The sequence below is a fragment of the Indicator indicator genome, chromosome 9 (assembly GCF_027791375.1).
Source record: "Indicator indicator isolate 239-I01 chromosome 9, UM_Iind_1.1, whole genome shotgun sequence".
NCBI lineage: Eukaryota > Metazoa > Chordata > Aves > Piciformes > Indicatoridae > Indicator > Indicator indicator.
In genome coordinates, this window is record NC_072018.1 from 33,913,811 (window position 1) to 34,057,989 (window position 144,179).

A 144,179-nucleotide genomic window follows, 5' to 3' on the forward strand; every position below is an offset into this window, starting at 1 on the left:
TGTTCTGATCTGCAAAGCAACACCAGTGCTCAGCTGAGCTTTATAACCAAGGAGGAATGAAAAAAGAAACAAACTGCATGAAGGAGGCACAGCAAAAACTGCTCAAGAGCAAAACAGACCTACCTGTTTTGTTTAGTTTTCCTAATGACTTTTTCATACAGGGAACAGGGTGGGGGGGAAATACAGACTTACATGTGTGGAAAGGGGAGAGAAACAACAGACAAACCCACAAATCAAAAAAGTAAGCCAAGTAGTTGGCTAGTTTCCTGCAAGGCTGCCAAGGATACCGAGTTGTTCTGGGCTCAGGCATGACTTGCCACCTACAGTTAGGCAGAATCCTGGAACAGGTTGCCCAGGGATGTGGTTGAGGCCCTGCCCCTGGAGACCATCAAGATCAGACTTGATATGGTCCTAGGTGGCCTGATGTAGTTGGAGGTGTCCCTTTGGAATGCAGGGGGAGTTGGACAAGATGACCTCTTGTGAATTTCTGAATCTGTGAATCTCTCCTTGTTCTACTTCTTCATTTTCTAGATGGTATTCCCTCTTCATCAAAACTCTAGTGTCACAGAGAGTACTTCCCATTTCAGGATTCACTAGTGCCAAGGTAGACAGCCCTCCTGACCCTGTAAGCCATATAACCCAGAACTTCATGCAGTCAAAAGCCACAAGAGAGGCACTATGAACCTCAAAAACCTGAGTAGAAGGGAAGTGCCAAGAGAAGGCCGAGGCAGCTGGGAGCTCTGGCTCCCCAGGGCTGTGAGGCAGAGCTGGTACAGATGTGCAGCTGGATCCAAGGCCAGGACAACCTCTGCCCACAAAAATCCTGCCCACCTCTGGAGGTTCCCCAGAAGTCTTCTCAACACAACCTTGCTGCTGCTGTTCAGGCTGTCTGGTTGTGAGCATTGCTTGCTCTACTGCTAGCCCATGCCTGCCTAGTATGTGTGACAGAGCCATTCTTGCCTCCTCTCCTGCTGAAGACGATAATTTCCCCTTTGAGAGCAGCCTGCTGGCCGAGCTACACTGCTCAGCACACATAAGATGAACACCTGATGTCACTGCAGGTGAAGACATCCCTGCATCTGGCTGGGACAGCAATCCTGGTCCTTTCAAGGAGCCTGGGGAGAGCAACCTGCTAAGATGAGAATAAAATAGAGATGAATATTTAATATTTTACAATACTCACAGACTGGCTTTACCAAGAAGTGTCTGTTCCTAAACCAACAGACTATGGGCACCTTTCTTTACAGAATGAGCTTTTCTCCAAGTGTAGAGCCATTCCTGGTGCTCACAGCCAACTTAGGATTCCCTAAAGCTTAGTTAACTCAGAATTAGTTTGATCTGGAGAAGAAGAGGCTGAGGGGAGACTTCATTGCTCTCTGCAGCTACGAGATAGAAGGTTGGAGTGAGGTGGGGGTTGGTCTCTTCTCCCTAGTACCAGGTGATAGAATGAGAGGAAATGGCCTGGAATTATGCCAGGGGAGGTTTAGGTTGGATATCAGGAAGATTCCTTTAGTGAAAGGATGGTCAGGCATTGGAACAGGCTGCCCAGGATGGTGGAAGAGTCACCATCCCTGCAGGTGTGCAAGAAATGTGTGGACATGGCACTTCAGGATGTGGTTTAATGGCTATGGTGGTGCTAGGTCAGTGGTTGGTCTCGATGATCTTAGAGGTCTTTTCCAACCAAAACAATTCTATGATTCTATGATCATTCATTTGCTGGGGCCTGACACTGGTGAGACAAGATGCTGACATCTTGCAAGGTGAAAGTGGTCAAGTCCAGCACTGTCTCAATGGCCACACAGAGAGAGGCACAGTTTGAATGGAGCAGGCAAAGGGATGTGACCCAAGGGTGGGTTTGCAGAAGGCTGAAAGTTAAACCCTTTGAATTCTGCCTGATGGTTGCCTTTGTCATTTCCATGAGCACAGGCACCAATGCCAGCCAAAGAAATAGCCTCAAAGCTGGCACTTGTATTTTACTCATCAGTTCTCCCTTCTATGGTAGCTCAGCAGCACTTTGCTTCACATCCTAATTACCAGATTTTGATCGAGTGCATGAAGCCTTGCCCTGGCACCCACGTGAGCCTGGCATTTTCACCCATGTTATGTTTCATTGCTATCTGCTTGCTCACAGTGAAAAGCTCAACAATCCTATTGGAGAATGTTTCTTGAAAGAGATGATGTCCTGTAGGTTAACCTTAACCTGCTTTGCAAGAGCTATCAGTTCCCTTCCCAGCCCTGCCTGCATGATTCTGAACAAGTATTGTTTTTGTTTTCCTGGCCCTCCCATGAACTGTAGGGTATTTATTAAAGTATACAGCACCTTGGTATTTATTAAACTAAAGACTAGACAAACAGGATAAAAATCAGGCTGGACAAAGGTTATGAAAAAGCCCCAGGTGACTTCTGCTTCTTCACAAGTGAAGATGTGTCTTCTACCTCCATACTTGTTGCAGAGCCACTCTTTTAGCTTCTTTGGGTGATTTTTCTTACCCCTCACCCCCTTCTTTAATGTTGATAGCAAAGGATTAGAATCAAGTTGGATATGATTTGTTAGTCACTACATCCATGGGAAAAAGTTCCTCTTCTATTATTTCATGGTGCTGTGAAGTTCTCAGCCTCGTCCCATGAAGGGAGATCTGGCCAACAGCTTTTCAACACCTCCCCACGTGGAGATGGGGTTCCATTGTGAGGTCCTGATGAGAGATCTGACAATAACCAATGTTCATGTGCCTTCCTGAGAGCCAGGAAGTGAATAAGTGGAGGTGCTGCATAAGTGCACTTCCAGCTCAGTACCATTTATTTTTTACTTTTCCTCTCTTTAATTTGAAGGACTTTTTGAAAACAGCATTCAAATAAAATGTCTATCTGTACAGAGATACAGGAGCATCTGACATTCCAGCTCTCCAAGCATGTGTGCACCACAACCCCAAGCTGCTCAAAAAGTGCCTGCAGAGTGCAGGCCAAGGGTAGCCTCAGGGCTTCACATGCATCCTGCCTTCTGTGAGTGCCATGTAAGGAAGATGCAAGGGCCAGGGCATCTGACCCCAACTCCTCACCAGCAGCCTCATTAGATCAGGGAGCAAGAAGGGAAGGAGCAGTAACAACCCTCCAGCTGCCAATGAAAGCTCATTCCAGCTGCCTATGTGCCAGAAGCTATTGCTTCCTCTGCAGCCTGAGCCAAAGTGACATGAAAGTAGTGATGAGCTCCCAGGCTTGGGAGACAATGACTGCCAGATACTAGCTGTGAGTAATCCTTAAGAACTTGGGAAGAGCCAGAGCTATATTCTGATCCCACCACTGAAAGTGTGGCAATGTGTGGCAAGGAGGGAAGGGGTGGGAGAACAGGGGTGGCAGTAGCTGTATTTGGGTAATTGTTTCCTCATTCCACCTGAATTCTGAATCACTGCTGTTGTCTCAAACCCACCACTGAAGCACAGCAGCTTCAGTTGATTCAGGTCTGGGCATCAGTCTCCAAGCATGCAGAACTAGCAGCTCCTGATTAAACTAACCTCTGCCTCTGCTATGGTGCTTGTGGTACTAGCAAATGAGAACATGCTCTCACCACCTCCCAAACCCCACAGGCTGCCATTTCCAGGCCTTCTCCCACAACTCTCTTGACTTGCAGGGAAGTAACGACTGTGAGTCATCCTTTCATCTTTACAAGACCACTAAAGAATAAAAAAAGGAGAAAAGGCCACAGTGTCTGTAGCCTGCCATGAGATTGGTTGCTAAATAAAGACAACTGTGCTCCAAATCTCCAGTTACAGTAAGTGACATGCACCATGCCAAGTTGGGGGAGAACTGTGATCAACTAATTATTTGTCACTTCAGCATGGGATTTTAACAGCACACTCTTTAACTAGACCCAAGAAAAACATTAATGACTGACGTATTTTCTGCTTCTTAACACTGTTACCATCCACCAATTGCTTTCCAAGGCTTCCACCACTTCACTGAGCCTGCACCTAAGTGCATTCAGGTGCCCACAGGCAACGGCCCTCGGAAGCAGCAGCAGGAATTTGCTTTATTATCTCTTGGCAGCCAAACCAGACCACTACAACCCTGGAGGAGCTTCAGGCCCTCCCTTTGCTGGGATAGCAACAAGACTGCCAGTATTCAAGGAGAAGGGAAAAACTGCCTGTAGCCATGTGAAAAGCTCTTGTCTTTGTTAGTGGAATTATTAACATTTCTCAATGTGCTTTCGACTTACAGTCAAGTAGTTTGCCTTCAGTTTGAAGCTGCTTGTGAAAATAATGATTTCACATACAAGGCCAGGAAACTGAAGGATGACCAGATCCCAGCATAACTCCTACAGAGGTGAGCAAACACATCTGGTTCAGAAGCTGGTATGCAGCCTTGAAAGGATCTTCAGAGTCTGATTTGGAACTTAAAGTTCTTGCTCTTCTCCAGTGAGGAGTAAATCTGTGTCTTTAGAACAAGGAAACCTATTTTGGGTTAGACCCATAATATTGGTCTAAAACAACACTAAATGTTGTTACCCTTTGTTAGAAAGCCCAAGCATTACCAAGTTATAGATTCATAGAATGGTTTAGGTTGGAAGGGACCTTAAAGATCATCCAGTTCCAACCCCCCCTGCCATGAGCAGAAACATCTTCCACTAGCCCAGGTTGCTCATGGCCTCATCCAACCTGGCCTTGAACACCTCCAGGGAAGGAGCATCCACAACCTCCCTGGGCAACCTGTTCCACCACTGCACCACCCTCACTGTAAAGCATTTCTTTCAAATATCCAGCCTAAAGCTTCCCTCAAGCTTCAATCCATTCCCTTTCATCCTAGCACCACAAGCCCTTGTAAAAAGTCCCTCTCCAGCTTTCTTGTACCCCTTCAGGCACTAGAAGGCTGCTCTAAGGTCTCCCTGGAGCCTTCTCTTCTCCAGGCTGAACAGCCCCAACTCTCACAGCCTGTCCCCATAGGGGAGGCTCTCCAGCCTGGAAGCAAGATGTGGCCTCTTAGCTTTAATATTTTAATCTGCTAAGTGTATTGCTCTTCTAATCACAGCCATGGTAGAGTCCTCAAAACCATTGATAATCCCTGCTGTGCTGCACAGATGAAAGCTGTCGAGTGGATTTACAGGAGAAATAAAGTTTATACAGAAACTCATTATTTTCCAGTTGAGACAAAACTATCCATTAATATCTGATATGGATAGATATTAAGAGACATATCAGAGAGCATACTGTGGAGAACTGGAAGCTGAAATTGAAAAGGAGCAAATCCCAACCAGCCTAGTGATCAAATAGTTATTGATACTCAATCCAGCAAGCTGTGTCACTAAGCTTGGACAGAATTCCAGCTGGTGTTTGTAAGGCTGTATGCCCTAGATGGCATTGCTCTGCAACGTTACACACTTCACTTCCAAACCCCAAGCTCTCACTGCAGTCAGCACAAAAGAATTTCAGGCAGGACAAGTGTTGATTTAAGTCACACACACTCACAAAGAAAATGGCAGAGTTCTCTTTTTTTTTTTTTAATGTTACTTGTTTGAGATATTTCCTCTGCAGCTGATACATTAACTATGCCCCCCCCCCTTTTTTTGATTCATTCTTTAAAGGCTCACTTGTAATTATCTGGTGTGAGCAGTTGCAGTAAGCATAGAAAGCAGTAAGCAACTGCTCTGATGTGAAGTGGTTTCATTGCACCTGCTCTCATCCAGGCTCTGGTATTTCATTGTTTATTCTGTGCTACTCTTCTCTAGTGATTCACTTGGCACTGTGAAGTGGCCTCACAGAGTGTGGTTTGTTCCCAAGAGTCAGAGGCTGAAGCTGAGCCTCCTCCTCTCTGAACACTAGCTGCTGCCCACTTAGAGCAGCTGGAGGGGAAGTGGGCAGATGCTCCACTACACTATGAGGGTTGATCACCATTGCAGCAGGGAGGAAAGACACACACAAAGTAACATACCTGCACTTTTGCCTCAGCCTTCCTAGGCTGCAGAACCCCACTGCTGCTCTTAAGAGGTGGCTCTGTCCACAGTTCTTCACAACTGAATGGGCACTGTGATTCCTTTGGGATGTGAGCTGTGGTGGTAGCATGTCCTGCTCTGCAAGGAGATGCTCCTTCTGTTGCCTGTGTCGTGGGAGGCTGCAACAGCAAGGCTAAACACCAGGCTAAACACCAGGCTAAACACCAGTTTAGGTGGAGGCTGATCTCCAAGCTCTTTCTCATGGACTAGATCAACAGAAAGGAAGACAAGTGCTTGAATTCACAGAATCAGCCAGGTTGGAAAAGACCTCAGAGATCATCAAGTCCATTCCTCAGGCATGAGATGAAAAGTCCAGGTTCCACAGATGCTGTGGGTCCACAGTGGGGATGTAGGCAACAAGACTGTGGCAGCAGGTTTAGGGAACTTGCTGTAGTGTCAGATTTTACTTTGCTTTAAGAAGGACATTTTGGAAGGAAAAATAGTCTGATGCTCCAGTATAGGTTAGGGGTAGGTATGGGGGATGTCCATATAAGTAGAGCTTGTCTGGTGGTGGTATAAAGGGAAGGAAAGATCAGCCACAAAACCTTCACCTCTAGGTTTGGTTGGTTGATTTTGCTTCTTTTTTTTTTTTTTTGTTAGTTCTGGTTTTGTTTGGTTTGATGTAGATATTTTTGATTGTTTTCTTAATTTTTTTTAAAGCAAAAGTGAGTCTGAAACATATCCTGTTCAGTAAGTCCTGCAGCAAAAGCAGTGCTGGCTTGCCTTTGCACTCTGACTTGCCTAACTTCTAATGAATATGCCTAGAAATGCAACAACTCCCCCCACAACCTCTAAAGACCAATTTCTCACTTTACAGGCTGTAAATTAGATAAAAAATTGTTGTCAAGTGAAGTAATCACAGAGATGAATCCAAAAAGATGCATATTTGGCATATCACTTTGGCAGGGAGTAGGGAGTGAGAGCATCTTTGCAGTCCAACAAGCCAAGTGGAACAGCTCCAAACTGTGACGAAAAGCAAGATTCTCTTTGAACCCGAAACCTAATCATGGGGAAGTCTCTACAGAGAGGCAGCATCTGTGTGGATTCCAACATACCTTCTGGGCTGCCAGCACACAGAGCTGGAAAGCAAACAATCAAATCAGTGGAAAATATTTTCAGGACAACCGCTGGGCTGGCAGCGATGAAAGACATTTTCTGCATGAACATCAAAGGCTGCACCTCATCTCTGTGCTCACAGACAGAGACCCAGGATCAGCATGTGTGCCTCTTCTGCACTGCATGACTCCTTTGCACCTGGAAATAGCTGCTGTTATTATAGAATCAATAACTTCTTCTGCCTGAGACATACCACTGCTTCTTGTGGACCTGGTGGGTACTTCACAAGAAAGGTAGGACTTTGGCTGGTGGTGTTGCAAAGACAAACAAAGCTGGTTTAGCTGAAGCAGCCACTCCCAGATACTTTTCATTCAAGGATCTCAAGCCCTTCTTTCAGTGAAAGTATGATGGGAAGGGAGGTCAGCTGAAGTGTCCCAAACTTCTCATGCAATGACAAAGAAGCAAGGGGAGTCCAGTCATCGAGGCAGGCTCAGATCTAACAGGGGAACTGCCGTCTCCTCTCAGCTTGTGCAGAGCATAAAAGCAGCACAAGTATTTCACTGCCTTCAAACAAGCCCTTTCCACAGGCTTTCTGCACGGGAAACTGCCTGCATCAGAACCCTTACAACTGCACCTCCTCCTCATTGTTATTCCAAGCATTACTGAAAATATTACTCCAGGAGTAACTTCAAAGGGAGGTCTGGATCTCATAACCATGGCAGTCAGTGGCTGAACAGTCCCAGGCACAGAGTCCTTCCAGCTGGGAGAGTGACATTTGACTCTCCCACTACGCTGTGTCAGGAAGGAGATGACCAACCAGAGCAGTGATTTCAGATCTGTGTTGTTGTAAGTGAGCAGATCTTCTCTCATTATATAAAAAGCAAATAAAACTCCCTCACTGCTTGTTTCTGTATGGAGTGCACCACGCAGAGGTCACACGAGCCAGCCGACTCCTCTATGGCCTGCTGTGGTGCACACAGCTTCAGAGAGCAAATGAACATCAAGTGGTGAAGAAAAGTAGAACAACTCTCTTTTTGTCTTCCTTCACTCCCTAATTCCATGCTCAGGTCAAACGAGTGGCACAAAGCATTCTCAGAGTTATCACTGAAACATTCAGGCTGGAAAAGACCCTCAGGACCACCAAGTCCAACCAATAACCTTACTCTACAAAGTTCACCCCCTAAAACCATATCCCCAACAGAATCACAGAAACATTCAGGTTGGAAAAGACCCTCAGGACCACCAAGTCCAACTGAGAACGCTACTCTACAAAGTTCACCCCCTAAAACCATATCCCCAACAGAATCACAGAAACATTCAGGTTGGAAAAGACCCTCAGGAGGTTGGAGAAGACCTTGGTATGGAAATGAGTAAATCACTGGGATGGTGACCCACAGGGGTGCTCCACTTCTCTGCCCAAGCATACCTTGAAGTGTTCAGTTAAGTACAAAGAGAGGATATTTTTATTGATAAACATTATATTGTCTTAAGTGTAGATGTCCGACACATTATTAAATCAAATGACAAAACATTTAAAGTAATTCATTCTAATAAAGCTTTTTTGTTGTTGTTGTTGGATAATTCCATAGACAACAGTGCTGTGAATTTTTCTTTCTAGTATAACACATTAAAAACACAGGAATACAAGTTTCTAATTTAATAGGTTACCAGCAAACAGAGAAGAAAAAAAAAAGGAAGAAAGAAAGGAAAAAAATTTGCATGCTTTCATTTCTGTTAAAGTTTGTAACTTACACAGGCAAGTGGAACAGCTATGCAATAGAAAACTACTCTACAACAAGTTGTAAAACAAACATAGAGAAAGGACTGACCTCATAATACTTGTACAAGTATGACAAAACCCTCAGAACTCATTTCAAAAGGTAACAAATGTTTTGTCTGTGGCTCCACCATGTTACCACTTTGAAGCTGACTCTAATCATGAGTTATTTTGAGTGGCATTGGATTGTTCTGGTAAACCACTGCTTGTTGTGGTTTCTGGCTGTAAGTGAACATACATTACACGTGCACTCGCACTCGGTTCCACCTACAGCTGTTGGTTTTCCCCTTATGGCTAGAAGCATCACAGAGTCATCCCTCTCAGTGAAAAGGAACCCAGACAGTGGTGTTTGATCCCAAATCAAACAAAAAAGTGCTTGTATCAGTCACTTTTATTGCTGTGCTTCCTGCAGCTTTGGTGCTGTGACTGCACCACGAAGGAGAGAATTCATCACTCCCATAATTCAGAGGAATCTGTATGGTTTCATCACGCTGGTTCGGAACAAGCCATGGTAGGGATTGCATTCAGCAGCCTAAAACTTTAGTAATGATACAACACAAAGTTTTCTAGAATAGCTCCATGAGAATACTGGATCTTGACACTAATCAACTGCTGGGCCATGAGATGATTCAAACACACCCCCCTGTCCCCAGCAGCAGGTACTGAGGAGCTGATTAGGTCAGGGATGGCACCCTGAAAATAGGACAGTTTGGGCTTGGCTCTGAGAAAGGCTGAATGGGGCCCTTGTGCAAAAACCCATCTGTCCTCACACCAGCAGAGCTGCTCTCTTACAGCTCCACAGCTGCAAACTCACCTCAGCTGCAGGGGCACCAGTGGGCAAAGCTCTTGCAAAAAAGAGAAGGAAAGGAAAGTTTCTGCAGGGAGCCTGCCCCCACCAGCTCTCACTGCTCTTCCGTGGTGAGCAGGGCCCCAGTGCTGCTGAGAATTCAGCCATGGTTTTAGTGCATAGATGGGAGTTATCCAAAGTGCTGAGCTAATGAAAGCCTGCTCCAAAACAATGCTAGATGAGGCAGGGAAGGAGGAGGAGGTGCAGGGGAGGGGCTCCTGAAATAACAGAATATACAACATCCATGAGGATTAGCATGCTCACCTTTTTGTTCTAGTCAAATCCTGATTTACCAGTGTGCAAATTCCCATTGCCATGCTGCTGCTGGGATCACAGGCAGAAGTGACCTTCACCCTGCAGGGCTGCTCACCATGCCCCCACGTCTGTGACCTGATGGACCATGCACTGTCAGAGCTTCAGACCAGTCCTGGCTGAAGCTCTGATAGGTGCACTAGCAGCAGGAATACCTGAACCATTTCAGATTGCACAGGGCTTCAAGAGACAGCAAAAAAACCCCACCCCAAATCCCCCAAACCCAAACAAACATCTCCCTAGATCCAGCTCAGTGCATTCTATGATTCTATGTGCAGAGACATGGATGGGTGGCAGTGGTAGGGGTAGCAGGAGATCTTTCTTCTGGGTTTCAGATGAAGCTTTTGATCTTCTGGAGATGGGAAGCAAACTCAGCAGTTGGGATGAACATGGTGTGCATTTAATGTGGGGTTGTTTTAGAAACTCAGTTACATCATCACCAATTCTGTTTCCATTTCCCTGGAAGTGTGAGATGACTTGTTAACATAAAGACTCCAACAAAAGCAAAAGGAAACTTCAGGGACCTCATTGTGCTTTAGATATCACATCTTCAGCTGCCAACAACACTCTAACAAATTGCTTTTCAAGCAGGAATAAGGCCCTGTTCCTTGGAGTAAAGATTTGCAACCAGAATATCAGGAGACTGTAAGAAAAGGCATCCCTCCAGCAGAGCCTCTTTTCCCTGGGACAATTCACCCAGCAAGGCAAACAGAGTACAGCACTGCCTCTCTCCTCCTCTCATTGAGGTTGAAGACATTTCCTGGGGTCAGAGATACTCAACCTGACACTTGATCTTGTACATGCTTTGACAGAATTAAACTCGTTCATTCCTTCAAGACTTGCCAGCTCACCTGGGCAGCACTTAGAAAGCTGAGAGGATTCAAGTGAGAGATACTTTAAAGGCTGTTCTTTGAAGCTACAGAATCTGGCAGAGACTACCCCATGTAGTAATACAGTGGCATATCAGACTCCTGATCATCTGAAGTTAGGGTTACAAAGGAACTCTGGCAGCCCTAAGAAGCATCAAACAGCTCTAAGCCTTATTTCACTGCTGCTCATTTATTCATCCCCTGTGAGTCTCCAAGAAAACACTGAGCAGTGAATCCCAACTCATGGAGAACAAGATCAGAGGAGGAGGAAATTAATTGAAACCCAGTGAGGAGACCAAAGTGTGATGCACATTTTGCTTCATTCTGTGGTGCCTGGGACAGCATGAAGCAACTCTTCCACAACCCACTTACCCCATGGCACAGCCCTTACTCACTGCACACATCCTCCCCAGCTTCACTACTCTGCTACAGCTGCTGCTCCAGAGAGGACTATTTTACACTGAGCACAGCAGCAGACCCAGACCTGACTCACAGCAAATGAATCCCAAAAATGCATCCCACTCTGAAAGCCAGCACAGGGCTAAAAGGGGTGCTCATTTTCAGTGGTAGAAAGAACGGAAGGAACTCCAGAACTAAAGCTCTTCCATTATTAGCACAGCTGAATACCCTTTCACCTGACTAAATGTCAGCCCCAACATCTCAGCTAGGACTAAGGGACCATCAGTGCTCTCTCTGCAGAAAAGCAGCTTACTCATATTGTCAGGAAAACAAACCTCAGCCCTCCAGCCCAGTCCAAGTCAATAACCCACACACAAGCTACAAACAAGAATTATATGCAGTAGCCCATGATTGACACATGACCCTCCTCTCTCAGGAACACTGCCCAGTTGAAGACACACTCTTGAAAGCATTGGCTCTAGCCAAAATGCTGGCAGTGCATGCGTTTGCAAACCATGGGGTCATAACTTTCAGCAGACCTACCAGAAGCACTATTGCCAGCCCTGCAAGTCTTTAAAGCCAGGTTGGACAGGGCCTTAAGCAAGCTGGTCTAGCAGGAGGTGTCCCTCCCATGGCAGGGAAGCTGGAACTAGATGATCTTTAAGGTCCTTTCCAACCCAGACCATTCTGTGATTCTATGACTCTAGTTTGCTTTCAGTCTTGAAAAGAAACATTCCAAGTGAAGATGAATGTCATCTATCACTCCTTTAGTCACCTCTTACAAACACTGCCTGCACTAAGGGACTGGCAATGATTATCAGCTTTGCAAGGACAAACAGGGAAATCAATCAAACCGTGCCTCAGGGAACACCACAGAAAATTTGTCCCTAAATCTTCAATGCATGGCAAAGTTCACTGTACCTCAGCTCACCTCTCAGGTATGCAGACTGCTACTAGCATGTTACACAACTATTTCTGTCCTAGATAAAATGCATACTTGTGAAGCTAGGATTAGAACTGAGGCAGAGGCATTGTTTGGGGCACATCTCTGCCCCCCTCCCTGATAAAGGGATGCAGTATTTCTCCCCAGGAAGAAATACCTTTTATCAGGAGGGTGAGAGTTGTAAAGATCAGATGGCATTTGGGCACAGCTTTGTGTAAAAGCAATCCCTGCCAAACTTCCCAGTAGCCCTAATTACACAATAACCTTCTTTCTGTGATGCCATAAAACTCTCATTTGCATTTGCTCTCCATGGGTGCTGAATAATCACAGAATCATGTCCTTCACTTCTGTCATCCATTAAAAAAAAACCCAAAAATCTTGAGAATAAAGTTATTCCACAAAGCCAAAAAACTTTGGCTTCTTCCAAGAACTTAGAACTTAAGGTACAAAGTATCCTCATCTGTGCAAATTTCCCTTTGAAGAGTCTTTGAAAAGCCATCCTGTGAACACTCTTCCCATGTACTGTGTGTTTCACTGGTTTGGGACATTTTAAAGGCAGGAGGCTCACACTCCCTTGGAATCAGTTTCTTCAAGACTGGTGTGCAGAGCAATGATCTCCTCTCATTTCCTCTCATCAATTTACTGGATCAAAAGCTCTGCCCTACTTCTACCAGCCCAGTGCATGAATTCTATGTTAAGGACATGGATCAGACCCTTCAAAGCCAGAAGGATTCAGCCTGCAAGATGGAAAATGGAAGTGAAATCCTGAATCCTGAGAACACCAGGAGCAAGATAAAATCTTAAGGAAACAAGCAGGCAGCTCCTGGGTATACAGAGACATCTCCCTTTGAAGAAAGATTTGATGGCATATCCCAACATTTACACAGGGGCTGCATATCTCATCCCTATCACAAGTCCTCATCTCAAGTCCCAGAGACATACATCCTCCTAAACCAGCTGCGCTCCAGAAGTCACAATCCACTGAAGTGCTTGAACAACCTCCCATTGTTCTGAGGCTGACCAGCACACAACCACACAGCAGCTCTGCCAGACAGATGGCAAGGGTCAGCAGAGAGGTAAGGGTGGACAGGGGTCACCACCTCTTCACTTGGCACAGCTGCCACCACAGCACATCTGTCCACAACATGCTTGTGTCCTTGACTGGGATGGGAGGCTGCATTCTCTGTTTGGAGATGGCACAAAGAAAATTCAAACCCTCTTCACTCAAATGATCACAAACTAACAGCACTGGAGGGCTGATCTCCTCCCCTGCCTTCCCCCAACCTCATTCCTTCCTTCCCTTACCAAACAGCTCAGTTCTCCTTATTTTAGCATATGCTAAGAAAAATGACAAGCTGTAACTCCAGGTCTGTAACAGAGAGGCAGGAGGGTCTGCCTTCTGCTAAGAATTGCACTTGATTTCTCTAGCCAGTGTGGCATCCCAGATAGCGATCCTATGGGAAATCACCACTTCCTCAACAAAGGCTGTCCTCAACAACATCAAATCCAGAAGTGACACAGATGCTAATGCAGGACCAAATCCTGCCTTTCATTACCACAGTCTTGCCAAGAGTATATGAATCCTAGTTATACGTAAGTTGCAGGAGGACTCAAAGTCAGAATGTAAAAGCAAATTTTCATAGCATGACTTCAAACTTAACTTGTGCTGGCTCAAGAGTAGTCAACAGCATCGGACGGTCCTGGATGTGACTCTTCATACCTCATTGTCTTTATGCCCACAGACAGAGCTGCATGCAGCTGGGATATTTGACAGAACTGCTCCTGTGGTATCTTAGCTCAAAGACAGCAATGCAAAAATTCCTCTTCCACCTCCTCCAAAAGCCAACCTGAGCCTCAGATTCCAAAGCCCTCACGCAAGCCATGTGCACAATTCAGAAACGTGAGAGAACAGCCAATGAATTAACCAGCAGATGGCAGGCAGAGGAACTGCCCAGCTCTCCTCTCTGTGCTAGCAGGAGTTGCTGAGACAGCAGGGCAAGGGGGCACCCGGGGTGCTGCTGGTGTGCCCTGGTGAGAGAGCAGCTGGACATCCGCCCGTGGGTGCGGCGGGAACGACGCTGCACAGCCCCAGCGGCAGCCTGCCCTGTGCTTGGGCTTCATCCACAGCTTTCCAGCTCAGCCAAAACCCCTCACTTTTAACTCCAGGGAGCTCAGCATCAGGCCCTGTTTGCAGGGCTATTAGCACATGCTACTGTCTTTTCCAGAGGCATACAGGAAAGTGATAAACTCAAGGCAAAAATTTGTGAGGGAAAAATCCCCTTTTCTAAGTTGCATCAGTAGTGAAACCCTCAGTGGCTGACTCTCAAGGGACAGTTGACAAAACTTATACAAAGTCTTCTAGAAGTCACTTCCCTTATTTTAACCCAAGGCACGTTTGTCACAGGCTGTCCTCATCAGTCATCTGCTCACTGACCACACTGTTCTCACCCAAATGGGAACATTTTGCTGCAGTTGCTCCCTACCAAGGCCCCCACTCTTAGACTGCACATGCTGCTTTTGCTGGGCACTGGAATAAATCCTGCTGATGCCAACCAGCTGGAGGCACTAACCCAAACATTTCAGCAGAACGTGCTGAGCTTTTGACACACAGTCCTCTGCACGTGGCCTGGGCTTCAAGCGAAGCAGGGGCTTTGGCTTGCAACTTAAGAGCCTGTCTAGCATGCCAGGACTTGAATCAGGCCAGGGAAGAAGTGCAAATGTCCCTGGTCCCTTGTACTGGGGTGGGAAGAAGTCCCTGGCTGAAGAGCAGCATGGTCTGTAGCTACCCTGTGACAGCCTCTCCCACAACGTGCTGCCAGCCAGCAGGCACAGCTGTGCCAGCTGGGACGAGAGCTGCCTCAGGTGTAGCTTTCTCAGAAGCCAAGACAGCCACAGGAATCAGAGGCTGCCCAGAAGGGAGACACATCCCAGAGGACACAAAGGACATGGGTGCTGCTGCCACCCCATGGCTGTTTCCCTTTGAAAGCTCTGATGGTATAGCAGCCATGTACTCCTAGGCTGCTCGTACCACTTCCTGACAGGAATTATCACAGCAGGTCCCCTTCAGGAGCATGGTGGTTTGTTACCCAGGGCTCTACTCTAATGACCCCACCTGTTGTATGCAGATCTCACTGCACAGATGCAGAGGTCTTTATTTTTCCTTCCAAATGGCAGGGTTACATATCCCTATGATTACTAAATCTTGATCATGTCACAGGCCTCTCTCTCCACAAAACATTACTGCAGTTAACTCCTTTTACAACCAAATGTCTGTCTCTATGTGCACAGTGATCAGAGTGTCCATCAGCCAGGAGAAAACGTTGAGCAGAATGAAAGACTTGGTCCTAAGGGAAATCTATGTTTCCACAATGAAAAACAAGCAAGCATCATTCCAAGCTAGCAGGCAGCAACCAGCAGCACCCACTTTCATTACAGCAGGAGATAGTCAAAGCACCCAGCAACAGGGATAACTCCTCTGGGAATCCAAGCTCCTTGCTTTGCCTGCCCAGCATGCTGATGGAAAACTTCAGAGACAGATAGTCAATGTTTGAGCAGATCTGTAATCAGATCCAAGGTTCAGGCATGCAATGTTATGTTTTCCCTCAACTAGCAATAAGAAGGTTATGTTAAATTGTTGCTGTGAAATTAGCATGTTGAGTTCTAGTACTATTCAAATCCTACCTGGCAGACAAAGACTCTATTGACAAGGCTGCTGTGGGTTGTTTTGCTGTGGAAGGTTTAAAACTTACTCTGCAAAGCTATTAGAAAAAAATAAAAGAAAATAATAATAAAATCTAAAATCTACCATGGTAAAGACATTTTGACTATAAATAAAGTACAAAACCTGTTGCTTTAAACTAATTGTGGGGTGTTTTTTTTAGAAGGTTTCCTGAAATTAGATGCTTCTGCCCAAATCTGGACAACTTGGCCTGGACCTCAGGCTGTTTCAGGGTGGTGAACAACAGATTTCACTGCCAAAGTGTATCTCCTGCCATTTCTTCCCTCATTGCTTTCCCATGAATAAAGAAAACTTTTCCAAAAGGCATGGATTTGTCTGCACCTGAGGCTGATTCTGGAGATTCAGCCAAACAAGTCTGAGTAGTTTGGGTGGAACTTGATGCATTTATTAAATATGTTTTAGATTTGAGGCCCCCTGAGTGCTTATAAAATATTAATGCAAATTCCCTTAAAGGTGCCTAGTGACATTAGTAGTTATTCATTTACCTATTCAGACAAGAAAATACAAAATTCATTCATTGAAAACCAAAGTGCAGCTCTCCTCTCCAGGACTCACTGCTGCAAACACATTCCCTGACCCTACAAAACAATCACTGGGGTTTTGCTCTTGATTTCAAAAGAGGTCAACTTTCACTCAAGTCATTTGATACTGAAAACTTTCTCCCTCTTAACTGCAAGCCTTGCATTATGCTTGGCACACCCATTCAGAATAAAACTCTGCAGCTCCTTATATTTGAAAGGAAGTAGGCTGAAGTCTTCAAAATATTCAAGCTTCTACTGCTTTCAACTGATTCAGGTCAAGCCTGCACAAAGCTAATATGGACATTCCCACCTGGATTTAAGTTTGATTTAGACTAACTTATAGTGACTACTGGTAAGTAAAGCTTCAACAGTACAGGGCAGATTTAAATCCAGCTAAGCAAGCTCCACTGAGTTTGATTTTTAAATTATGCATTGAACCAAGTTTCAAGCTCCAGTGGTGTAACTACGAAACAGCTAAATCTTACACGATTGCATCTCTGCAAGGGCCTCCAAAAAAAACCTTGATATAAGAAACATTTGGCAATCAGCAGAAAGTTATGGTTTTCTAGCAAGCTATCCAACAAGATTCACTCTACATTTTTACCTCACAAGTAATAATATAGTTATTTGGAAAAGGCATATAGAAAAATTCTTGTTTTGACAGCAGGATATTAAATGTTACCCTTGGGTTGCTCCACACTGCTGTTCTAAAACTAGATTGCTGTTCCACTTGATTTGTTTTGTCAAGGAAAAAGCCAGGCACTCATCCATCTGAACGTCAGGAACAAGCATTTGTTCCCACAAGCACTAATATCACAAATCCAAAGCATGCCAGTCAATGATTTCAGTGACACAGCTGAGGACAGAAAGCTGAAAAATAAAGCAGGCAAGCAGCATCACAGGAAAAAAACCCCAAACAACCACCACCAAACAAGTTATAACAGTGAAAATCTCCTCCTGTGCACACACTGCAGGTTGGTGTTCTCATCACAGACACAATCTAACAAAAAGTGCAATACATTAAAAAAAAAAGAAAAGAAAAGAAAAATAAAAAATAAGAATAAAGGTTAGTATAAAATTCACATTTGGTAGAGACAAAAGCAGTTTTGCCAGCATATCTGAAGACCTCTTCATATTATATCCTTTACTATCACTTGGCCTTTGAACCACATGTTGAGCAAACTAGCAAGGGATCACCTATTTAAATCAAGTTGAAATTGGAGTGGCCACAAGGCACTCTCCACTGAGGAAACAGCTCCTTAATCTCCCTTTGAAATACTCATTAAGAATCATCTGGAACTGCTAGGAATGGAAACAAAAACAGTCCAGTGGTTTAAAGCAGCTTCACATGCGAAGGTGACCCTGGCTTGCAAAAGAAGAAAACTGCAAATGAAACACAAAGTCATATTAAAAAATCAACTCGACCTACACTCACCCCTGTTTTACCCCAGCCCCCCCAAACTCTGGGCCTGAGCTCATTCACCCCAGCCACCCCACCACCCCCAGTCCCATGCCTCAGCCCCACCACATCATGGCCCCACCTCTGCCAGCCCAAGCAGGGCAGTGGGCTGCTGCTCTTGCCAGGCTCACCAGGCTCTGCATCCCAGCCACAGCCTGTGGCGTGGGCAGCAACGGGCACTGCCCAGCTTCTCACTGGGAAGCTGCAGCCAAGTGCTGGCTGCCCCCAGAGTCTGAACCCCTCAGACCCAGTCCAGTCCTCTGCTTGGCTCACTACAGTAAAGCACAGAACAGAAGTGTCTGTGTGAGTTCAGCATAAAACTCTGCAGGTCCTTACGTACTTCAGAAAGTAGCTGAAGTCTTCAAAATATTCAAGCTGGTGTCGTACAGGGAGGATGCTAAAAATTGCTCTAGGTTTGTTTTGGTTTTTTTTGGTGTTTTTTTTTTTTTGCTTTGGGGACTTCTCCACAGGCTTTAATCACTCTAATAAATTCGAGAGGCTCCGTTTTGTGAAGACAAAACCAAGAATGCACACATTCAGTTGGTCTATCCTGTCCCAAACCAGGCCTGCATTGGTTGGTGTGGTTGCAAATCGTAAGCACATCTCATTGAAACCTTCACTACAGGAAGCGCTTATCCCTTCAGATATGGCACAGGTCATGGCAAAGTACCTTCTGGTTCTGGCTTAGCACAGCTGGCAGGATGCTCTTGCACAACACCCAAGCATCAAGAGAAGGTACTTCAGGTTTTACACACAATGCAAAGCTACAGTACGCTACAGTATTTAATGCACACCCAGAGGAAAAGTTCCTACAAAACACTCATGCAGGGTTATTTTTTTTTTCCTGTGCCATGGGGTAGGTAATGGCTATTTCGTAGAAATAGATCCAACTGGCTCCATTGGAGCAGCAGTATAAATATTCAAAATAGAAGTAATAATAGGCCCTGATGTGAAACTTTTTTTTTTACCTTTATCTTTCCTTTTTTTATTTTTTTTTACTTTCCTTTTTTTTGTTTTGTTTTGTTTTGAAATAATTTTTCCCCAAATCTGTCCCTTCTTGTCAGCAAGGAAACATTCTGCTTGGGAGCAACTGCATCTTGCTACAAGAGCCGAGCTGTGGTCATGGGGTGGATTTTAGTGATGTATGCCAGATTGCTGCTAACCTTGGGTTTTGATTTAAGGAAGTATTTTAGGCATTTTAGTGGTTATTATTATTAATCTCAGTAACAACAGAGAAAAAAAAGAGAATCAGAAAAAAAAAAAAAAACACAAAACCCAACCCAACCAAACAACAACCAACACAACAGGAAGGTAGAAGGGGGATCCTAACACAAGAGAATATCCAGCAGGCATAGTTACGAGGAGGCTACTCGGACAACAGGCTGCAGAGCTCAACAAGTAGCAACACAATTGTATTTCAGAGTGATGATGATGATGATGCAGGCATGTCATTGACTCTTTCCACTGCCTGTTCCTGCAGCCTTCCTTCTTCTTGCCAGGGATCCACGAGCACACTTTGTTCACTGGGGACAGCAGGACGCGGCGTGTTCCGCCGGACTTCCTCGGCACGCGTGCCAGCGCCTTCCCCCCACGGTGTCACAAAGAGAAGATCAGGTGCTGAGTTGAATGGAAACCACAGGGTGGAAACAGTTGGGTTTGCAACGTCTTGCCCAAGGAAAACTGAATTGAAATAAACATCACTTCCAAAAGTGCAAATGAAATAAAGATTGGTTTGCTGCCTGTGCTCTCTGATCTTTTTTTTTTTTAAGTTGGAGGTTTGGATTTCGGTTGGTTTTTTTTTTTTTTTTTCCTGATATAGTTTAGGGTTTGATGATTTGGGTTTGGTTTGGTTTGGTTTGGTTTTTTTCTTTCTTTCTTTTATATAGGGTTTGCTGTGCCTTTACTACCAATTTGCCACTGTTTGTACCATAGACAAAAACATTCACCTAGCTGGTAGTATCTTAATACATTTCATAGTAGAACATATACAAGAAAGAGGGAAAAACATACCAAAAATGAATCAGAAGTGATCAGTGCTTAAAGTAAATACAAGAGCCAGCACTGGCAAGAATCCACAGTATCAATACATACAAATGAAGCTGTGATGATGTGTTCTGATGGAGTGGAATCTGCCTGCATATTAATACAGAATTATACAAAATCTAGCAGGGCTATTGGAATCATGAATAGCTAAACTTCCACAATAACTTAAGGTTTGTAAGTTAAGTCTGCATTGAAGATATTCCACATTTTAAAAAGTGCCATCTCTCTTGGTGTCTTCCTCCTCCCTTCCAAAGGAGGGGCGATGAATCCACGTGATCTGGTGATCAGAGAAGTCCAACTGCTGAAGAAGACAAATATCTGGCAAGGTCCAGTGTATTCTTTAAAGAATGGCAAATTATGACTTCAGTAACTATGTCTGTGCAAAATATGCCTCTTTCCTTTTAAAGAAACCAGTGTCTGTAACTCGTTTAGAAAAGTTCCGACACGCACTTATGTCCTTCTCAGAACAAAGACGACAAACTATTGAATCCCCCCAGAAGAAGAATTTTGATGAAGCAGAGAAAGTTCTGACCTTTCATTTCCATGTGCAGACCATTAAAAACAAACAATCAAAAAACCCATCAGGACACCTCCTTGGTAGCCCTCCTGGGCTGGCAATCAAACTATTGCTTGGAAATACCATAAACACCCTAGGGATAAAACTCCAACATTAGTAGTAAAGTGGTGGCAGTGTTTACCCTTTAAATCCATGTTTGCCTTGCATTCCTCATCACACCTGTACAAGATTCATCATTTATGGTAAAAAGTCATCATCTGTTGCCTTGACAATCTTCTTTTAATACCTGGTAAACCCTTCATATGCCAAGTACCTTAAATTGTATTCCCATATTACACTGCCCTGTGATGTCTGGATCATTACAGCAGACCCAGTGCTCAGAAGGAGAAGCTGTAAGAAAAAAAGTGATGATCTCTAGCAATTAAAACCAAAATATCCTAAAATAAACCCCAAAACTTAAAAAACCCCAACCAAACAAAAAAAACAACAAAAAAACCCAAACCCCAACCCCCCCCCAAAAAAACCCCAAAACAACCAAAAATTATTCTCCTTGAAAATCAGCCCCTGTATGATGTACCCTCTTCTGCATTGTAGCAATAGTCTTAAAGTCATAAATTAGTTTAGTCTTCCATCAAATAACTTAAAAAGAAAAAGGAATTGTAGCAGACCAGTTTTGCCTGGCTTGATGCCAGTTAGCAGCCAGTTTATCTAGAGTCACAGGATCAGAGGATGTTAGGGGTTGGAAGGGACCTCCGGAGATCATCAAGTCCAACCCCCCTGCCAGAGCAGGACAGGAGTCCCAGTCACACTGTTCAAAAGCTGAGCTTAGGATATCACATGAATGTTGAAAAAAAAACCAACAAAATACTCTTCACATCGATGCAGGAGTTTTCCAGGTTGGGGGGGGGAGGTCAGGGAGAGGGCAGACCTAGATGGGGCCACAGGTCCTATGACCAGTGAAGAGGAGATACATCACGACTCGGAGGTGCAGCGCATTCTGGAGACGCCAGCCGTGGTTTGTATTGCACAGGTTAAGAAGGAAGCTCCTCCCGACAGTCTGCCACCTGCATTAGTGATCTCTGCACATGGGCAAGTTCACAAAAGTGAAAACATTGAACTCTGTCATGATGGAGAAACAGAGGAAGATGCCGTAAAGGGAAAGGCACACACACCCTAGCTTCTTATCCAGTTTCCATTTGTTCATGTGGACGCCAAAAACCTGCACAACAAACACAGAGTAAGCCACCACAGCAGTGACATTCCAAACACAGGGGGAAATCCCCTTCTCAGTTACAGGAGCAGGAAGGTGATTGTCCCCTTACTGATCATGGTCCCCTGCAGGCAAGCACAATGCAAGTAGTGCAACAAGTGAGCTGGAGACCACAGCAGAATTAAATCGGTGCAGCCACAGTCACTACACAGTCACCTTGAGTCCTGGCCCAAGGGCCTGAAGTTTCTGCAGTGAATTTCTTATTGTTAAGAACAATCCCATTTAATTAAATCAGAAACATTTTCAAAGGCCAGATGCCTTTTTCTCCACTCAAAATGCTTCATGTACCCCTCTGCATCTCTATCTTGACCCACACAGTCTAAGGCTGTGCTTGACTTTACTTACTGCCTCCCACACAAATCTCTTGTAGGGTTAAAGCCCTCAAGATTTGGAATATGTTACGTAAATCCTCTTCTCTCCATGGTTTCTAGTCTGCTGTGCTGGACTTGGGCAGGCCAGGGAACAGGAGGCACTGATTTCAACAGAAATACTGTCACATGCAAGCACGGTTTGTTCTGCTTAGTGTTGGATTTCAGAAGGTTCCCAAAAGAGGGCCAAAGCAAACTGTACAGCACTTTGTCTACCTGTTCAGCAGGAGAAGGGATCTCATCATACATGAAAGGATCTGCCTCGACTCTAGCATGAAAAATAACTGATCATCACTAACAGACCTCTCAGGCTTCTCCCATGACAAACAAACAGCTGTGAGAGCCACCCTGTGAAAGCAATGGCTTCTGCAAAGCACCAGAATGAGGCCTTTGGAAATTTACAATAGTAGTGATCCTTGCTATCCCTTAGCAGCAGACTTGGCAACCACTAGGACAGCTGGAGGCAAGAAATGAAAAGGTGAAGAAAACCTCTATAAAAAAATCACTTCTGGTGATGAAGGACAAAGGACTATATACATACTGTGACAAAAACAGATGCCAGCAGGAGACCGACAGAATAGATAAGTCCTCTGCTGTTTAACCGAATCTGTAAGAGAAGGAAGTTCAGAAAACCATGTCACAACTTCAAGCAACAACATCTCTCTCTGCTGATAATTCAGCAATCCTGGCTTGCAAGCTGTAAATGCAAAGTCACAGATTCACAGATTGCAGCACATTGAAAGGGATTCTCAAAGGTCATCTTGTCCAACCTCCCAGCAGTCAGCAGGGATACCTCCAACTGCATCAGGCTGCCTAGGGACACATTAAGGCTGATCTTGAGTGTCTCCAAGGGTGGGGCCTCAATCACATCCCTGGGCAGCCTGTTCCAGTATTTCACCACTCTCATTGTAAAGAACTTCCTCCTGATGTCCAACCTAAATCTCCCCTGCTCCACTTTCAAACCATTGCCCCTTGTCCTATCACTCCAAGCCCTTCTAAACAGTCCTTCCCCAGCCTTCCTCTAAGTCCACTTCAGATACTGAAATGTAGCTATAAGGTCTGCCTGGAGCCTTCTCTTCTACAGGCTGAACAGCCTCAATTCCTTCAGCCTGTCTTCATAGAAGAGGTGCTCAGCCCTCTATTCAGCATCCAGAGAACTGAAGGGTTTGGATTGCTGCAGAGTGTGAAGAACAATTTTGTGACTGTCTGCATAACTGAAGGTGAAAAATGTTAATGTAAACTGCAGACTGCCCATGGCAGGCAGGAGGAAGTGTATTTTTGCAGCTGTGTCTCTAAAGCCACTGCAGCTTCCAGCATCAGTGCCAGGCAAACCTCAAAGCTTTGCTGAAACAAGAGCTTGGGAAGAAAGACAGTGCTAAGTTGTGACCCAGAAGATCTTTTTCTTTGATACTCCACAGCATATTTCCTGTTACACTGAGGAGCCAGGTCAAGCTAATCTGGGGGCTCTGTGCACACATTACTGCTCCCTGGAGAGATGGACAGGTTCATTGTGCTTCATTCATTTCCATACATCTACTCCTCTTCTGCTTCCACTAATGTGACTGCTCCATGCCTGACAGCTAACCTGGATTTCCACTGCAGTTGATCTAAAATGAAAACACAAACCCTAAACTAACTTTCTGTAACTAAAATACAAACTTAAAGCCACCTCCCCTGCTATCCCAAAATGAGGAGCAGCTGGCTAGGAAAGACAGATACAACTTTACAATAAATTCCTGTCTGGAGTTTGGTCAGGAATTCTGCCTGACCAGTGCCAACATCTGTAAAAGCTGTCAGCAGGAAAATACATCGACCGGAAAGGAGTTCACAGGAAAAGGAAGCAAACGAAGCAGCTGGGATAATTTTAGCATGGAAAATGTCTGAATTCAACCTAAAGTACAGACACTGCTTCTCAGTTACATCATTAGCCTCTACAAAACCAGCAGACATTTGGAAAGAAGACCATTCCAAAGGCCTCTGCCTGCAATTTGCTGAGGTCTGTGCTTCCAAAGAGAGGTGTTTGGGGCTGCTTTTTTAGGAGTCCAGAGAAGGGCCACAAGGATGATCAGAGGGCTAGAGCACCTCTCCTATGAGGACAGGCTGAGAAAGCTGAGGTTGTTCAGTTTGGAAAAGAGAAGGCTCCCAGAAGACCTTCTTGTGGCCTTCCAGTATCTGAAGGGGGCTACAAGAAACCTGGAGGAGTTTTTAGGGTTTTGGGTAGTGATAGGACATGGGGGAATGGATCCAAGCTAGAGGAGGATAGAGTTAGATTAGACCTTAGGAACAAGTTCTTCACCATAAGGTTGGGGAGACACTGAACAGGTAGAAGCCCCATCCATGGATTTTTTAAGGCCAGGCTGGATGTGGCTCTGGGCAACCTGATCTAGTGGCAAGGGTCTCTGCCCACGGGAGAGGGGTTGGAACTAGATGATCCTTCAGGTCCCTTCCAACCCTGACAAATTCTGTGATTCTGTGACTCTCTGCAAGGCTCCTCTTTGGAGGTCATTCAGGACAATGAAAGTTGCTATGGAGGATTACTCAGAGGTAGCAAGTGTATGCTAATTATTTACAACCACTCTATGAACATAGCAGGACACAGGTCAAGCTGATCCCACATGAGCAAAGCAAACGTGGCAACCCCTCCCTGAAGCATGAACACCACTTGTCCCTTGCAGTGGTACTGCTGCATTAACTCCAGGTTAACAGTGCTCAACTCAGGCTTCACTAGCAATGCTCCTGGGCCTGGCATCTGGCCCAGCTCACAATGCTCAGCAAAACAGTTAGCTATTAATTAACCTAAATTACAAGAACTTGCCTTAATTGAGGCTTGACTATTTGCAGGAAAAGAAAGGATTTCCTGGGAGGGGCAAAAGGGTGTTTTCTAATGCCATTTTCACTTTCCAGTGCATTTTTCCCCCTCAAAAAAAAAACCCAAACCAAACCAAACCAAAACCAAGAAAAAAATCAACAAAAAACCCCCCACGAAACAAAACCCAACCCCCCAAAAAACTCCAAAGCCCCAAACCAAACCAAACACAAAAAACTACCACCACGAAAAGAAAACCAAAACCAAAGCCCAAAAATCAGACTATTTATTAGGGTCATTGCCTGATACCTCATTCTGTCATGGGACAGCAGGCTTAAAACCCTTCCATGTACATAGCAAAGGGTGGTTTCCTGGGGGAAGCAAATGCTAGCTCTGGAATGCACTTTGTCAGGAAGCTCATTTGGCTGAACTGGGTAAGTATCACAGCTGGACTTTCTGGAAGAAAAACTACAACTCTTTGGGTAAAAAAACCCTCATTGGTGAGCTCAAAGCATTACAAAAGTTATGCAGAATTCCAGATGTTCCCACTGTGGGTCAGGAGATGATGCATGCATGGCATCTCCCCCTGCCATGCCATGGAGCAAACAGAAAAGGGAGAAAAGAGGACAAAGATGCTAGGTGAGAAGGGCTGTAAAATAATGGGAAGTGAGTGAAAAATGACAGGAAGAGAGTTGGAGCAAACTGACAGTGATGTACACCTGTCCCCAAAAGCAGATCTGCCCTGGGACAGCTGGGAGGTGGATTCCAGAGGTGGGTGCTGGGTGTTACTCTGGATGCACTGGACTTGCAGGACGCATGTTGTGGAGTTACTCTGTGCTCACAAACGGCCTGATCTGGCTTGCACAGAGCTGCTGTGCACAGCCCGTGCAGGAGCCCAGCTGTGCATGGTGCACTGCTTTTCTGGCACAGGCACCAAGTCTGACCTCACCAGGCTTTTGCTCATGTGGAGAACAGCAAACAGTCAGGCACACTGCCCAGGGTCTCTGCCTCATTTAAGACAGCCCTGAAGCAGGCTGATTTACACCTGTAAGCCACCTCCCTCACTGCAGATACAATTGCTGTTTAGAGTTCTCCAGGAAGCCTTGCACTGGTTGTGTAAGAGCTTTCCAGTGTCAGATCAGCCAGCAGCAACTTGACTGCCCTGATGCACAGGTCACAGAGTGCTCCCCATTTAGCAGAGCTGAGGAGGACAGGCTTGAGCAAACAGCCCACAGCACTTGGGGTGTGAGCACATATTCTCTCTATCAAATCTGCTACTGAACACTTGGGTATTTCGTCCCATTAAGAGTAACCAGAGGATTTCTTGGCTAGCTGGAAATGGTTCTCTGAATATGTAACACATCCAGCCCCAAATGTTAATGAAAACAAGAATATTCAATTCTATCAAACACTGCTATTCCTTAGCTGCCACCAACAAGGAGGCTGCACTGTTTCAAAGGAGAATCTGCTTCAGAGGAGAGCCTATTTAAGGTTCCTATCCATGATTGCTGCACCAGGGGAAGTTTAGGTTGGATATCAGGAAGAATTTCTTTCCGGAAGGAGTGACCAGGCACTGGAACAGGCTGCCCAGGGAGGTGGTGGAGTCACCATCCCTAGAGCTGTTCAAGAAACAAGCACATGTGGCACTTCAGGACAATGGTCTGGTGGTCATGGAAATAAAACAGCAGGTGTGACAGATTCCTGCTGGTTTATCCTGCCAGTTAACGCCAAGGTTTTCCTACAGCCCCTTCCTGAATTGTTTCAGAATCACAGAATCATTAGGGTTGGAAAAGACCTTTAAGATCATCAAGTCCAACCATAACCATGACCATTAAACTATATCCTGAAGCTCCACATCTACACATTTCTTGAACACCTCCAGGGATGGTGCCTCCACCACCTCCCTGGGCAGCCTGTTCCAATACCTGACCACTTTTGCAGCAAAGAAATTTTTCCTAATATCCAACCTAAGCCTCCCCTGGGACAACTTAAGTCCATTTCCTCTTGTCCTATCACTAGTTACTTGGGAGAAGAGACCAACACTGCCCTCACTACAGCCTCCTTTCAGGTACTTGTAGAGAGCAACAAGATGTCCCCTCAGCCTTCTCTTCTCCAGACTAAATAACCCCAATTCCCACAGTGGTTCTGAGATACTTTTCACTTATTTCTTATTCCACCTGTCCACTTTCCTAAGGGATCCTTTCTTTTGCTATATTTGATTTTGGGCTACAAGTCTACAGCTTTGGAAACACAGTTTTTAAGTGCTGAATTGTTCCCACTTCTCTGATTGCCATCACAGCCTGTCCTATTTCTTATTGCAACTTCTAACTCTTGAGCACAGGAGCTCAGAGGATTCTGAAATCTGGTGTGAAAGCTTAAGAAAAAGATGTTCCCTTGATCTGTCAAATGAGGGCAGAAATCAGTCAAGCAGCCTTCTCAAGAGAGAAGTAGCTTTTCCTGGAATAGGTGTTCTCAGGTTGTTCAGGGACAACCCAACTAGAAAAACGTTCAGAAGTCACAGTAAGAGAGGAGATCATTTCAATTTTTAGAAAAGAGCAAGAAAAGGGCCTCAGCTGCAGGCTTCTTAATTATAGAAGGAAAAGCTCAGCTCTCTGTTCATTTAAGAATAGGAAATGCTTCTTCCCCAGGAGAGAGCTGTCTGTAGTTGAAGTACTCCTTCATACTGTAAGGAGGAAAAAAAAGCAACATTCCCAAACTCTCCTTTGAGGTTTGGCTTTTATTTAGTGGCTAGAGTAAGACAGAAGGACACTGTTTTGACTGATCACACACAAAAGGTTTGCAAGTTCAAAACCTTCTGTGTCTGAATTGGAATGGACACTACCTGCCTGCTTCTTGTGGAGCACACAGAAAGATGCCAGCTCCAGCTATTCCCAACACAGCTCCTGCAGGCAATAAGGAACAGAGGCTGAAACTAAACAGCAGAGGAAAAACAATGGAAAACAAAGTGATCCCATTCTTCAGTTCTTTTCTGGCAGTTGCTGAAGGGAAAACAAGGAGCTATTGACAATATTCAAACTGGGTTTGCCCCAGGGTCCAAATATGAGAGGAATTACCTCATTCAGGAATATTAGAAAGACTCTGTTATGCTTCCAGTCCTTTGGCTAAAAAAGTTGCAGGTCCCTTCTTTGGGGGATCTTTTCCTGCAGGTCTTTGGGATGAGAATTAATTACTGTCAAAGCTGCATTGCTGCTGCTGGGATATCAGCACATCATGCTGCCCATGCTAATTTGACAGTCTGGCACCCCAGAGCAGAAGAAGAAACATCTAGAGTGAAGGGTGATGCTGTGGGAAACAGGGACCCCTGCAGACATCCAGAGTCACTGTCGTGTTACTGACCTCAGTGTCTGCCTCAATGACTGACAGACCCATTGAACCTACCCTCTTACTCTCCATCCCCATCTCTCAGGGGATTTAAGATGCTCTATATGCAGGTACCCCAGGCCAGAATGGGGCAGGGAAGAGATACACAGATGTTGGCTGTGAGGAGATGAAGGCCACTTTGTCCTAGTGTTGTAAGATTCATCACAGTGCCTCAGAATTGAAACAGTGAAGAGCAAACTGAGTAGCAAAGCAGTGGTGCTTGGCCATCTCGATGTGTTCCTCAAGCAGTTGCTTCTCTCTTGATTCTCCTGTGTCTAACAAGGCTCCTTCTGGGGTTCCTCCTCCTCTCTCTGGCTGCCTTTTGTGTAAAAACAACGCAATGTCTCCAAGACTTCTGATTTACTGTCAGATTTTGCTGAAATTGGCTGAAGTTAACAGGCAGAGGAGTGGTGGACAGATCTCTGATTGTAGTCCCACACGCTGATGTGAACAAATGAACCTGGCTGGTTATCTTTGACTAAAATTCCTGTTCTTCAAAATACTCCTGGCTGGTGTCTGGTTTACAGCTTTGCATCCAAAAAGAGATTCCAGAGGGAAGCAACTGGATGGAAGACACAGAACTAATGTCCTTCCACTCTGGATTTGCCAGAGCCAGAGGGGAAGGATGCTTACAGGATTAGGGAGTCAGCAACATGTCCAGGAGTCAGAGCTGGGAAAGATGAGAAAGTGAACTCTTTCAAAGGTCTCTCTTGGCCCACAGGGATGCTGCTTTTTCTCTGAAAGTCCTGCTGGCATGCTAGATGAGCTGTGGTTGATAACAGAAGGCCAGAGCTGCAGCATGAGGGTGGCCAAGTGACCTCTGAGTAGGGGAGCTGGATGGTCCAGTGGGAAGCATAGAGAAAAGCAGAGTTAGTGCCTGGCCATTAATGGGTGTCCAGAAATAACAAGGACTCTTAAAATCATAAACATAATTGGGTTAGGGATTAGACATAGTAGAAACAGAAGGGATCTGATGTGGAAGCTGTTTGACCCACACTAGATCTGCCTTTTTGGTGGGAAAGGTGTCAGTGGCCAAAATCAAGAACTGTGGGACTGACAACTGAGTTGAAGGAAAAGGGTAAGTGCAGAGAAGGACCTTTTCTTCTCTGCCTCAGTACTAACATGCTGGAGAAGCATGAGATGGAGCATTCTCTGGCTTAGGTTTGGACAGACTCCAGCCAGCATTGGAAGGAAGAGAATGAAAATCCAGTTTTGCACATAGATGATCACTCTGAGACAGACCTCATTTATGGTCAGAGATACCCACAAGGGAGACAGGGTGAGTGATGTCAGTGACCAGTGCCCTGGAGCACACAGTGGCACTGCCTGGTGTGCCAGCTTCCTACATCACCTCACATGGGTACAGCCCCCCCTGCTCAGCCTGGCCTAAAGTCTCCTCTGCCCTGAAGGCTCCACTTGTGGTGTACCTACATCCTACAGGAAAATGTAAAGTACAGAACCAGAAGAGGTGGTTACAGGTGACAGATGCTTCCAACACACAGCCTGAGAAGCAAAGGATGGTTTTCCATTCCTTTCTTGCAAGAAGAAAGGAAGAAAAAAGTAAATAATAGGCTGAAACATCCATCAACAACAGGCCTGGGAAAGAGCCAGCCAGAAGTGGGAGAGACACTTAATCAAAATGACTGAGATTTAGCAACCCAGCACCAGGATGTGTCTCAAGAGATTCACAACCTATTTCCAGTTCTGCCACTTACCTACTGCATGACCTCCAGCAAGTCCATTTATCTCTCTTTGACAGGTCCTCTCTTGCTCTTTTCCTGCCTTATCTACCACATCACAAGCCAAACTTTTTCCTCCTCAGGCAGCACCTCATAGAGTGAACTTGTTTAGCAAAAACTCCTGATTCTGCACGTAGCTTCCTGTGGTTTCTGCCAGGCACATGACAAAAGCAGGCAGCAACCAGGACCTGATGTGACAATGCTTTCAATATATTCAAGCCTCTCAAGCAGCCATGGGCTTCCAGGCTGCACCTCAGTCAAAGCTCTCTGCTTACCTCAAATCTAAAGGCACTGTCTGTAAAATGGGCTCTGAAACACTCACCTGCCCTTAGGGAGTTCAAGGAAGGCTCAAACAGAAGCTCATCCTACAAATGGTGCTAAAGCAGCTGAAAGCACCATTAGCAGTGAGAATGCTTTTCATACTCAGAATGAAGCCCCATAAATCTCCTTCTGATTAGGAGCAGCTGCTTGGTTGGTGACTGTGTGAAGCCACTTGGCTGCATGTGGCTGAGCAGGACACCATACTGCCACACACATGTGCCCAACTTGGCACAGAGAGAGACAAAGGCAGAGTAAAAGGGAGCACATCCTCTTCTCCATCTCTGCATAGTAACATGCCAGAACTCTTCACATCAGCATTAACAGGGAACAGAATCTGGCCACAGGGGATCCTGACTCAGTTTCACACAAGAGAGACACAGTGATTTTACAGAGAGAAAAACTGCACTCTGGAGAAAGCCCCCAGTGTTTAGAATTCCAGAAAAATAAGGCCAGAGGGGACTCCTAGGAGGCAATTCTTAACTTTCAAACCACACAATCTAATTTTTTGGCTTCCACAAAAGCTATCACTGCCTTAAGAGTTTGTTTATTAAAATGCATTTATTCTCTACTTTCAGCAAAAGCTTAACTTTGCCACACTCCTCTAATATTAAACGTTCTGGGGAAGTGATCATGGCTATAGAAGGTATGAAAAAGTAATCACAAGCAAGCAAGCTCTTTTTGTCTCACAAATTTCTCCTTCCCTCCATACACAAGACACAAGTGAAGAGTGGCTTGAGAGCAGTCTAGAGGAGAAGGACTTGGAGGTGTCAGTTGATGAAAAACTGAACATGAGCCAGCAGCGGTCACTGGCAGGACAGAAGGCAGCTGTGTGCTGGGCTGTATCAAAAGAAGTGTGACCAGAAGGACAGGGAGGGGATTCTGCCCCTCTGCTCTGCTCTGGTGAGACCCCACCTGTAGTACTGCATCCAGTTCTACCACAAAAAGAGAGAATGGATTGAAGCTTGAGAAGGGTAGATTTAGACTGGAGATTAGAAAGACATTCTGGAACAGGTTGTCCAGAGAAGTCATGGACAACCCTTCCCTGGAGGTGTTCAAAGCCAGGCTGGATAAGGCTTTGAGCAACCTGGTTTAGTAGAAGGTGTCCCTGCCATGGCAGGGGAGTTAGAATTGGATTATGTTTAATGTCCCTTCCAACCCAAACCATTCTATAAATCCATGAGTTGTGATGGCTTTGAGGAGCTCCTATTTTGCAGGAGATGCCACAAAGACAAGTTTGGATCCTAGCAAACACTAAAGGAGCAGTTCTACATTGTGATTGCTAGCTCAGAGCTTCCCTACTGCTTCTGACTCACGGGCTCATTTGGTGGACAAGCAGGCTGGCCTGAGCCTCTGAACCACCACACAGTGTCCAGGACTTGCTTGTGGGAGCAGCCCAGGGCTCAGCCCTATGGAACTCAGGGAGCAGAGACTCTTCCTCATCTTTTGCCTCTGCTGACCTTGGTGCCAGGCACATCATCAGGGCTCCCTGTATAACAAACAGCACCTTGCAGCACTTCATGCTCTCACCAGGCTGCACCTGAGCCAGCTAAAGCCAGCCTTTTCTGGCAACTTAGTAATAAATTATTACTACTAACAGGAGCATAAGGGGGGGAGGGAGAGGTTTGTTTGTTTTGAATTCCAGTTATCCTGGGATTTGGAGAGAAATCCAGGAAGTGCAAGTGAAAACTGAGGAAATTCTTTGCTAATTGTGGGGCTGTTTCCAAGCCTGCCTTTTCCAACCATGTGATCAGGCTGCACAATGAACATTTGGGGTGTGCAAAACAGTAGCGACATTGTTAACCTGCCCTGAAAGCTGGCTGCTGCTTCTCAGCAACTTGTTTTCATCCTTTTCCACAAAAACAGAGGAGCTCCAGAGAAGCTGCTCCTTAAAGGAGAGTTTATTCCTACACCTTTTGTGACTCCCATTTTCAAGAAGTAGGAAGATGCAAGGACAGAAGCACCTGGGCTGAACTGGGAGAAGTGCTGCCAGCAGGTAGAGGGAGATGACATTTCTTTACTCAGCACTGGTGAGACACATCTGGAGTGCCTGATCCAGGTCTGGGCTCCTCAATACAAGGACAATATGGACTTCCAGGAGCAAGCCCAGTGAAGGCATACAAGGATGATTTAAAGGACTGCAACATCTGACATAGAAAGAGCCTGAAAGAGCTGGGGTTGTTCACTCTGGACAAGATCCAGGGAGATCTTATTGCTGTATATAAATAGGTGATGGGAGAGGACAGAGAAGGTACAACCAAACTCTTCTGAGCAACATCCAGTGAGAGGACAAGAGGCTACACACTCAGTTTTACACAGAGAAATTCCCCTTAAACATAAGAATACTTTTTACTATGAGAGTGGTCAAACACTGGAAGAGTCTTCATCCTTGGAGGAATTCAGGACTCAAGTGAATATGGTCCTAAGCATCCTGGCTTTAGCTGACCCTGCTTAGACAGCAGCCTGAAGACTAAACAATCTTGCCAACCTCAACAATTCTGTGATTCTCCAGTCTTTTAACTTTGCATTCACTCAATCACTGTAATCAAGGATCTTTCCTGTCCTGCCTTGCTCTCTGAGAGGTGTCAAGCTAATAGCAATAGCAACAGTGACTTCCCTCTAGGACTTCAGGCCATCTCCTGCTCTTCCTTCTCGGATGGAAGCTTGCAACACCTTTAGGGGAGGGAGGATGGATTTTTCATCATTTGGAAAGCAAAGGATGGGTCCACTGGTGTTGAGTGGCTGTTCCTAAAAGGGAAAGCTCTGCAGTGTTTCCTTATGATGGTCATGCTCTAAAACATCATTAGTTAACAGCTTCCTTCACCTTCCATGTGCTAAGTAACACTAGAACTTTGCTTACCAAAAGCTGTACAGGTCTGCTTTATTCTTAACTTTCCATGCATGTGTTTATCCCCTCTGGCTTAGTAAAAACAGGCTCATTCTCCTCAGATGGAATATATTCAACTGCCTGAAAATATTGTATGCTCTAATGAGTTAGCTTCTTGCAGCTGCCTTTAAGGAGGAGATGGAAGTTCTTGTCCTTCCAAGGATGGACATTTATATTAATATATAGCAAAACTACTTATTTCTTCAAATTTTACAGACAGAATTTTGGACTTGGGAGGTTTTTTGTTTTGTTCTGCTTTATAAAAAGAAAAAAACAATTAAATTAAATAAATGAAAAAAATCATCATGTGAACACAAATGCAGGACTTACATATGATCCATAATTCACTGCTAGGGTCTGCAAAGCCCATGGGAGGCCCAGGCCAATTAAAATATCAAAAACATTGCTTCCAATGGAGTTGGACACAGCCATGTCTCCCATACCTGCAGGAATGGAAACCAGGTACAATCAGACATGTCTCAGAAAAGTCTTTGAACTTTTAAACCAGAAATACATCAATCAAAGCTAATCCAGACAATTTCCATGAATTAAGGCAAAGAGTTAAGGCATCCAGCACCTTCTTTTCTCACCCCATCCCTTCCCTTTCCTCTTTGCTCTGCTCATCACAGGGTTGAAGGGGCTGAATCCACCTTCTAGGACCATTTGAAAACTTTCCTTAACTAATCTGCTGCTGTGCAGAGCTTGGCCACTGGCTGTGACCTGCCAGCACTCTTGTGACATGACAGAGGGGTTTTTTGATGCTTTACTGTAACCACAACACATGAGTTTCTATACTGGACTGCTTAGATTAGGTCTTTGGGTAGTCTATTGAGTGCCCAGCTGTGTCAGTGAAGAGCCACTGGTTTTGCTCCTCAAACCAGAACTGACAACTTCCTTTCCTCTCTTAAAACAACTGTTGCTGGAGTCAAAAGGTGAGGGGAAGAAAAAGTTTTCCTTAAGAACAGTAGTATCTTCCAGTCTGCATATGAAGGAAGTGACCCTTATGCCATGTTCTAAACAATTCTATACCAAAGCATCTAAATTAAGAAAAAAACCATTGGCATTTGAGGAAGGCTTGAAGTTGTTAACAGTGTCTAAACTTGTTCCACATTGTCATGAAGAGCCTGTTAGCTGTTCTCTGCAACAGCAGCACAATTCCTTCTTGGTTCTTGTTTGAAAGGTCATCCCCAGGAAAAGGGCTCTGTCATGTTTCCACATTACAGACACATCTGTGCCACCTGAAGTGGAAGAAGACACAAGGAGACACTTCCACAGCAGTGTGACATCTCTGTGCTGAACCCACCTTGCCTCGCTACGATCAGGCTTGCCATGCAGTCCGGCACGCTGGTTCCAGCTGCCAAGAATGTGATGCCCATGATCACATCTGGAATTCCCAGTGTGTAACCAATGATTGTCACCTAAGGAGAAGAAATAAGCTGTCAAGCTGTTCACAGGCATTAAAATCAAGGACCATCTGGGCCTAATTCTGCATGACTGCTCAGTGAAAACTCATCTTTCTACAACAAGAAGCAACGACAGATAGTTTGTTTGGTATGTTCATCACCTGGCAGACGACAGGACTCACCTGCTATGTACCCTCTTCACACCTTTCATCCACAGTTTTCCTAACACTGACCTGGAAAAGAGAGTACATGGAGGCCCACTACCCTGTGTACCAGTCTGCTGATCTTGGCTGAAGGCATTATTAGAAACAAATATTAAGTAAATAGGCACCCACCCAACCCCACGTTTGATTATACTATGAGAGTGCTGTATATGCAGCCACATATCCCCAGGTGACAACAAACAACTCTCACTGGCAGAGAGGAGACACCTTTAATTGCAGCCCAGAAAGCCAATCACATCCTAGGATGCATTAAGAGAAGCATAGCCAGCAGGTTGAGGGAGGTGATTCTCCCTCTCTACTCCGCTCTGATGAGACCACACCTGGAGTACTGTGTCCAGTTCTGGAGCCTCTGTTACAGAAGGATCTGGGGGTGCTGGAAGGTGTCCAGAGAAGGGCCATGAGGATGAGCAAAGGGCTGGAGCTCCTCTCCTATGAAGACAGACTGAGAGCGTTGGGGCTGTTCAGTCTGGAGAAGAGAAGGCTCCAAGGAGACCTTCTTGTGGCCTTCCAGTATCTGAAGGGGGCTACAAGAAAGCTGGGGAGGGACTTTTTAGGATGTCAGGAAGTGATAGGACTGGGAGGAATGGAACAAATATAGAAATGGGTAGATTCAGATTGGATGTTAGGAAAAAGTTCTTCCCCATGAGGATGGTGAGACACTGGCACAGGTTGCCCAGGGAGGTGGTGGAAGCCTCATCCCTGGAGGTTTTTGCAGCCAGGCTGGATGTGGCTCTGAGCAACCTGATGTAGTGTGAGGTGTCCCTGGCTGTGGCAGGGGGGTTGGAACTGGATGATCCTTGAGGTCCTTTCCAACCCTAACAATTCTACGATTCTATAATTTCCTCTCCCCTTTGCCATGCAGCCCATGATTCATTAGTGCTCTTCAAAATGATTAATGTGTTTGTATTTGGGATGCCTTTGTCTAATAATGCCCATTTCCTATTAGCCACGTTTGACTGCTCGGCTGAACTCTCAGCAGCATGCTCCAAGAAATGTGAGCCATATGTTAGAAGTGGCACAGTGACCCTGTGGGTCTGGGATTTCAACTATGGAAAGCTGGGAGAGCCTTTTTCTTTAAAAACACCTTATCCTAGCAGATAAAAAGTGGAAGAAAATAAAGAACTTTCTATTTCCTGTTGAGAGTGATATGGATTATGGAAACCAAAACAAAAATAAAAGCCCCTTTTCTGTAACTGCTTTGATTAGTTTGAGAGGAAAAGCATGGCATCCATTTCTGCATTTAGTACAGGAATGAATTGTGAAAGCAATGAAGATTGTTGTTGTTGCCTCCCCATTCCCAGCAGGGAAGCAGTGGCTTTGGTGAGGTATTCCCAAGCTCTTTGGAACCCAAACAGAGACAGACCATGAATCATGCACTCCATCACAAGTGCAGCAGCCCAAACCCAGGCTCCCTTGTTAAGACACCCTCCTGATGCCAACTGCTCATCCTTGTCAGAGTCTGCTTAAGAGTACAGACCACCCCAAAAGAAACACAACCCATGCTGCACTATTGCTGCAATCCTAACGAGGACACCTCACACTTTTCACCTACACATATGTAATGAGGCCTGCAGCAAGCCAACAGGCTCTGTGGCCCAGCCACTACACAAAACTCCCCTGTGAACAGGTCACCTATGCTTGGATTTCTTTGTGTCCATTTTTATGTATCCCCCTTCCACCTTCAGAATAATGAGATAGAATTAAGTTCCTATTGGCTAGAGTAGCTGTGCAAGAATTTGTCTGAATGTCCTGCTTTTGTTCATGCTGAGTTCAAGGTCCTACCACTCACAACTCTGTCTCTTCAGCTAGCATGCTCCAAGAAAAGGAAAAGCTAGCAGAGGTCAGATTCTTAGTAGCATCAGACCAAAAAAAAAAAATCTGGGTGAAATTCCAGCCCTGAACCAAGTTCAAAAGCCATGGATACTTGGCCCCTAATTTTCTTCTCTGCATGTGGACAGATCTAAAGCAAATGGAAGCAGACTTAGTGGTTCTTATCTAAAACTTTAACTATATAGAAATTTGTACACATCTCTCTAAGCTGACAGAACCTACTTTCTGTTGCCTGTCCCAGGCTGTGCTTTCTGCTTTAGCTGGTACATACCATCCACACCATCATGTAGGAGAAAGCTGCAATCCAGAGGGTAGAAGAAGCAAAGGTAACCATGAACCATTTTTCCAAGTGGGGTTTGTTACAGTTGGGCACTGTGAAGTACAGGACAAAACTCAATGGCCATGTGAAGAGCCACTTCAAGATTTCTATCTTGCCAGCTGTAAAACAAAAGAAAAAAAAAAGGGGGGTGAGGGGGTGGGAGGGGAAAGAATCATATTTCTTGTCTGTTTAGTCCAGAATGTTTTCATTTTAGGATAATAGGAACCTGGCACAAAGGAGATCTCCATCCCACAGGCACAGTGCTCAGCCACCTGAGGCACACACAAGTCACATAGCTGTTCTGACTCTAAGCCAGGAAGAGTGAGAAGACACTGTGGTTGTGCCTAGTTAACAGCAGCAATCAGGGGCATCCAGCACCTTCTTTTTTCCCTGCTCCACATCAGCAGTACCACTGCCTTGCCTCTGCTAGCACCGCACCTTAATGCTGAGGTAAGAGCACACTTCATTTCCCAACAAAGGCAAGGCCTAGACTCAGGAACATCTGACCTGCATTTTGGCATCTTGCCAGAAGCCCTTTCATCCTCAGCTTCCTCTGCAGTCAGCAGAGAAATAAAGATCTCCCCAGAGCATGACCCAGGTTTTGGGGGTTGGAATCACCCAGTGGAGATCACTGCCTCTCCCCTCTGACTGCAACAGCAGCACTGGGCCAACACATAAGCCACAGCAGAGGCACATGAAGCCCAGGAGTCTGTATCCTGAGAAGTCAGTTCCTCTTTGTCTTTTTACCTGCGAGCACAAACTACTCCACGAGGCGCAGGCTGATAGGAGCTCCCAGAACCACTTCTACCTCAACGCACACCTGCGATGCTTTCTGGCATACCCAAGCCGAGCTTTGCTTTGTGCAACAAGACAAACCCAAGAAGCTTCTTACTGGGTAGGTCAAAAGGTGTGTATGGCCCTTCTTGGTCATCGTCATCATCATCTTCCTCCTCTTCCTCATCGTTCTCGTTGTTCTCATTGTCCTCGTTCTCGTTCTCGGTCTCATTCCCAGCCTCGGCGATGTCCTCGTCCCGCCGCGTGCCGTTCACGCCCCGCTCGCCCGAGTTGCTGGGGCCTGTTCCGTTCTCCACCACGTGCTTGATAGGGATTTTGATTGCTACTTCTGACTCACCATTGGTGTAAGTCCTGCTGTTGATCAGCCTTTGTCTCTGTAAACACAGGCACAAAGTCTTGCTGAAAGACAGATTTCCTTTTTTAAGAGAAAGGAAGGGAAAGAGGAAGAAACGTGCTGAGTCCTTTAAAAAGGTGGCTTTAAATGCAGGTCTGAGGTGATACCTGACTGGGGATGGCCAGATAAATCTCACATACACAGCTTCTATAAGAGAAGAACCAGAGACTCCATGAGTGCTGCAAGACCAGGGTCAGACTAAGTGCAGACTCCATGGAGTATGATGTTATTAGAGAAGTGCAAGTGATACTCATGTCAGATGAATGCAGGGGGCACCTCCAGGTGCACCTAACAGCTACAGCTAACATAACCACAACTTGAAACTTGCTCTGCTAAAATCTCTGTGGGGACAGACAGATGATTTAGTCAAGTCAGTGTCAGAAGAATAAATCTGGGAAAGTGCTACTAGGGATTCAGAAGAGGACAAGAGCTCCAGAACTTGCCAGAAGAAATGTGTCAGTTCCATTTCAACCCAAACACTGCTGGAAAAAGCAAATTCAGAAGGAGAAAGGGAGTTGGGGGAAGATAAAATCCAGAAGGTGACAAGAGTTCCAGAAGTTTCCATAAGAAAAACAAGAGTTCCATTACAACCCAAACACTGCTAGAGGAAAAAGCAAATTCAGGAGGAAAAGGGAAAGTAGGGTGAGACAAAAGCCAAGAAGCAAATTCAGGAGGAGAAGCAGAGGTAGGGGGAGACAAAAGCCAAAAAGCAAATTCAGGAGGAGAAAGGGAGGTAGGGGGAGACCAAAGCCATACCTCATTGATCAGCATGCGGCTGGCCATGGAGAGCCGTGTTTTGGGAGGGAAGTGGCTGGTTATCATGATCCGGAGCCCAGCCTCAGAAAATGAAAGCTGGTGTGGGTAGGCAGACAGCAGCTCATCCACCATAATCACTGAGGCTTTACGGTGGAAGTTTCCTGCAGCCAAGAAAGAAAGAGAAATTGAGGTCTTCTGCCAGCGGTCTCCTCTCTTCCCCACCAGGCTCTCAGAATAACAAATGTGCAAGTTCCAGAAGTCCTTTTAAGAACCATTCCTTCAGCTGCTGTCATTCAAGAAGTGCCATCTCTGTCCTGAATTTCTGTCCTTACACACTCTCCATTTCTGCCTTTAAATGAGCTGGCAACACAGGACCTCCACTCATGCTCATTACAGAGAATTAAAGCTGCTCTGCACAGTTCATCATAGGGCTGCGTCAGGCAGATCACTGCTTCCACAGCAGCTGTTCTACCAAGGCAGAAAAAGTGCTGCAGGAAACCTGCATTAATTCCACTGTTAGCATCTGCACTTCTGGGAGGATACTGGCCTCACCCATCATTAACTGTACATGAGGGTGAGGAAATGGTCACATTGCCCCTGCAGGATACCAGTGCAAAAGCAAAGCAGGTTCCTGCGTCCTGGGATTGCAGCTCCTGGCTGGGAAGTGCCATCAAACCTGGCAGCAAGCTCATCTGCCAGTCTGGGGGGTGTAACCCATGGTGCAGGAGAAAAGGAGCAGGGAGACAGGAGCAGGTACCTGAATCACACTCCAGCTGAGGCACAGTGCCACTGTCTACTACCTCTGGGGTGGCAACAGTACCAGTGTCCATTCTTTCTACACCCAGATGCCACCTCTGGCTGTGAATTCCAGGCCAGAACTGGGACTCAGAAGCAGGGAAACCTGAGGTCTTCCCAGACACATCTGCTTGGGTTTATTAAAATCAGTGCTGAACACTGGCAAATGTTTCACAGCAAGGCTGTTTACTACCATCACTGTTAGTCTCACAGTAGATTATCTCTTCAGCTCTTTTTTTTTTTTTTTTTTTTTTTTTTCTGTTTGAGGTTTCCATGGATGAGGGTAGGCAAGTAGGGCCATCCATATTCAACAAAGTCAAAACACCCAGGCAACTTTTCCTTGTGGCTTTTTCCATGCTGGCATTTCCTGCATGGCACCTGGGGGAAACTTCCCCAAACACAGAAATCCTTCTGTTTGATTCTTTTTTTGGTCATCTGTTCAGAAAAGGCCTCAGAAAACAAAGCACAGTGTCTGAAACCCTCAGGCAACCCGTTGCAATGGGTGCTGTTTGTGCCCCCATGCTGCTGGCTGGTGTGCACAGCAGTGCCTCCCGCCTGCCTGGGCCTCCAGTGGCCCACTGCCAAGTAAACACAGGAACAATCTGCAAGAAAATGAAGCAATCCTTTCATCTTCCTTCCTCAGTCAGTTTAAGTAACACCAGTGTCCCAAACAAAGAAGTTACCAGCAGCTGAGCAATGTCATGCAAAGAAGCATTCTGGGGAGACTTACAGCAAATCTCACAGTCAGCACTGCCTCATTTGTGCACAATCCTTAGGCCAGTGGGTAAAACCTAGATGTCTAAGGCCTGAGTTTTGGCTGAGTTTTACCAGCCTAGCTTTACTGGTACAAACTGCTGTCACCTTGCCAGCACAGCTTTGCTGCTGAGAGCCCCAGGCTAAGGATAGCTGTTCCCATAGAACCAGCTTCACAGCATCACAGTACATTAGAGGTTGGAAGGGACCTCCAGAGATCATCAGGTCCAAGCCCCCTGCCAGAGCAGGATCACTTAGGGTAGTCTGCACAGGAATGCATCCAGCTGGGTTTTGAAAGTCTCCAGAGAAGGAGACTCCACAACCTCTCTGAGCAGCCAGTTCCAGGGCTCTGTCACCCTCATTGTAAAGAAGTTTCTCCTCATGTTGAGGTGAAATCTTCTATGTTCAAGCTTGAACCTGTTGTTTCTTGTTTTATTACTGTGCACCACTGAAAAGAGCCTGGCCCCCTCCACTTGACACCCACCCCTCAGATATTTATACACATTGATCAGATTCCCTCTCAGTCTTCTCAAGACTAAACAGCCCCAGGGACCTCAGGCTCTCTTCATAGGGGAGATGCTCAAGTCCTCTAATCATCCTCATGGCTCTGCTTCGGATTCTCTCCAGCAGGTCTCTGTCTCTCTTGAACTGGGGAGCTTCCTCAAATCAGTGTGCACAGCACCCGCAGAATTCTTCCCTCAGCAGTGGGGCAGTAAAATGATAGTTGGCCTCAACTCCAACAGTCTGCTGCTAGCAAATAAATCCATCTACATTTCATCTTTTGTTCCTTACATGACTATGTCTTGAAATCATTGCTTGAAGGAAGAGACACCTAATTGTGTTGATTTATTTTTGAAACAAAAAGGGCAGCCCCTCTGTAGTCAGAGACCAGGACTGCTTTGGGTAAGAGAGAGCTCCTTCTTGAGTCAAACCAGTGACAGGGATGGGATATGCTGTTCCTGGGGACAGGTGCATATAAATCCCAAGCAGTTTCTGCACACGTTTGTTGGCTGTTGTAAAGCTAAGCAAAAACTACAGATTAGCTTCCAAATGCATACATCGAGTACTGCTGCTGAGCCACAGGGCAGATGAATGTTTTTTCATTTTAATATGTGACTGTGACTCGAGTCATAGAATCACAGAATCATAGAATCAGTCAGGGTTGGAAGGGACCACAAGGATCACCTAGTTCCAACCTCCCTGCCATGGGCAGGGACACCTCACACTACATCAGGCTGGCCAGAGCCTCAACCAGCCTGGCCTTAAACACCTCCAGGGATGGGGCCTCAACCACCTCCCTGGACAACCCATTCCAGGCTCTCACCACTCTCATGGGGAAGAACTTCTTCCTCATGTCCAGTCTGAATGTCCCCACTCCCAGTGTAATGGGAGAAGATGTCAGCCAAAGTGAAATCCACCTGAAGATCATTTACATGGAAAAGTGGTGCAGGTTCAAGACAGCATGTGAAGGAAGAGCACGCTACCTGGACCAACACAGTCTCCATCAACCCCCCTTCCCCTTAGTGGAGGGAAGTGCACACGTGTTCTCAGTAAGGTTTTTGCCCCTGCTCACTTTATGTTGCTTTGGAATGGAGTTACATTTAACTGGAGGTACTGGATGCAAATTGGCATCTTCAGTGCACAGTAACAGCTCCTGCCAGAGGACCTAAAATGGCATGTCTGTAACTCTCTAAGTAGCCCCTGGGCAAGTCAGCATAAAGCTGCAGGAGTCCTTTCAGCCAGGCACTTGTCCAGCAGCATGAATTACCCAGAGGAGGCCTGAGCTGCCTCCAAGCAGCAAAGCAAGTAGTGGCTGCGGTCATCACACTGTGCCCCCAGGCACAGGAGCCCTGGGCATCTCACAGCAGGGTTAGAATCAGACTAGATTGTGATGGTTTGAAACTGTCTTTTTAATTTTTCCTTGCAAAGTTCAAAACAGAGAAAGTGAAAGAATGTAAATAAGTCACTATTGGGTGTAAGAAAGCAAAATAACGATTGTTCTAAACACTTCCATTGGATAGATAGAAATGTTTAAGAACTATTACCCAAAACAAAGTAGGCATTCTGCACATTCTGCGTTCGGCAGTGGGGGCAGTTGCTGGGCTGTCTGGCTGCTGTTTCTTCTTCTCTTCTGGCTGAAGATAACACACACTGACCTTGGCAGCTAAGTTAACAACTTTCTGCTCTAACTAAACTCTGCTTCTCTGTCCAGGGGGGTCTGGGGGGGGAAGCTCCTGGGAGAGGGAGGCCCCCTTTGGGAGGGTCCCCTTGGGGGGAAGCAAAGGGAGATCGATTGTGCTTTTTCTGTTGATTGTATATATTTGTGAATGTTGTGAATTTTGTATATTTGTACATATTCATTGCATTTCATTGTAGATTTTAGACTCTGCTTGTAAATACAGCTTTTCAATTGCTTCCAGACTGAGCTAGCCTGGTTATTGTCGGTGGGGGGGGGAATTTCAGCTCACACCGACACATAGATTTAGACTGGATATTAGAAAGAAATTCTTTACAGTGAGGGCAGTGAGACACTGGAACAGGTTGCCCAGGGAGGTCATAGGTGGCCCCACTCTGTTCAAAGCCAGGTTGCTGGGACCCTGAGTGGAGGGCATTCCCTGCCCATGTCAGGGGGCTTGAAACCAGATGATCTTCGATGGTCCCTTCCAACCCAAACCACTGCAGGAATCTCTGAAAAGGGCCAGCTCCCCACCTGTTTCATGGCTGGTGAGACAGAAGCAGTCCACATGACAAACTTGTACAGATTCAGAAGGATGCAAGCAAGCAAGGTGACTTACTGGAACAGTTACCTTTCTTTAGTAACACCACTGTGGCGTCGCAGTTGCTGCTGTCATCCATCTCTGTGTTGTTTGCCAAACCGTTCACCATATTGGCAGAGTTTTTGGTCTTCCTTTCGAACAGGTGATGTATGGTTGAGTTGTACCTGAGCAAAGGAAACAAACTCCAGATGGACATTTGCTTCTTCTAGGGGGATTTCTTGATGCTCTTGCCTGTCCTAGACTCATATTATGTGCGGTCCAACTATGGGAGGGAATAAAACCCCTCTGGTTTTACTGAAATCCAATCACAGTATGCCAGAACTTCAACTGAATTGCATACAATGCAATCTCTCCCTACCCAAAAGGCTGTGAAAGATACAAGACATGAATCCTAAATTCCACAGATGCTTATGTATTATGGGGAATTAATATTCTGTATAGCAAACAACAATTACTTGTCATCATTGATTTGGGTTTTTTTCCCTTCACATAATCATACCTGAGCATGAGCACTGTTTGACCTGTGAAGACCAACCCCAGACACACAAGCCCACAGGCTAAGTTCTGTCTCAGCTTTAGGAAGAAAATAATAATAACCTTTGTTTTTTATTTTATTTAGAGTAGCCAAGAGCTGTCACAAACAGGAGCAAAGTATCTCACCACGATACTCAAAGGCAAGGGCATACCACTGTCAACACCTGGCTGAGGTCCCTCACCAAGGCCAACAACCTCTGCAGGTATATCCAACCAGGTCTGAAACATCTGTTTACACTGCAGCACTGCTTTCAGGAAAAAAAAAATAATAAATCCCTTGTAGATTCAAACATTACCAATGTCTGTTCTGCTGGTTGGTTAGCTGTTGCAAGGTTGGAGCTACCTGACATATTAAAGCTTCTCCTCATTAGCAAGGAGATGAATTCTGCCTTGTGTTCCCCTCATCCCAGCCTGTTTTGCTGTTCTCACTGAGAATTGTGCTCTCACAATATTTAATCTACTCATCATTTCAAAACAAATCTCTGCTCTTACTTGTTGAGACAAGACCACTGGTGTGCTTGGCAGCTGGTAGGTTTTGTTGAATGTTCCAGTTTAAAGTTGGGTTTCCTTTCCACCAGCTTTTAAAAACAAGGCAGAAAGAGGGGAACCAAACAGCAGAACAGACCTGCTTTGCTAGCATGAAATTACGTGAAAGAACTTCCACAGCTCAGATGCTCAGAAAAATCAATGTTGACTGTGCTGGAGTTTTAGGCCTGGGTTTCCAAGCAAGCAAGAACAAATTGCAGTAGAGTTCTGCACCCATAAAAAGTAGACTGGAATCTCCTGTGTGTTTATTTCTTATTAAGGACACTCCTAAAGTCAGAAAAAGCTGCTTTAGTGGTAATCAGGGACAGATTCAGTTGTCTGCTCTGCTCTGCACAGACTTGCTGCATTAGCCATGGTTGGTTCACACAGGGTGAGATCCAGAAAGCACCACCCACCTTTAGAAGTCTGATCCTCAGGTCTGTACTACAGGGATAAGCAGCCTCTTCCTGACTCCTCAGGTAATTACAGGTATGTACATAGCAGGGCAAGATGCTCTAAGCCCTGCTGCAGGAGGTGGTGCTGGCATACAAGCTGGGTGATGCAGTGGAAGCCCTGCCCACAGCCTGAATTGGCTCTTGAATTACCTTCACAATCTCTGGAAAAGCTCTGGAGCAGGAGGAGCCTTACGTGATCTAAACAAACCGAGGGCACATTTGACTTACTTCATGATGATGATGTAGATGATGTACATCAGCACCAAGACCAAGGACTCCCACCTGTGAACCAGAGTGGCACAGAGAACACATCAGAGCAGGACACAGCAGCCTGCAGCTCAAATTCAGCCATTCCCCAGCTCTCACACCACAAACTGCTGAAAAGGCTTTGACCCTCCTGGGCTAGTTTTGCACACCTCTAGAGAGGGAGATACATAAAGAAGTGGCTCACAGCCCCATGTGTGATGCCTCCTTTGTATTTCACCTGGCCAAATGAACCCATCAGCTAGGAACAAGTGACTAAACCCAGAAGGTCAGTGAACAAATTGCACACCCATGAGTACCAACACTTCTGTAAGGACAATACCTGGTGGAGGCTGTGGCAATGGAAGGGGAGCAGCCATCCTGTTCTGCCTTCATAGGTGCAAAGCAGGTTGCTGAGCTTTTTAAGCATGCTACGACATTGACCATGCCTAGACAACCCAAACAAGGAGCAGCTACTCTTTTACTACTCCTGCTGCATAACCAGAGAGAATGCAGCAGGCAGCAGCTCAGACCACTGACTAGATACTGTCAGGAGTGTTCTGCACAGTTTCTGTGCCAAACTAATGAAATTTGCATGAAAACAAAATAGAATCTGACTTTTACAACCGGTTTCTAGGTAGTCATTTTCATTTGACCAAAATGCTGGTTTATGGACAGTTCCATAGGGCAAACTTCTAGTCTTTGTGGAACTCATCCATTACCAGATTGCTGTCTAGTAAAACTCAAAGGCTGATTTCACCTTAAGGATTCTGAGCCTAACCATATCAAAAGCCATTCCCTGCTTCTGGCAGCTCAACAGCCAGCTTTGGCACTGATGTGTTTTAGTCAAAGGGCACAGTCAAATACAGTTGGGCCTCAAGGCAATTTTAGTTTAAAGAAACCCCAACAAACCCAAGGAAAACAAGCCATTGCAAAACTTGGTGTTTCAGAAATCCTTCTCTGAAATGACACAGAAATCCCCCAGTGAGAACAAGATTATGAAAACATGCAACCCGAAGAGCCTGACTCCCTCTAGTGCTTGTAATCCAAATAATCCTGGCTGTGAGTGAAATCAAAGCTACCACTGTCACTCCACCAGCCCTCAGAGGTGCTGAAAACAAAATCATGAAAGCAAAACAACTAAAAAGTACACTTTGAGAAGTATTTGCAAGCCCTCTAAGCCTACCATACCAACATTTAAGCACACTCATGAGGATATTAACTTTTATTTTTCCTTTCTTTCTTTCAACCAGTCAGTCTCTCTTGAATATTGCTCCTGTTTTTCAAATTATTAAGAATCCAAATATCAGAACACAGTTATTTAGGACTGCTTGGCTGGCTCTTTCCATTCCCTGGCAGCTGACAACTGTGGCATCCCAGCAGCAGTCTGTGCCCTTGCTGAACACATCACCATCCCCAGGCTGCTGCAGAGTGGGCAGAGGGTACCTGCTACTTCCACTTTAGCAGACAACAGTCTGAGTGATGCCCACCTAAGGTTTCCTCTCTAGCTCAGAACATGAGTTATTCCAGCCCATCTAGGACTTTTTAGCTTTCCCCCTCCTCTCCTGATGAACCCCCCACTTTTGTGGTAAGACAAAAAAAAAAAAATGAAAAGGGATTCACTTACCAGGAAACTTTTTCATCATAAATAAACTGTGGAGAAAAAGGTTAGAAATAGGCATGTTATACACAAAATCACTGTGGGAAACAGCTTAGCACCTGCCTAAGGGGACAGAGCAGGGAGAACAACCCAGGGCTCAGGGCAATTGCATTAAGTTCTGATCTGTTTTAGTACTGTTCTCCTGCTCAGCCTTTGAACTTTTCAATCTTTAGTTTCTCTCACTTCAGAAGGGCAGATACTCCTTGTGTACCAGGGGCTGTTGTAGCAGGGAAGCAGAAGTGGTTAGAGAGAAAGCAGAAGCGAGTCAGAGAAGGGGCTGTACCTGCCTCTGAACTGCATGTGTGGTCTCAGCAGAGACACAAACGCTTCCCCTGACCCATTCTTTGGTAGTAACTGGGCAAGCAGTTCACAGCTTTACAGCCAGCTCCATGGTGGTGTGAAATTTTGCTGGGTGAAAACTGGGCGTGATTCCCCTGAGATCTAACGTGCTCACCATGCCAGCTGGCTTTAGGTACAGTGGCAGTCATGAGCACACCTGCAGAGGGACAGCAAAGCCTTCAGAACAGTACTGTGCAAGCCTCCTTGGGAAAGCAGCATCTCTTCCTGCGAGTGTAAGATGCTCCATGCTGGGGAAGAGACAAGGCTGTGCCAGAGAGGAGAAGGGTGTCTGCCTGTCCATGCCTGGGTTTGGAAGGAGGTGACCGGCAGATGGCTGCAGTGCTCTGCAGCTGGGCCCTTCCCCAGCCCAGCTCCAGCACCACTGCCTGCGGCACTGGGAGCGGACGGGGCCAGGCAACAGTCCTGTGCCTCCACTTCTCCTTCCATATCAGATGCCCAGGGTGCCCAGGAAGGCCAGCCAGGCCTGTGCCCAGGTTGCCCAGGATGGCCAGCCATCCATGGCAGTGTGGGGCCCCTCTGGGAGGCTGGAGCTGGTCTGGCTCACAGCACCCTGCAGCCCGTGGGTTCTGCCCATCAGTCTTGGTGAGAAGCCCCTTTTCCATCTGTCCTTCCAAAGCACCTGCTGCTTTCAGCCCCAGACTGTGCAGAGGTCTTGGTTGCATCACACCAAAGAAAAGGGAAGGAAAGGGAATGAGCCTCTGGAAACACAGGGAAACCCTTCCTATCAGCTGTATTACCTGTAAAGAGCAACTTCTGCCTGCCAGCCAGCACCAAGCAAAAGCTACGCTGGTTACTGGAAGAAAACCTGACCACAAAACGTTCAGAATGTTGCAAGTTACAGGTCCCAGTCAGCCTGACCTAACCTGACAAAGGCTGTGTCAGGTTACAGTGTGTTGGTGTGATGGGACATGAAAGCCTGGGCATTGACCTTTGTGACAGAAAACAGCACCCCTCCCACTTCTTGTCACTAATGGCTCAGGTCACCTCCCTTCGAGTTAAGATACATAAGCATCTTCTTCCTTTCAAGGGAAGTAAGGAGGAAGTAATGAGGGTGGTAAAATACTGGAACAGGTTTTCCAGGGATGTGGTTGAGGCCCTGGTCCCTGGAGACACACAAGAGGAGACTCAATGTGGCCCTGGGCAGCCTGATGGAGTTGGAGGTGTCCATGCTGACTGCAGATGGATTGGACACGATGACCTTTGAGGGTCCCTTCCAACCCAATGCAATTTGTGAATCTGTGAAATTGTAAGGAGTAACAGTTTTGTTGAGCTCTACAAGAGAACAAGAAAGCTTTGTACTGTTATTTTAACAAATAAATCACAGGGCTGAACCGAGGTGAGGCAGGCACAGGAAGGGTGCTTTACCCACTTCTAATCTCTCAAATGGCCTGAAGCACCAAACAGATAAGTTTATACTGCTTTGCTGTTTATTACTGCAGCACTGCAATTCCTTTGCTGGTGGAAACAGAAGGAGACAAAGCCATATTGATTTACCTGGCAGAATATCAAGCTTTTTAAAGTGGCTGAATCTCCTCTCAGGTGTATTTATAATTAGAAAAGACACCAGTGCAGCTCAGCTTTTAATACAGCACCAGAAGCTGCTGTTCAAGTTACTGTGAGAGCACCCTTCTACAAGCAGTATCACATCCCTCAAGGAAGATGACAGTTTCAGCTTCAGCAAAGCCTCAATGCCCTGATATGGCAAATTCTCCCTATATGGCAAAGTACTGAAGAGCCTTCTAAAATCTAAGGCACACAGAAGTCTAACAAAGGAGCAACACATATGTGTTGCTATGCTCTACGTGGTTTGTCTCCCAGCTGAGCCACCAGGGACCACAGAGTCAGTGTTTGGATAACAATGTCCTGCCACCTGAATTTGATTCTGCCTAAAAAGGATAGGAAAGATCCCAGCCACTGTGAAGCCAGGGGTCCCTGGGTGAGTGAAGGGGAGGAGAAACTTCCTAAACTGAAGCAATGTTTGACTCTGAAAGGAGAAATCCTCATTTGCCATCAACTGGGGAGCAATATTGCATATAAAAGGGTTGCTAAATCCACTAAAAGCTAAATCTTTAACAACTGAAAATGGTTTCCTTTCCTCCCATCTTTCTCTTTTTTTTTTCCCCTCACAGGTGTTCAAAAATAATTTGCAGTGATTGATGTGGAGTAAGGCTGAAGAGAAGTGGGACATGTTTCACATCTCCCAAGCCACAATTAGCCACGTAGTGCTGTACCATGGGAGTAAGACTTCTGGCCATGTCTTCAAGCCTCCACTAATGTCTGGAGTTGCACAGTCCTGCTGCCTGAAGGACCCTGAACCTCATGGCTGGTGAGATGAACAGAACAGAGGCCAATACATCTGGAGAGAAGTTAACTCAAAGCTTGGGGTGGGGGAGGGGGAAAATAACAATATCCTGATATTATGAGGTATATTCCTCCCCCAAAAAAAGAACTTTGCAATTCTGTAATTACAATTTATACATAAATTATGTGTAGGAGAGAAGTCTTAAGGATTACAGAGCTGTCTGTTCAATGAGCCATACAACTGTCTATGTTTAGCCTGCACCTGGGGCTAACCTGTAGAAGTTGCCCTATCACCCACTGATCCCATTCCATCAGAGAAAGGGGAGCAGGAAAAGTAGAGGAGACCCAGAAGCTGATATGAAAACTGATTCAATGAAACAGCCAAACTGTAACAGAGTAGTAGTAAAGTGCACAAAGTTATACTTGGCCCAGCAAATGTGCAGATGTCACAATAAACAGGAAAGAGTCCTCAGGAGCAGCAGGTGTGTGAGCCCTGCCAGGGATAAGGAGGATAAGGAAGAGGAGGTGCAGGATCAGAAGACACCCAAGCAAGAACAGGAGCCCCCCCTCGTCCTCAATAAATTTACTTATACTGAGAGTGATGTTTATGGGATGGGATTCCCCTGTAGCCAGCTTGACATGGTGCCCCTGGCTGATTCCAAACTGCTCATGACCTGCAGACCATGGCTGGCATATGATTTTTGTCCCATGAAACCAGGACAACAACCTTCTCATTGCATAGAGACCCAGCTAGGAACTGCAGGAGTGTACTAGACACAATACCATGGAGAATGGTTCTCAACATCCTGAAGCAGCTGACAAGCACAAGGCTGAAGCAGCCATGAGAAAATCTTGCCTTGCTTGAAAAATTAAAACCAGGACAGATTCAACAGATTGTTTGTTTTTCTTTTTAACTTGTTTGCCACCACACAATAAAGGAAATCCCCAACCCAAACAACAGGAGGCTGAATGCCAGGCACTGCCCAGATCTCTGCTTCCTGGGGATTAAGTGAGGAGAATGCCTGCTAGATGTCTTCAAGCTCATGCAATGTCATTTATTAAAATCAGTGTGGCAAAGTTTGTCATTTAGAAACACTTTTTGGTATGAGGTTGCTGTCAAAACAACCCAAATTTTTTTTTGTTTTGCAGCTCATTGCTAATAATTATGTAGAAAGATTATTTTTTATCAGGTGCAAAAAGGCTGACCTTGCAGTATGCAGAATGCAAGTACCAACAGGCTGAGGCAAACCCAGCTACAGGCCTTTGCACCTACAGAACATGGATGGTACAGAGGCATGTGCAGGATGAAGGCAAACCACACTGTGGAAACTGCCACTAATAAAAGCAGCACAAACTTCAGAAGCACAAGTGTTAGACTTCTGACTCTAAAATTCCCTCCTTGCTTACTTATGGAAGTTAACCTCACAAAACCACTCTTCCTTTCTTAGAGAATTTAGGGTCCCAGACTGTCCTGAAGGGTCAAACCCCCAAACATGCCCTACCCCAGACCATGGGCTAAGCATCTACAAATGTGCTAACCTGGACAGTTCCTGGGGTCCAGATGGCCAAGGTAAATGTCTAGCACATGTGATTAACATTGTAAGCACCCCTGAATGTGCATTCCTGGACACTTGCCGGGGTCCAGATAAACATGTACCACATGTAATTAACTTTGGAACACAGCTGTGAATTGTGTGTGCCCCTGGCCATGTCTGGATAGGCCCCATCCTAGAGGTCCAGTTATCAGGGTTCTGTGTTACCAAAGGGCATTAACTGTCTTGGGACAGTGTTTAAACCAGCCAAGAAGTCAGGCAGCTTGCCTTGTTCTCACTCAGCCAGCAACAAGAGCCAAACTGCTGCCTGAGTAGCAGCTGAAGAACCTGCTCTAGCAGACCAACAACTTCACCCAGGCCTTGCACCTGGACCAAGGCAGAAAGGGGAAAAGCTCCAAGGGAACTGAATCCCAGAAGAGGCTACAGCCCAGTGACTGGACATGACAAGAGAGAGGCCCCTTAGCCCTCTCTGAGCCAAGGACTGCTCAACTTATAGCCACAGCATCTGGAAGATACCAGACAGAGGAGCAAGTGCTGAGTCCCTGGCCAATCTGCCACGGAATCCTGTTTGGGGGAAACCCACAGCTCACAGCACCTGTATGGCCAGTTGGAATTGCTCTATTGGAAAGGTTAGATCTGGGCTTAAATCATTGCACTGTCTTTAGATGTGGAGTGTAAAACCCACAAGGAAAGAATTGAACCTGTGGATACATTTTGTAAATAAGTTACAGTAGAGTCTGAAGATATTGCTGCCAGGAAGTATCAATTATAAAAGATATAAAAACATTCTTTTTTTTTTTATTACACAGACTAGGCAGGGGGGAAAAAAAGGGAAAGTAGCAACTGTTACCATGAAACCCAATTTTTACACTTCCTGGCATTGGTTGCAAAGGTGATGCTAAACTGATAGCAGTGTCTTCACCCAAACACTTTGGTTGTTTCTTTTTTTTTTTTTTTTTTACTGAATAGCCCAGTTCTGAGACGTTTGGAGTACTTACTGAGCTTGATGAAAGCTGGAATAGCAGCAGCATTAAGAGCTACTGAAACTGTGGCTTTCATTAAAGGATCTACTCTGCTAGTGTCCCCTGAACAAGAGGTGTCCCAATTATGTGTGGAAAGCCAAACTTTAATGTTTTGTAAGATCTCTTTCCTCTGGACACAAGTCCTGCCTCCTTACAGGTCAGTTAGAAGGTCAGTTACAGGTCAGTTTAGGAGGCTGTGAGGGTCACTGTCAGGACAGGACTGACCAACACACCCACTCCAGAGCTGGTGGGGGAGCTGGTGGGGGAGCTGGTGGGGGAGCTGGAGAAGTGCAGTGCCCCAATCCCAGCGCAGCTGCAGGGTGCAGAGCTGAAACTCCCAGCTCCAGCTCCAGCTGGACTGGGGCACTGCACTTCTCCCCTCTTACAGCTTGGGGCTCTCCAGACATTCCTTGATCTCCTAACCTTGTGACAAGCTTTCCTACAGAGATCAGAAGTAAATTTTTCCTCAAGCACAAAACTACTGGAGCTAGGATCTTAGCTACAAGACCATGCTTTCCTTAAGCAGGTTCCCTTTAGAGGTGGCAGTAGACACATGGTGGCCTCCCACAGAAGAGTAACATTCAAAAACTTACCACAATGAGTGCAACAACTGACAGTGTATAGTAGATTGAATCCCTCAAGAGACTCCACGATGACAGTGCAACCACCTGGGAAAACAGGCAAAGAGAGGCTGTCAGCCAGGCTCTCACCAGCATGACTGCCACACTTCACAGTGTGTGCCAAAGATAAGCCCATGACAACTCTGTGTGAGCTGTCCCCACGCCACTAGGACACAGAGGAGACCCAAGCCAGGAACAGCTCTGGCTTTCTGCAGCTGCTGGAGCAACAGGGAGAAGGGGCACAGCAAACCTGAGGAGTGAAAGCTGTAAGGTCACAGCAGATTACTTCCATGCAGTCACAGACCTGCTAAATCACACCAGTGCTGTCAAAGCCAAGCAAAGGTGAATCAGGTCCCAAGGACTGTAGATGACAAAGAGGTTTCCCACGAGCTCAGCAAGCTGTCTGATACTCTCTTCTCCTGAAGGCCCTGCTGTACACAGTGGGCTCTGCAGCAGCAGTCCCAGGTCTGGCTGTGTGCTGCAGCCAGAGCCTGCAGGTGCTGCTGCAGTCAAGGCAGCAGGAAGGGACTCAGCCTTACAAGCAGGACCCCTCTGTGCTGATGCTCAGCAACGAGTGAAGAACAGTCACAGAGGATGAACAGCCCTGTTCAGTCTCTGGGACAGGACACCACCACCCAACTCATGTTTGCATCTGTTTCTTCTATTAATTTTTCCCAGTGTGGGACTTCTGCCTTCCTTGGGAGAGAAAACCACCTGGAGAATCTGAGCAAGAGTGCAATGCATGCAATGGTCCAGTAGGCAGGAGAGCACCAGTCCCCAGCTGCTGCCTAGCAATGTGGGTCCTCCTTATTGTCCTGCAGCCACACAACCACCTCCACCTGTGTCCTGCTGCTGGCATCACACCCTAGGTTTCCAGGAAGTTTAGACTGCTGGGTGATGGGCTTGTTCTTGCTAGAACTCTCAAATTCACCCATGCTGACTCATTCATGGGAGGTTAACCTGAGCAACAGAAGTCACACTGCAAAACAAAAGCCTGACAGCACAGAGCAGCCAGATCCCCAGTGTGCTGCTAGCCTGAACCTCTGCAGGAGGTTGTCCGTTGATGGCTATCACTACAGCTCCATGTGTGTTGGCACAGCTTTTAGGACAAATACTCAAGTTAACACTCCAGAAAAATCATTCAAAAGAAAACCCAGGAATGTATATGCAACAGAAAAGAATTGCTGTGCAGTTCACTTCACTTGACAGGTAAACGAGATTGTGGGCTGAAGGAGCCTACAATTCAGAAGCCAGGAAAAGAAATATATCAGTGAATAAATTAGCCTTTAACACCATTAGTGGTGTTCTAAAGGGCAGATTAAAAGCAGTCATGTGTTGTTAGCATTTTCAGGGTATTTTGTGCAGACTCAGTAGAAGCTTCTCCTCGGATCTTTATTTCTCAAAGATTCTCTCAAAAATCATTATTTTCTTTTATTACATTTTATTTTCTGAAGTGCATTTCAAACCCTGTGGGTTTACACCTTCCACAGGTGTAAATCACAAGAAGGCAGATGGGAGATGACTGATTTACATTGTTTTGCATCTGGCTGCTGAGTGCATAAATGACTTTTTTTTTTTTTTTACCACGTACTCCAGTCATGCTTGTGCATGAATCCAGTTAAACAAACAGTAAGTTCATTTTCATTTCTATGATATCTAAAGGAAGGTCCTATTTCAGAATGCTAGCAAAAATATTTTCCCAGATTTCTCTGCACCTTAACTCTTGCAACACTGGAATTTTCCAGAACTGTAGGCAAAGCAAACGCTGTAGGGAGATACTGCCCATCATACTTAAACATCCCTGCAGCCTCCTGCTGCTACAGCTTTTTAAAGAGGATGTACTTTATGCCAGTGTAAAGTCTCTTTATGCTACCATTGACATGCAAGAAACTCCTATCTGAAATAAAAAAGCAGTGCCTTTGAAGTCCTTGAGGCAGATGAGATTTATACCAGCTGACAATACCTTTCAATGCACGTAGGGATAGACGAATGGAGATGCTTTATGATGGAAATTTCCCAATGCAGAAACCTGCAGTTGGCTTCATGGTTCTATTCAGCAATCCTTAATTAAATCTCACATCTTAGAGATAGCAGGCCCCTTCATTTTGATCGAGCAATTTTCATAAGAGAGTTTGTAACATGATTTGACATTGTTGCACTGAGCTTTTATCATGCTGCTTAAGGTACTGGAGTACTGTGTGCAGGTCTGGAAGTCCTCAGTGTAGGAAGGACATGGACCTGATGGAGAGGGTCCAGAGGAGGGTGACAAAAATAATCAGGGGGTTGGAGCAGCTCTGCTACAAGGACAGGCTGAGGGAGCTGGGGGTGTTCAGCCTGGAGAAGAGGAAGGTCCAGGGAGACCTAATAGCAGCCTGCCAGTACCTGAAGGGGGCTAGGGGAAGGATGGAGAGAGACTGTTTACAAAGGCCTGCAGTGACAGGACAAGGGGCAATGGCTTCAAACTAGAGAAGAGCAGATTTAGATTGGATATCAGGAAGAAGTTCTTCACTATGAGGGTGGTGGAACACTGCAACAGGTTGCCCAGGGAGGTGGTTGAGGTCCCTTCCCTAGAAATATTCAAGGTAAGACTCAATGAGGCCCTGGGCAACCTGATCTAGCTGGAGATGTGCCTGCTGACTGTGGGGAGGTCAGACTGGATGACCTTTCCAGGTCCCCTTCAGCCTGGACCATTCTATGATACTGTGAAGGTCCCATGCACTTTTCTCAGCTGGTGGGGATTTTATAGCTGCAAATCTAAGCTCTGCATAATAAAAAAAGTTACAACATTCCTGAAACAAATTACAAGCCCCATATGAGCAAGCTTGCTGGCAACTGTCACTAATAAACTCTCTCCTGGGTATTAGGGCCACGAGGATGATCAGAGGGCTGGAGCACCTCTCCTATGGAGACAGACTGAGAGAGTTGGGGCTGTTCAGTCTGGCGAGGAGAAGGCTCCGAGGAGACTTTATTGTGGCCTTCCAGTATCTTAAGGGGGGCCTATGAGAAAGCTTGGGAGAGACTTCTTAGGATATAGGGTAGAGATAGGAGTAGGGGTAATGGAGCAAAAATAGAAGTGGGTAGATTTAGACTGGATGTTAGGAAGAAGTTCTTCCCCATGAGGGTGGTGAGACACTGGCACAGGTTGCCCAGGGAGGTGGTGGAAGCCTCATCCCTGGAGGTTTTTGCAGCCAGGCTGGATGTGGCTGTGAGCAACCTGCTCTAGAGTGAGGTGTCCCTGCCCATAGCAGAGGGATTGGAACTGGATGATCCTTGAGGTCCCTTCCAACCCTAACAATTCAATGATTCTGTGATAAGGGGTGTCCCCATGAAGTACAGCATAGCTGTGAAAGCAAGATGTCCCAGTTACTGTAAGTCAAGCTGGTATCTCTCCAGTTCTTGGCTATTCTACAATAACGTTGAAGGCAATCTGCAATATTTTTTCCAGGGAATTCTGCCTAATTTGAACAAACACCTTAATATCCAGAGGCTTAAATGCAGCTATCTAGCAGGGACGTAGCATAGACTCCTGTGTTGATGTCAAACTGGATTGAAGGGAAGACACTCTCATACCTGGGCTCTTCGCAGTGATGCCCAATGACAGCACAAGGGGCAATGGTGGAAGCTGAGGCATAGGAAGTTCCATGTGAACGTGAGAAAGAATTTTTTCACTGTGAAGGTGACAGAATACTGGAACAGGCTGCCCAGGGGGGTTGTGGAGTCTCCCTTTGTGGAGATATTCAAGACCTGCCTGGATGTGTTCCTGTGTGATCTGCTCTAGGTGATTCTGCTCTGGCAGGGGGGGCTGGACTGGATGAGCTTTCGAGGTCCCTTTCAGCCCCTAACATTCCGTGATTCTGTGTGATTCTGTGACATGTGCAGGCTGCTCACATTTCACAGACATTCCAGTAGCTCTCCCTGATGCAGTAAGCATGAGACAATTACATCTCAGCTCTCCTTAGGGTGTGGCTCATTTAACTGAAGCCTTTGAACCATTTGATCACCGGGAAGAACAATCTGATCCAGGAAAGCCACACACACAAGGTAACCATGCACCAGGAGTAAAAGGAGCTAATTAGCATGGAGGGAAATGGTAGCACTTTCAGCCTGCTGACAAGAATCTTGTAGCCTCCTTAGAACTGTCAAGACCTTGAATGCCTCAGCTCTGTGTCTTGCAGCAACCAAGGACTCCACATAAATCTTAAGGCACTGCAAACCACTCAAATTACAGTTTTGCAGAGTAAGGCAGAAAGGAAACCAAGGAAGCAATCAGCTTGGGTAAAAACATGATCAAGTTTGAGTTTTAAATCAGCAGTACTGTAACCCATTAGGGGGTTGGTCCCGTGGGAGCCCAGCATAGGGAGGCAGCTATAAAACCACCAATAGGCTACATATTTTCTCTGTTTGAAGGAAATATCCTCAGTTCAAACCTCAGACAAGTACCCACTGGCCCTCTCTTGACTACTACACATGGAACTGACTCTGGCATCCCCAGAGCTGAAAAGAAGAGCTCTGTAGTCCAGGCTTAGAAAAAAACTCCAACCTAGTTCAGCTGCATGCCACAGCATCACTCCTCTGAGTGTAACAACCAATATCAGATACTTGGCTTCTTCCTAGTACACTTTCACCCTGCAAGCTCTTCTGTATAACATTTACTATTCAGAATGCTTATTTCTGGGTTTCGAAGGGTCAGAGAGCAGAGAGATCAAAACTTCATCAGTTCCAGCGTGACTTCTGTGGTTCTTAACTCCTGAAGCAGCACACACAATCATTTCCATCTAACACACACAATGGAGATACGACACCAGGGAGGAAACAGCTGAAAAATCAGACACTGGCATCTGCTGCTCTGGGCCCCCAAGATAGGTCAGGGCACAGAGGGCCTCAGTGGCAATGTACCCTATGCCCCATCCTAGGGCTTCACCATTTATCTTCTATAAACCTGATCCTTCTCTCTTCTGCAAACCTGACCCTTCTCTCTTCTGCCCTTCCAAATGATTTCTCTCCCTTTAGCAGTGTGAAGGTTTCTCTTCCCCCAGAAAAGACCTGGCAACAGAGGGCATCCAGCTGCCTGTTTTCAAGCAAGCTGCTCACCTGCTCTCCCTGTTATAGTGATGGGTCCAAGATGAAGTGTGTGATGCAGACCACAGCTGCTGCTATCTCAGTGAGGAAGCTTGTGCCCCTGCTGCTGCCAAAAAAAGGCCTAAGGCAATCTGGAAATGCATGTGCTGCATGCATGCAGGTACTTTCTCTGCTCAGCTCTCCAGGGGAAGCATGTTGAATATTACCTGAGCACATCCATGTGTTTTCGCAGACGGCATCAGGCTGGAAGGGACCCTCAAAGGTCATCTTGTCCAACCTCCTCATTCAATCCCTCTTCATAATGGGTCATTTTCACTCCAAATAGTTCCAGGGCTTTTCCTCCTCTCATGGCCCATTCTCTGCTTGCTGTTCTTGGGCTGAATGATCAGCTACAAAGACAGCCTGGAAACGCTGGGCTTGGGAAGCAATCCTCCTAATCTGGTTTCGCTGTTACCCTCTGGCACAGACAGTCCAGATTTTCAGGTATTAAGAGCTAATAATTTGTTAAGATGGGGAGGCAGGAATGCTTGGGCAAGGGTGTCAAAAGATTACAGACATGCCCACGGCAATCAGCCGTAAAAGCCTGAAGAGATCAACAGCAGAGTGTTGACAGCAAATCCGACTCCGTGCCTCGCAGCTGGAAGCATCTCCTTCCCTGCTGACGCGCACACTGCGCTCTTGACTCCTCAGGTGTAGTTTGGTTCATTGGTGTGAGATCTTGACAGAGAGATTGCTGTTCAGCAGAGGCATTTTTCAGGCAAAGATGAGTGTTTCTCTTCAGTTTTTAAAGGGAAGCAGTAGAGCATCCCATAATTTTAACACAAACATATCCCCTGTAGCACTGCACCTCAAGCAAATGTCCCTTGCTGGCTGACCATGGTTGCTATTTTGGGTAGGCATTTGGTGCAGCTCTGGGGTCTGTGAGTGCTTCCAAATTCATCAATCACCACTCTGGAATTTTATTCCACAAAGTTTGAATGAGGCTGTACCAAGAGCCACAAAGCTCTGTTCTGGAGAAGCAGTTTCTTCTTTCAATGGTCAGCTACAGCCTGAGAGCTGTGGCTGCCTGAGATGGCATTGACCTGCTGGCAAGTCTGCAAGACAGGTTAAGAAAACAGGCAGCAAACACAAGCCCTTTCCCCCTGCTGCTGTCTTCCTCCCTCTTCAGAGATGGGAAGCCAAGAGAATATGCAGCACTGCCAGGCTCTGCTAGTAAAAGGGGTGAAAGGTGCAGGCAGGCAAGAGGGTGGTTTCATAGCAGATGCTGCTCCCTCAGCTTTTCATTCAATACATTTAGATTCTCATTAAGGGCTTGTCAAAAGGCATCCAGAAGCCATCTAGGTCAGTCTTCCTGCTGCCCCTCTTTGATGTAGACTGCAGAGAAGCAATCTGGGAAACTCTTACACCACCCTAACAGAGCTGGGATCTGGTTTTTGAATGCTCATCTGTGCTGACTGACAAAACTCTTGCTCACTGTGATACCTTGCAGGCACCTTGAATCACCACCAGCTGGAAGCATGACCTGTCAGCTTCTTCAGTCAGCTACAGCAAGAAACACAGTGGGAACCTCCTTCCACTCTGCTCCTGATTTGCAGGAGCTACCCTTGAGGTAGCTCTTCAAAGCCTGGAGGGGTCTTCTCCAGCAGGTGAGGTTTTCCTGACACTACTGTTCTGCAAATTCTTGACACAAGTCCAAATGAGGCCTGTGTAATAGATCTCATGTCAAAGTAAGACAGATGACTAACTGCTGGCCAGTGCTGCAGGAGGCAGTGAACCCAAGTAAGGTCAGGAACAGGCATTAGAGAAATGGGACCAGCAGTAGTTTGCAGTTAAGACGTCTTCAGCTTTTGAAATGACACAAAACTAAAAGGGGCTCTGCCTCAGGTGCCAGTTCTCATTCTGAAGAGGATGTGAAGATGAAGTCCAGCAGTACTTTACTTCCTTCTGGTTTGCAGAGCTCAGTCCCCAGCTAAGCCCTGGTTTTTTACCTCAGAGCAACCGAACTCAAGCTGCAAACCACAGAAGAACTGTTGAATTGTTTTGCTTGGAAAAGACCTCTAAGATCATCAAGTCCAGCCATCAACCTAACACCACCATGGCCATTAAACCATGTCCTGAAGTGCCATATCCACACATTTCTTGAACACCTCCAGGGATGCTGACTCCACCACCTCCCTGGGCAGCCTGTTCCAGTGCCTGACCACTCTTGCAGCAAAGAAATTTTCCCCAACATCCATTCTAAACCTGGCACAATTTCAGGCCATTTCCTCTTGTTCTATCACCTGATACTTGTGAGAAGAGACCGATCCCCACCACATTTCAACCTCCTTTCAGGGAGTTGTAGAGAGCAATGAGGTCTCCCTTCAGCCTCCTCTTCTCCAGACTAAACCATCCCATCTCCCCAACTGTTCCTCATAAGACTTCTTCTCTAGACCCTTCACCAGCTTTGTTGCCCTTCTCTGGGCATCTGAGCCACAGCTGAAGAGAACTAGTAAGGGAGAAGTTTCAGGGTGTGTACAGAGTTTGTTGCTCACCCATCCAGATGCAGCACAAGCCTAGTTCCAGAATGTGGTAGTGACATTTTTTAGCATTATGTGGACTTCAGTAATAACCCAACCAGTGTTTCCTCAAAGAGAGACTACTGGGCTCACATAGCTTTGCATTACCCCAGTGGGTCCAGAGTTTCAGGAAGAGAATCACCTACAGTCCATTCTGAAATCTTCACTTATTGCTGGGTTTCATTGCCCTAAACCACACTGGTAATAGCAGTGACATCAGTTGAGGTTTAATCTTACTTGCCCTGCATGAATATAAATGGCAGATGTCTTAGCAATAAACATCGTTATTGGACCTTAATGACCTTATGCAAATCCAACCAATAATCCTGAAGTCACAGCTGCTCAGCCAGGCCAAGCAGAAAATTAAAAGTATTTTCCATAACAAGACCAAGACACTTTCTCCACCAGGTACTCAAGAGAGAAAGAAATGACTTGATTTGACACAGCAAAACCTGCCTACAAGGACAGGTCCTTGTGTGCCAGAAATTCACATTAAAGATGGAACTGTACTTCACTTGCAAAATTAAAATTACAAGCTGTTTGTCTCCTGTGTCAGTGCTGAGTAGGAATAAGACAATCTACTTCACCATGCTCAGGTAAAATGCAGCAGGTTCCTTTTCTTCAGTTAAATACAGCCTAGGGTCCATTCAACCCCATAGTCAGAGCAGTTAAGGACATCTGTATGGGATCGAGAGAGAAATGAAGGGATTCTTACAGTTACTGCAAATGGCAGCACTTAAAAATCCTGGAGCTTTTCTGGAACATAAACAAACCTCTCAGGCAGCTCCTCAAAGTCCTTCCATTGCCACAAAGACTGGCACTAACCAGCCAGGGTCCTTGCCCACCACAGAGATGGTGTCTCTCACACAGACACAGCTCTCCTGCAGCAGAGCTTTGGCATCTCCTGGGCATCTACAGGAGATGAGCACTGACAGTGCCCAACCTGCCTCACAAGATAGCCACTGAGCTTCCTCCAGTGCCAGTCTACTGACAAGCCACCTGGCACTCCTGCTCGGGGTCCTTAGGCTCCCACGTGTCAGGCAACGAAAGTCAAGTCTCTGAGTCTTTGTAGCCTGGTGCAGGCCTCGAGTTGGGGGCTGATGTCAGGGACAGCTCATGCTTCCAGGGACAGCTTGTGAGCAGGCTGTGAGGCAGATGAATCACTGGGGCTGGTGGCCACAGCAGACTGCTCTGTACAGTCACACCTCAAGGGACCCTCCCCTGTCCCATCACCAAACTGAAACCCCTTATAAGACAGCAGCTCAAACCAGGGAAGTCAAAAAAGACTCCTCAGATTTTGTGCTGCTCTGGCATCTCTCAAGCTGTGAAAAAGAAAAAAATAAATCCAGAAACCCCAAATTCTCTCTGCCTGTCTTGACAGCAGCCTGGGAAACCCTGACTTCTGAGATGCAGAATATCCCTGCCTGCCTTTGGTGAACCTGTCAAGGGTCTCACTCTCTGGGACAGCCCTGACAGGGACTGATCTCTTAGGGCTTCTCAATTTCCCCCAACAAGGCAGAGGCTCTGCCTTTTAACTTTGCTCAGCTCAGGCAATTACACAGATCCTCACACCTGCCTGTTCATTCCTGCTGGTTGTGGTATCAACAAAGCAGGGGGGTTGGACCTGATGATCTCTTGAGGTCCCTTCCAACCTCTGATATAGTGTGACACTGTGATATATTAATGAGAGAGAGCAACACTGCCTTGTTTGTATTCATCTCTGCATTAAATTAGGCTGTAGACCCATCTATGACTTTCAGCAGGCAGCCCCTGCAGGGCCTGTGCACATCTCCTGGAGACACCTCTATGTATGTAAAGAAGTGAGCCAGCCTGGAGGGTGAGGTGGTCAGCTGGGACTGAAGCAACACAGTCCGTGTCCTGTCTCCAGCCCTGTGGCCTAAGCTCAGGTGAGTTGTGATTTAATTAAGCACTCTCCCTTCTTTCTATAGGAGATTCAAAACTTTTTTTTGCCCAGCAGCAGCACTGGAGAATAAATTCACGTGCGGGTAAAAATCCTTCAGAAAGGAGGGATCCACAAATGTCACCGACACACCCTGAGCTGTTGCACCTTGTTCCTTCCTCACTCACAGCAAACTTGTTCACATGCAACTATGCTTTGGCAGTTTTAATCTCTGTTTATCTCTTTTTCTGTCCTAATCAGCTTGTGAGCACCCACTTGGTTTGTTTGTTGCTGCAAACCACTCATTAGCCTGCCCAGCAATACCTGGAGGCCTCATTTTCACCAGCTTCATTTCTATTAGGAAACATGGGATTGTGCCTGAGTGTGGGAACCAGGAGCTGGCAGATGGTGAGAACGACCTGAGCTAAGAGGCATGGGGCTAGAAATTCCATATTCAAGACTTGGTGTTGTTTAGAGGGTGGTAGGTTCCTGATGACACTTTGACCCACTCTGTACTTCAGATGCAGAATGAGTCAAGCAGATGCAGCAGGATCTCAGAGGCTACTCATAGGTCCTCAAAGTTCAGCAGCTCCCAGCTCTCACCAGGGGTACATTTTCCTTGGTGTCCCAGCTCCATCGTCTCAGCTGCAACCCTCATCAGTGTCTGAAATTTGTCACAGACATGACTTCTGGCCACATCCTTCCACACTACTGTCCTTTTAGGGACACTCTTCAAATGCATTTCACACTTAACACCTTCTCTGAGGTCATTTCATCTCAACCAAATTTCTCTCACCTGCTTAGTCCCACAGACCAGGGTTACAATTCCTCCTGTGACTGAAGAAGACAAATCCTTCCAGAAGGGATGCTCCAGTGCAACCCCTTGAGGAAGCAGGCAGTGTGGAGGGTGGCATTCCCTGCTCCAAGGCAGCCTACAGCATTGGGCAGTGTTCAGTCCTCAGGAAAAACAGGGAAGGGAGAGCTAAAGGTGACACCCGTGATTCAGAGGCTGCAGATTTTGTGCTGTTTGAAAGGTCATGACCAAGCACAAGGTGGGAAATGGCAACTGCATGTTTAACATTCTGCACACACCTTCTCTCTCTTTCTCTTGCAGTTAAAGTGTATCAGTCCTACAGCAATTGTAATGAAGACACAAGGCAGGAAGGAATTTCTTAAGGCAATTACTGCCATCTTCCAGCAGCATTTACAAAGAGAGGAACTGTCTGAGCATCACAACCTGCAAGGCAATTTTCACAAAACTTCCCCTGTTTTAGGCACTATTACACCCTACCTGCAATGAGCAAATCAGTCAATCAGAAGCTAATAATCATTAGGTGCAAATCAAACACAGCAGAGATCACAGGGTATGCTTCTCACCCTTCATGCTTCCCCAGCCATCATCTGCCAGACTCAGGCAGGAAGCTCTGAGTCAGTCACACTTGTTCCCACTGCATGGTTCCACAGCCAAGAGAGCAAGGTCCAAACACCTCTGGATGTTTTGTGAGGAGCTGGCCTCAGCAAGCTCAGAGGCATGAGAAACCACAGCAAAGGGGCAGCTCTCCATGCTGGCTGGAGCAGCCTCCTCCCCAGCCAGGACATCCCCACTGTGCAGGTGAAGGACAGGCAAGGCTGGCTGCCAAACCACCATGCAAATGCACAAGGAACTATCTTGCCCAGCAGAGCAGGAGTCCCTGACCCCATGTCCCCTCCTAGGATGCTGAACTGCTCTGCAACACCTGACATTTTAGAACACTTCCTGCATGAAAAGCTGCTGCTGCCTGCACAGCCTTCCTGGAAAACCAGCAGGCAGGCAACATCATGGAGTTATAGAATGGTAGGGATTGGAAGGGACCTTTGGAGATCATTGAGTCCAGCCCTGGATGCCAAAGGCTAGAGAGCATAGAATTTCACACATTTCATAGAATGCACTGTGTTAGAAGGGACCTCTGGAGGTCTAGTCCAACATCCCTGCAGTAAGTAGGGACATCCCCAACAAGATCAAGTTGCTCAGAGTCCCATCAAGCCAGGCCTTGAATATCTCCAGGCATGGGGCATCTATCACTTCCCTCACCAACATCAGACTTCCATCACCCTCAGAGTAAAGGACTTCTTCCCTTCTGTACACCACAGTGCTGCCTCCCTGTTGCTGAGATGCATCCTAGGACACTGTGAGTACTCAGCTCAGTCCCCTGACTGAGCACCTCCTGGCAAAGACACCAGAATCCTGCAGTGCAGCACCTGGGCTTGCTCAGGGCTTTGACCCACACTACACACCCTTCCTGATGAAGTGAAACATCAAGTATGAGCATGGGTCAGGCCAGAAAAAAAAAAACCAACAACAAAAAATCCAGGTCTTAAAATACTTGTCTCTCTAAGCCAGTAATTGCCAAGTAGCTCTGACCTAATGGACTCACTAGGAAGAAAGCTTCCTTCCAATTACCAGCCCCCTAATTTTACCACTGGTTAGCCAATCTCTGCAGAGTTCAGCCAGCACTCCAGCTCCCAGCCCCTACACTGCAGCCCAACCCAATTTATTCTCATTATTTCCCCAAGAATATTTGCCCTTTTTTCTTTTTCTTTTTTTTTTTTTTTTCTTTTAGGCAGCTCTTGATATTTTCATTACCACAGCAGCAATCTGTCTCTGTGACATCCTCAGAATGGAAACAGTGGACACTCTCCAAACCGCAAGACAAAGCCAAAAATATTTCCCTGCTCGACTGGGACTCAGAATCGTCCATGAGTTATTCAGACCAGCTCTGGCTTCTCAGCTCAGGTTCCTGCAGAGCCAAGGCAGCAGGACTCTGAAGACCTGCATTTGCAGACATCTCCTGGAGCACAGGCAGTTCTGTGCAGGATTCACAGCAGAATTCAAGGGCAGCTGTAGACATGGCAGAGGAAGCCATGCACATTTCCCAGCCTCCCAGACTGGCCAGGCCTTGTCAAGTATAAAACCAAGATTTTGTGGTTTCCTTTGTTTTTAAACTACAAATTATTTAAGTGGCAAATCCACACTACTGATCTGTGTGTGAATCTTCATAGATTCATAGAATGGTTTGGGTTGGAAGGGACCTTAAAGATCATCTAGTTCCAACCCTCCTGCCATGGGCATGGACACCTTCCACTAGTCCAAGTTGCTCAAGACCTCATCCAACCTGGCCTTGAACACCTCCAGGGAGGGGGCACCCACAACCTCTCTGTTTCAGTGTCTCACCACTCCAACTGAAGAATTTCTTTCTAATCTCCAGTCTAAATCTGCTCTCCTCAAGTTTCAATCCATTCCCTCTCATCCTATCACTACGAGCCCTTGCAAAAAGTCCCTTCCCAGATTTCTTGTAGGCCCCCTTCAGGTACTGGAAGGCTGCTAATTTTGACAGAGAAAACAGTGACAATGTTTGGTGGTGCTTAGGAACTAGACTTGTTTGGGGTTTTTGTTAGGGGCAATAGTTTCAAACTAGAGCAGTGTACTTAGGTTGGACATCAGGAGGAAGTTCTTCACAATGAGGGTGGTGAAATACTGGAACAGGTTGCCCTGGTATCTGGTTGAGGTCCCATCCCTGGAGACATTCAAGGTGAAACTTGATGGGGCTCTGAGCAGCCTGATCTAGTTAAAGATGTCCCAGCAGGAAGGCTGGACAAGATGACCTCTGACCAACCCAATTCCTTATATATGACTCTCTGATGCCATTAGGAATCCATTTTCAGCTCTTCCAATTGCCTCTCCCATTTGCGTTCCACTATTGAATGCAATAAGAAGGGTTTGAAATGCTAATAAAAAAAAACAAAAAAAAAAACAACACAGCAAGATCTGTGCCAGCCAGACCAGACCTGGATTATTCACCACCCAGACCACAGTCCTGGCTCTGTTTTGCCAATACTTGGGGTTTCATGTCCACATGGTCATGCCAGCAGCAATATGTTCCCACTAGGACCACAGCCTTGCCTTCTGGGACAAATTCTAGCTTCAGGGAAAGTCTTACTGCTGGATCCTTGTCTGGCTTATTACTCTGTGCCTTTCTTGCTTTCAAGGTTGCAACACACATCTATCAGCGAAAGAACAGGCCCAGTGCCACTCTAAAAATCTTGCCAGCACAAAAAATGTTGTGCCTCAGATTACAAGAATCCCAACAACTGGCATTAAGTTCTTCTTAAACTACTTCTCCACAGCTGTATGTGCTTTCCACTAATGGTCACAGATACCAAGGAAGAAACCTCCCCCCACATTCCAACTCTTCCCTCCACAATCCAGAAGACAAAAACAAAAGCAAGCTTATGAATGCAATCATCAAGGCAAAGGTCACTAACAACTCCAGCCTGAATTACTTGTTGTCAGTGAAATTGAGGCTTAAAAGATTAAGACTCATGCAAGCTAAGTGTATGACAGAACGAGGTTAGAAATAGATTACAGGAGTCCCAGTCTCTTCAATAAACAATGGTCTACCTCCTTACCACCTCTCTGCTCAGTTTCCTCCTCTGAGCTCTTCCCTGTTTGTAACCCCTGTTTCTTAGGTGTATTTTCAGACTGAGATGGAAACTGAGCAAGTCAGCTGATGATGCTGAAAGACATCCTCATCTTACACCAGACTGAAACAACAAAGGTTTAAAAAAAGCTTTGAAAATTAAGCTTACACAAGGGTTTTGCATGTGTGGGACAGAGGAGAGCCTTCTGAATTCAGGTGAAGGAATACCTCTGGAACTGAAGGAGGCAAGTCAGACAGTCAAGGTAGTCCTTTTTTTTACTCCAATAGATTGAGGAATGGCACCTGGCCACCAACTAGATCCCTTCCTTGACAGGAGAAATAACTAGAAGAGCCTCTGAGAAAAAAAAAACAAGAACACCTCTGGCACAAGCCAGCACTCATAGTCCCCTGCTCCACCTGGAACAGCCTTTCTTGTTCTGGGGAAAGGTAAAATAGAACTCAGTTGAAAAAGATAGCAGTTAAGTGGCAATTAACAAACCAAGCTATGCAGATTAAAAATCACTGTTTAATGCTGGAGTGACTTGCAGCTTGTGGTCATATTGCTTTAATGCTGGAATGACTTGCAGCTTGTGGTCATATTGCTTTCATTTCAGCACTTTTCACCAACTTCTTCTCATCCTTCATCTTCTCCTGCAACACTGCAAAAGGCTGGGGTTTAGTGCCTGATGAAGACACAAGAGGACTGGGTGACATGGAGAGAGAGCAGCAGAGAAGACTCTGAAAGGGGGGGATTTTTAAACCTGAACAAACTCTGCTTGTGGTGGCCTGAATGAGAGCTGAATTAAGCTTCTGAGAATCCCACATCATTGCTGCCAAAGATGACAAGAGGGCAGTGGAAGGAGGGGAGAATTTGTGAAGCACAAACACCAGAGTGAGAGAAGACATGATAAACCACTGAGGCTTGGTGAGGACCCTGGGCTAAGGTCAGTCTCCCCATACAGAGCTGGTTTGCAGCCACGGGGAAAAGCCTAATCAGAACACAGAGAGCAGGCTCCATGGCTGTATCTCTTCTCCCCTATCTGGAATGCAGTTGGACAAGATAACCCTTGAGGGTCCCTTCCAACTCCATGCAATTTGTGAATCTGTGAAACAGTGGTGAACTTCTGTTTGAAGGGCTGCATCTGCTGTGATTTCATCTCTGGCAGCAGTCTCTTTCTCATACCCTCTCTGCCAGCAGAAAGCAAAGCAGAGACAGCAGCTAATTAAGGAATGATTGGATTACGTGACTTAGCTGGACAATTGATATGCATGAGTGTCACAGGTGTATGGACAGCTGAGGAGGCAGCTACAGACACATCCAACCTGCACTACAGCAGCATTTGGGGAATGAGGACAGCTCTTAATACATTTCCACATACTAAAAGCATCTACTGCTTTAAAATTGTACCTGCTGCCTGAATGAAATCAGGCAAATCTTCCTCATGTGTGCTTGTCAGATACCTGCAGAATATTGTATGAGAAGAACAAAGAAAAAGCTTCTAAGGCTCAGCACCACAGCCAAGTGAGCTGCACTCAGCCCTGCACACAGGCAAACCTTACCCATGCCTTGGTCAGAGATTTCAAACATACAACAGAGGCTGAGCTTACTCAAAACCTGTCTGGATTCATTCCTGTGTGACCTGGTATAGGTGATCCTGCTCTGGCAAGGGGGTTGGACTGGATGATCTTACAAGGTCCCTTCCAGCCCCTAACATTCTGTGGTTCTATGAGATCTGATTTTCAGAGTGTGGATGGATAATAGTTCAGAAAACCCTTTACAGGCACAGTTTTACTTTGGCCATCAAACATGCAGGCAGCCTGCACCCATTGTCACTCTCTGAAAGCCAGTCGTCCTGTGCCAAGGATAAAGACCTCAGGAGATTTCATTGCTCATGGACAGAGGCATTGAGTGCACCCTCAGCAAGTTTGCTGATGACACCAAGCTGTGTGGTGCAGCAGACAGGCTGGAGGGAAGGGATCCATCCAGAGGGACCTGGACAGGCTGCAGAGGTGAGCACAAGCCAACCTCAGGAGGTTCAACAGACCAAGTGCAGGGTCCTGCATCTGGGTCAAGGCAATCCCAAACACAAATCCAGGCTGGGCAGGGACTGGCTGGAGAGCAGCCCTGAGGAGAGGGACTTGGGGGTGCTGGTGGATGAGAAGCTCAACAGGAGCTGTCAGTGAGCACTTGCAGCCCAGAGAGCCAAGCAGAGCCTGGGCTGCAGCAAGAGAAGTGTGGCCAGCAGGTCAAGGGAGGTGATTCTCCCCCTCTGCTCAGCTCTGGTGAGACCCCACCTGGAGTACTGCATCCAGTTCTGGAGCCTCTGTTCCAAGAGGGATATGGACATGCTGGAAGGTGTCCAGAGAAGGGCCACCAGGATGAGCAGAGGGCTGGAGCTGCTCTGCTGTGAGGAGAGACTGAAAGAGTTGGGGCTGTTCAGTCTGGAGAAGAGAAGGCTCTGAGGTGACCTTCTTGTGGCCTTCCAGTATCTGAAAGGGGCTACAGGAAAGCTGGGGAGGGACTTTTTAGGCTATCAGGTAGTGATAGGACTGGGGGGAAAGGAATAAAGCTGGAAGTGGGGAGATTCAGGCCAGACCTGAGGAAGAAGTTCTTCCCCATGAGAGTGGTGAGAGCCTGGAATGGGTTGTGCAGGGAGGTGGTTGAGGCCCCATCCCTGGAGGTGTTTGCAGCCAGGCTGGATGAGGCTCTGGCCAGCCTGCTGTAGTGTGAGGTGTCCCTGCCCATGGCAGGGGGGTTGGAATTAGATGATCCTTGTGGTCCCTTCCAACCCTGACTGATTCTATATCAGTGACAAGAGACAGAAAATAAAAGCCCCCAAATATTCTTCCAGTCCAGAACCCTCACTGGTGATCCACAAAGTGTCATTAATACTAATTGGAAGAGACAAATCAAGGCACTTTCAGGCCACTGAAACACACACTTTCCACTTTCCAGTAACAAACTACAGCAGAAGTATTTTTTTTATAGAATCTAGAGCCACCTCAGTTTTGAAACTGGTAAGAAGCTCACCAACTCTTAGGGATCTGGTGGTTTGAGGTGTCTCTGACAAACTGGATTGGAAATTTTCAGCACTGTTGAAAAATAAACAAGGCAGACAAGGGGTTTGTAACCCTTAACACTAACAGAAATGCCTTCAGGATTGTTTAAAGCAATTTTGCTGCTTGCATTTGTCATTCTTTCCCTGGACTTTGTAAAACACACACACAACTTCAGCTCTGGGCTGGTGCACCATAGCCACATAGTTAATCTCTCCAGTCTGCTGTCATTATTCAAACCAATATGTTTTCCAGCCCAATTTTGTCCTTTCTGGCTAGGCCACAAAGGGAAAAAAAAAAAAAAAGGAGCACAGCAATACATTAAAGATGATTTTCATCTACATCAGTTGGGTTCTAGCATGAGAACAGCTCTTCAACAGCATTACAACACTAGCAGAGTTGTTTAGAATCCCTAAAGTGAGGTGTAACAGCAGTTGTGTGGCTTTTAGACATCCATCCTGCAAGCAGCCCAGCCTGCAGAAATGAGTTTGGCTGCAGTTGCTTGCAGGACTGGGGCTCTAGCTACCAAGGTGATAAATTCCTTACAGTTTTGAAATTGAATACATCAATAAAGAAAGGAAGTGGAAGCTCTTCTAATTACTGCCTTGCTTGAGGGCCTTTGGCAGCCCACTCCCAAGCTATTTCAGAATGACTGCTGAGCACTGAGAACTTTTCCCCTTTGCACAACACCAGCTCCCAGCACTATCTTCCCACATGAGCCAGGACCGAGGACAGGCAGGGCTCAGGTGTGGACCAGCAAAACCTGAGTGGGTGCCTGCAGGCAGGGTGGCTGAGATTTCCATGGCTTTTCACACTGATTTCCAGCACACTCTTAGCAGGGATGGGGAACCAAGGAGAGTGGGCAGGGATGGGCAGGCTTCTCATATTGGACTTGCTGACCTGGGTAATGGAGTTGTGTTATAGGCTTTTAATGACTCCAGAGATGCAACCAGAGGAAAGCTGGAGCCTTTCCTGGGATTACAAAGCAGGAGTGGTGGGGTCCTCTAGCCATGGGCAGATGTGTCACGAGTACTCCAGCATGTGGAGTACACCCAGCCTGCAGCTGGCAGAGGAGGGGGAAACAGCAGAAAATGTGATTGCCTTGGCTCTAGAGCAGGATTCTGTCCCTCCAGAGATGCTTTGCTGGCATGGATGAAGTTAGCCAGTAGTCATCACATCAAGGAACCACAGGGAAGAGGAATGGGGAGATCTACTATGGGACTGTGGAAAAGCTGGATGCTTGAGAGACAACTATGGGATGAGATCCATGATCCAGGGGAAAATTTGTCTGGAAAAAAGTTTCCTCTCAGGCCTCAAGAAATGAAGGGTGAGGAGGCTGGGAGACAGATGGAATGGAAAGAAGCCTGGAATGTCTGGGTGCTTTGAAGAAACATCATCACTCTAGGAAGAGCAGGCACTAAACGTCAGGAGATTAAGCAGCCAAGTCACTTGCTTAGTTCCAGCCAAACACAGTGGTAGGGATGAAGCTAGGCTCAGGATGACAGAAGTGTTTTCTGTGTTCCCGTGCAGGAGGGAGAACATAACCCAGGAGAAGAAAAGGGGCTCATATGGCTAAAGCAGCTGAAGCCTCCCCAGGAGGGCTGGGCTGTATGGACATGGAGATGGCTGCTTAAACTCAGGTCGGTCCTGTAAGGAAACTCCTCTGCAACGCTCAAGTGGAGCAGCAGGAGCAGCATCGAAGGAGCTGCTCTCTGAACAAAGAGTATGCCAAAGGATGCTGTAAAGGGGAAAGAAGGGGCCCGTGCCAGCTCTAATTGGCCCCTAAAATGACAAGTTATTCTTTTGTATTTAATCTCTCTGTGCTTTGTTTTCCCATCTTTAAAACATCCCTTCATCTTGCAGAGGTTTGGGGAAAATTAATTAATCGTTCATCAACTGCTCAGATACAATGGCGAGGAGATGGGCAGAGGTTCAAGAGGAAATTAATAATTCTGCCTCTGGAAGAGGGTTTGAATAGAGCCTGGTAAATAAGGCAGAAGGGCACACACAGAACAATGAAGAGAAAACAAAATAATGAATAGCTGCTCATTAAGTGAGCAAAGTCCATTCCGTGCACTGAGGGAGGCAAGGACCCTGCTGAGAAAGCAGCAAGGGATCCTGTAATTAAAGACTCAGCAATAATGCAGCCACACCAGGGGGGCAAATTAAGGTTGCACAAGGAACCTTAACGCTGCTATTTTCTAACTTTGCAGTCTTAGACTTTCAACCTTCCCAAGGCTTTTTCAGCACAGTTTTCAGGTGTGTAGTGTCACAACCCAGAGAGGTTGTGGAGTCTCCTTCTCTGGAGACTTTACCGCCCCATCTGGATGTGTTCCTGTGTGACCTGTGCTAGATTCTATGGTCCTGCTCTGGCAGGGGGGTTGGGCTTGATGATCTTCGAAGGTCCCTTCCAACCCCTAACATCCTAGGATCCTGTACAGAGGTGTGGGCATCAGACTTCCCTTCTCCAGTTTCAGCGTGGGATGTCTATTCTGGTCTGTTCTGAGGGGTGCACTTACCAGCCATCAGAGGCTCAGGAAAGCCATCAGGTGGAGTTGGTGTTCAGGTCAATGCATACCAGCTTTGTTTCTTTGTTGGCACAAAGTGCATGTAGCCAAACTCAGGATTTTCTGAAGCCAAAGCCAAATACATGCAGAGCAGCCCTCCACCCATGTCCTGGCTGGTTTGTGTAGCTGCTCCTCTTCAAAGTGGCCAAGACCTTCCTTCCTTTAAATTACAATCACAGAACTACTTTGGCTGGAAAAGACCTTCAAGAGCACTGAGTCCAACCATCACCTAACTCTCCCAAGTCTGGTGCTAAACCATGCCCCTTAGCACCACATCTATATGATTAAACCACCTCCCTGGGGAGCCTACTCCAGTGCTTGATAACTCCTTCACTAAAGACATTTCTTCCAATATCCAACCTTAAGCCTCCCTGGCGCAACTTCAGGCCATTTCCTCTCATCCAGTAACTTGCTGCTAGGCTCTTGGTTCCCCCTCTGAGGTGGCTCTCACAGGTTCCCCAGCAGCTGCTGGTCTGTGAGAAGACTGTGAAAGGGCTGGAGCACCTCTCCTATGAGGAGAGACTGAAAGAGTTGGGGTTGTTCAGTCTGGAGAAGAGAAGGCTCCGAGGTGACCTTTTTGTGGCTTTTCAATGTCTAAAGGGGACTTACAAGAAAGCTGGGAAGGGACTTTTTAGGTTCTCAGGTAGTGATAGGACTGGGGGGAATGGAATAAAGCTGGAAGTGGGGAGATTCAGGCTGGACATGAGGAAGAAGTTCTTCCCCATGAGAGTGGTGAGAGCCTGGAATGGGTTGTGCAGGGAGGTGGTTGAGGCCCCATCCCTGGAGGTGTTTAAGGCCAGGCTGGATGAGGCTCTGGCCAGCCTGATCTAGTGTGAGGTGTCCCTGCCCATGGCAGGGGAGTTGGAACTGGATGATCCTTGTGGTCCCTTCCAACCCTGACTGGTTCTATGATTCTAAGTCCAACATGCTGCACTCCATGACCAGTGACTGTTAATGGCTGCTGCCCTTGGTGGGGCATGAGGAGGGGAGGGCAGCTGCCCACCTGAGGTGGTCTGAGGTGTCTAAGCTTCCCTGGGGAGACAAATGCATCCCTTCAGCAGGGCTGGGTCAGGGCAGGGAGGCCATGCTGCTTTGCCAGCCATTAAAGAAGCACTTTGCCAGGAGGTTTTCTGGGAGACTTCCCCCATCCCATGCAGGCACAAGCTAGGAAGGTTGTGACAGTGTTTTGTCAGTGCTACCTGGTGAGTACAGAAATGGCCCCAAATTGCACCAGGGAAGGTTTAGGTTGGATGTTAGAAGAAAGTTCTTCACTGGAAGTCTTACCAAACACTGGAACTAGCTTTCCAGAGGGGTTTGACTCACCGTCCCTGGAGGTGTTTAAAAGTCAAAGAGATGTGGTGCTGAGGGACACGGTTTAGCAGCAGACTTGGTAGAGTAAGATAAAGGCTGGAGTTGATGAGCTTAAGGGTCTATTCCAGGCAAAACAATTCTATGAGTAATACATCCAAAATAGCACATGCAAACTACAACCTAATTTAAAAGTCAAGCACATGCTGGAGAAAGCTGGACAGTACTTTCTAATGCAACCTTCTATCAGTCAGAAAACCCCAAAACAAAACAGACTGAAAAAAGGCTTTCTCATGATACTGAACAGTTCTGCAGAACTGAAGTGTGCTCATGGACATGCTGCAGAGGTCCCCTGCAGGCCCTAGATCTGGGTTTCCCAGCCCACAGGCAGTACACCACTCCCAGCACTCTGTCACCAGGCAGCTGCCCCATCACACAGATGGTTCCTCACCCAGCTCTGAGCTGAGCAGCCCGAGAGGGGATGATGCAGCCCTGCTCCTGAGCTGCTGCCTGTGCTCCTCTCCATTGAATCTCCAGCATTCTCAGTATCTCCAAGGAGCCCAGTGCTGGCACAGCAGCTTGTACTGTGGGAACCCTACACACCACCACAACTGCAGCTGCCAACTGCCCTCATCAACACAAAAGAGCTCCCACAAGAACACTGCAACTACTGCTAGCAGGTGTGACAGGAAAGAAAGGGTGAGATTCCCTCCACCCCCTCTGCAATTCCCCTTGCAGAAATCAGTGGTGGGATATTCTTTAAATCATCCCTCCCAAGATGGATAAGAGGGATAACAGAGCTTCAGTCTTTCATGTCCACTCTGGAAATCTAAAGCAGCAACCTGCATTCAGCCTGGAGAAAAGAAGGTGCTGGGGAGACCTTAGAGTAGCCTTCCAGTACCTGAAGGGGGCCTACAAGAAAGCTGGGGAGGGACTTTTGACAAGGGCTTGTAGTGATAGGATGAGAGGGAATGGATTGAAACTTGAGGAGGGCAGATTTAGCATGGAGATTAGGAAGAAATTCCTCACAGTGAGGGTGGGGAGACACTGGAACATGTTGCCCAGAGAGGTTGTGGATGTCCCCTCCCTGGAAGTGTTCAAGGCCAGGTTGGATGAGGTCTTCAGCTGGATGGGCTGGTGGCAGGTGTCCCTGCCCATGGCAGGGGGTTGGAACTAGATGATCTTTAAGGTCCCTTCCAATCCAAACCACTCTATGAATCTCCCAAAAGCAGAGCATTTCATGATGGGTTTTGATGAACACAAAGGTCACACAAGCATCATCAGGCCGAAATTGCCACAGGCACAAGCTCAGTCCTCTGCTTCCTTCCACCTGACAAACCTGAAATCCTTCCAGCCTTGAACCAAGACCACAGTTTTTCTTCCTCCAGGGCAGGAGTCCCAGGAAACAGGCCTGTGTTCTCAGCAGCCTAGGGGGAGGCTAGCAAGAATGTTTGGCTGGTAAACCCTTGCCCATTGACTCACTGGTCTCACCTGAAAACCAGAGGACTTCAGCTGCTGACTCTGCACTTCTAAGCTCAAAGAGAAAACCCTGGAGCACAGCTAACCTCACAGACCAATGTCCTGCCCCCAAGGCTCACCTGGTCCATTACAAGGCAACTCAACAGTGAGATCCAGGTCCCCAGGAGAAATGAAATCCAACTGCCAACCAAATTTTGCACCTGCATTAGTGCTCCATAGAGGCACTACTGACAAGAAACCCCAATTCCTATTAACACTAACACAACAAAAAGCTGAATCATACCACTAGAAGTGATTTACTTTTTGGAGAAGGGTTGGGAGGTGGAAAAAATGAAAAGCAAAAAACCAAACCAGAGTTTTATATAGACTGCTGGAAGTACAGGAATTATTTAAACTCCAGAGGGGTTTTATTTGCTCATTTAAATCATGGTGCCACACGGTGACGCCAATCATTCCAGGTCTCATCTACCCCCTGTGCACTAAACTGCAGCAAAGAGAGGTTAAATCACTTGACTAAACCATGCACAAATGACTAGCAGAGTCAGGGAAACAAAGCTGAGACTAATCAGTTGAAATCTCAATTCTGGGCTTGAACAACACTCACATACCAAACTTAGGGTGACTTAGAACCATAGAACAGGCTGGGCTGGAAGGGACCTCCAAAGGTCATCCAGTCTGACCTCCCTGCAGTCAGCAGGCACATCTCCAACTAGATCAGGCTGCCCAGGGCCTCATCAAGCCTCACCTTGAGTATCTCCAGGGAAGAGACCTCAACCACCTCCCTGGGCAACCTGTTCCAGTGTTCCACCACCCTCACGGTGAAGAACTTCTTCCTGATATCCAATCTAAATCTGCTCTTCTCTAGTTTGAAGCCATTGCCCCTTGTCCTGTCACTGCAGGCCTTTGCAAACAGTCTCTCTCCATCCTTCCCCTAGCCCCCTTCAGGTGCTGTCAGGCTGCTATTAGGTCTCCCCGGAGCCTTCTCTTCTCCAGGCTGAACACCCCCAGCTCCCTCAGTCTGTCCTTCTAGCAGAGCTGCTCCAACCCCCTGATCATTCTTGTGGCCCTCCTCTGGACCCTTTCCACCAGGTCCATGTCCTTCCTATATTGAGGGCTCCAGACCTGCACACAGTTCTCCAGGTGAGGTTTCACCAGAGCAAAGTGGTAGAACCACCTCTCTGGATCTTCCAGCAGCAAATCCCCACTTTGAACTTCAGAAAGCTACCAGGCCTGGAAGGCTGAAGGCATTCATGAAGGCATCTCAGCTGTGTTATATCCTTCAGAAACAAACAGCTCCTACCTGTAAATGGTCTCTCATGAAGACTGACATTGTCCATCAAACCTTAAACTCTAGCAAGCCTTTTTCACTGAAAGCTGTGATTTGTAGCTAGTTTTTTAGCAGCTTTGAGGCATGCAATCAATACCATGGAGAGTAAAAAAATCAGACAAATCAGTTCCTCTGCCATCATGCTAAACAGTTCATCATCTTCATTCATTTGAAAACAGTAACCTAAGCAAAAATTCTCACTGATTACAGAGGAACACCTCTGAGGAAGACAGCTTCACACCCTGAGCCTTCAGAGTAACAGTTACAGCACAACCACTAATACATCAAGCACATGTAGCTTCCAGCTGCATGTTCCCATGCAAATCAAGGGAGCTTAGGCAGCTAAAAAGCACTGCTGTGGGCTGCTCCTGAAGCCTTCCTATAGTGAAAATGTTCACTTTTATCCTGAAAAGTTCTTTGCTAAGACATAAAATTGGACTGCAAACTTCCCCAGGAGAGCCCAATCCTTCTGCTTGCTTTCTCATACTGACCAAGCTACACAGGCCCCTTGCCTTAAGTTCTTCTCCTGGAGTTCTGTTTACTTTGCTTCTCCTCTTTACAAGTAAGTCTGCACAGCAACATTGCAGAGAACATTTTCTGAGACTGTAAAAACACTGGCCATGATGGCAAGTGCTAAGGGGAATGCAGATTCAGATATTTAATTATACAGCCAATCATGTCTGCAAATCAGACAGCAGCTCAGATCTCACAACTTAATCACTTTAATTTCAGATTAATAGTTTATGTTGTCACAAGCAGTTTGATGTGCTGGAGAACAGCCTTACTGCTGCTGAGAGGAAAAAAATTTGGGGCATCCTTAGAAATATTCAAAGCCTGTCTGGGCAAAGGCCCTGAGCAACCTGACCCAAACTTTGAAATCAATCCTGCTTTGAGTTGAGTGGCTCAGAGTGGTCAGAGCTTTGGATTTCGAGACTTCCAGAGTCCTCTTCCCACATAAACTATTTGGTGATTTGGGATATAAACAAGAAGATAAATTACCAGCAAAAACTATGTCTTTCTCATACAACCTCAGAAGCCATGCCAGACACCAAGAGCATTGTGCTAGCTCAGCACACGTCTGGAAATATCTTGCCCAAAGGCAGCATCTTTTGTGATGCTCCAGAAGTGTCGTTGCTCTTCCTGAGCCATCCTGCATGGCTCACTAAAGGGCACTTTTACCAGCCAGAGGCACAGACATTTCCTGGCTCCTTTGGTCCAGGAGAACCAGATGTAAACATCACAATGCATTTTTCACTAACAACCAAGAGGAGGTGTTAAATAACCACCTTTTTATTCCTTTGGCCACCCACACATCTTGGGCAGCTTAAAACGCCTGAGTTGACATTTGCTGTTCTGCTTTTTCATTTCAAAAACGCCAGAGGAATAGCATAGGGCCCCATTAAAAAAAAAAAAAAAGGAACAAAGGCAGAGAGATTTGTGGTGAGGTTGTGAACCAGGCAGCTGATTTCACAGTACAGGCAAGGGACACAATGAGGCAGGAATCATTAAAAATGCTCTTACCTGTCCTGCAAAAAGCCCACACACGCCAATAATACAGAGAATGTTAAACACAGCCGAGCCTACGATGGTTCCAACGCCTACATCTCCTTTTGTGATAAAAACACCTGAAAAACAAGTTCAAGGCAAGCTGTGTAAATTGCAAAGAGCAGATTTTCTTTTTTTTTCTTTTGCCCCCACCAAAAAAAAATGCAGACCTCACACCTCATTAATGAATTTTTCTAAAAGCTTGGACCAGTTCTGCCACTTTTTCCTCGTATTTAATAGGGCAGTTTGCAAAGAAAGGTACTAAGGTGACTAAAAGTGGTAGAATTTGCTTTCTGAGAGGATCTGGATACTGTCTAATGAGAACCTTAGACATGTCTTAAGTTGCCATCCTCATGATTTTGTGATCCAATATTATGGCAATACATCATAAAAGACAGTAGAGCTCTGTGGGAGCAGCTGGTCAGACACAAATCTGCAGGACATCCTCTCATTGGTACTTTGCTCTTTCCTCTATCCCCATCTCTGCTGGCTTCAACAGGCAGGTGGAAGCTGGAGCTGATTCAGAGCTGCCTGGCCACTAGCTCCTTCCAAGCTGAATGATGCCTCTCAGGATGATTTGTGGGCCTACATTACAAGCTACTTTCAGAGCTCTTCTGTCAAATCTGGTTAAAATTGGTCAATGAGCTTAATGGTGAAGGAGATGAACTGACAGACACATGCATCATGGTACCACATAAAATTCATTCCTTAGGAAGCCAGCCTAAAAATAACATTCCAGCTCCTGCTAGCTGTCAGTCTGTTTAAATTCACTACTTGCTTTTAAGATTCCAGCAGTATTTATCCAACCAGTGTAGTTTAGACATTTTATTTTTTTTCCTCCACTTTATCTTCTTCTCAGAAACATGTTGCACAGTAGCAGTAACCCACCAAGTGATGCTCAGTATCTGGTGGATTACACCACAGCAAGATAATGATCTGACTGTTAGAGCTTCTCTAAGCTGCTTGAAGGAATCTAATTTTATTTGCACCCTGCTCTGGCACTGCCCTTAAGAGGAACACAACCCCAACTTTGTCCAATTTAAAGTTCCTATGTCTCAAGGCTTTGCTTGTGTTATCAGAAGTCTCTGCAGAGTATGCAGCTTTGTGTGAATTAATGTGTGCTCTGCATCTGATAGCTATGTCTGAAGCAGAACTATCTCCTAGAGAAAGTATCTAAATTAAGAATAATTCTCCTTGGTGATTGAGAACCCACCTTAACCTCCCCACTGCTGCTCTGATAATTACCTACCAACAGTGAAGTGGATGAGTGAAACTGCAAGAACCCTTGGCCTTGCACCAGGTAGCATCCATACAGCATCATTTTATTACAGCTGACTGCAGTCTCCTCTTAGCTAAAGGCTGCTGAAGGAGATTCTTGGATTTCACAGACTTAAGGACTGCTGAAACCCTTGATCACACTTCCCATAAGCAGAGAGTTGCTGTGGTACTGTGAGGCTCTGACCAACCTGTTGCTGTGAGAAAGCATTTAAAATCCTCTTCCTCTCTCCACCCTGGCCTTCCCAGAGGGAAGCAGTGTCAGAGACTAACCAGAGTGGAGGTGATAGCTGAGGATACAAGGACTTTGCCTGGGTGCCAGCCCAGAAGGCTGGGGGTGCAACCTTTCACACTGCATCCTGGAGACGTCATGGCAGACAGCAAGGGAGGGCAGACAGGAGGGAAGGCTGCACCTGCAGAGCTCATTGCTGTGCAGATGGGTTGTGCTACAGCAAGGCAGATCAAGGGGCAGTGAAGGTGAACTGCCAACTGGCCCTGGTGTGATGTGGTCAGATCAAACCACTTCCAAGTACTGTGGCATAATGCCACTTTTCCAGAGCCACTTCATCTAGTGAGGATTCCCCACAAATTCTTCTATGTGTGCCCACGAGGGAAGGGCCAGGCACTATAACAAATGTAACAGGCACTTAGCCATCCCATTGCAAGTGAGAAAAAACAAGCCATAGAAATGCAGAGGTTTCAAGAAGCTGCAGCAGGTTAGTTACCTATGACAGATGTAAACAGCTCAGGAGCAGAGCTTCCCGCTGCCATGAAAGTTGCCCCAGCCACATCTTCGCTAAGATGCAAGCGCTGCAGAAAAACAGATCAGAGTCATTGATTACAACACCAAGAGGATGAAGAAATTCAACTAGAAACATTAAATTCTCTGCCAAGAGTGGGAGACCGCCAATCTGCATCAAGTTTTATGTTAATACAGATTAAGCATAGGGGAAAAAAGTCACCACGGGCACTGGCTACTTACGTTAGCACCTTCTGACAGAGAGCACAGGTTGTGGCTCTGATACCCTTGTGAGGAGAGAAAGAGCAGTACTCTGGCTAACAGCAAGGCAGATTCAGCTCTTTGTCTCCTCCATGACCCCAACAAGACACATCTTATCTCACCTACTCATGCCCATAAAGAGTAGGGCTGGAGCTCAGGCTTGGTTCATGTCCAGCAGCCTTCCCCTAGTGTGATTTCAGCCTTGAACATTTAACCTCTCCTCATTCCCTTTCACATTTACCTCCCACAGACTTCCCCTAGCAGTGTCCAGGGACTACCTAAAAAACAGGGGTTTCTGGTAGGGAAAAACCCTACGCTATTAAAAAAAAAAAAAAGAAAACAAAAACCCCACTCCATGAAACCCTACTCTGTGAAAACTTCCCTGGCATATGCTGTTTCCTAAGATTTACTTGGTTAATTACTTCCTTAATGTTCTCTGCATTCCCACTGCTCCATCTGCACAAGTCGCTGCTCAGCAAACACGACAGGGCTGTTAAAAACCACATGCCTTGCTGGCTTCTTCCACGGCTTAATGAGGAGCTAAAAAAAGCCACCACCCATCATACAGCCACGAACTGCTGAGCTGTTACTACACAAAGCTGCCTTGCTCGCACGCGTGCAAGTCGGCGTCTGCTGTCGTGCAAGCAAGGGAGAAATGGCTGAGGGTAGTAGGGATGTTTCCCCAGCAGAAATCTGAAGCAGCACACCCAGCCTGGCAGGAGGAGGAAGCCTTCCTCCCCCCTCACCCCTCTGTAGCAGTGCAAGGTTTCTCTGCAACTTCATTGTTACCAAAGTGCATTTGCACAGAGACAAGACTGCAAAAATCTTCCCAGCAATCTTATCCAGGTGGAAATGCAGGCTGGACTAGATCACAGTATCACAGGATATCAAGAGATCATCAGCTCAAATCCCCCTGCCAAAGCAGGATCACTCAGGGTAGCCTCCACAGGAATGCACCCAGGTGGGTTGGAAAGTCTCCAGAGAAGGAGACTCCACAACCTCTCTGGGCAGCCTGTTCCAGTGCTCTGTCACCCTCACTGGAAAGAAGTTTCTCCTCATGTTGAGGTGAAATCTTCTATGCTCCAGGTTGAACCCACTGTTCCTTGGCTTATCACTATGAACCACCCAAAAGAGCCTGGCCCCCTCCACTTGACACCCACCCCTCAGATATTGATAGACATTGATCTGATCCCCTCTCAGTCTTCTCTTCTCCACACTAAACACCCCCAGGGCTCTCAGTCTCTCTTCACAGGGGAGATGCTCAAGTCTCCTAATCATCCTTGAGGCTCTCCATTGGACTCTCTCCAGCAGGTCTCTGTCTCTCTTGACCTGGGGAGCCCAGAACTGGACACAGGATTGCAGCTGTGGTCTCAGCAGGACAGAGCAAAGAGGTAGAAGAACTTCCCTAGCCCTGCTGGACAAACCTTTCATGATACATCCCAGGATCTCATTGGCTCTCTTGGCCACAAGAACACATTGTTGTTCCATGCAGAACTTGCTGTCCACCAGCACTCCAAGGTCTTTCTCTGTGGAGCTGCTTTCCAGCAGGGCAGTCCCTAATCTGTCCTGGTGCCTGTTGTTATTTCTCCCCAGATGTAGGACCTTGCACTTGCCCTTAAACTTCATGAGGTTTGCCTGCACCCAGCTCTCCAGCCAGTCCAGATGACCTCTGTTCCAACCCAAACCATCCTATAAGATCCCACAAAGGATATTCTAGGAATGTAAGAGAAGGAAACTCTATCCACTGACCATGCACATGTAAGAAATTTTGTACATGCTTTATCAGAGCCGAGAAAAAAAGGAAAGATGTGCCCTCACCAGGAATGCTTTTAAAGCAGGAGAGCACAGCATCGCTGCACTGCTGTACAAGCTTGTGGAGCCTGACTGAACACAGCTTTATGGAATGTAATTTTAAGCGAGATTAGAACTATTGCAGAAGAATCTTAGAATTGTTTTGGTTGGAAAAGACCTTTAAGATCATGGAGTCCAACCACTGACCTAGCACCAGCATAGCCATTAAACCACTTCCCAAAGTGCCATGGCCACAGGTTTCTTGAATACCTCCAGAGGCAGTGACTCCACCACCTTCCTAGGCAAGAACTTCACAGGACCAGAAGCAGCTCCTCACAGGCCAGTGTCCACTGGTGAGGGGCCTGGAACACAAGCCCTGTGAGGAGAGGCTGAGGGAGCTGGGGGTGTTTAGCCTGGAGAAGAGAAGGCTCAGGGGAGACCTCATTGCTGTCTACAACTACCTGAAGGGAGGTTGTAGCCAGGTGGGAGTTGGTCTCTTCTCCCAGGCAACCAGCAGCAGAATGAGGGGACACAGTCTCAAGCTGTGCCAGGGGAGGTATAGGCTGGATAGTAGGAGGAAGTTCTTCACAGAGAGAGTGATTGCCCATTGGAATGGGCTGCCCAGGGAGGTGGTGGAGTCACTGGCCCTGGAGATGTTCAAGAGAATCCTGGATGGGGCACTTAGTGCCATGGTCTAGTCGATTGGGTAGGGCTGGGTGATAGGTTGGACTGGATGATCTTGGAGGTCTCTTCCAACCTGGTTGATTCTATGACTGTCTGATCACACAATGGTCAGTCTGCAGCTCGGTGGTGTCTTCTGGAAGGGAAGGCCATCAGCCAAGGAAACCAGCTGTGCTGACTTCGTGGGGATAGTTTAATTTAAAGCTACGGTAGGTTCCTTGAGGACAGTTGCCAGCTAATTTATTGCAATGCAGATGATGACTCAGAGCAGAACACACAGTGCCTCCTACACTAGGAGGCAAAATCATCCTCTCTGGCATTTGCAGACAAACGGTTGCAATTGACACATGACGTTAGTTCCGTCCTGTAAACACTTGGTGACACCAAGAACAGAGAGGAGCGAGGCAAGATGACAAACTGGTTTAGAGAACAAGTGATAATTAGGGCTTTATTGTGAGTACATCTGAACTGAGGAAGAATACAAACATCTACCACAGCAAGTGCCTTGGAATAAATTCTCATCTCCACACACACATTTGGGAGCACAACCCTTTTCTTGGTTTAACTCCACAACTGCTTTCCAAACTAGATGAAGTTAAGCCAGGGAAATGGCATATCCTGTAGTGTTCATGCATCTGAACTGGGAGTACCTGGAGAATAACCATTGGTTGATCTCCAAGACTAGAAAAGCCTTCAGGCAGGAGATCTGAGTTCTTTTTGTGCTGGAGACAACAGTAGGAGGTAGTTGGATTACTGATGGTAGAGCTTAGGTCAGAAGCAAGTTATGACCATGCAGAGTTGTTTGCATGCTAAGCATGTAACATTTACTACCATACCCACCAAAACCTCTTAGATGTGAACTCCTGCCAACCCAGGTCTCTTCCCCCTACCTCTAAAGGTTATTTTTGGTTGTGACTTAAAACTAGTGACCACCCTTGAAAACACCCCAGGTCTTATCTCTTCATGGAAGGAGGAGGACTCAGGTGGGCTTCTCCCTCACAGAGCAGCCCTGACTCTCCAGGACAGCCTACACACTTTTGTGGGGAGGTAATTGGTTGGTGTGAGCAATGGCAGGAGGATCTGCTGACATCAGGCAGCAATAAAAGCTTCCCTTTCCTACAAAACTGGGCAAGAGTGGGTACTACCAAAAGGCTGCAGAGGCCTTTGAGAAGTGACCCAAGCTTTTTTCCACACATTCTTGAGTGCAAACATCAAGGACAAACCACAAAACTCTGGATGTCTTGAAAACAAGACATTCTGGACTGATAAAACCCAATTGGTAATTGGATCAGGAAACAGGAATGGACCTCACAGTGGCTTTCCCTAGATTCAGCCCTACAGTGCAGCAGCTTAGCAGGAGAGAAGCTCCTGCCTTGTCATCCTGTGATACCTGAATACTCATGCACCAAACCAGTAGCATTTCCTGAGGCCTTTTTTTTTTTCATGATGCACAAAAGGCTTGTATGGCAGGGTGCTGAACTACAAATATCAGGTTAGTTTAGAGGACACTTCCATCAGAGCTGTCAGCACAAATGATTTCTCCTGCCATGTCCCACACCTCTTCCCAGGCCCAGGCCGTGCCCATGCCCTGATGAGTGACACTTATGGCCAGGCAGATTGGCAAGTGTCTCCTCCAGCTGAGAGAGACATCTAACTGGCAAGACCAAACCATATTTTCTACATGCAAAGATTTCATTGCTTGAGACAGACGCTGGAGAGGGCTCCCAGTCACTTCAGGCACATGGGCTGTGTTCACCCTGCAGCTGTCCAAGGTGATTTAGGTTAAAACCTACTACTTGTCTGCTAAACTTTCAGTGTGTCAACCTTTCCAAAAAAAGGACAGAGTCCCTCACAAATGCTGGAAGTGCTTCTTTACAGCTGACCTATCTGTCCTGATGACCTATCTGTCCTGCTGCTTTAGAACTTACCCCAACATGAAATTCATGACTTTGAAAGTGAAGTAGAAGATCCATGATCTTTACTGGGCTAAGTCACCAGAGGTTTTAATTTATATCAAGTAAGGTCTTTGAAGAGACATATGCCAAGACAAACAAAAGTGAGGCCACAGCAACCATCAGAGTGTGAATGGTTAGAGCAGCTGAAGAGCCATCAGCCTGTGAACTCTTGCACTGGGCACCACACAAGCCAAGCTGAAAAGCTATGAGCATGCTGCACATCTTCAGTGTCCTGAACCTAAACCAGGACTTCATTTCTCACCAAAGTCCAAGCAGCCAAAGCCAGTTCTGGCATGGTCTGCTCAAGGTACTCCCTGCCAGTGGCTGGTCCTCACCAGCTGGGCTGTGGGAGCATGAGTGAAGCACAGCAGCCCAATCCTGTGGGGCCAGGATACACACAGGAGCAGGACCCAGCTCTCAGGCAGCCAGCTGAGAACTGAGCATCCCTTCCTCCCCTGCCTGGAGTTTTTGGTTTGTGGTTTTAAAAGCAAAACACATCTACATTTTCTTGTGCATTTTTTTCTTTCCCAGTCTAACAGTTGGGAGGTTTCTAAGTTTTAAGTTAATAGTACAGGAAACTCAGGAAACTCCATGGATCAGTATTTCCATGCAAAAGTCAATCAATTAGAGGTTATCATCTTCCAGGTCCAAGTAGAACTGAGTGACATCCCCAAAGGTGTAATTGAACTATAGCACTGTTCCCTACATGGGCAACAACCAACTTGCCAACCCTCTGACAGTCTCTGATGGCTGGATCCCTAACTCAAGGGCAGGACCATGTCAGTGGTGAGCAGCAAGGCACAAGCTAACAAGCTCTGAAGGGCTTATTACCTGGCAACCCTCACTGCTGCTAGCAGCATAGTATGGGGCTGAATTTGGAAGTCATTGCTCTGCAGAATGCTTGTTTTCACTGCATTATAGAATCACAGAATGGTAGGGGTTGGAAGGGACCTCTAGAGATCATCCAGTGCAATCCCCCTGCCAAAGGAGGATCACCTAGGATAGGCCACACAGAAATGTGTCTAGGTGGGTTTTGAAAGTCTCCAGAGAAAGAGACTCCACAACCTCTCTGGGCAGCCTGCTCCAGGGCTCCAGCACCCTCACAGTAGAGAAGTTTCATCTCATGTTGAGGTGGAATGTTCTGGCTTCCAGTTTGTATTCATTGCCCCTTGTCCTATCACAGGACACCTCTGAAAATAGAATGGCCCCTTCTTCTTGACACCAACTCTTCAGATATTTATAAACATTAATAAGATCCCCTCTCAGTCTTCTATTTTCCAGGCTAAACAGCCCCAGGTCTCTCAGCCTTTCCTCATCAGACACAGGTTCCAGCCCTTTCATCATCCTCCTAGCCTCCACTGGACACTCTCTAGTATATCCCTGTCCCTCTTAAACTGGGAAGCCCAGAACTGGACACCACGGCAGAGTAGAGGGAAAGAACCTCCCTCGACATGCTGGCCACAATCTTCTTAATGCACCCCAGGATACCACTGGGTATCAGAAGGGTACTATTAATAATTGCCTCTATTTTCAAAAAGGGGCATGATGCATATACTCAAGAGACAACTTCTAGCTTTAAGAAGGAGCATCAGCCAAGTTTCCCACCAGCAGACTCCCAGCTCACCTCCTGCACGGGAGGACATGGAGCTAAGCCAATGCATGCATGCAGCATTGAGCAACTAAACAAGAAGCATGGAGAACACTCATGGGCAACAATAAATATCTGATCACATTATGGGGCTCTGAGGTTGCTAAAGCAGCCCAGGAGCTTAAGTAACATCTTCTCATACTTACTTCACAAATCTTCTCCAACGAAGGGACAAAGAAATCATCGCAGACAATTGCCAAAGCATAAAACATATACACGGCCTGCAAGAGAAGAGAAGAGAGAAAACCTTGAGTCTGGAGATTGTCTCATAGGAACAAACTGCAGTGTCCTGACTCAGCTTAGGTTTGGTATAGACTTCTTCACACAATAAAATGCTCTTCATACAATCATAGAATGGTCTGGATTGGAAGGGTCCTCCAAAGGTCATCTAGTCTAACCCCCTCTGCAGTCAGCAGGGGCATCCTCAACTAGATCAGGCTGCCCAGAGCCCTCTCAAGCTTCACTTTGAATATCTCCAGGGATGAGGCCCCAACCACCTCCCAGGCAACCTGTTCCAGTGTTCCACCACCCTCATAGTAAGGAACTTAGGCCTAACTTAGGCTCTTGCAAGAAGAATTCACACAGCTCTCTGGGGATGTAATAGAAAGATATAAACTCTTTATCCAAAGGTTCTTACAAGCTATCAAAAGCTGCCAACATTTTATCCTCATTGTGAAGACTTGTTTTTTTTAAACTCTTTGGATATTGTTAAGCCAGACTTAAGTGTGACCAGCAGGACAAGGGAGGTGATTCTGGACCTCTGCTCTGCTCTTGTGAGACTCCACCTGGAGTACTGCATCCATTTCGGGTGCCTCCAGCATAGGAGGGACATCAAACTACTGGAGCAGATCTAGAGGAGGGCCACAAAGATGGTCAGAAGGCTATGAGGACAGGCTGTGAGAGTTGGGGCTGTTCAGCCTGGACAAGAGAAGGCTCTGAGGAGACCTTATAGCAGCCTTCTAGTACCTGAAGGGGGCCTACAAGCAAGGCTGGGAAGGGATTGTCACTTCGGAAAGTCTCTGTGCTCCTCTGTCATTGCTCATAAAAACAGATTCACAGATTGCATATGCTGACTGCATAGGAGTTGGACTAGACGACCTTTGGAGGTTCCTTCCAACCCATTCCATTCCATGAGTCTACGATTCTTTGATTTTGACACCATCTTGAAGATTCAGTGCTACACTGTCATAGAATCACAGAACCATAGAATTGTTAGGCTTGGAAAGGACCTCAAGGATCACCTAGTTCCAACCCACCTGCCATGGGCAGGGACACCTCACACTAAGAGCCACATCCAGCCTGGCTGCAAAAACCTCCAGGGATGAGGCTTCTACCACCCCCCTGGGCAACCTGTTCCAGTGTCTCACCAGCCTCACGGTGAAGAACTTCTTCCTAACATCCAGTCTGAATCTACCCATTTCTAGACTGCCACTCAGGACAGTTTCTGTGCTCCTCTGTCACTGCTCATAAACACAAATTAACATAATGTAGGGCATATAGCCTTACACTGCAAAATGGCCCAGAGGGCCACAAACATTACCAGAATTCCAGATCTCCATCTCTGCTGGGTGCAGCAGAGATGTTGAAGTTGTAGAGGGAGCACTAGCAGCTGACATGATACCACCAGATAACTGTATCAACAGAGGTTATGGAATCAGAAGGCTCACAGAGATTGTGCATTGTAGGAAGAAGGATCAGGAAAAGCCCCAGAGAGTGGCATGGCCAAATCCCGTTGAAATACAATGGGTAGTGAGGGCCCAACTTCAGCCTGGATGTTCTGATCTGCTAATCACATTAATCTGCAGGGGGCATGCCATCATTTTCCTTCCCAAACACGCAGTAATGCATCCCATGAACACTAATCTGTACATCAACAGCCCTGTAAGTTGAGCACATGCTCTATACGTGACACAACCGACAGTCCCAGAGCGCTGGGCATCATATGGTTGCTTGGGCTTCCTGCAATCTGCTGCTGCTGCTGGGGTAGCCAAGTTCTCCCCAAGGAGGGCAAGGCAATGGGGACGGAGAGGAGACAACAAAGCAAACAAGCACAGGCTTGAAAGCCAAACCAGGTCACTTCAGCATCTGCCTCCACACGTGGCACACAGGCACAGTCTTTGCCTCCTGTGTGTTCTTATCATTCTGTCAGGCCAGCTGAACAGTGTTCACTAGGAACACAACCAGTCTGGATGGACATCAGGTGCAAAATGCCCATCAGTTCCAGTTTAGGAAAATCCTTCTGAGAGTTTTTAAATGAGCATTCAAATGATGTGAGGTGGTGAGGGTTTGCACCGTCTCCAGCACGAACATGAACAGCAAGGCACATCCATGGCAGTTACAAAAGCTACACTACAAGCCCTGGTAAAAAGTCCCTTCCTGGGGCCTACAGAAAGCTGGGAAGGGACTTTTTACAGGGGCTTGTTGTGATAAGACGAGGGAATGGTTTGAAGCTTGAAGAGAGGAGATTTAGACTGGATGTTAGGAAGAAATTCTTTACAGTGAGAGTGGGGACACACTGGAACAGGTTGCCCAGGGAGGTTTTGGATGTGCCCTCTCTGGAAGTGTTCAATACCAGGTTGGATGAGGCCTTGAGCAACCTGGGCTAGTGGAAGGTGTCCCTGTCCATGCCAGGGGGGGGGTGGAACTAGATGATCTTTAAGGTCCCTTCCAACCCAAACCATTCTATGAATCTATGAACTTCATTGTGTTCTGATTTCAAGTGAGCACAACTACAACTGAAATTGGTGACAAGTGAATTTTCTTCTGTCTACGAGTCTACACTTTTATAGGATCAGGTACAAGAGAAAAGGCAAAAAGGGGACTGAAACAAGCAGGGACTACAAGAATTAATGTGAAGGAACTGCTGTCCTGCTCTCTGTAATCCCCTTGGAGGCAGTGAGGAATGCCATGCTGCTGTATCTGCCCAAGGCACTGTGCCAACACCTGGCTGCAGTCAGATTACTGTAAGTGACTCCAGCAAATTTTAACACCAGGCTGATAAAACAGATCAGGCTGAATTCAAACTGACTTATACACTTGAGCATTTGTTTTCAATGACTTCATTATTGTCACAAATCTGCTGGCTGGGAGTCTTGCCTAATTTTATTTAACTGGCTTGAGTGCAAACCAGTATTAAGTGTCCAAAACCCAAGGAGTACAGGGCTAGAAAACAGCTTGGTTCACAAACTAAGACACTGACAACTCCTCTTGATAAATGAACACATGAGGACAACAGTTGTTACTTCCTTAAAAGTTATTTGTAGGGGGTTTTATTGGTGGGTTTGTTTTTTAAGCAAACAAAATAATGCTTAGAGTTTGAGCCAGCAGAACACAATCAAAAACTTTATGTCAAGTCAGACTCATAAAGATTGAGCCCAGACACCAGTGCAGGCTATTTTATGTGGAAAGAGGGAACACAGCATCAGGGTGAGCAAGTCTGTTGTGCATGTCAAATGTGCAGAATGCAAACAGCATGGCTTTAACATTTTGCAGGTGACTAGGGGGTATCAGCTTCCATTTAAGTTAACTTCAGAAATCAGCAGAATCCCGCTGCTTCCTCCTGCAACACATGCCAGTCTGTGCTCACAGACAACATGGGAGCAGCAGGTTCAGCACAAGTAAAGGTAGCTGAAGCCTGTTCCACTTGAAAATAGCCATCGGGAATAGAGCAGCTGTTGGGGGAACGTGGGTGGGCTATGGACAGAGCTGGAGTGGGATGTGTGTGATGGCAACAGGGGCAACCTGATGGGCAGAACACAATGAATAAGCTTCAGCCCCAGCATCATTTAGTTGCATTCAGCTCAAAGAGAAGATACAGAGTCATAGCATGGTTTGGACTGGAAGGGACCTTAAGGATCATCCACTTCCAACTCCCCTGCCATGGGCAGGGACACCTTCCACTAGAAAAGGTTGCTCAAGGCTTCATCCAACCTGGCCTTGAACACCTCCAGGGAGGGGATATCCATGACCTCCCTTGGCAACCTGTTCCAGTGTCTCACCACCCTCACTGTATGGAATTTCTTCCTAATCTCCAGTCTGAATCTGCCCTCCTCAAGCTTCAACCCATTCCCTCTTGTCCTATCTACTCTCTTCCCGGCTTTCTCGTAGGCCTTTTTCAGATACTGGAAGGCCACTACAAGGTCTCCATGGAGCCTTCTTTTCTCCAGGCTGAACAGCCCCAACTCTCATAGCCTGTCTCCACAGGGGAGGTTCTCCAGCCCTCTGATTGTCTTCATGGCCTCCTCTGGACCCACTCCAGCAGTTTCATGTCCTTCTTAAGCTGGGGGCAGCAGAACTGGACACAGTACTCCAGGTGGGGTCTCACCACAGCAGGGTAGAGGGGGACAATCCCCTCCCTCATCCTTCTGGGCCCACTTCTTTTGATGGAGCTCAGCACACAGCTGCCTTCTGGGCTGCCAGCAACCATTCCTGGCTCATGTTGAGTTTTTCATCAGCTGACATCCCCAAATCCTTCTCCTCAAGACTGCTCTCGAGCCACTCCTCACCCAGCCTGTATTTGTGCTTGGGATTGTCCCGACCCAGGTGTAGGACTTTGCACTTAGCCTTGTTGAAGTCTTTAAGGAGGCCACCTACTTAAGACATCCTTCTTATCTAGAAAGACATTTTAAAATTGCAAAAATATAATGGTGCTGCATAAAAGGACTACAAATACCAGATTAATTATATACATTAGGATTGATTCTAAAATTATAATTCTAACAAAGAAACATCAGAGAAATCATTGCAACCTCTGCATCAAAAAGTGTTAAATATCTTAATACAATATCAAATAACACAAAATCAAATCTTAATAAATATCAAAATACATGTTTTGTTGCATAGGGCATAAATTATATTTTTTCATGTTTGTCCTGTTGTCCTTTGAGTTTCCCATATGAAGATTGCTTCATACTCAGATTAGAATTTGCATCACTGACCCAAAGCTAGAAAATTTTCAAAATAGAGCTTACATGCTGCAGGAGCCAGCAGTTCCCACAGCCCTGTCTTCTTGCCCAAAGAGCTGGGAAAGGAAGAGGTGACTGTCCCTGGCTGCTTCCCCAACAGACTTCCTGCCTGGGCATGTGGGCACAGCCAGCAGCCATCACCAAAGCCACTGTAACAGAGTACAGGGCTTGCCTCAATTCCAAATGCATTACAAAACCACCTAAGGAACAGTTACTGAAGAGAAATTAAAAATAAAACCCAATCAAACAACGAACCCACAGAGTACTTGGGGCAGCAGCAGCAGTCTGTGGTATCACCAATCTGTGTCTGCACTGGGGCACTGGAGCTGTGTCTGCACAGGGGCTCCCGAGCTAGCCAGCAGCACTGGGGCACCCAAGCTATATCTGCAATGGGGTACCCAAGCTGGCTAGCTGCACTGGGGCACCCAAGCTATATCTGCAACGGGGCACTCAAGCTGGCTAGCTGCACTGGGGCACCCAAGCTATATCTGCAATGGGGTACCCAAGCTGGCTAGCTGCACTGGGGCACCCAAGCTATATCTGCAATGGGGTACCCAAGCTGGCTAGCTGCACTGGGGCACCCAAGCTATATCTGCAATGGGGTACCCAAGCTGGCTAGCTGCACTGGGGAACCCAAGCTATATCTGCAATGGGGTACCCAAGCTGGCTAGCTGCACTGGGGAACCCAAGCTAGTTAGCTGCTCTGGGGCACTCAAGCTATATCTGCAATGGGGTATCCAAGCTAGCTGGCTAGTCTGGGGTACCCGATCTATATCAGCACTGGGGCACCCAACCTAGATAGCTGCTCTGGGGCACCCAAGCTAGTTAGCTGCACTGGGGCACCCAAGCTAGTTAGCTGCACTGGGGCACCCAAGCTAGCTAGCTGCACTGGGGCACCCAAGCTAGCTAGCTGTACCGGGGCACCCAAGCTAGTTAGCTGCTCTGGGGCACCCAACCTAGTTAGCTGCACTGGGGCACCCAAGCTAGTTAGCTGCTCTGGGACACCAAGCTAGTTAGCTGCACTGGGGCACCCAAGCTAGTTAGCTGCACTGGGGCACCCAAGCTAGCTAGCTGCTCTGGGGCACCCAACCTAGTTAGCTGCTCTGGGGCACCCAAGCTAGCTAGCTGCTCTGGGGCACCCAACCTAGTTAGCTGCCCTGGGGCACCCAAGCTAGTTAGCTGCTCTGGGGCACCCAAGCTAGCTAGCTGCTCTGGGGCACCCAACCTAGTTAGCTGCTCTGGGGCACCCAAGCTAGCTAGCTGCTCTGGGGCACCCAACCTAGTTAGCTGCCCTGGGGCACCCAAGCTAGTTAGCTGCTCTGGGGCACCCAAGCTAGTTAGCTGCCCTGGGGCACCCAACCTAGTTAGCTGCTCTGGGGCACCAAGCTAGTTAGCTGCACTGGGGCACCCAAGCTAGTTAGCTGCACTGGGGCACCCAAGCTAGTTAGCTGCTCTGGGGCACCAAGCTAGTTAGCTGCACCGGGGCACCCAAGCTAGCTAGCTGCACTGGGGCACCCAAGTGTGTCCAGGGCACTGGAAAATCATAACTCTAATGAGACAGCTCTGTGCTGTAGAAATGAGATGTGGCTGGCTTGTGACTGGGTGCAGAAATAGATAAAGACAGGATCCATCCAGAGTGACCTACATTTTCCAAGCAGCTCACACAAGGGAGGCAGCAGGTGCCCTGTTGGTGCACCTCGTTCCCATGGCTACACTGAGCGATGGCACTGGAGAAGCAGGAGGGCACCTTCCTTCACCCACTGCTTCATCCACTCCCAGCCCCCTGCTCAGCACGCTGTGCCCAAGCTCTGACACACTAGTAGCTCAACTGACCTCAACTGTGCACACACACAGTTTGCCCAGAGGAAGCTGGGAAAAGGAGAAACAGCTCTGTGCTGTCAAAAAGATGGGGAGAGGCAGAGCCTGCAGCGGGGCAGGGAGGGAGCAGGGAGGAAAAGCTGTCCATCCCACCAGGCTTTTCCAGAGAAACCTTAGTGATGTCCAAACCCTCCATCCTCTGCCATCAGCAAAAGCCTTACAAATCACTCAAGTGAAGCAACTTCTCTCCCCTGTCTCACAGAGGTAAGGGGTATCTGTCACCCAGTGTCCACGAGCATGAATCTAACAGCAGCTGTTTAAGATGACTACAAATTATTAAATGCTTTTAATTATTCATTAAAAGCAGGTATTTCCTTGGCTGTATAGGAATGCCTCTTCCTCCCACAAAGTACCAATTTGGCAGTTCTTCTTAAATGAAGTAGATATTAAAAGAGAAAGAATTGTCTTCATCTACCTAACGTTGGGGTTGTCAGGCTGAAGAGGGAGGAAAGAAGGCTCCAGGGAGATCTCATAGCAGCCTTCCAGTACTTGAAGGGAGACTGCAAGAAAGCTTGGAGAGATGTTTTATGAGGATTTGTAGTGACAGGACGAGAGGGAATGGATTGAAGTTTGAGGTGGGCAGATTGAGACTGGAGATTAGAAAGAAATTCTTTACAGTGAGGGTGGGGAGACACTGGAACAGATTGTCCAGGGAGGTAGTAGATGCTTCCTCCCTGGAGGTGTCCGAGGCCACGTTGGATGAGGGTTTGAGCAGTTTGGTCTAGTGGAAGGTATATTGGAACTAGATGGTCTTTAAGGTCCCTTCCAACCCAAACCATTCTGTGACTCTATTAATTTATGAATCAAGTCAAGGGATGGATTTGGAGTCTTCCCCCAGCAACAGCACTGCAGCTGCTGACCACAGGCTCCTCCAACACTACCTAAGCACCCAGTAGACAGACAGACCAGGGTTATTTAAACAAACTTATCTTGGGTATCTTTAATTTTGGCCTTACCCATGCACCCCACTTACACTGACTTGCTTGGGGCTGAGATCACAGAACTCCAAGCCTAAAATTGCACAGATTTCTGATATCAGTAAGGTCCTTAAAATAGCAGCTATTAAAAAGTCTTCTTGGCACATTTCTGAACTTTGAAGCAAATCCTTTGCCTGCCTGACATCCTCCAGAATTCCCAAGAGGATCAAAGACACTCTGCAGCTAGTAGATGAGAAGTTACAAACATTTCTTTAATACATTCAGGAAGAAAAAGTCACTGTAGCCATTTAACTACTGAGGGGAATTCTGGAGACCTAAATCTTTCTTTAAAAAAAAAAAATAATTAATCCATTTGAAAATAATTTTGAAAGAAAAACAAAAAAAACAAAAAAAACCCAAAAAATATTCTAATTTCCCCCTCCTACAGCTATGTCCTTAGGGGTGCCATAAGGATTTCTGGGGGATACTTCCAAGGATAAGATTTATTTTATAGGCAATTACATGAATGTCCTCCCTCGACCTGCCAACCCTGCAATACCTTAGTGTTTAGTGGCAGAAGGCAGGAGACCACAGCTGCCTCAGCACAGCCAGTCTGGCTGGAGTAAAGGAACTCACAGGAGTTTATTCACATGACAGCAGCTCACAGGCTACACCAGGGATTCTAAAAGGGATTTTACATAGAACTGAAGTTTGTTACGCTGGGTGTAATTACCAATCAGCTCTCAATCACAACTGAGAGCAGAAGCCCTTGTGGGCGGGAGACCCAGGTGAGCACAGCCAGCCCTGTGCACACTAGTGGGAGAAGAAATGCACAGTCAAAAAACTTACACAAAGGACGTGCAGGACCACAGCTCCATGCCTCCTGTCCTCATTTGTGAAGATGTCATTGGGGAATTCATGGAGAGCTGCAAAAAGGAGGTGAAAAAGAAAGCTCAGATGTTGAATCAGCTACTCAAACCCACTGCACATGCTGGCAATTATCATAACAAAAAGCTGCCCACACCCTTTGCTGAGCAGTACACCTGCAGCTACCACACCTGAGGCTCTGTTTTCCCTCCCTTAGTTTAACTTGTCCTCTGGCAACCACAGCCTTGCCCCAAACCTTTGCTGTGTAGTTTGCAACTGTGACAACCACAATGTTGTGTACCCAAGAATGCCTTGGGGAGGACAGATAAATTCAAAGAGCACAGCACTGCTCTCTAATGAAAACAGCCACAGACTGGGTGGTGATGGGTCACTGTCACCAAGCATTTCTGACTTAGGGTTTTATACCCAAAAGGCATCTCCCTTGAACTCCTGGCACCACTTTGGCAGGGTACAGGGCAACACATACTCATCTTCAGCAGGACCTAACACTCTCTAGGCACGCAATGACTTCCCATGAGTGCCCTCTTCTCAACAGCAGGCACAGAGGACATCTTTTAGGGCACCACCTCTCAGCTGTTTCTGTTCTTTATCCTGCCCTGGTATCTCTCACTGCCCTCACTGAACTAGTAACAGTCCTGAGATCCTGTCTTCCTCTCACAGCAAATGCTCCAAGGACAACCTGTTGTGTTTACAGCCAGCAGTGGCTGAAAGGGGATGCAGCCCAGGGCTGGGGCAGATTGGGACATTTCAGATCAAAGTGAATCTCTTCCCTACCTCTAGATTTATCTCTGCCTCCTCAGATCTTCAACATGAACAAGACATCTGTTCAGATGTCAGATGTCAGCAAGACATCTGATGTATGACACTAGTGATGCAGAGAAGGTTTTTCACCAAGACATATCAAATATTTGGGACAAAAAAAGCAAGGGGGCAACTCTGCTGTCACAAAGATTTCCATTGGGAGGGCTAAGTACTACTTAGGTACAGCCTCATGAGCTGTAACCCCATGTGCAAAGGCAAGCTGGAATCCTCCTGAAGACAACACTTCAACAGGGGAACATCATGTCTGAAATGCTGGAAGCATGTTTGCTGTGAAGATGCCATGAGGACAGGGCAGAGCTCTCACCTTCCCTGCATGCTCTCGCTCTACCCAAAGGCTGTCAGGTAGTCTGGGAAAGATGGCCAAGGCTGTGGCTTCAGCTACAGATCCAAGGCAACAATTATTGCCCATAGAAACTCAAAGACAGCGTTGGAGGAGTCCCTCAGCACAGCCTGTACACGTTCACAAGAGCAGATTTTTACCCACAGCAAAGGCAAAGGCAAAGGCAGTACAGTTCCAAATGAAGGATAAAGGCTTCTGCAGTAAGGCTGTAGGACTTGGGCAGACTCCACAGCCTAATTAGCTTCAGAAAAAGCATCTGCTGGTAGAAGTGAACCATGAAAGAACTCCATGCACACACAATAATTATTTCAAATAATTATATGTATGAAGCAGGGAAAACAACAGCCACCCCTATCAGATGCTGGTTCTGCCAGTAAAGCTGCCCCCTAGCAGGGTAGGTGCATCTCCTTCCTCCCCTTGCTGGTCTTTCATGACCACAGTCTCCTGAGCATTCTACAATGCCTTGCTACACGCAAAGGAAAAACAGAAGGCACTCCACACGGTCAGAAGGTGACATGCTAAAGAGGACAACCCCCTACCAATTCCTTCCACCTTCTCAAATGCCAAGGTGGCACACTTGGCAAACAGGCAGAAGTACTTCTGCCACACAACATGTTATATAGCGGGTTGCTGTGACAGGCAAGAAAGCAGGAAAAGTCCAAAAGGAGATTCCCCCATGAAGTATCTGCCAGTGATATGAAACATGGTAACCTAAATGCAAACTTCAGTTGTAAACCCTGTCTTGGGCAGTCAGCAAGGCTATGCACAGGCAGGAGAATGATCTAGTGAGAGGTGTTCCTGCCCATGGCAGGGGTGTTGGAACTAGATGATCTTTGAGGTCCCTTCCAACCCTGACAATTCTCTGATTCTGTGATCTTTGTATGCTCTGTTGCTTACACTTCTTCCTAAGCATTCCCTATCAGCCACTTCCAAAACCAGGATGCTGGATTAGGTGGCCACTATGTCAACTGCCCTAACTTGGGCAGATTTTTATACAACCAGGAGAAAAAACCTGTGGGGAGAGCTGATGAAAGCAGAGCAGTGCTGTCCTGGTTGCTCAGGACAGTAAGGAGCCCACACCTAAAAGAGTTTCACACTTCACTTTGGCTTTATCACCCAGTTTTAGAGAAAGAGAGTCACAAAGTCTTAGAAATGACACCAACAAGCATCTGGGACCCACTGTGTCAAGCCAGAAAACATGTCATCAATTTAGCTTGTCCAATGTGCCTTCACTAAGAGCAGTATATTTCTGTTAGATTAGCAGTTTTCTCACCAAAGTCAAGCAATCAGTCCAACAGCTGCAAGGAGCATGCACCTCTGTTGCAAATATGGTGTTGCAAGTCACTTAAAGATAAATTACTTCCATTTACTCAAATGCTTTATTACTCTTCTGGATGCTAATTGGGTTACAAAGCACTTAAAGATAGTCTGCCAATTAGGCTGCAGAAATGGCTTTTGGTTATAAACTGAAAAGGGTGAAGATAATGCTCTGGCATTCCAAGTGCTCCTCAGTATTTCCAGATTTGAATTGCTCAATAACCACTAAAACAACATCTTCCTTCTCATGGTCAATACCACACATTCAGCCTTGAGCTGGAAAAAAACAAGTTGCATTTTCCTGCCTTTCACATCATTACCATTAATAAAGCTCCAGCAATTGGAATTTAATTAGCAATTCCATAGATGATTAAATGGAAAAACAACTCAGCTCACTCTCTCAGCTCTGCTGCCTGTGAAGAAATAAACGAGCAAAAGGCAGCTACGTCTTCATTTTGGTTACTACTGCAAGGAAGGAATTTGCCTACTCCTAGGCAAATATGTCATGATGCCAGCCATTTCCCATGGAAAATGTCATAGTGAGTCCTAACAAGCTAGTTAAGAGAACCAGCAATACCTGTAACCTGTTATAACCAAGCAGGAGTCACCTGCTAAGAGCTGTTAACTATTTTCTTCCAAGGCAGAGCTGGTGCTGCCCAGATGCCATTCACCCTCCCACTCCCAACACATCTACCAGGACACATCATAAAATCACAGAATTACTTTGCTTGGAAAAGATCTCTCAGATCATTGAGTCCAACCATCAACCCAACACCACCATGGCCATTAAACCACATTCCCAAGTGCCATGTCCACATGGTTCTTGAACACCTCCAGGGATTGTGACTCCACCACCTCCCTGAGCAGCCTGTTCCAATGCCTGACCACTGTTTCCACAAAGAAATTTTTCCTAATATCCAACCTAAACCTTGCCTGGTACAATTGCAGGCCATCACCTGGTACTAGAGAGCAGAGACCAATCCCCTCCTCCCTCCAACCTCCTTTCAGGTAGTTGTAGAGAGCAATGAGGTCTCCCCTCAGCCTCCTCTTCTCAATCCCAGTTCCCCCAGTTGCTCCTCAGAGGACCCGTGCTCCTTCACCAGCTTCATTGCCCTCTGGACATGCTCCAGCACCTCAATGACCTTCTTGTAGTGAGGGGCACAAAACTGAGCCCAGTATTCAAAGTGCCTCAGATAGGCACAAAACTGCCAAACCCCACGTTTAGATGTGCAACCTAGTCAGAAGTTAGTCAGACAGATACCAGCACAAAGGCAGGAGTTAAAAGCCCCCAAACTAACACAAAACACGATGGAAGATGCAAGATAATAAAGTTAAAACAGCTGGAAGGAATTGATCTTTCCTCACCAGAACATCATCATGTGAAGACCAAATGTTTTCATCACAGCTTTGTTTGAGATTAAATGTTCCTGACCATGCAGCATTGCAAAGGAAACATGGGGACCTCTGTTTGTCACACTATACACAACAGTTTGCTACAACACACACAGGCATATGCTTCCCTCTCCCCTGCAGCTGTCTAGAACATTTTACCATGAAAATTAGTACCAGAGACAATGAAAACCCAATCAGGAGTCACTGGGAGATTCAGGGAGACTGAAGTGCACCTAAGGTAAAAGCACACAGCAAAAAAAACCCCAACCCAAACCCAGGAGAATTACTGAATACATATTGTAGTGTTCAGGAGAGAGGTGCTGGTGTGTCCTCTGAATCATCATGACAGCAAGACATTCTGTAACAGCAAACTGATTAGAAGTACCTTAGAAAAGAAAGTTAAAGTAACAAAGTTTAGGTCCTGTATGTGGTGCTGTAGAAGGCTGGAGAGAGACTTTTCCTAAGGGTGTCTAACAATAGGACAAGGGGGAATGCTTTTAAGCTGAGGGCGAGTAGGCTTAGACTGGATCTTAGGAAAAAGTTCTTCAGTACAAGGGTGGTGAGACTCTGGAGTGGTTGTGGATCTCTGCAAGTGTTCAAGCTCAGGCTGGATGTGGCCTTGAGCAACCAAGTCTAGCTGAGAGGCACTGCTGCCCACAGCAGGGAGGTTGGAGTAGATGATATCTAAGGTCCCTTCCAACCTAAGCATTTCTATGATTCTATGACTGAGAGAGTTGGGGCTGTTCAGTCTGGAGAGGAGAAGGCTCCAAGGAGTGGCCTTCCAGTACCTGAAGGGGGCCTACAAGAAAGCTGGGGAGGGACTTTTTAGGGTGTTGGGTAGTGATAGGACTAGGGGGAATGGAGTAAAACTGGAAGTGGGTAGATTCAGATTGGATCTTAGGAAGTTCTTCCCCATGAGGGTGGTGAGACACTGGCACAGGTTGCCCAGGGAGGTGGTAGAAGCCTCATCCCTGGAGGTTTTTAAGGCCAGGCTGGATATGGCTCTGAGCAACCTTATCTAATGTGAGGTGTCCCTGCCCATGATAGGGGGGTTGTGACTAGATGATCCTTGAGGTCCCTTCCAACCCTGATGATTTTATGAGTCTATGCAAAACAGAGCAAGTTCATCACCCCTGGCAGTGCTGGGCAATCCTGGCCATCCTCTCTGTGCCCAGCAGAAACATCTAACCTCTCCTCAGTTCAGGTTCCCACCCCATGCTCTAATGAAATGCAGCTTCTCTGAGGAAATGTAAGGTGCCCATCGTTGCATTCTCTCCATCCTCTGAAGACAAACACTTTCAGTGGCTTGCACTTGAATGCCTGCAATCAGACAGTAATGTATGCAGGCTTGTACTCCGCTGCTTTTTGATGAGACGCATCAGGTGCGGATGAGGACAGATAAGAGGAGAGCTTTGCCAAACACAGGAGCTCCTTTCTAAGAATGAATAAAGGCTGGTGCTGGAACACCACTCCAACAACAGCTGCCCTATTTAGTCAGTACAAAAGCTCAAACTGTTGTTTTTTTTTGCTTAAAAGGGTCTCCAGCTTTTGTACAGGGAGGAGGGTTAGATTTTGGCAGGCTTGTTTTTATTGCACCAGGGAAAAAATGAACCACCCTGTCAATGGACTTAGACTCAAAAGAACTAAAGATTTCTGCCTAACTGATCCACTCTCTTTCTGCAGATTTTGTAGGTATTGGGCCTGCAAACTGCAGAAGTGCAGGGCCTTCACATAGAACGGCTTAGGTTGGAAGAGACCTCAGAGACCATATATTCCAATCTCCTCGCCCTGGGCAGGAATGCCTCTCAACTGCTCAAAGCCTCAACCAACCTGGCCTTGAACATCTCCAAGCAGGAGGTACCCACAACCTCCCTGGGCAAACTATTCCAGAGTCTTGCCACCCTAGTAATGAAGAACTTTGTCCTAAGATCCAGTCTAAATCTACTTTCCCTCAGCTTAAAACAATTCCCCCTTGTCCTGTCTCTAGACACCCCCATGAAAAGTCCCTCTCCAGCCTTCCTGTAGGATCCCTTCAGTTATTGGAAGGTAGCTCTAAGGTCGCCTCAGAGTCTTCTCTTCTCCAGGCTGAACAAGCCCAGCACCCTCAGCCTATCCTCACAGCAGAGGTGCTCCAGCCCTTGGACCATCTTTGTTGCCCTCATCTAGACTCCCTCCAACAGCTCTGTGTCCTTCTTATGATGGAGACATCAATCACTGGATGCAGTATTTGAGGTGGGGTCTCAGCAGAGCAGAGTCAAGGGGCAGAATCCCCTCTCTTGCTCTGCTGGCCACACTCCTCTTGGTGCAGCCCAGGATATAATTTGCCTTCTGGGCTGCATGAGTGCACTGGCAGCTCATGGTGAGCTTCTCATCAATCCACACCCCCAAGTCTCTTTCTTCAAAGCTACTCTCAACCTACTCTGCACTCAGCCTGGATTTGTTCTGCCCAACCCAGATGCAGTATTCCAGGTGCAGAGTAGAGGGGGCAAGATAAGGTTTAGTCATACAAACATATGTTTGCACACACACAGGTGTGTATCCTCTGTGAGACCTTTTCTTAGGCACATAAATGAAGCTCCTGTGCCAGTTTGTATTTGGGTGCCAGCCAGGAAAGCAAGAGGTATGCACACAGGCAGAGCAAGCATGTGGGAGGAGAACATGCTCACCACTACAGCTCTTCTGCCAGCTAGCACAATTGCAGGGTTTGTGGTGCTCCCCCAGCTCAGTGTAAGTTAACCACTTGTAAAGCCACAGAAAGCTTTAAGTATTTTTTTTTCATAGAAATCAAACAGGACAAACCCAGGAAAGTAAAACTAAAATCTTTAAGTGAAACTTCAAAGGAAAGGAAAGCCCACAGTGACCCAGCTCTGCTGCATGTCAGATGATAGTCCTTGGCTCTCCATCCTGCAAGTGATACCCAAAGCTTATGCATGGATTTCCCAAGGATCCAGACCCTCACAGCTCTTACTTTCTGAATCCTCTAAGCACCATTGAGCTCCTCCATCAAGGATGTTCTTCTGGACTAAATGAGAGCAGATAGCTAAAAAAAGAGAAAGAAACCTCTTGAGCTTCTTCCTGTGAAATTAAGAAGCTGAGATGTGGGGAACAAAAAGTATGTGCTCTGTCAGGTCCATGCCAGAGAGCCAGAAATCTCAGTTTCACTGATCTCAGCCCTTGGTATTCAGCCCCAAAGAGGAGCTGGGGCAGACTTTGATGGCTCTGGATCAGGAGGTGCTAGGATGACTCTGAATGTAATGTCCCTGTGGCTGGGCAGAGGCAGTGTGGTCAGGGGCCAAAACTGAAATGTCAGTGCTGGGCCCTGAAATGAGTCTGATTTCATCTGCTCACCAGAAGCAAAGCAGAAGTGATGCTAAGGGCTTGAGCTGGAGTGTGGCCATTTACTTCACCTCCATAAATGGGAGTCCTCTCTGGTTTTCAGGAAGTGATTTATCAAGCTCCTGGGGACAGCACATGTATCAGTATCCACTGAAATGTCCATTGGCAGGCACATGATTAATGCACATAACACTAAGAAAAACAGTGAAATCTCAGGCTGAAGTAAGGGAACACCTAGTGACAGGCTAATTAGCTAGCCAGGGTAATTAGCAATATGAGAAGCCTCCCAGTTGAGCCTGGATATGATGAACTTCATGGTGCAGTAGCTGAAGCATTGGATTAAATAACGCCCAAACAGTTAGCAGGTTGCACTGAGGGTATGAAGGTAACATGAAGTACTGAGGGCCTGGAGTACATTTGGAGGAGCAGACTGGTACCCAAAAACTCCTGATCAGCTGAAAAAGGACCTGCAGAAGGTGTGATGGTGTTCAAAGGACACAAGTAAGGTCACTGTGCTGTGAGATAACCAGCACTGAGGCTCTACCAGAGGCAGATGGGGTGGTGGCTGATCATACAGGATCAGAGGATGTTAGGGGGTTGGAATGGACCTCCAAAGATCATTGAGTCCAAAGCCCCTGCCAGATCAGGACCATAGAATCTAGAGCACAGGTCACACAGGAATGCATCCAGATGGGTGTTGAAAGGCTCCAGAGGAGACTCCACAACCTCTCTGGGCAGCCTGTTCCAGTGCTCTGTGACCCTCCCAGTGAAGAAGTTCCTCCTCATGTTGAGGTGGAACCTCCTGTGCTGTAGTTTCTATCCATTGTCCCTTGTCCTGTCACAGGGTGCAAGTGAGCAGAGCCTGTCCCCTCCCTCTTGACACCTAGTCCTCAGATATTTATAAACATTTACTAAATCCCCTCTCAGTCTTCTCTTCTCCAGACTAACCAGCCCCAGGGCTCTCAGCCTCTCCTCACCAGGCAGTGCTCCAGTGCCTTAATTATCCTTGTAGCCCTCCCTTGGACTCTGTCCAGCAGATTTCTGTCCCTCTGGAATTGGGGAGCACAGAACTGGATGCAATATTCCAGGTGAGGTTTCACCAGGGCAGAATAGAGGGGGAACAGAACCTCCCTGGATCTGCTGGACACACTGGATGCACCCCAGGACCCCATTGGCCTTCTTGGCCACCAGGGCACATTGCTGTCCCATGCAGAACTTGTTATCCACCAGCACTCCCAGGTCCTTCTCCACAGGGCTGCTCTCTAGCAGATCACCTCCTAACCTGGACTGGTGCAGTATGACAAGTTCCAGCCAGCAAGACTGTGATGCCTTGGAAAAGGCAACCCTGTGTCATCCTGAGAAAGCAGGGACGTAGCTAGGAGAGCTGTGAAAAGAGTTCTTTGACCATAGGGAGGGTTTGTGTTGCCCATAGGGAGGTTTGTGTTGCACAGGCAGAGTCTGCTCTGTCTCAGGGTGATGTCAGTCTCCTGTAGCACTGTTTTCTATGTTACTATGACTTCCAAAGAGTCTGTACTTACTCCTGCAGGTACCTCTACAGAAACTCTCCCTTGGGTATAAAAGCATAGTAAGAACATGGGGGAGCTGCACTGCTTCATCACATGAGAATCCCTCCCAATGTAATTTGGGGATATGGTTTAGAGGTGAACCTTGTAGAGTAGGGTTATGGGTGGGACTTGGTGATCCTGAGGGTCTTTTCCAACCTGAATGTTTCTGTGAGTCTGTGATTCTGTAATTTTTCCTTGAGGGCAAAGGCCACAGACTTATATGCAACATATGCAAATGAGGGTTTTCTCTTGGGTGCACACCTGAAATGGTTCTCTGGGTGACAAGGGAATGCTTGTTCATATGTTGGTGAGTGTGCTTGTAGGAATCTGGTCCTCTTCAGATAGTTTTTTGTTGGCTAATTTTAGTGGTGGTTTATTTCAGCAGCATTGCCAATACTGGGGATGGGTTGCAAGACTGATTGCAGCAATAACTTTTTTCATGTGAGTGAATGCTGCTTGTTTATATCTCAAAAAATCCCCTTTGAATGGACATTCATTAGTCTAGCAAAGTAAAAGATTTCTAGAATTCTCCTCTTTTATATCACAGAATGCCAGGTTGGAAGGGACCCCAAGGATCATCTGGTCCAACCTTTCTAGGTGATAGTGGAGTTTAAATATAGCTTCATATGTAACTAATGCTTCTACCCTGTGAACTTTGCAATCTTGGATCAGAATTTTTTTTTTTGTGTCAGTTTTATATGCAAAGAGCAAAAAGGATGGATCTCTGAAGCACATAAGTTGCTCTGATTTGTTAAATATATTTACTTAAGATACACTGCCTAAGCACCTTGCAGATGACAGTGTTGGCATGGAAAAGTGAAAGGATTGCTCTGCTTCTGTCCTGAGTGAGAGGGGAAGGGAGCAGATCTTTTGTGTGTCAGGAATGTGAGCTTAAAGGAAAAATCTGAACAGCTTTGGAGCCCTGTAACTCGGGAAAACAAATAATCATTCATCCTGTGCATATCCTGTGCACTGTGTGTTGCAAGAACGTATCTGGAACAGAAAGAAGCAGCCTTGAGAGGTTGTTGCATAAGGTGGTCCCTTCCAACCCCTAACATTCCGTGATCCCTTGATCTCCACACTTTGCAGACATTTGCTCTACAGAGGAATGAGCTCAAATGCTGGCAGAGTAGATCCAGGCACAGGCACTGACATGTCCCTGAAAGATGGTTCCTTGGGGCATGGCGTGGTGCCATGGACACCAGGGGCTGCTCACACAGCCTGTGGTTGCTGGCTGCAAGGACCACCCTGCACCTAGTTGATGCTGAGGGGGTGGTTAAGCTTGGTGGGCTCTCCAAAGGTGTGGGTACAGCAGCTCTCTGACAAAGAAAGGACTGCTCTGACTCACAGACTGGCCTCCTCTTTTCTAGGCTGTCAGCTGGCAGATAAGACAGGCCATGTGCCCTCATTGTCCAGAATTAATCTCCCAACAATGTAAACCACTGATTACATCAAAGTAAGAAAATAGTTAATGGGATGCCTAATGTAAAATAACAAGGAGACTGTAATAGCTTTAAGCATTGAGAAATCTGAGGAAGCTTAAAGAGTATTAGAGTTGGTAGGCAGATGAGCCTGGACAGTTTGAATGCTGAGATTCATCTGCAGGCAACAAATCCCTGCATGGGAGACACACAGCCAGCAACAGCTGCAGGGCTCAGCTCTGCTCCCAGGGGCTGGGCAGGCAGACAGAGCTGAGAACAGGGCCCTGCTCCCATGGCCAGTGTGGTGGGGCTGCTGCCTGGGCTGAGGGAGGCAGTGGGACTGGCCTCTGCACATCCCTGGCACCGTGCCTCCTCCTAGCTGAAATCACAGAATCACAGAAACGTTCAGGTTGGAAAAGACCCTTGGGATCATCAAGTCCAACCAAGGTCCCTACTCTGCAACATTCACCACTAAACCATATCCCCAAGCACCACATCTAAACAACCTTTAAACACACCCAGGTTTGGTGACTCCACCACCTCCCTGGGCAGCACATTCCAATGCCTGACCACTCTTGCCATGAAAAAACATTTCCTAATCACAGTCTCACAACCAGAGGCTGGAAGGAACCTCAAGAGATCATCAGGCCCAACCCCCCTGCCAAAGCAGGATCACCTAGGGTAGTCTGCACAGGAATGCATCCAGGTAGGTTTGGAAAGTCTCCAGAGAAAGAAACTTCTCTGGGCAGCCTGTTCCAGTGCTCTGTCACCCTCACTGGGAAGAATTTTCTCCTCATGTTGAGGTGAAATCTTATGTGTTCAAGTTTGAACCTATTGTTTCTTGCCTTAGTACTGTGCACCACCCAAAAGAGCCTGGCCCCCTCCACTTGACACCCACCCCTCAGATATTGATAGACATTGATCAGATCCCCTCTCAGTCTTCTCAAGGCTAAATAGCCCCAGGGATCTCACTCTCTCTTCACAGGAAGAGCCTAAACCTCTCCTGGTGCAGCTTGAGGATGTTCCCTCTTGTTACATCTCTAATTACCTGTGAGAAGAGACCAGCACCAACTTCTCCACAACATCCTTTCACCTCTGTGACCCTCTTCTGGACCAGTCCCTGTCAAAGCTGCTCAGCAGAGAGGGGCCAGGGGCTGCTGGTTGACAGCTGGCTGAACAAGAGCCAGCAGTGTGCTCAGCTGGCCTGGATCAGCAACAGTGTGGCCAGCAGGACCTGGGATGTGATCCTGCCCCTGTACTCAGCACTGCTGAGGCTATACCTTGAACACTGGGTTCAGTTTTGGGCTCCTGACTACAAGGACATTGAAGTGCTGGAGCACGACGAAAGAAGGGCAATGAGGCTGGCAAAGGGCTTAGAGCACAGGTCTTGTGAGGAGCAGTGGAGTGAACTGGGGTTGTTCAGCCAGGAGAAAAGGATGCTGAGAGGAGACCTTTTCATTCCCTACAACTACCTGAAAGGGGTGGGGGTTGGTCTGTTCAACCAAGTAATGAGTGTTAGGACAAGAGGAAATGTCCTCAAGTTGTGCCAAATGAAGTTTAGGTTGAATATTAGGAAGAATTTCTTCACTGAAAGAGTCATCAGGCATTGGAATAGCTTGCCCAGGGTTGTGGTGGAGTCTACCCCTAGAGATATTTAGTAGTCATGCAGACATGGTGCTTAGGGATATGGTTTAGCTAAGGACTTTTCAGAGTTCAGTTAATGAGTGGACTCAATAATGGTCTTTTGCAGTCTAGGCAATTCCATGACTCAGTAGCTTTGACTGACCCAAGCTGGAACTGCTTCCTTGGTAGAGAGGAAATAAATGGCAAGAGGGAAAGAAACATTTCAAAGTTGTTTAGAGGCATTTTTGGCTGTAGGCTGTTGCTGCCTCCATCCCCTGCTTGAATGCAAAAGAGGAAGCACAAGAATGAGAATTTAGCACTCAGGCTTTCTTCTAAAGATGTAGGAAGCAGTAGCAAAGAAAGGGTTGAGAGCATTTTCATGTCTTCCTTGCTTAAACAGGAGACTGTCAGCTTTTGGTGGAGGGTGTAAGAATAAACAGGCGAAGCTGAAGCCTTCATTCCTGGGAGGTTAAATGTCAAATACCAGGGCTGGCTGCTTGTTCACTGAAGAGCTTAGAGATGAAAGTCTGAACACCTCCAAACATTACAGTGCTGCTCTGGAGTGGTATAGATGCACTCATCACAGCATGAACTCTTGGGGACTATGAAGGTGGGAGGCAGAAGAGCCTCTCTACAAGTGCCACCCCTCATCTACGAGGATGGGGCTACAAGCCCCTCTCTATATTGTATCTATCATATCCATGGTCTTGTACTCAGCAGGCATGCATGACAAGCCTTCAGTGAGGCTCTTCTGCTGTTGACATGAAACTGATGACTTCTTGAATCACAGAATCACAGAATCAAGAAGGTTGGAAAAGACCTCAAGGATGATCAAAGTCCAAGAGGGGCTAAAGACAGAGCCCAAATGAGGAGCCCTACTGGGGTGAGGTTCATCACTGATACAATGCAGGAGATGCAGACAATCCAAACCAGGAGCCTAACAGAGTGAGTGAAAGAGGCTGTGACACTCTGTAAAATAAATTGGCTTAAACTGGACGTTTTTCCATCATGCAACCTGTTATTAAACTTCATTATGCTCCCCACAGACTTGGAATTGCTCATGCCTGTGCAGACCAGTTGTGCACAAACTGGAATGGTTTCATTTAAGGCACTGCAAACCTCTCTTTGCACCCTTTACAACTTCCCTAAAAATGTTTCAGGGAGTAACTAAACTGCTAGCAGTTTACAAGCAGTTTGGCACTGCATTGGGACTTGTACTTCCTCAAATAAACCTGTGGGGGATTACAGAATGACTTTATACCAGAAGCCAAATGAGGGTGGCTGTTATCAGGAAGGACACTTTTGTCTTCTGCACATCTCAAAGGTAAAAGTGATGTCATTTTTCTTAGGTGAAGGAGAAGGGCAGGCCTAGGAGGGGCTGGGGCAGATGGAACATCCTGCCTGGGGTTGTGGGAACATCCATCTGCTGCAATAGCTTGCTTGAACAGGAAGAACTCCTGAAGAGCACAATGAGGAGCGTTGCTTTTAATGCTGACTTCTGCCCCTTTGGCTTCTTTTGTGATTGCAGTCTGTGGAAAAAATAGACTCTTTGAGACCTGGTTCATCAGACACATCAGAGCAGGCTGCCCTCCCCTTGTAAGGACTCCTCTGTGGCCATCAGTCCTGTCTATCCCTCAACTTCATGTCAGTGTGAACAGCAAACCTCTGCTAAGTGGTAAGAGAGGTCTAGGTCTTTGTGTAGGAATCCTGCTGCACAAGCTGCCATGGCTGTGGGAAAGCCAGCAGACTGCACTCAGCAAGTGCCTGCTCTGGGGCTAAGAAGAGCTGAGCAGAGGTGTGAGTTTTGCCTCTTGCTGCCAGGGTGTGGGCAAGTCCCATCAAAGGGACCATGGGTTGGTCCCCTGGCAGATTCCAGAGGGGATCTCCTGTACTTAATGAGCTGCCTGCTTTTTGTGCATCTGAGTCCCAGGAGTCAGCTGGCACTGGGCGTTTGAGAGTCACCAGGAGATGGTCTGGAGGCTCACATCAGGCAGGTAAGGAAAGCTGCAATTACTCACAGTGGTGGTAGGACCTTCTCTGCTTGTTTGGCAAAAAGTTGGCTCCATCTGTCTCATGTTTCAGCTGTGTGCCCAAGTGTGTCAGTGTGACAAGCTTCTGCTTGTTGTGAATCGAGTGATTCGTGTGCAGCTCTGTGCTTGGGCAGAAGGGGCTTTGTGGCACTGGGCAGAGTGGCAAGTACACTGGCACTGCCTAATACATCTCCCATCTGTCCTGCAAGCACCATCAGGTGGCTGATACTTAGCAGGTGGAGCAATTTTTCAATGTAAGTGACTGAGCAGAAGGAAAAGCCCTGGTGTCTAATGACATGAACAGAAAAGTCTGCAGGTAGCCTGAGCTCGATGTTGGTCACTGCACGACCAGCATCCTGTGCCTGGCAAGGAAGATGTTTAGGCTGGAAGAAGCATCTTCAGCAGAAAACATTCCTGAACCACATGTTTAAGGCATAACTTTGGCATGGTTTTTGGGCAAAATCCCAAAAATTAATTTATTTGTTTTCAGGAGGTTTGTTTGGGGTTTTTTTTGGTTGTGCTAATCCAGGTTCCAAACCACTCATACAATGGGCATACAGCCAAAGCATACCAGAAGAATTTGCTCCCCTACTTTAATTTGATTCTCCCCCTCTAGTCCACTCTGGTGAGACCCCACCTGGAGTACTGTGTCCAGTTCTGGAGCCCCTAGTAGAAGGATATGGATGTGCTGAAAAGTGTCCAGAGAAGGGCCACCAGGATGATCAAAGGGCTGGAGCACCTCTCCTACAGAGACAGATTGGGAGAGCTGGGGCTGTTCAGTCTGGAGAAGAGAAGGCTCTGAGGAGACCTTATTGTGGCCTTCCAGTATCTGAAGCTGGTGAGCAACTTTTTAGGATGTCAAGTAATGATAGGACTGGGGGGAATGAAGCAAAACTAGAAATGGATAGATTCAGATTGGATGTTAGGAAGAAATTCTTCATCATGAGGGTGGTAAGAGACTGGAACAGGTTGCCCAGGGAGGTGGTAGAAGCCTCATCTCTGGAGGTTTTTAAGGCCAGGCTGGATGTGGCTCTGAGCAACCTGATCTAGTGTGAGGTGTCCCTGCCTACAGCAGAGGGGTTGGAACTGGATGATCCTTGAGGTCCCTTCGAAGCCTAACAATTCTGACTGTATGAAACTCAGGATATCCTTGCTTTCCAGCACTTGGGATCTTGAGAGATGAAAAGTCCCTCCCTTTTGTCCTCAAGATAAGAAGAGATGTGGGCAGCAGTGTCTGGTCTTTTCCATGTGGCTTTATAAAAGTGCTTCTTGCAAAATACCGCCTTTATGGCCAAAGCATACCAGGAGAATTTGCTCCCCTACCTTAATCTCAGCACATCCTTGCTTCCAGCACTTGGGATCTTGGAAGATAGAAAGTCCCTTCCTTTTTGTCCTCAAGATAAGAGATGTGGCAGCAGTGTCTGCTCTTTTCCAGGTGGCTTTATAAAAAGTGCTTCTTGCAAAATGCTGCCTTTTTTGGTTAGCCATCAATGCAGACAGAATGTAAATACTTGTTCCCCAAAATAAAGCTAAGGAAAGAGGGACTGTATCCTGTTCCCAATCAGAAGACATCCAGGAAGTCCAGACTAGCTGTAATTAAGCCAGTAAGTTATTAGGAATTTCTTACAGTTCACGTGAGGACAGGAGCTAGCCAGAGATTTGTTCTTTTCTTGCTGTGGTTTTTGCTCAGAATCTTCCTTGTGCCAGTTATTTCTGACCAGAGCTGATAATGACTGACTTTGCACAAGTCTTGCATTTGTCAAGGGAAGCTTCCTGATCTCAGGCCAGCTGTGCTTAGATCTGGAAAACTTCTAACTATGGGCAGTTCTGCTAATGCCTCCTTCCTGCATTTCCTTCTAGAAGCAGAAATTGCTGCTAGTGACTCAGGGACACACACACACACAAAACAAAGCAAAGACTGCAGCATGTTCAAATGAAAGAGAAATACAAAAGCTGAGAGACTTTAGCAAATAGTTGCCAAAACCTTGCTGTGACAGAAGTAAGTCCTCTATTGAGCAAAAGGAAACAGAACCTTCTCTCTAAAGGTCACTTTCTGTTATTTGACTTAAACTCTCTGAACCATATGCTCCTGCACATTATTATTCGTTTGTGTTTAGATGCATTTGCGTTTGTCCAAGATCTCAGATGTGCCTCTGACCTATTCATTTGTGTCAAGGCTGAGGCAGAAGCTTTTTGACTTCACCAGGGCTCTGCCTGTATGTAGAGGTTTGTTGCTCCAAGGCTTTACTTTCTGCATCTGGGAAAAGCATCTGTTCCAGGGAAACCTCTTCTGGACCTGACTTGTTTTGTGTGTGCATGCTTGGCATAAGGGAGCAGCCACATGGAGGAGCAGGATTCGAGCCTGGAGGCACACTGCAGTCCAACACACAACAGGAAAGTGGGGAATGACAGAATCACAGAATGGTAGGGGTTGGAAGGGACCTCTGAAGATCATTTGAGTCCAACCCCCAGATGTGGGGATGCCCAGGGCTGAACACTTCACCTGTGCCTCATTCCAAAGCAAAGGCACTTTGCAGTATCTGTCCAACTGTGCATCTTAAACTTTGAACATGTGGAAATCAAATGTGTGTGGCATTACAAGCAGCCAAGCTGTGAGGCACACTAACAGCCACACAAGGTGTAGAGCTGGGTGTATTTTACACAGAGATAAAACATCACTGCAGTCTACAGTCACTGGCCAGAGCTCCCCTTCCTAGAACTGGTGCTACAAGGCAGAAGCTGGGCTTCCCAGGAGGTTTCATGCAGGGTGTTTGCATAGCTGGGTGGGTGGGGAAGCTTGCCACACCTGGCCTTCCCAATCAGTGATTTCTCCCAAGTGCTTCCTCCAGAAAAGGAAGCAGCAATGTTTGTTCTCACTTTCCATGCAAATCAGCTGCCAGTTCTGAATTCTCCATGGTGCACCTGGTTTATCATTTCATATTCCTCCATCTTCTTCCTCCTTTCCTTCCTCCAGCCCACACAGAACTTACCATTCTTTAACAAACATGCAGCCTTCTCCCATTTTATTCATACCATGTCTGTTTTGTCTGGCTCATCCTACCAGGAGACTCCTGGAAATGGGTATTGGGCAAGGCTCAGCAGCTTTAGTTGAGATGCTGCTATCACTTTACCTCTTGCTGTGACCTGTGACAGAGGAGCTGGTAAGACAGCAGCTCTCTGTGACTGAAACCTGCATTTTGACTGGGCTACTAGACTGGTCATTGGTAAGGGAAGCTAAAGATCAGTGTGGTGGGAAAAGGCATCTGGAAACAGCTTCACTCCACCTTTTTGAGGCTGAAGAGATAGTTTATTCCAGTGTTTCATGCTTGGCAGCTTGTCCATCCTCCTGGCTGATCCTGTTGCTGCTCTCTGAGCCATTTGCAGCTGCTCCCTGTCCCTCCTGAGCTGGGACAATGAGCACGCCAGGCTCTGCCTGAGATGGATGCATCTCTGTGATGATATAATGATGTTCCCTCAAGTTCTCTGTTCCTGTTGTGGTTGTTGCTAATGATGTATTTGCTTGCCTATTGTGAGCTGGCACGCTCTGTGCACCTCAAGCTGGGCACAGGAGCCAAATGATCTGTCATCTGGGCTTAGGCAAGAGCTCGCACCCAGCTGCTTGGCACAGCTACACGGCTGGCTGCTTCTCCAGCTGCAGAAGTACAGTTGCCTCTGTGACTTCTAATGACAGCTTAAGTGGCCTTGATACTGTGAAGAGCAACAGCCTCTGCCTGCCTGAGTGGCAGAGCTAAATGCTGGTATCCAACCCACCCCACCCATGGAATTTTTTTGAGCAATGCTTTTTTGGGAGCCGTATCATCTACCCCACGATGGGATGTGCAGCCCACTTCTGAAGAGCTCTTTGGAAAGCAGCAGCCAGACAGGGGCCACTGGGCAAAGGAATTATCCCCAAAAACTTATGCAAAGAGAGGTTGAGCCTCTCCCCACCAAGGGTTGGGATGTATTGGGACTGCAGTATGTTGGACAGATGTGACTGTCCATACCCCTGGCCATGAAGTGACCAGCTGGATGAGGAAGGTGATTCCGCCCCTCTGCTCTGCTCTCATAAGACCCTACCTGCAGTACTACATCCAGTTTTGGTGTCCCCCAGCCTAAGAGGGACATGGAACTGCTGGAGCAGGTCCAGAGGAGGCCACAAAGATGAACAGAGTGCTGGAGCATCTCCCCTATGGGGACAGGCTACCACAGTTGGGGCTGTTCAGCCTGGAGAAGGGAAGGCTCAGTGGGAGACCTTATAGCAGCCTCCCAGTACCTAAAGGGGCCTACAAGAAAGCTGGGAAGGGACTTTTTACAAGGGCTTGTAGTGATGGGATGAGAGGGAATGGATTGAAGATTGAGAAGGAGGGATTTAGACTGGAAATTAAGAAGAAATTCTTTACAGTGAAAGGGTGGTGAAACACTGGAACAGGTTGCCCAGGAAGACTGTGGATGTCCCCTCCATGGGGACATTCCAGGCCAGGTTGGATAAGGCCTTGAGCAACCTGTTCTTGTGGAAGGTGTCCCTGTCTGTGGCAGGGGGTTGGAACCAGATGATCTTTAAGGTCCCTTCCAATCTAAGCCATTCGATATACACACACATCTACACATGTTCCCACACACATACAAGTGCAATACTCCAGGTATTGATTTCTCTGAGGCATGAGAGTTTCATGACATAGGGCAATGGATGCAATTAGTTCTGCACTGTGATTACTGGGGGAAAGTGAGCAAGCATCACATGCAGACGAAGCAAAGTGCACAGCAGGTTCCCCCTGCAGTTATACGGTTTGCTTTATGGTGACAGGCAGGCTCAGAGCCTAATCTCTGACATAAAAATCACATCAATCACTGTCAGCATAACATTCATACATCAGGAAGACAACACTGGCTTTAAATAGGTACCAGCAGTTGCAGGAGCCGAGGCGCTTGCAGAATTCCATCTCTGAAGAGCCTTTTATCTCTCTAAAACTGAAAGCCCCTAAATATAGGACTGCTATTAAAAAATTCATGAGCTTCAGCAGCTATTTATCAAAGTCATGGAAATAGGATCTTTCCATGATGGTGAATGGCTTGACATTCATTACTAATAAGCAAATGCACACTTTATTACCAGTTTAGAAGAGAACATTGCTCCTGCTACCCAAGGAACACGGCATTAGCACTAGGAGTCAGCACCAGGCTTTGCTACAGCACACACAGCATTGCTGCCATCTGGGTGCCACACACTGATCAGTTCACAAATGATGCTGCCGATGCCAGCTTTGTGGAGCATGTCTGCCCAAAGGTCATCCAGTCCAATCCCCTCTGCAGTAAGCAGAGGCATCCCCAACTAGATCATATTTCCCAGAGGCTTGATAAGCCTCACCTTGAATATCTCTGGGGTTGGGGCCTCAACCACCTCCCTGGGCAACCTGTTCCAGTGTTCCACTCCCCTCATGGTAAAGAACCTGTTCCTAACATCCAATCTAAATATACTCTTCTCTAATTTCAAACCATTGCCCCTCATCCTATCACTACAGGCCTCTGTAAACAGTCTCTATCCAAGAAGCCCAGGCACTGCTTCCTGGAGATGGGGTGGTGCTTTGATGATCAAGGTCCTCTTGACTTCCCATGTCCCAGACTATACCTACAATACACCTTTCTCCCATGTAGAATCATAGAATCTCAAGGGATCTCAAGGATCATCCAGTTCCAACCCCCCTGCCACGGGCAGGGACACCTCACACTAGATCAGACTGGCCAGAGCCTCATGCAGCCTGGCTGCAAACACCTCCAGGGATGGGGCCTCAACCACCTCCCTGCACAACCCATTCCAGGGTCTTACCACTTCTTCCTTACATCCAGCCTGAATCTCCCCACTTCCAGCTTTATTCCATTCCCCCCAGTCCTGGCACTACCTGATAGCCTAAAAAGTCCCTCCCCAGCTTTCTTGGAGTCCCCTTCAGATACTGGAAGGCCACAAGAAGGTCACCTCAGAGCCTTCTCTTCTCCAGACTGAACAGCCCCAACTCTTTCAGTCTGTCCTCATAGGAGAGGTGCTCCAGCCCTCTGCTCATCCTGGTGGCCCTTCTCTGGACACCTTCCAGCATGTCCTCTTGTATGAGGATCTTGCATGATCCCTCTTGTAATAGAGGCTCCAGAACTAGACACAGTACTCCAGGTGGGGTCTCACCAGAGCTGAGCAGAGGGGGAGAATCACCTCCCTTGCCCTGCTGGCCACACTTCTCTTGATGCAGCCCAGGCTCTGGTTGGCTTTCTGGGCTGCAAGTGCACATTGACAGCTCCTGTTGAGCTTCTCATCTACCAGTACTGGATGTAGTGGATGCCCTCCCCAGAGCAATGCCATGCTGCAGAACTGCAAAGACTGTTGCAGAGTCTCAGCTTCTCAGTGGCAGAAGCCACTGCAAACATGGAGCATCACCATGATAACACTGATCAGGATGCTGCTTTCATTATCAAAGGCAGCTCCTCTTACCCACCACTTGCAATCTCCTGCTACAATTACTTGACCTTAAAGGTTTAATCAGAACACAGCCTTACTTTCAGATAAAGAGGTGACAGAACTGCTCCTCTCTGTGATGATTTCAATGCTTTACATCTTTTACATACACAAGCTTTTATGCACCTTCTGTGCTGACATGGAAGAAGCATTCACTGCTGTGTGCTGGGGTGGCAGAAAAGAGAAGCAGAAAGGCAAGAAGAATCCCTCCTTTACCTTCCACACATCCAATAACCCCAACAAACTGGACACAAGAATTGGTGGTTTGATTTCAGTGGATTCCTAAGAACTTGCTCTTCCTTTCTGCTCGAGGAGGGTCTCCCAGAGCAGGCTGCCCTGGGCTGGGTCCAGTCAGGTTTTGGATCTTTCAAAAGAACAGAGGTTCCACGACCACCCTGAAAACACCAACACAAGTATTATGCCAAAGACTGATAACCTGTCAGAAAATCAGTCTTCAGCCTTCCAGGTGATCAAACCCAGCCACCATGTTTAGTCTGGAGAAGAGGAAGCTGAGGGGAAACCTCATTGCTCTCTACAGCTCCCTGAAAGGAGGTGGTTGTGAGCTGGGGTTTGGTCTCTTCTCCCTAGTAACAAGTGACAGAACGAGAAGAAATGGCCTCAAATTGCACCAAGGGAGGTTTAGGTTGGATATCAGGTAAAAATTCTTTGCTGCAAGAGTGGTCAGGCATTGGAACAGGCTGGCCAGGGAGGTGATGGAGTCAGCCTCCCTGGAGGTGTTCCAGATTCATGTGGCCATGGCACTGGGATGTGGTTTAAAGGCCACGCTGGTGCTAGGTCGGTGGTCGGACTTGATGATCTTAGAGGTCTTCACCCAGTGAAATGATCCTATGCTTCTAAAGTCCATCCTAGCACACTGGGGAAAGCCAAACATGATTTCCTACTTGTTTCTAAGTTTGAAAACTCCCTTCTTCTTTGTACATAAATAAACTACTCCCTCACCACCACTTTCCCTTCCATTTTTACATCCTTTGCAGCTCACATCTTTAATACCGTTCCAAAACAACATTGTAACAATGTTCCCATGGAGCTTTATGTTCTGGCAGCTAGAGCTGTCATTTGAGACACATTACTGAACATGTTTTATCTTTTTTTCCCCTTCCACCTATTTTTAAGGCTTCCAAGGAAAAGCTCTTCAGGACTGGTGACAGCAAAGGCACGCTCTTATTCATAGAAATATTTTATTTTTGGTATTATTCCCTCCAGGCACCTACTTCCTTCCAAACAAGATACAGCTGCAAGATGTAATCTAAGCTGAAGGAGGACTGAAGGAGGAAGCTGGGCAGAAGAGCCCTGGCCCAAGAGATGTGTGCCCCCACTCTCTATGTAATTAATCTCTGACTAAAATGTATGACTCCAGCGAGACCATAAAGCCTGAGTTAGGGATTTGAAAGGTTGCTCCATCAACTCAATGTGAAAGATGATTTATGGTCAGCAAGAGGATGAGGTAAAGGAAACTGCACAAAGGCCAAGCTGACACTTCAAGAGCAACTCAGCTGGCAAAGTCCCTGGCTCCAGGCACTTGCACTGAGACAGCTGATGCAGCACAGGGCACAGGTGGGGGGTTTTGTGTTCAAACACCAGGAAATTCAGGAGGGAAGGTGGAGAAGCTGGAAGAAGTAACAGTGCAGTGAATATTGAGCTGGAATGTTCCCTGAGCCAAAACACCTGTAATTCATCTGGGCTTCCTACAAGCTATATGCACATCAACACTTAAACCTCATTCAGCATCGTGCTGAGGCACAGGGACATAAAGGACATAGAGGCACAGGGACATAAAAGACATAGAGGCACAGGGACATAAAGGACATAGAGGCACAGGGACATAAAGGACACAGAGGCACAGGGACATAAAGGACACAGAGGCACAGGGACATAAAGGACACAGAGGCACAGGGACATAAAGGACATAGAGGCACAGGGACATAAAGGACACAGAGGCACAGGGACATAAAAGACATAGAGGCACAGGGACATAAAGGACATAGAGGCACAGGGACATAAAGGACACAGAGGCACAGGGACATAAAGGACACAGAGGCACAGGGACATAAAGGACACAGAGGCACAGGGACATAAAGGACACAGAGGCACAGGGACATAAAGGACATAGAGGCACAGGGACATAAAGGACACAGAGGCACAGGGACATAAAGGACATAGAGGCACAGGGACATAAAGGACATAGAGGCACAGGGACATAAAGGACACAGAGGCACAGGGACATAAAGGACACAGAGGCACAGGGACATAAAAGACATAGAGGCACAGGGACATAAAGGACACAGAGGCACAGGGACATAAAGGACATAGAGGCACAGGGACATAAAGGACATAGAGGCACAGGGACATAAAGGACAGAGGCACAGGGACATAAAGGACATAGAGGCACAGGGACATAAAGGACACAGAGGCACAGGGACATAAAGGACATAGAGGCACAGGGACATAAAGGACATAGAGGCACAGGGACATAAAGGACATAGAGGCACAGGGACATAAAAGACATAGAGGCACAGGGACATAAAGGACACAGAGGCACAGGGACATAAAGGACATAGAGGCACAGGGACATAAAGGACACAGAGGCACAGGGACATAAAAGACATAGAGGCACAGGGACATAAAGGACACAGAGGCACAAGGACATAAAGGACACAAAGGACACAGAGGCACAGGGACATAAAGGACATAGAGGCACAGGGACATAAAGGACACAGAGGCACAGGGACATTTTTTTAGAGAGCAAGTTTTGCTGTGGTCTCTACTCACACACTCTTTCCCTTCACCCCTCTTTCTTTTTCCATCCTGAACAAACCCACACCATTAGGTATTTGTTATGGTTTGCTAATCTTCAACTAGCTAGAGCAGTGTCCTTGGGGTGGTCTGGTTGCTTAACTCCCTTGACTTTCATCTTCCCCATCATGTTTGCCCTCCTCCAGTTCTAGGAGATGGCCTGCCCTCCAGAAATCCTTTGCAGTAGCTGCAGACATACTTAGAGATAACACTGACTAGTTCACTAAATGTTTCAAAGTGAATTTCCTCACTTCTGTTGAAGAGAATAAATCCAACTTCCCTACACCACCTTTAACAAAGATGCTACCACCGAACTGTCAGGAAGCCTTTTCTCCTAAGTGTTGTTCCAGTACATCCCATTGGAAGACCTCCATCCTAAACTGGCATGCTAAGATGACCTCCCACTTCCCTGATGTAGCAATCTTCTCAGAGAAAACACTCTCCCGAGTTCAAGGTCAAGGATGTCCTTGGCCCACCTCAACTATGTACCTTCATAGTGGGGTGCTGCTGAAGAGGGCTGGCCAAAGGCAGAGCTTGCTGAGAGGTTCACTAATGAAGCCTCAGTGAGGCATCAGGCACTTAGGAGTTACAGTCCTGAGACTTGCAGCTTCCCAACTGCTACTCTGGACACTTCACCAGCCCCTCAGACAGGCTGGCACAGAGGTGGTGAGGCACTGAACATAAATCACTTTGAAGTGGTCCCTGGGACAGCTTCTGATGACCACCTCAGTGAGCTCCCACAGGGGATTCTCCAGCACTGCCCAGGCTACAGCCTGACCTCACAGGGACCTGGGTGCCAGGCTGCAAGCCCACAGCAGAACTCCAGGCTCCAGCCAGGTGTTGCTGTGCACATCAAGAGGTTTTCCTGGCTGAGTGGCAGCTGGAACAGAAGAAATCCTGGGAGCCAAAGGCATGCCATGAGGGCACTGTGCACTGAGAGGCCTTCAGCCCTTCAACGGCTGTGGGAGACAACAGCTCACACATGAGGTGCTTCCTCCCTCTTTAGAGAGAACAGAAAAGGGGAAAAAAGGAAACTACAAGGGCAGCTGTAATTACATGTAAATCCCTCCATGGGCAGGACTCTGTTTCACATGTGGCTGGAGAAAGGGCCATCTGTTTTACCAAGATACTAGGCTCTTTCTCTCTTCTTCTTGTTTTGATTTTTTTAATTTAAATCCCAATTATATTCTTCTCCTCCCCCTCCTCCCTAAATGGAAGCATTGCTGTGGTAATATCAAGAGCCTTAAAATAAGATTATCTTTTTAAATGAGAGAGTCTTTAAAGTGGGATTACACCTTACAACAGCCAGCCAGGCTTTCAATCAGTTTCAGAGGATACACTTACAACTTCATTACTCTGCCAGAGGCAATGTTTATGAAGCAACAGATGAGAAGCATATACAGGATGGGGGAAGAGTTCCAAAGGAATTCTTCTCCTCCAGCTTCTCCTTCCCTGAGCACACCCACAAAGGCACTCTGGTGCTTTGTCCATCCCCAGTTTTAATGGCACTGCTGGCACTGGCCCTTTGACAATTATCCACAGCATTTTCCCAACAGAGAGAAGAAAGCTGTACAGAGTGAGGTGGAGCTGCTTAAACACCTCAGAAGGGTGGTCCCAGTTTCAGAGACCCCACCAGCCAAACCTGCAGCTGAGAAGGGAAAAGCCAGCTGGCAGGAAGGAGACCTTGGTACAGCCCTAATGCTGTGAGGGGGGTTTCAACTATTCCTCCTCTTGCAACCCATTGAACTCTTTATTCTATAGCAAAATCCCATGTCATCAATGGACCACTTGGCAGGGTGGTGCCTCCATTACTGCTGAGTTACAGCTGGAGATGGAAGAAAGCATCACACAGACATTTCCCTGTAAGAGCCTAATTTAATACCTTCCACTTCTCCACCAAACATCCCACACCTCGTTCACCCTGTCCCACTTTTGTTGGCCTGCCTTCCAAAATGGAAAACCAAACCAAACAAAAAAAGGAAGGATTCCCATCCTCAGAAAAATTTGCCTGTCCAAAGGGCTGCATCCTTAGAGAAACTAGACATGAATTATGTTTTTTGAACAGCCCCTGCCTGCTGTTGGCAGGGCTGGAGCTGGTGAAGGGACCATTTTGTCACAGCAAGAGTGGTCAGGAACCGGAATGTGCTGCCCAGGGAGGTGGTGGAGCTGCCAACCCTGGATGTGTTTAAAGGTGGTTTGGATGTGGTGCTTGGGGATATGATTTAGGGATGAACCTTGTAAAGTAGGGTTTTCAGTTGGACTTGGTGATCCTGAGAGTCTTTTCCAACCTTAGAGAATCAACCAAGTTGGAAGAGACCTCCAAGATCATCAGGTCCAACCAATCACCCAACCTTCACTATCAACTAGACCATGGGACTAAGTGCCTCACCCAGGCTTTTCTTCAACACCTCCAGGGAGGTTGATCCCACCACCTCCCTGGGCAGCACATTCCAATGGGCAATCTCTCTTTTTGTAAAGAACTTCTTTCTAAGATCAAGCCTAAACTTCCCCCTGGTGCAGCTTGAGACTGTGTCCTCTTGTTCTGTTCTCCTGGGAGAAGAGACCAACCCCCACCTGGCTACAACCTCCCTTCAGGGAGTTGTAGACAGCAATGAGGTCTCCCCTGAGCCTCGTCTTCTCCAGGCTAAACAACCCCAGCTCCCTCAGCCTCTCCTCACAGGACTTGTGAATGTTTCTGTGTGACTCTGGGATTCTGTGACTGTAACTCAACAAGACTCTCCTGTTACAGGTTGCTTTCCATGCCAGAGACTGTAGGAAGTGCACTGTGTGCAGACCCCCACAGGTTCTGTGCTGGAGGCTGCAGCTGCTCTCCTGGGAGGACAAACCCACCTCCTCCTCCTGCACTGTGCCAGGTTCAGGGCAGATTTCCACTCAGAGGTCCCAAATACCTTCAGCTGCTGTGACCAATATCTGCTGCATACAAACTGAGAACTCTGTGGCTCTTGTCTGCATTCTGGTTTCAATGAAATCTTTCCATTCCAGCCTCAGCATCTCCAAGCACAATCAAGAGGGCGCTTCATCAAAACTGCAGCATTACCTTCTGGCCTGTCAGCACTCTCCTCCACGGGTGCTTAGTATGATTCCTCTGATCTGGAAATCTACAACAGCACTCTTCGAAACTGTGGTTCCTTACCCATGGGGAAAATGTCAGTGTTTACACTTCTAGCATTTCACAGATTCTCAGATTGCACCATGTTGGAAGGGACCCTTAAAGGTCATCTTGTCCAGCCCCCCTGCAGTCAGCAGGGACACCTCCAAGTACATCAGGTTGCCCAGGGACACATCAAGTCTGATCCAGAATGTCTCCAAGGACCATGCCTCAACCACATCCCTGGGCAACCTGTTCCAGTATTTCACCACTCTCGTTGTAAAGAACTTCCTCGTGATGTCCAACCTAAATCTCCCCTGCTCCAGTTTCAAACCATTGCCTCTCATCCTATCACTCCAAGCCCTTCTAAACAGTCCCTCCCCAGCCTTCCTGTAGGTTCCCTTCCAACACCGAAATGTAGCTCTAAGGTGTCCCTGGAGCCTCCCCTTCTCCAGGAGGCCACAAAGATGATCAGAGAGCTGGAGAACATCTCCTATGGGGTTGAGGCTGTTCAGCCTGGAGAAGGCTCTGGGGAGACCTTATAGCAGCTCTCCAGTACCTGAAGTTGGCCTACAAGAAACCCAGGGAGGGACTTTTTACAAGGGCTTGTAGTGCTAGGACAAGAGAGAAAGGATTGAAGCTTGAGGAGGGCAGATTTAGACTGGAGATTAGAAGGAAATCTTTACAGTGAGGATGGTGAGACACTGAAACAGATTTCCCAGGGAGGTGGTGGATGTCCCCTCCCTAGAGGTGTTCAAAGCCAGGCCTTGAGCAACCTGGGCTAGTGGGAGGTGTCCCTGCCCATGGCAGAGGGGTTGGAATTAGATGATCTTTAAGGTCCTTTCCAGCCCAAACCATTCTCTGAATCTATGAGTTGTTTCTGGTCATTCAGCATAAAAAAAAAGAGGCTTTCCTCAGCCTCCAAACGATTCAGATACCAAAGAGATGTCATCTGCACAGCCTAATTTCCTCCTCTGACCTATATGCCTCTGTGTCATGTGCAGGGAACAAATGCTAGGCACTTCCAAAGCACTTCAGGGAGGTTTAGCTGGAAGGGCAATGGATTCCAGTGGCAATTACACAGCTAAATAACACCTACCCCTTGGTGGCATAACCTTTGCATAACTGTTACACTTCTCTGCAGTGAATAATCTGCAAACAGCCTTACCAAGTGTCCCTCACTCTCTCCTGCACTATTCCCATTTCACAGGAGCAGCCACTAAGAGACACCACACACCCTGAAGTGGTCTCTGATGTGCTTCTAGGTGTCATTCCAGCAATGCAGAAGCCCAAGCATGGCATCTCCTTCTGCTGGCCTGCCAGTAAAAACCAAGGCAGGAAGCTTGAGGGGATTTAGGAGCCTGTCTCCCACCATCACCACTGCCCATCCCCTCTCAGAGGCAGGACAGGCAAGGCAGCCTTCCCTGCAGGCTGTTAGTTCAGAGACCTGTGAGCACAGCAACTGGAAGCCCTGCCAGCAGCAGCAACTCTGGATGTTGGTGAAAGACAGAGGGCACAGCACAACACTAAACACTGCCAAGCTTCACGGTGCAAGGCTGATGAGCAGGCAGCTCTCACCAAGAACTCTAGGAAATAGACACAAAACTGAGAAGAATGCTGTGGCTGAACTGGTCTTGGAGAACTAGACTGCTTATGACCAGGCAAGGCAGCCCTGTGCATGCTAACAGCCCACTTCATGGCAGGGTCCTCCAAAATGCCCAGATGGCTTCAAAGGAGAAGCATTACTGAAAGGCAAGGGAGTTTCTGAGGAGCTTGGAGAAGACTTATCCTGCTGAGCTGCAGGTGGCTGGAAGCCAGCCCCTGCTTACCAATCAAGCTATCCCAGAGGCCATGGCTGCAGAGGCACCAGTGAGACTGGTCCTGACAGGGCCTGCAGCACAGGAGCACCTACAGGTGGGTGAGGTGCTCAGCTCCTAGACTAGCTCTGGGCAGAGTCAAGGATAGACCTGAATACACTTCAGCAGCACACTTCTGAACACCACCAGCATGGTCACAAGTAGCTCTGAGGACTCTTCAAGGCAGCAAGTTTTGCAATTCCTTTGTAATCTTACAGCTAGCCTCAGATCCAAGGTTCTCCCTTGAACCTCACACTCCTCTCAGCCCTACCAAAGAAGAGAAGGACAAAAACCACTAAGCACAGCTGCATTATCAAAGAGGAGTATGAGGCAGGTTCTGACTCAGATTTTGTTGGTGAAAGGAAGAAGGAAATGATCATAGAATTACAGAATTGCTTAGGCTGGAAATGCCCTTTAAGATCAAGTCCAACCATTAACTTAACACTATCAAGTCCACTGCTAAACCATGTCCTTAACCACCATGTCTAGAGATGATCTACAACACTCTATGTACTATAGGCCTTTATCTATATGCTGCTATTGGCATCTCCAGAAGGTGGTACCACATTGCTTGGCAGAGTCTCCTGCCATGTCTCAGAAACACAGACTGACTTTTTAGAAGCCTCAGAAGCTGGGGAACTAATGATCATTCCATGTCAGATCAGCCATTGGGCTCACAGAGGAGCAGAGTGGATGCAGGCAGGAGGAAGAGGCAGGAGAGTGGCAAGGCAGTCCGCTTTTGTAAGCCCACTGAGGTGCCAGTGCACACATCAGGCCTGGCTGAAATCAGTGTATGCATTAGAATCTTCCAATGCCTCCTCCTGCGAGCTCTGAGCCATTTCTAAGTCTGTCAGACCCCTCCCTCCTAGGTCAAAAGTTAGACATCCTGTTCCTTTACAGCCAAAGGCACCAAACCTGGACACACAGGATGCTCAAAATGCAACCAGTTTTTGTCCCTGGTCATCACTTAACATCAGTCAGAAGGAAAAACATTACTTCAGGTTAATAGGGTTGAAAACAGAGTTGCTGAGAAGGGCTCTGCAGGAACAGTTTGCTCCTTCATCTCTGCAGCAGCGCACTGCATCCAGGAGGGATCTGCTCCAGTCAGGGCAGTCTGTGCCATCCCAGTGCCAGGGCATGCTGGGGGTCAGTCAGGTCTCTCTTGTACACCATAACCCTGCTGCCCTTCCTGCAACCCAGGCAAGGAACAGGCAGCTCTTTGCACAGACCTTCTCCCTGAGATTAACTCTCCTCGTTGACAGGCACAAGGAGCCAGTGCCAGCCCACATGCCCATCAGCCCCTCGCTGGCCACCCATGGGGTGCAGGGCAGCGAGCAGCAGCGATGCCCTGACCCCTTCCCTCTTTGCTCAGGGCCACCTTTGGAGGCTTCCCATGGTGAGAAACTCTCCTCATCCCCAATGAACTAAAAACTGCATCTGCAATGAAAGGCTTTGAATTAAATTGGCATCTCTGAGTCTCCTGCTGCCAGCAGGCACAGCGCTTCAAGGAGAGTGGCTTTATGGCAAACACAATATGGAAGGAGACTGTGAATTGGATCCATGCTGCTCTAATCCAAGATGAATGCAGAACTGCTTACAGAGAGGACTGCTACAGGAATAATTATTGAAATGAACTGGGAACAAAGTCTGCAGGAAAGCTTTTTTCTAGTGATGCAAGGCTGCCTTTTCCAACACACATGGAGCTTCTTGAACCTTCTCCCTAGATTCTTTTCAGGAGAAGAAAACAAAAAAGCAAACACCCCTAAATCAGGAATATGATCTTCAGAGCAGCAAAACCCACACCAGGGCACAAACACCACCATCAAGGGTGTGATGCTCTCGATACACCAGAGGGATGGGATGTCATCCAGAGGGACCTGACAAGCTGAAGAGGTGGGCCCAGGTAAACCTCATGAAGCTCAACAAAAGCAAGTGCAAGGCTCTGCACCTGGGCCAGAACAATCCTCACTATCAATACAGACTGAGGCATGAGGTGTTAGAAAGCAGCCCCGAGGAAAAGAACTTGGGGGTGCCAATGGATGAGAAGCTGGACATGAGCAGCCTGGACATGAGCAGGCACTGTGAGCTTGCAGCCCAGAAGGCAATTCACAGCCTGGGCTGCATCCAAAGCAGCATTGCCAGCAGAGCCAGAGAGGTGATTCTGGCACTTTGCTCTGGTGTGACCTCACCTGGAGTACTGTGTGCAGGGCTGGAGTGTTGTGTCCAGTTTTGGGAATCTCAATACAGGAGAGATGTGGAAGTGCTGGAGCCAGGGCAGAGGAGGGCAAGGAATCTGTGAAGGGCCTGGAGAATAAATCTTATGAAGAGTGACTGAAGGAGCCAGGGATGGTTAGTGTGAAAAAGAGGAGACTGGCCTCAAGACTGGGTAGGTTCAGACTGGACATTAGGAACATTTTTTTCATGGCAAGAGAGGTCAGGCATTGGAATAGACTGGCCAGGGAGGTGGCAGAGTCACCAAGCCTGGATGTGTATAAAAGGTGGTTTGGATGTGGTGCTTGGGGATATGTTTTAGGGGTGAACCTTGTAGAGTAGGGTTCTGGGTTAGGACTTGGTGATCCTGAGGGTCTTTTCCAACCTGAATGTTTCTGTGTGGTTCTGTGTGTGATCAACAGAAGTTGAACAGGGCTGTTGAAACGAACACAGCCTAATGACAACCAACACACAGCAAGGTCCTTGATACAGACACAGCCTCCCACAACTTCCCCAGGACCATCCCTGGCAACCCCTTTGATCTGTGTGCCAGCTGAAACCACAAGTGCTGCAAAAGGGGAGAATCACTATGGGCCCAAACTCTGATCTTCAGAATGACACAATCCTAAACCAGATGCATGCATAATCAACATCTAACCAGCAGCCAAAGTCAAAGTGCTTTTTATGGCCTGGTCATAAAGTAAAAGACTGCACTGACATTGTCAGTCTTGTAATACAGGAGATTTACAGTATTTCTGCTGCAGACCATGCTAGAGGAATCAGTAATATATCTAAGGCAGGTCTCAACAAAGCAAAATATCACCAAAGAGCAGCTGAATGTTAATGAGACCAAAAGCCACAGCTCTTCACTCAGGAAAATCCTCCTAGCTATTTTGCAGAACAAGATAAGTATGGCCAGATACACTATCTACTTTATTTATCTGCATTGGCAGTTATCAGCAGCAAACAGGAGAGGAAAGCAGCCCTCAGCAGAGGTGTTTACCAGCTCTGCTGTCCTGCTGTGCCTCCATGCTGTCCCCAGTTGTACCCCTGGACCCTCCTGTCCTTTCCTGAGAGGGATACACCAGCTCCTTAGCAGGAAAACCATGAGGGTGGTGGAACACTGAAACAGGTTGCCCAGGGAGGTGGTTGGGGCTCCAGCCCTGGAGATATTCAAGGTGAGGCTCAACGGGGCTCTGGGCAGCCTGATCTAGTTGAGGATGTCCCTGCTGACTGGATGACCTTTGGAGGTTCCTTCCCAATCCAGACCATTCCATGATTCTATGATAAACAAAAGTGTTCCTCAGTCACAGACCCAAACATCCTCTTCCAACAGAGAGCAGAGCTGGAGGAAGCCAAGCACCTTCCTGCTGTCCTGCTCCCCCCATTCTCTCAGCCTGATCCTTCAGGTCACAATGTCCAAGTCCTGTTTGCCCTTGCCAATCACCCACCAACTTGGGTGGCAAGGTCTGCTGACCCAGGTCCTGCCACTGCTGGCTGGGACTGTAGAGAGCTGCACTTTATTGCACCTGAAGGGATGTCCATGACTAGGCAGAGATCAAAGGCAGGCCCTTAACAGTGCCCAGGAGGACAATAGCTGTTGCTATTTAAAGCAAAGAAGAAAGTTCAGAAACACACTTAGCAGTAAGAAAGCTGTCTCTGAAGCTCCAGCAACTCCATCCTTAGTGAAGCAAACCACACTGGCCAAAGATGCAAGATTCCAGGTCTGCTTTCATCCCTTGCTTTCACCCTATTGAACATGGCCCTCAGAAATGATGTGACAAAGGGACAACTGAAAGAGGACAAAAGGACAAAGGTCTTGGTAATGAGCACTGAATGCTGTAGGCGTGACTTGGCCCTCACCACAGAGCTGGAGGAAGAGTTCAAGCACAGGAAGAAATGTCAGATAATTAACACACCAAAAGGACTGAGGGAGCTGGGGCTGTTTAGCTCGGAGAGGAGGGGACTGAGGGCTGACCTCACTCATGTTTATAAAGATGTGCAGGGTGAGTGCCAAGAGGATGGAGCCAGGCTCTGCTGGGTGACACCCAGTGACACGACAAGGGGCAATGGGTGGGAGTTGAGGCATAGGAAGTTCCATGTGAACATGAAGAAGAATTTTTACCAGTGTGAGGGTGACAGAAGACTGGAACAGGCTGCCCTGGAGGGTTGTGGAGTCTCCCTCTCTGAAGATGTTCAAAACCCACCTGGATGTGTTCCTGTATGATCTGGTCTAGGTGATCCTGCTCTGGCAGGGGGTTTGGACTGGATGAGCTTTTGAGGTCCCTTCCAGCCCCTGACATTTGGTGATTCAAACCAGAAACTCAGTGTGTAACAGCAATGGCAAGAGAGGACAGCACCCCTCCAATGGCAATCTGAACATGCAGCAAGGCAAGGAGACCTGGGCTTACCAAACTAAGTCACACTGGAGGGGTCATGTTCCAGAGAGGGTGACCTTCAGAGGGGGCAGCCCTTGATGCTGCAGGGTCAGGCAGGAGTAGTGCACCTCCAAATTCCTCCACAAAGCCAGTTCCCAAATGACTGCTGTGCTGTGCACTGGGGGCACACTGCAGTGGCAGGCAGGACAGGGATTCAGAGGTAACAAATTTGGATCACAGATAGTAAATTTCTTGCACTTCTAAGGCTCCTCTCCCTGAGATTTCCCAAAAGGATTAGAAAGGATTGGCTAACTCCTGCAGCACCCTCACCAAAGTGGTGTTGTTCTTACTTTCCTGAGCTGTACAGTGAGATACAGGGAGGCTAAGCAACACTCCTGATACCACAACAGCAGGGAGCAGCAGACATGGAAAAAACATTCAAAAGCTTCTTTCCCATCCCCATGTTCCTACCACCACGTTTAAACAAACACTCCTTATTTGACTGCCATCTCCAATTAACATTTGCTAATTATTAGTCATCCGAGGGAAGACTAAACAAATACCCTTTCAAGCTGCTGTGCTGATACAGGAGCCCATGAATGCTGACTCACAGCAGAAGGCAGAGGCAGCCTCCCCTTCCAGCAAATTTAGGCTCCCTCTCTTCCCCATCAATAGCATTTCTTGCCACCAAAGCACAGCAGCCAGGCTGTGCCTCCTGGCCTAGCCTCTCACCTTCCATCTCCACACTCTTTGCTTCCTGCCCACCTCACCAGTGGTATGACCAATTTCAGAGGTTCCTGTGTCAAACACCACTGGATCACTCTGGGAACAATAGAATCACAGAATGGGGTTGATTGGAAAAGACCTTAAAGATCACTGAGTCCAACCATTCTCTAATTCTGCCAAGCCTGGTGCTAAACCATGTCCCTCAGCACCATTATTTCTGTTTCTTTGAAACACCTCCAGGAATGGGGATTCAAACACCTCCTTGAAAATCCTGTTCCAGTGTTTGAGAACCCTTTCAGTCAAGAAGTTTCTTCTCTTGCCCAACCTAACCCTTCCTTGGTGCAACTTGAGGCCATTTCATAGATTCATAGAATGGGTTGGGTTGGAAGGGACCTTAAGATCATCTAGTTCCAACCCCCCAGCCATGGGCAAGGACACCTCCCACTAGACCAGGATGCTCAAGGCCTCATCCAACCTCATCTCATCCTTTCACTTTTTCCTGGGGCTAAGAGACCAATCCCCATCTTTTGTTGTGTGACCCATGACAAACATCAACACTCCCTTCTTCTGCTGCCCCTTTTCTGCTCCACACCTACTACCTTCTTCTCTCAGGGGCTTTAATTATGACTATGGCAATTAATTATTTCTTCCTCAGTGTTTGCTACTCCCCTGTCCACTGCCTTGGTGCTCAGAAGATTGCTTGTTGTTTTCTTTCCCCAGCTCTTTTGGTAGATCCTCTGTGAAGTTCATCTCTGCTCCTCAATGTTTATGTGAATCACAATGGCAGGACTGGGCTATGTCTAACTTACTTATGTCTAACTTATAGGTTGGCACCGTGGCACTACAACCTACTTTTCAGCTATTATCACATAGTGACACCAAAACCAGACAAAACTACATGGCTGGAAGCTTCAAGGCTGCAGGCCTGGGTCCAAAGAGTCCCCACAAACCTAGATGGGGCAGGAGGGCTGCCATGGCACAGGTTTGCTTTGGCAGCAATGCCAGCTGCCTCAGTCTTTATGAGACAAAGGGCAGAGTGCCCCAAATAACTTGCCTCATTCCCTCAGAATGGTCCAACTCCCATTAGCCACCACATGTCCCCAAGATCCTGTCCTCCAGGTACCAGAGGGGAGGATGTAACACAGCCAGCAGACCCAGGGCAGCTGCAGACAGGGCACAGGGCAAGGCTTCTTTCAGACCAAAATATCTTCTCACGTTTCCAGCAGGCTCAGCATCATACCAGAAACCACCCCAGCCGTTCCAAATTCCAATAAAACCCCTCAAAACCTGATTTTATGGGACACAAACCACACTGCTTCTATGGAAAAGTAAATTGTTTTGGTTAGTGCCTCACCCCCCACCCTGAAAGCCTTCAGCTCTTTGCCTTTGAATTTCCCTCTTGTAATTCGTCTGGGCCAGAGCTGATGGAAATCAAGGGAAGTTTTTCCACTGGCTGCAGTGAGGTTTGGAGCAAGATCTGCACAAACTCTGGATATTTGCTTTCTGCTCACTCACAGCAGGGAGCAGCTCCACATCAGTTCATCCTGGCTGCCCTCTATCATCACTGTGGTCACTACTGTGGTCACTCAGGTCATCAAGCACTGCTTATTTCTGAGGAACCCTCATCAGATGTGGAGCCTATGGAAGGGCTGAGAGGAAAGGAGAACTGGAGAAGTTTCCAGCAGGGAAACCTGCAGAAACAGCTGCCTGTGAGCAGGGAGGATTTATTAGATCTGAAGTCACAGAATGTCAGGTTGGAAAGGACTCCAAGAATCATCCTGGTCCAACCTCTCTAGGTGATAGTGGAGTTGAAATGAGATGGCCCAGCACCATGTCAAGCTGAGCCTTCAAACTGTCCAATGGAGTAGAAGCAAGTACAATAACTTGTACCCATTGTCCCCTGTCTTCTCCAGGTGACTCCTTGTAAAAAGGCAGACTCCATCCCTCTGGTAGCCACCCTTTATGCTGCAGAGCCTCATGACCAGGTTATCATTCCCAGGTATTCATTCCATGGAAGAGGTGACCACTAGCTGCTGCCATCAAACAGTGTCTCCTCAGGAGATACCTGGTCTTGGAATTCATGCTGAACAGCTGTCTGCTGGGGGGCACAAACAGGGCAGTGAGTAGCTGGAACAATATTTCCTCCCTTTGGACCAGTTGCAGCCACAGCAGTAAGGATGCTGTCAGACATGGCAAAATAAGGCTGGTCTCTAGGGTGATGATGCAAGCTGGGAACATCAAAGCATTCAGAGCTCCTTACCCCTTTGACACAACCTGAGAGAGAGAATCCAAGCCACATAGCTAAAGGAGGGAGAATGCAGCCCCATTACAGTTCTCAGTTACCTTGGTGGAAATCTGAGACCAACACCTTGGCTTGCTGTCCGCACTCTAGTTCAGTTTTGAGACAGAGCAGGGTTTGGCCCCCACTAACTACTGAAAGTCATCTCAGGTTGGATGCTTTGATTTATTTGAAAAATGTTCCCTGCCATATTTTTACCCAAGCCAGAGTGAGAACATGTCCTAGTGCAGGGAATTAATCCTAGCTGAGCTCTTGGAGGGAAGGCAAGCTGCAAGCACCAGCACAGATGCCAAACACAAAACATACAGCATTAAAGGCCAGCCCACTTCAGAAGTGTTTCAAAATGTGACTGACTGACTTACAGACTGCCTTTCACTCAAGCCTCCTCACAAGCTTTCTGGAAGAATGTTCTCCCTTTTTGAGAGCACTCTATGGTTACATCAAAGTAGTCATCAGTGTTTTGTCCATCAGGACAGCTGTGACTGCTTTAATCACACTCTAACCCATTTCTCCTTCTGCCAAGCATGACAGAAAGCACAGGTCTTTCCTTCCAAACATCCTCTCTCCAATTCCTGTTTCACAGATTGCATTGGGTTGGAAGGGATCCTTAAAGTTCATCTTGTTCACAGATTGGGTTGGAAGGGATCCTCAAAGTTCGTTTTGTCCAACCCCCCATGCAGTCAGCAGGGACACCTCCAACTACATCAGGCTGCCCAGGGACACATCAGGTCTGATCTTGAATGTCAGATGCCACCAGGCAATCTCCCCCCTGCTTGTGCAAGGCAGCATGTTGTACAAGGCAGTCTGGAAAAGAGAAGGCTAAGGGGAGATCTTGTAGTTCTTTACAGCTACCAAAAGGAGGCTGGAGTGAGGCTGATGTTGGTCTCTTCTCCCAAGTAACTTGTGATAGGACAAGAGGAAAGGGACTTAAGTTGTGCCAGAGGAGGCTTAGGTTGGATATTAGGAAAAATTTCTTTCCTTTATGAGTGGCCAGGGCATTGGAAGAGGCTGCCCAGGGAGGTGGTGAAATTGCCACCCCTGGAGGTGTTCAAGCAGTGTGTAGATGTGGAGCTTCAGGACATGGTTTAGTGGTCATGGTAGTTGGGTTATGGGTTGGACTCAATCTTGAAGGTCTTTTCCAACCCTAATGATTCTATGTTTCCTCTTTTCCCTTACTGTACCAGACTTTTCCCCCTGGCCCACTGTGCCAGTTTCTCTAGGTGGCTGCAATGGAGCAACACCAAACTGCACCAGCATGGGTTGCACACCACAGCAAATGTTCCTTCCAAGGCACATTACAACACTGTGTCACAGGCCATGAAGACTCTGTTTTCCCATAGCAAGGCTGGGCTGATCAGCAAAGCAGAACACTTGCCACTGCCAGCAGGAAAGCATTCATCCATAAAGCAGAAGGGCCTGGTGAGATGCTTGTGGGGAAAGTATCACTGCCCCACCTAATGCATTTTCCTGTGAGTTTCCTGAAAGGCTTCCTGGCTCAGGACTGGGTCAGCACAGCACAGTGGTGGCTTTTCCTTTGCTGGAGGAGACTTTCTGGCATTCCACTACAGCCTGCTTGCTTTCCACCCCAGAGCTGCAGAGGCCAAGTTTTCCTTTTTGAACTGGTTGACATATGCAGTTAGAGCTCTCTAATATGTGGATAGCATCCCCAGGGAGGGGTTGTGGTTGTTTGGGAACATTTCCTAAGGTGTTTTTGAAATCTCTTTTAACTCTGAGATTTTTCCCTCTTCCCCTCTTACTGCTGCCAAGCTGAAACATAATGAGTTCATTTAAACTGGAGCTGGGAACACTTTCAAGGGATCCATGAAGGTTTAGCCATTCCCATTTCAGGGACTTCAGTGAGCAGATGTGGCTGAAACTTCTCTTCACAACAGGTCTGTTTAAAGCAGAAGAAAAAAAACCCCAAACTCCCTAACACCAAAGCCTGCATTTAAGCTGCATTTCAGCATTTGTCAGGTTGTCTATGGAGCTGACATTCAGTCAGCTCCCTGACACCAGGCCATGGAGGGAATCCCCAAAATCTTTGCTAAAGGCCCATCACTCCACAGCTCTTAAAAACCAGGAAAACACCAGTAGGGAAGCACTCACAAATCACACCTCTGTATCTGGTCATCATCTGCCTGCTGTGCAATCTGCACAGCTCTATATCATCCTGTCATGCCCACCAGTGAGCATAAAGAGTTATTGATACCAATCTACTGCCTTCTGCCAACTCTCAGACACCAGAGTTACTCACTAAGGACCCCCAACTCCATCAGAGACAGCCACACCTTCTGCTCAAGGCTCTGCATTTTCCAGGGTAGATCTTCCCATTGTCCAGAGCAAGCCTTGATGCTCCACAAGGACAAAAAGAAACATGTGGTCAGCACACTCAGGAAGGAACCAAGAGGGTTCACCCTGGATTCGGACCACACTGTGCTGAGTCCTGCACAGATTTGCATTTTCCTCATGAACAAAATTCTGTTCAGCTTTGGGCCCCTCACCGCAAGAAGGACATTGAGGTGCTGGAGTGTGCCCAGAAAACGGCAACAAAGCTGGTGAAGGGTCTAGAGAACAAGTCTTATGAGGAGCAGCTGAGGGAACTGGGGTTGTTTAGTCTGAAGAAGAGGAGGCTGAGGGGAGACCTCATTGCTCTCTACAGCTACCTGAAAGGAGGCTGGAGTGAGGTGGGGGTTGGTCTCTTCTCCCTAGTATCAGGTGACAGGATGAAAGGAAATATCCCGAAATTGTGCCAGAGGAGGACATTACCAAAATTTCTTTCCTGCCAGAGTGGTCAGGCATTGGACCAGGCTGCCCAGGGAGGCGGTGGAGTCACAGTCCCTGGAGGTGTTCACAAAACGTGTGGGATTTGGCACTTTGGGACATGGTTTAATGGCCATGGTGGTGTTGGGTCAATGGCTGGAGTAGATGATCTTAGAGATTTTTTTCCAACCAAAACAATTTCATGACTATGAAAACAATCATGCAAAAGGATTCTCCCAGTTTTACCCAGCTGGCTGGTGGAAGAGCTGAAATAAGCCACAAAATTCATGCTCTAGTTATTGATTTCAGCTGTTAGTCCTAGAGCTAACATGCCCTGTGTGACATGCAAAGCCACCCCAGCTCCCCATGCTGCACAGACAGGTAACACTGATTAGGTTGTTAACTTCAGTGACTGTGGAAATCAAAAAAGTTTGCATTAATTTAAAAAGCAGGTTATCCAAATTCAAAGGAGACAGCTCCTGTCAGTGTCTATTAAACACCACAAAGTGGAAGCAGCCATTGAAGAGCTGTTGGCTGCACTGAAGCTGGGAAGGAAAGCAAAATAAATCTTTGGTCTGGCCTGCTGCAGAAGCTCTCTGTACCTCCTAAATATACTAATTACAAACATGGCACAGACTTCACAGTGAATTCAGTGGCTGTGACTCATGCCTTAATCCTGAAGGAAAAGCCAGACACCTGTGCTCACGAGTCAGCGGAACAGGGCAGAAGGAAAGCAGGCAGTGAGAAGAGCTGGAGGAGACCCATGATGGTTTTACAGCCTGCAATGCTCACCTGCAGCACTTGCTCCACGGGGCAGGAACCAAAACTAGCTGGATGCTGCACACAACACCTCTTACGCTGGCATGAAGGGATGGCAAAGGTCAAGTGTGCTTTCTTTTGGTACTGCTGAAAGATGCCTGCCCCTTCACAGAGAGGGCAGCCAGACCAAAGATCCTATTTCCAACACCAGCCACAAAGTTTATGTTTCACCTCCATCCTTGGCAGTTGTTTTCAGGTTTTATTTATTCTGAAAACAATACAATGTGCTCCAGAGAGAGATGTCTGAGAACACAACGCACAGAACCGTAGCAGTAGGCAGGTCACTGGAAGTTTAATGGCTAAATGCCAATCAGATAATGATCTGCAAGCTGTGGGTGAGCACAGGGGACCCTCAACTGCGAGCAGAAGGAATGTTTTCCCTTGGAGATCAAGCACAAGCAGCATATGAAGGGACCAGGCCACACAGTGATGGGGGTTATCTGAAGCTACACTCATCCTTGCTGCCTTATGGCACAAATTCAGGCTGGGTGAGGAGCGGCTTGAGAGCAGCCTGGACCCACTCACGTTGCTTGTGTTGTGTTGCTTTCAGACAGTGACACTGCTGCTCAGCTGTGATTTCTTTGTGCTGCTCTCTCACCCTTTCCCACTCCTGTAAAAGCCACCTACTTCCTGTGTCCTTAAGACCCAAAGCTGCATTTTCACCAACATCACCCATGTCACAGAAGCACCACATGGTGACCCTGCTCTCCACTCAATAGAGCAAGCAAGTTGAATCACCCTCCAGAATGACCCAGAGCTTGGTGACATGGATGCTGGCCCAAAGGCCAGCACTGGCTTGGGCATTTATTCCTCTTGGCTATCTACTGTGATCAGCTTACACTTAAAACCAAGACTGATGCCTGTGGGCCAGAAGAATTGGCTCAGACCAGGTCTCAAAGTCAAGTTATCTTCTCTCTGCTCTGCCACTACCAAAATGGTGAGGATTAGGAAATCCTCACAAGACAATATCATTGAGGATGTCCAGGCCACAATAAAATCCACCTGGCCCCTTCCCAAGTTACTCCTCCTTATGTTCCTGTCAGGAGTGAAAAACTGTTGCTGATGTCAGTAAAGGCAAGCAGACAGACTTGAGCATGAGCAGAACAGCAGATCAGATAAAAGCCCTAAGTGAACCGTCCCGAAGCACAGATTCCTGGCACAGCTCCCCCACTGGAGTTCAGGGCAGTTTGAGAGAGAAGCACCATGCAACACTGCAGGACCAGCACACCCTGTCCTGACAGGATAAGCAAGTGCTTGCCATCAGCCTCTTGCACAGATTGCAGAGAGGTCCCTTCATTCAGGTTTAGGCTCCTGTTCATCTTTTACTCCAGCTTCTTTGCAAGAGGACAAACTATCTTCAGCTGACAAAAAGAGACCCTGACCATGTCATGCACTACAGCTCCACTGGCAGGACAAAATCAGACTGATTCCAAGGCTCTGGTTCTACCACAGCCTCTAGTGAAGCAGGAGACATACAAGATGGGACACAGAGCCTCCTGGCCTGCCAGGATCTGCTTCCAACACTGGCAGCTTTCTAGTCCACAGGAAGATGCTGGCACAGGATGAAAGGGTGATGAAGAGGTGGCCTTGAGAGGAGAAAAATGACACCCATGTTGCTGAACACACCTTTCCTTATGTTCAAACCAAGAAGATGCAATTATTCAATTGCAACATTGTTCACTCCCTAAAACAGCAGCTCGGAATGGAAAAGGAGTTTCAGTTTCACCTTTTCTGGGAAAGAAGAAAAGTTGCACCTGCTTTGTTACCTGCATTTCTAAACTTTCTAAACAGGGGTGCCAAGGGTAGTTATGGGAATTTGGTGTTTAGCAAATCCGTATTTTATATGTGGACTCAAATGACATTAGGGAAGTAAAAATGGAAGGGGAGTGGGGGGTGTTTATAGACTCATTGAATTGTTAGGGTTGGAAAGGACCTCAAGGATCATCCAGTTCCAAGCCCCCTGCCCTGGGCAGGGACACCTCACACTACAGCAGGTTGCTCACAGCCACATCCAGCCTGGCTGCAAAAACCTCCAGGGATGAGGCTTCCACCACCTCTCTGGGCAACCTGTTCCAGTGTCTCACCACCCTCATGGGGAAGGATTTCTTCCTAACATCCAATCTGAATCTATCCACTTCTAGTTTTGCTCCATTCCCCCTGGGTCCTATCACTACCTGACACCCTAAAAAGTCCCTCTCCAGCTTTCTTGTAGCCCCCTTCAGACACTGGAAAGCAACAGTAAGATCTTCTCAGAGCCTTCTCTTCTCCAGACTGAACAGCCCCAGCTCTCTCACAGTCTGTCTCCATAAAATATCAGTGGTCTTGCATATGCAATTCCATGTAAAGCACAAACAGCTTAGGAGATTAACTCTCCATAGGCAGTAAAATGCCATCTGGTTTGGGAATCACTCAAGGTCCCACGCTCTTCTTCCCAATGGTACATCTTTGGATGTACACAACTAAATGACTAAATGTGCTCTGCTTTAAAAAATGAATAAAGAAATAAATAAAAACAATGCTGCAAAGCCACCTGCCTTTAGGTAGCACTCCATAAACCCCCAGAACCTCAACACTACCCTTTATTCCCCTTTGAAAAAGGACAAGTGCTGTTTTGGTAGCAATTCTTTTTAAATCAAGCTGCTTCTGACTCATGCTTCAAAAGCAGATACTGTAATAAGTCATAATTAAAGCATCAACAAACACAACAGTTCACAGAACAGAGGGACCAGGCTCAACAACAGCCTCTTGGAATAGGGTTCCACAGGCCTGCTGGGACATCAGTATAGAAATGCAGCAGAGATCAAGAGTCCATGGCTGGAAGTGAGAGAAGGACTGGAACAGGTTGCCCAGGGATGTGCTTGAGGCTCCCGGTCCCTGAAGACATTCAAGATCAGACTTGATGTGGCCCTGGGCAGCCTGATCTAATTGGAGATGTCCTTGCTCACTACAGGGAGGTTGGACAAGATGAGGCTTTGAGGGTCCCTTCCAGCCCAATGCAATCTGTGATTCTGTGACTGAGAGGAGGACCCATCCAGAGATAAGCACTGCTGGGAGGAAGAGACCTGCAGCAGAGCAGGAGGGATCTCAGAGTGATGGAAAGATGACAGCAGTCTGGGGTGGGGAGCTGTGGTGAGTGGGATCTGCATCTGAAGAGCACTCCACAAGGTCTCTGTGAAGGTTCTGCAATGGTGGGGAGGAGGAGTGCAAAACATGACTTGTGCCATGGACAGGTTCTGCTGGACAGTCAGAGTCCAGCACCCAAACCACAGCCACAGTTGAACAGTCTGTGAACACAGAAAGCAGAAGATCAAAGGGAGAGGCCCTGCCAGGGCTTTCTGTGCTGGATCCTGCAGAAAACAAGCACAGTGCAGGAGAGCTATGCAACCATTCCAGTTGTCAGAAGCCCTGGCAGGCACTGGCCCCACTTCTGCAGCTCTGAAGCAGAGCTGCCCATGACAAAGCTGCCCAGCTAGAGATCCAGCTGGGAGAAACTATCAGAAGTCTTCAGTACTGCAGTCTCTCCAGCCAAGTGAGCAGCTCCTTACAGACCCAGTGTTGCACAGTGACACCAAGGGACTGTCCTGCACCTGCTGCAGGGATAGGGGGGACCTTGGCAAATACTTTCCACTGCAAACAAGCCTTGTACACAGATGCAGAGATTGCATCAGGTTGGAAGGGACCCTCAAAGCTTATCTGGTCCAAGCCCCTTGCAGTCAGCAGGGACACTTCCAACTAGACCAGGCTGCCCAGGGACACTTCAAGGCTGGTCTTGAAGTTCTCCAGGGATGGGGCCTCAACCACATCCCTGGGCAGCCTGTTCCAGTATTTCACCACTCTCATTGTGAAGAACTTCCTCCTGCTGTCCAACCTAAATTTCCCCTGCTCCAGTTCCAAACCATTGCCCCTTGTCCTATCACTCCAAGCCCTTCTAAACAGTCCTTCCCCAGCCTTTCTGTAGGTCCCCTTCAGACACTGAAATGCAGCTCTAAGGTCTCCTTGGAGGCTTCTCCAGGCTGAACAGCCCCAACTCTCTCAGCCTGTCCCCATAGCAGAGGTGCTCCATCCCTCTGCTCATCTTGGTGGTCCCTCCTCTGGACCCACTCCAGCAGGTCCATGCCTGTCTTGTGTTGGGGGTCCCATAGCTAGACACAGTGCTCCAGATGAGGTCTCACCAGAGCAAAGAGGCAGAATCACTTCTCTCAAGCTGCTGGCCAAGCTGCTTTTGATGCAGCCCAGGATGCCACTGGCCTTCTGGGCTGCACATGCCCATTGCTGGCTCATGTCCACCCTTCAGATATTGATAAACATTACTAAGATCCCCTCCCAGTCTTCTCTTTTCCAGGCTAAACAGCCCCAGGTGTCTCAGTGTGTCTTCACCAGACAGATGTTCAGTCCCTTCATCATCCCCATAGCCCTCCATGGGGCACTCTCTGGCATAACCATGTCCCTCTTGAACTGGGGAGCCCAGAACAGGACACACCACAGCAGATGTGGTCTCACCAGGGCAGAGTAGAGGAGGAAGAAAACCTGCCTGGACCTGCTGGCCACATCAAGAATGCTAAATCACAAACCCCAAGTGTGAAGCACTTGTACTGTGCTTAAAAACACATCCAGCACCTCTCAAACCTTCCTCTGCATGATCCATTATACACTATTTCAAAATCTTCCCTCCCCACCTCCAGATGCCTTCAGTCTGGAATGTCTCAGAAAAAAACTAAGTAGCATTTACCAGAAAGTCACAGTACATTTTTCTGAAGGACACAGACATGAAAAATTATTTGGCAGAAGGGTGAATACTAACAGCTATTAAGAAAGTAGAACAGAAAGATAGAAACAAAACAAAAACTCTTTTGCTCTGAGCAAAAAAAAAAAAAAAAAAAAAACAACCAAAAAACCCCAAAAACCTAACCAAACCAAAAAACCCAAATGTTGGCAGAGCAGCCTGTTGGCTGAGCAGCCAGCTGTCATCTCATTTGGAAATTAGAGAAGAAGAACAACCAAGTTCTTCAGCAGTGTTCTTGATGTTCTCCCAGGCACTGTCAGGAGAAAGGGAATGACAGAGGCACAGGCAGATGGCAAAGTCAGGTAAGAGAAGGACAAATCCCTAGGCTATGGTGAAAGAAGTGAGGATTCCACCACCCAGCACTAAGTTATCCATGGGACAGCAATGTGCCCTTGTGGCCAAGAAGGCCAAGGGTATCTTGGGATGCATTAAGAAGGGTGTAGCCAGCAGGCTAAGGGAGGTTCTCCTGCCCCTCTACTCTGCCCTGGAGAGACCACACCTGCAGTATTGTGTCCAGCATGGACACAAACTGGAACACAAGAAACTCCACCTCAACCTGAGGAAAAACCTCTTTGCTGTAAGGGTGATGGAGCAATGGAGAAGGCTGCCCAAAGAAACTCTCTGGAGACTTTCAAGACCCATCTGGATGCATTCCTGGGTGACCTGCCCTAGGTGATACTGCTTTGGCAGAGGGTTTGGACTCCATCTTCAGAGGTCCCCTCCAACCCCTACCATTCCATGAGTCTGTGAAATTCTCACCCTGACTTTGCTGGCAGTTCAAGGCTTCCCCAGTTTTGAAAATCACTTCAGTGTGTGCTGAAACCCTGTGAAAATCCCAAACATTTAAGTGTCCTCCAAGCCAGGTCTGTGGTGAGATGCAAGGAGAAGCTGCTCATCCCCCCTGCTTCCCCCCCAGCTGCTGCACACCTCAGCCACACCACCACTCACAGAGAGTCCCCCACTCTGGCTACACAACATGTATGAAGGTGGGTGTTTTCTGGGGACTCTCACTCTGTTTGACCAGAAGCACAGACTAGGGAAAAATAACTTCTAAATGAGATGAGATCCTCTGATACTGTTGCTGCAACCCTTTTGAACTCCTGTTCTTCGCTTCGCTCACCAAACCCCCAAACAAATGTTGGCAGCTGAGAAATAATGAATGCTGCTGTGGGCCCTGCACAGCATTTTCCAGCAGGATAGATGTGAAAAGGAAGAGTCAATAGCAGGGGAACACTCTGCTACAACAATTGTTAGGAGACACAGCTGGGTACCAGCCATCTGGGTACCTGGTTTAGGGATGCTGGCACAGATGCTAACTGGAAGAAAAAAGGACTACATCAAACTTCTTGCCTTTTCTTCTTATTGAAATGTTTCCTTCTGTCAGAAGGCCTAAATCAAAAGCCATGCAAAAAAAAAAAACCCAGAGCAGAGCACCTGCAGGCAGCAGGATGAATTAATGGAATTGTTTTCAGGAGAGCTATTTAAAGTGCTCTTTTTGCTGCAGTTTGTGCTGGGCAAAGTGATGCAGCTCCCTAAGCCCAGCCCAGCCCACACAGTGCCAGCAGCTCCTGCTGCCCACAGCCCAGCATGGCTCCTGCCTGCCTAAGGCTCAGAGACTTGCAGGTCAGGAAGCCTTGGAGCTTGCACTTCAAGCAAGCAGGACCCAACTGGGTTCACTGCACATCCACATCATGATCAGAACAGGACATAGGCAGTGCCAGCAGCAAAGCTCAGTCTGCTGCTGTTTGTGGCTGCACAAAGAGCCTGCACACTGCCTGCCAGGGCCAGCACACTGCTCTGGAGGAGTGGACCACAGCCATCCCACAATCATAGAACTCTTTAGGCTGGAAGAGATCTTTAAGCTCATCAAGTCCAAGTGTTAGCCCAGCACTGCCAGGTCATCACTAAACCACAACCTTCTGCACCACATCTTTCTATATCCCTCCAGGGCTGGTGACTCCACCATTTCCCTGGGCAGCCTGTTCTAGAGCTTGACAACCCTTTGAGGGAAGAGATTTTTCCTACTGTCCAACCTAGACCTCCCCTGGCACATCTTGAAGCCATGTCTTCACCCTAATGAAGTTGTACAAGGGCAAGTGTAGAATCCTGCACCTGGGGAGGAATAACTCCCTGCACCAGTAGAGATTACAGAGTCAAAAAATCACAGAATATATTTGGTTGGAAGAGACCTTCAAGATCTTCAACCTTTCATCCAGCACTGCAAAGTCAACACTAAGTCATACCCCTAAGGGCCAGGTCCACAGCAGGGGTCATAGAATCAGTCAGGGTTGGAAGGGACCACAAGGATCAGCCAGTTCCAACCCCCCTGCCATGGGCAGGGACACCTCACACTACATCAGGCTGGCCAGAGCCTCATCCAGCCTGGCCTTAAACACCTCCAGGGATGGGGCCCCACCCACCTCCCTGGACAACCCTTTCCAGGCTCTCACCAGGGTCTCTCTTTCCAAGGTCAACCTGCTGGAAAGCAGCTCCATGGAGAAGGACCATGGAGTCCCAGTGGAACAGCAATGTGCCCTTGTAGCCAACAAGACCAATAGTACCCTGGGCTGCATTAAGAGGAGTGTGGCCAGCAGGTCAACAGAGGTTCTCCTCCTCCCTCTGCTCATCCCTAGTGAGGGCACATCTAGAGTGTTGTGGCCACTTCTTGGCTCCCCAGTTCAAGAGGGACAGGGAACTACTGGAGAGTCTCCAACAAAGGCTATAAGGATGATGGAGGGACTGGAACATCACAGGATCACAGTACAGCAGAGGTTGGAAGGGACCTCCAGAGATCATCAGGTCCAACCCCCTGCCAACGCACCATCACTTAGGGTAGTCCACACAGGAATGCATCCAGGTGGGGTTTAAAAGTCTCCAGAGGAGACTCCACAACTTCTCTGGGCAGCCTGTTTCCCATGCTGCCTTATGAAGACAGGCTGAGAGACCTGGAGCTGTTTAGCCTGGAAAAGAGAAGACCAAGAGAGGATTTTATTAAGGTTTATAAGTATCTAAAGGGAGGGGTCAAGAAGAAGAGGTCAGGCTCTTTTCTGTGATGCCCTGGGACAGGACAAGGGAAAATGGATACAAACTGGAACACAGGAAGTTCCACCTGAACATGAGGAAAAAGTTCTTTCCAGTGAGGGTGACAGAGCCCTGGAGCAGGCTGCCCAGAGAGGTTGTGGAGTCTCCTTCTCTGGAGACTTTCAAACCCCACCTGGACACATTCCTGTGTGGCCCATCCAGGTGCTTTGGCAGGGGGGTTTGGGCTCTATCTTCAGAGGTCCCTTCCAACCCCTCCCATTCTACGACTGTGTCACTTGGGATGCCCATCACACATCTACACAAGTGCATACATAAATCCAAATTACTTCCTGAGCCCAGCACAGCTGAATTAAAGCTAATCTGCTGTTTTGACTCAAAAAGGGACACCACAGATGACCTCCCAACCCCAGGGACAGCACAAAGCTTGTACAATCCCTTTTCTCCAAATGAATGTGCTCCCCTGCCTTGACTCCCACAGGCAACCCCTGCTCCATCCTTATGTCCCCTGAGACTCAGCAGCAGCCAAAGCTGTGTCTGGCTGCAGAGGGATGACAACCAGCCAGGAATGGGCTTGGCAGGGAGAGAAGGGGCACAAAGCCCCCATCACCAGTGTCCCTGTGCCAGCTGAGGGCCACAGCCTCACAGATCCACATTAGAGATGCTGGCCATGCCAGGGGCCACCCCACTGCCTTGGACACTGTCCAGTTGGGAGCTGCCCCCACACTGCAACCAGTGCTGCCACCAAACCCAGCCACTTCTTAAAACACTCCAAACAATCCAAAATTTAATTCAGCTAAGACCCTGAACACTGATTAGATCCAAGCCCCAGCCTAACCCTTCCAAAGTTATGTAATCCTTGAAATCCAAAAAGCCTTGAAAAGCTTAAATGTGACAGGGCTGGTGATGTCATGCTGCTGAAAGGTTACCATGGAAACCACTCCTACCTCTTGCACATGCCTGTGGCTCTCAGCCCAGCATCCTCTGCTGAGTGCACAATGCCCTCAGCACCAAACTCTGGGAGAAAATGGCTAAGGAGCTCAGGGTGCCCTTTAGCTCCCTGCTCCTCTCATCTCACCCTGCAGGTGCTAATGCAGCTCTCTGGCCTGGGCAGAAGAAAAGCTCTGCTAAGAGACTTCCCTATTGAACAGAAATCCCACAGACAGACAGCCCTGAAACCATTTGGGTGCTAACCTCCAACAGCTTTTGCACAGCTTGGCATGGCTCTTCATGGCAGAAAAGTTCCTGGGGGTGTTGGTTGACGGCCAGTTGAACACAAGCCAGCAGTGCTCAGGTGGCCAAGAAGGCCAACAGCATCCTGGCCTGGATCAGGAATAGTGTGGCCAGCAGGAGCAGGGCAGTGACCATGCCCCTTACCGCATTAAGTTTTGGACCCCTCACTACAAGAAGGACATTGAGGTTCAGGAGCATGCCCAGAGAAGGGCAACAAAGCTGGTGAAGTGTCCAGAGAACAAGTCTTATGGGGAGCAGCTGAGGGAACTGGGATTGTTTAGGCTGGAGAAGAGGAGGCTGAAGGGAACCTCATTGCTCTCTACAACTCCCTGAAAAGAGATTGGAGGGAGGTGGGGGTTGGTCTCTTGTCTCTAACATCAGTTCATAGGACAAGAAGAAACGTCCTGAAATTGTGCCAAGGGAGGTTTAGGTTGGATATTAGGAAAAATTTCTTTGCTGCCAGAGTGGTCAGGCATTGGAGCAGGCTGCCCAGGGAGGTGGTGGAGTCAGCATCCCTGGAGGTGTTCAAGAAATGTGTGGATATGGCACTTCAGGACATGGTTTAATGGCCATGGTGGTGTTAGGCTGATGGCTGGACTTGATGATCTTAGAGGTCTTTTCCAACCTAAACAATTCTATGATTCTATGGCATTCATGCTTCTAGCTCCCTCCAGCCCAGTGCCAAAGTACATCCTCATGCCCAGCAGCAGCCACAAGCCAGCCTGCCTTTGGGACAGCCTGGCAGCCCTCACTTCATGCTGCCCCACAGAAGGTGAGGAGCACACCTGCTTTTGTCATGGGGAAGTTAAAAACAGCACCAAACCCACATGAACAGCTCAACAAGCAAAAACATGTTCAGCCTGGAGAAAAGAAGGCTTCAGGGACACCTTCCAGTACCTGAAGGAGGCCTACAAGAAAGCTGGGAAGGGACTTTTGACAAGGCCTTGTAGGGATAGGAGAAGAGGGAATGGATTAAAGCTTGA

General features: G+C 47.2%; 1 protein-coding gene across 1 annotated transcript; it reads right to left on the reverse strand.

The window, feature by feature from the left end:
* Positions 1–21,531: 21,531 nt before the first annotated feature.
* Positions 21,532–94,857, reverse strand: SLC24A3 (solute carrier family 24 member 3). The gene is made up of 15 exons (XM_054383878.1): positions 94,786–94,857; positions 86,324–86,398; positions 79,828–79,912; positions 77,804–77,907; positions 52,524–52,598; positions 46,662–46,687; positions 45,020–45,073; positions 43,308–43,441; positions 38,953–39,113; positions 37,900–38,176; positions 36,960–37,126; positions 34,535–34,649; positions 33,562–33,674; positions 22,642–22,707; positions 21,532–21,681 (listed from the first exon to the last, which is right to left on the reverse strand). The coding sequence occupies exons 2-15, from the start codon at positions 86,387–86,389 to the stop codon at positions 21,532–21,534; spliced, it is 1,593 nt and encodes a 530-aa protein (XP_054239853.1). The 5' UTR covers positions 86,390–86,398; positions 94,786–94,857.
* Positions 94,858–144,179: the final 49,322 nt, after the last annotated feature.

Coding starts and splice junctions, on each gene's coding strand:
- SLC24A3 (XM_054383878.1), bottom strand. CDS start 86,389: ATGTTTTATGCTTTGGCAATTGTCTGCGATGATTTCTTTGTCCCTTCG. Junction 33,675..34,534: donor CCTGATCGTAGCGAGGCAAG/GTGGGTTCAGCA, acceptor CCATTCCTGCAG/GTATGGGAGACATGGCTGTG. Junction 21,682..22,641: donor TGGCATCTGTTTTTGTCACA/GTATGTATATAG, acceptor TTTGTTGTGCAG/GTTTTTGGCGTCCACATGAA.